Below are 144,179 nucleotides of genomic sequence, written 5' to 3'. Positions count from 1 at the left end.
GGGGGTCCTTGGGTCACATAGGGAGAGGTGGTTGCCCTGCTGCTGGAAGGACATTTGGTAGAGGTTGTGCGGCCCTGCCACAGGCAAAGGCCCAGTTGACTCTGGAGAACAACCACATTTGCTGATATGGGAACAAGGTCATTAAGGTGAAGCCTGTGCCAGAAGTGTGTTGTTTTTTTCCCATAATCCCTGCAACACTGCTGCTACACAATCATGCAAAATTTTTCTGGGGCAGGCTGGCACACAGCTGCAGTCTCTGGGCATCAGCAGCAGGGTCCAGAGAACGCTGCTAAGAGCAGCTGACACCTGGCCACTGCTTGGTAAGACACTCTTGCAGAGGGGCACAATGGGTCCAAGCCACAGTTCCTCAGAAGTAAGGGGTTGGGGAAAACAGTCACATCTGAGATAAAACTCAGGAGGGAGGTACAGCCTAGCAATCTGATGGCTTGGTAAAAGCAGGGAATGGATGGAAGCCAGAGACAAAAGACTGGTGCTCAATTGCGGATCAGGGAGAATAGAGTTCCAATACTGAGACTGGGTAGTTGGGTGACGCCATTTTCACACTTCCCGCACATGTGCATACTCGCCCACACATGCCACAACAATCCACCCCAGTAAGCTAAGCACCGCCATCTAGTGGAGAATGGAGCCGTTACACTAAGCCCCAACCAAGTGAACCAACCTTCCCTTCAGGAACACCACAAGTCCCTGCCCCTGCTTAGTTTACAGACTATAAAGTGCTTCAGAGTTTGACTTCTAGGGGAAAATGATGTAATTTCAAATGTATTGCAGTCTGTTCACTGATCCATCTATTCAATTTTCTTTTCTTTTTGTTCTTTTTCCTTTCCTTTTTCTTGAATACAGAAAGAGAAAAAACTTATGTTTATTTTAAATTTTTATTAAAATTTTTAAAAATTTTTTCTACTATATTTTTTACTTTTTTGTAAATTTTTCCAATTCTATTTTCCTTCCATAATTTCATTTTATTCTATTTCATTGTATTCATTTATCAAATTTTCATACACTTTCCTTTTTTTCACCCCTTTTTCTCTAATCTATCAAGCTCTGTTCACCACTCAGACTAAAACACCTAGGATCTAGCATGATTTATTTGATTTTTATGTGTGACAGTGCTGTTTTTAATTTTTTAATGTTAATTTTTTTACCTTATTAACTCCTTTTCTTCCCTCAAAATAATGAAACAAAGGAATTCACCCCAAAAGAAAGAGCAGAAAGAAATGACAGCCTGGGACTTAACCAACACAGATACAAGCAAGATGTCTGAACCAGAATTTAGAATCATGACAATAAGAATACTGACTGGAGTTGAAAATAGATTAGGATCCCTTTCTACGGAGATAAAAGAAGTAAAAGCTAGTCGGGATGAAATAAAAAAATGCTATAACTGAGCTGCAATCTCAAATGGATGCCACGGTGGCAATGATGGATAAGGCAGAGAAGCCAATCAATGATCTAGAAGATAAACTGATGGACAATAATGAAGCAGAAAAAAAGAGGCAGACCAAGGAAAAAAGAGCATGATTTAAGAATTAGAGAAATCAGTGACTCATTAAAAAGGAACAACATCAGAATAATAAGTGTCTCAGAAGATAGAGAGAAAAAGGGGTAGAAGGGTTATGTGAGCAAATCATAGTGGAAAACTTTCCTAATCTGGGGGAAGACACAGACATCACAATCCAGGAAGCACAAAGGACTCCCATTAGATTCAACAAAAACTGACCATCAACAAGGCATATCATAGGCATATCAAAGTACTCAGGCAAGGAAACAATCATGAAAGCAGCAAGGGAAAAAATTCCTTAAGCTACAAGGGAAGACAGATCAGGTGTGCAGCAGACCTAACCACAGAAACTTGACAAGCCAGAAAGGAGTGACAGGATATATTCAAAGTGCTGAATCAGAAAAATATTCAGCCAAGAATTAAAGAATTCTTTTCCAGCAAGGATGTAATTCAAAATAGAAGGAGACATAAAATGTTCCCAAACAAAAATTAAAGGAGTTTGTGACCAGTAAACCAGCCGTGCAAGAAATCTTAAGGGTGACTCTCTGAGGGGAGAAAAGAAAAAAATACATACATACATACATACATACATACATACATACATACATACATACCAAAAGCAAGAAAGACTAGAAAGAAGCATAGAAAACCACTAGACACTCCAACTCTACAAGAAACATAATGGCAATAAATTCTTATCTTTCAGTACTCATTCTAAATGTTAATGGACTAAATGCTCCAATCAAAAGACATAGTGTAACAGAATGGTTAAGAGAACAAAACCCATCAATATGCTGTTTACAAGAGACCCACCTTAGACCTGAAGATACCTTCATACTGAGAGTAGGGGGATGGAGAAACATCTATCATGCTAATGGTCACCAAAAGAAAGCTGGAGTAGCCATACTTATATCAGACAATCTAGACTTTAAAATAATAACTGTAACAAGAGATGAAGAAGGGTATTATATCATAATCAACAGGTCTACCCACCAAGAAAACCTAACAATTATCAACATTTATGCTCCAAATGTGCAAGCAGCCAAATACCTAAATCAGTCACAAACATAAAGAAACTCATAGATAATAATATCATAGTAGGGGACTTCAACGCCCACTTACAGCAATGGACAGATCATCTAATCAGAAAATCAATAAGGAAACAATATCTTTGAATAACACACTGGAACAGATGGACTTAACACTTATATTTAGGACATTTCATCATAGAGCAGTGGAATACAAATTCTTCTCCACTGCACATGGAATGTTCTCCAGAATAGATCACATTCTGAGACACAAATAAGCCCTCAACCAGTACAAAAAGATTGAGATCATACCGTGCATATTTTCAGACTCCAACCCTGTGAAACTCGAAATCAACCACAAGAAAAAATTTGTAAGGTAACAAATGTTTGTAAACTAAAGAACATCCTACTAAAGAATGAATGGGGTAACCAAGAACTTAAAGAGGAAATTAAAAGTTCATGGAAGCCAATGAAAATGATAACACCACAACCCAAAACCTCTGGGACACAGCAAAGACGGTCATAAGAGGAAACTGTATAACAATCCAGGCCTTCCTAAAGAAGGAAGAAAGATCTCAGATACAAAACCTAACCTTACACCTTAAAGAGCTGGAAAAAGAACAGCAAATAAAACCCAAAACCAGAAGAAGGCAGGAAATAATAAAGATTACAGGAGAAATCAATGTTATCAAAACCAATAACACAGTAGAACAGATCAATGAAACCAGCAGCTGGTTCTTTAAAAGAATTAACAAAATTGATAAACCACTAGCCACCTGGATCACAAAGAAAAGGACACAAATAAATAAAATCAAAATGAAAGAGGAGAGATCACAACCAATACAGCAGAAATAAAAACAATAATAAGAGAATATTATGAGCATTTATATGTCAAAAAATGGGCAATCTGGAAGAAATGGACAAATTGCTAGAAACATATACTACCAAAACTGAAACAGTAAGAAATAGAAATTTTGAACAGACCTATAAGCAGTAAAGGAATCGGATTAGTAATCAAAAATCTCCTGAAAAACAGAGTCCAGGGCCAGATGGCTTTCCAGGCAATTCTACCAAACATTTAAGAAAGAGTTAACACCTATTCTCTTGAAGCTGTTCCAAAAAATAGAAATGGAAGGAAAACTTCCAAACTCTTTCTATGAACCAGCATTACCTGGATTCCAAACCCAGACAAAGACCTCACTAAACAGGAAAACTATAGACCAAATTTCCTGATGAATATGGATGCAAAAATCCTCAACAAGATATTAGCCAACCAGCTCCAACAGTACATTAAAAAAATTATTCACAATGACCAAGTGGGATTTATACCTGGGATGCAGGGCTGGTTCTATATCTGCAAAACAATTAATGTGATTCACCACATCAATAAATGACAGGATAAGAACCACATAATCCTCTCACTAGATGCAGAGAAAGAATTTGACAAAATACAGCATCCTTTCTTGATAAAAACCCCCAAGAAGGTAGGGACAAGAGGATAATACCTCGAGATCATAAAAGCCATATATGAAAGACCCAATGCTAAGAGCATCCTCAATGGGGAAAAACTGGGAGCTTTCTCCCTAAAGTAAGGAACAAGACAGGGATGTCCATCTACTCCCACCACTGTTATTCAACATAGTATTGGAAGTCTTAGCCTCTGCAATGAGACAACACAAAGAAATAAAAGGCATCCAAATCAGCCAGGAGGAGGTCAAACTTTCACACTTTGCCGATGGCATGCCACTCTATATGGAAAACCCAAAACATTCCACCAAAAAAAAACTGTTAGAACTAATCCATGAATTCAGCAAGGTTGCAGGACATACAATCAATGCACAGAAATCGGTTGCATTCCTATTCATCAACAATGAAGCAACAGACAGAGAAATCAAGAAATCGATCCCATTTATAATTGCACCAAAAGCCATAAAATACCTATGAATAAATCGAACCAAAGAGGTGAAAAATCTATACACTGAAAACTACAGAAAGCTTATGAAAGAAATTGAAGAAGACATAAAAAATGGAAAAATATTCCATGCTGCTGGATAGGAAGAACAAATACTGTTAAAACGTCAATACTACTGAAAGCAATCTACATACTCAATGCAATCCCTATCGAAATAACACCAGCGTTCTTCAGAGAGCTAGAACAAACAATCCCGAAATTTGTATGGAACCAGAAAAGACCCCAAATAGCCCAAGCAATCTTGAAACAAAAACCAAAGCAGGAGGCATCACAATCCCAGAATTCAAGCTATACTACAAAACTGTAATCATAAAGACAGTATGGTACTGGCAAAGAACAGACACTCAGATCAATGGAACAGACTAGAGATCCCAGAAATGGACCCACAAACATATGGCCAACTAATCTTTGAGAAAGCAGGAAAAAATATCCAATGGAATATACAGTCTCTTTAGCTGGGAATACTGGACAGTGCAGTGCAGAAAAATGAACCTGGACCACTCTCTTACATCATGTTCAAAACTAAACTCAAAATGGATGAAAGACTCAAATACAAGACTGGAAGCTATCAAAATTCTTGAGGAGAAAGCAGGTAAAAACCTCTTTGACCTGGGCCACAGCAACTTCTTACTCAACACGTCTCTGGAGGCAAGGGAAACAAAAGCAAAAATGAACTACTGGGACCTCATCAAAATAAAATCTTCTACACAGCGAAGGAAGTAATCAGCAAAACTAAACGGCAACCAACAGAATGGGAGAAGATTTTTGCAAATGACATATCAGATAAAGGGTTAGTATCCAAAATCTATAAAGAACTTATCAAACTCAACACCCAAAAAAACAAATAATCCAGTGAAAAAATGGGCCAAAGACATGAATAGACACTTCTCCAAAGAAGATATCCAGATGGCCAACCGACATATGAAAAAGTGCTCAACAGCACTCATCATCAGGGAAATACAAATCAAAACCACAATGAGATACCACCTGACACCTGTCAGAATGGCTAACATTAACAACTCAGGCAACAAGAGATGCTGGCGAGGATGAAGAGAAAGCACATCTCCTTTGTATTCCTGGTGGGAATGCAAGATGGTGCATCCACTCTGGAAAAAAGTTTTGAGGTCCCTCAAAAAACTCAAAATAGAACTACCCTACGACCCACAAATTGCATTACTAGGTATTTATCCAAGTGATACAGGTGTTCTGTTTCAAAGGGACACATGCACCCCAATGTTTATAACAGCACTGTCAACAATAGCCAAAGTATGGAGAGAGCCCAAATGTCCCTTGATGGATGAATGGATAAAGAGGAAGTGGTATATATATATATACAATGGAGTATCACTTGGCAATCAAAAAGAATGAAATCTTGCCATTTGCAACTACGTGGATGGAACTGGGGGGTATTATGCTAAGTGAAATTAGTCAGAGAAAGACAAATATCATGACTTCCCTCATATGAGGGCTTTAAGAGACAAAACTGATGAACACAAGGGAAGGGAAAAAAATAATAAAAAACAGGGAGGGGGACAAAACATAAGAGACTCTTAAATATGAAGAACAAACAGAGGGTTACAGGTGGGGGTGTGGGAGGTGGGATGAGCTGAATGGATAAGGGTCACTAATGAATCTACTCCTGAAATCATTGTTGCACTATATGCTAACTAATTTGGATGTAAAATAAACAAACAAACAAACAAATAAATAAATAATAAATTAATAATAAATAAAATTTAAATTTTTTTTAAAAAGCATTATAATCAATACTAAAAAAAGTTACTTGAATTTTTTTGTGTAGATAATATTTTGTTAATGATAATTTCATTTCTTTTTCACTTTAAAATGTTTTACCTCCTTTATTACTGCACTGGGTGATACAGTGTTAAATAGAAACAGTGATAGTGGATACCCCTTTGTGTGTGTGTGTGACTTTACATAGACTGCTTGTAAATTTTACTATTGCATATAACTCTCACATGTTTTTTATTGCTCTGTGGGCTGTTTAGAAAATCGTTTTTATGTTTTGGTACAACTAGAACTTTTTGAGAAAATTTCACTGAAATTTAGGATCTAGACTAAAAGAATACACCTTGGAAGCTGATAAATTATTTAATAGGAGAGACTGGAGAAATTCACTTTCCCAGGTGAATATGTTTATTTTCCAAGTGGTGGGGGGGGGGGGTAGATTCAGGACCTTGGAGACCTCCTTTTAGTGATAAAGCCAAAGACCTTGGTCCTCTCTACTAAAGAAATTTATTTACATTGCAAAGAATAAGAATTAGGACCTAAGTTCTTGTCCAGGAGCAAAGTGTTTTCTCCCTTCCTTTCAGAAGAGGAGAAGAGATGGTTGTCTCTCTCCCATATAAATGCCCAATTTCATAGTTGTGTGGTTACTTGCCTGCAGTAGACCCCATTTATGTGTAGGATTTATTATCAGGCTCTCACTGCATCATCTCAGGGATAAGAATTGATGTTATAGGAATGGGTACAATTATTTGTTATAAAGTAGATAATGATCTGTTCCAGAAACCTTGTATTTGTATTCAGTATAATATTAATGAACACAGATATTAAGAAGTTTGCATTTCATCAGATTAACAAAATTTCCAGCTACTCCCAGTTTGCTGAGAATTTCAACAATAGCATAAATATGGAAAGAGCCCAAGTATCCATTGATGGGCAAATGGATAAAGAAGATGTGGTGTGTGTGTGTGTGTGTGTGTGTGTGTGTACACACACACAATGGAATATTACTCAACAATCAAAACAAATGAAATCTTGCCATTTGCAGCTACATGGATGGAATTAGAGGGTATTATGCTAAGCGAAATTAGAGAAAGAGAAATGTCATATGACTTCACTCATATGAGGACTTTAAGACACAGAAGAGATGAACATAACAGAAGGGAAGCAAAAACAAAATAAGAACAGGGAGGGGAACAAAACATAAGAGACTCTTAAATATGGAGAACAAACATAGTGTTACTGGAGGGGTTTTGGGAGAGAGGATGGGCTAAATGAGGAAGAGGCATTAACGAATCTACTCCTGAAATCATCGTTGCACTATATGCTAACTAACTTGGATGTAAATTAAAAAAAAAAAAGAAAACAAAACAAAACGAAACGAAACGAAACGAAAAGGAAAGGAAAGAAATGTTTTGAAAATTATGGCCACATGAAAGAATGAGAAAGAGTCATTAAGCTCCAATATTTAATCCTGGGTCCATCTTAGTGTCTGTTTTTTGAATTAAGGACTACATGTATTTATTGATTTGGGTGATAACCAACAATAAATAAGAAAAAAAAAAGAAACTGTTGAATTGATTTTCACTGCAGAGTTGACTGAAACCCGATGGTGGAACCAGGATTCAGAGAGATAGAAACTACTCCTCCAAGAAGATGGTAGATACAGGCAGGAGCTCCATGACAGACATTTCTGAGATACACAAAGAAAGAGTTTGAATGTTAAGAGTGCAAATGTATAGAAACAACTCAGATTTGTTTATAATCAGACTTGTTTGTTTTTAGCTAGCTCAAACTGTGTTCCTATTTGATTGGGCACCTTTGAGTTGTCATCATGACTTGCTAATAAATGAGCTGAGAAAGTTTAAAAAAAACCAGAAGCTTGGCTTTGCTACTTTTTACATTTCACATGCAAACAACATAAGCATCTGGTATTCCATTGTCCAGGGAGCACTGAGTCTACATCTATGCTTCTTTCCAGCAGACTACGTATTTCCAGGAAGGAAGAAACAATAAATGCTTGGGTAGTAATTGCAGATAACCCATCTAACCCCATACAGTTTAACTCTCCCTCATGAAGAGGACTGTGTTGTAGTGTAGGACTAGGAGTTGAACAAAGACTGTAGTGTGTGCTGCTATCTCTTTGTGCTATTTGTACATTATTCCCTCTACCTGGAGTGCCCTTTCCACATCTTCTAAATCTACCTGCCCAATTATCATCATTCGTCTTTCTCAGGTCTCAGGTCAAGAATTACATGGTCTTCAAATACTTCCCTGATGACTTCAGGCATAATGGAGTCTAGTACTTGTTCTACTATTGTGCCTTATGCAAACCACAATGATGTCAATTGTTAATATGTGTTATAATTGTTTGTTTGCATGTCCATATTAGGACAAAGGTTCTGTTCATTCATTCTGGCCTCAATTCGCAACATGGTGACTGGACTATAGCGGTATTCAATAGTCAAAGAATGAGTGACAAAAACTATATGACCCTAAGGCCTCCAGTCCACACTGCTAGGGAAGGTACAATGGACTGTCAATCAAGGTCACAGGTCTTTGATTCCAGAACTTCAGCTAGCATGATTATCAGGAACCCAACCTCTGTGTGTCCTCTCTTGTTCCACAAAGTTTTTTGTGGCTCATGTATTTCCCTCAGTGACATTTAAATTGTCCCTGATGCTGTGGCTATTGTCTTGCTCACCTTCATGATGTGGTCATATCCATCAGCACTGCTAATACAGGTGTACCCACGGACAGCATCCCCCAAGATACTGATTTTGCCACTGTTTTCTCCATAGCAGTGCTTCTAAATGGAGGGGAAATTTTGCCCCCCCCCAGGAGACACACACCAATGTCTGGAATATGGGAGAACAAACATAGATGCTACAGGCATCTGGTAAGTAGGCTAGTGATGTTGATAAATATCCTGTAAGGCACAGGTCAGCCCCATAGCAGTTATCTGGCCCAAACTGTCAATAGGGTAGAGGCTGAGAAACATTGCTCCAAAATGAAACAGAGTCATCCCTACAGGCATGGCAGTTCTTTTGCTTAATTTCCCAAAAGTAGTCTGACTCTAAGTTTCTCCGTGGACATTTTTCTTGTCTTCTCTACCCAGATAACCTAGAACAAAATCTCACAGGGCAGAGTTGTAGAGTATTAATGTTCTATCACCAGGTGCCTAGATAAATAGGACCTCCCCTACTGGCCCAAACATTTGCCCGAAGACAGAGGTTGAACACCTTTATTTTACTCAACCCCGGATCCAATTCTCTGTTGACCCATCAGACTCAACAGTGTTTATTTCACCACTGGATCATGTGTGGTCTTTCCATAGGATTTTAAATTCTAGTGTTCTGTGGCTCAGGCTGTGGTTCTAAAGCCTGCTTCAGCATTTCTTCCAACCAATGTGTAGGATTATCATAAAAATAGAACACCTGTTGTCTCATCCTAACAACGCAGAGTTGCTAATGCAGAATACCAAATAGCATCTCCTGAATTACTTACCATTTAAGTATTGACAATTAAGCATTGTTCTGCAATCATTCTCAAAATAAATCTGTCTTGCAGAAGGAGGCCATAAAATTGAAGGGTGGAGGGATAAGATGAGGGTCCTAAAGGACCTTATACTCTTAAAGTGATAGGCATGGACCAAGAAAAGAAAGCCATACTTCTCATGTGCACCCTCCCTTAATTTAATCAGAGAGGAAAGGTGGGGGATAGAGCAATGGGTTAAGCCAGGGGTTGTACTCCTCTCTCTGGAGTTTCTGTGATGAAGGCAAAGGCCAAAAGTCGGTTTTGTTCTTACTGTGACACAAAAGGTTCCACTTGGTTCTAAGTGATAAATGTTTACAACACTGTAATTTCTCTTTAAAGGAAAATAATCTTTGGATAGGTGCTAGAAGAACTTGTATTAGCAGCATGGGGGTATATTGTAGGATATCAAATATAGGAGATAACAATATAAAAAATTTTAAATTCTATCTTGAAAAATAGCATATGAATATAGATATTAATATTGATACCTCAGAATATCCAGGGAATACATTACTGGGTATTTACTCAAAGAAAACAAAAACACTAATTCAAAATGATATATGCACCCCTATGTTTATAGCTGCATTATTTATAATAACCAGAATTTGGAAGCAACCTAAGTGTCCATCAAGAGATGAATGAACTAAGAAGCGATCAATTTATACAATAGAATATTATTCAGCCATAAAAAGTAATGAGATTTTGCCATTTGCAACAACATGGATGGACCTAGAGGGTATTACGCTAAGTGAAATAAGCCAGTCAGAAAAAGACCACTACCATATGATTTCACTCATATGTGGAATCCAAAAACAAATGAACAAACAGAAAACAGATGTTAAAATACAGAGAACAAACTGGTGGTTGGCAGAGGGGAGGTGAGTGAAGAGATGGGTGAAATAGATAACAGGGATTAAGAGATACAAGCTTCCAGTGATAAAATAAAAAAGTCATGGAGATGAAAAGCATAGCAATCCAGTGAATAATGCTGGAACAATATTGTATGGTGACAATAATTATTGGAGTTACCATTGAATAATGTAAAGAATTGTCAAATCAAGTGTCAATATGTTGGACACCTGGAACTAATATAACATTACACATGACTTATACTTTAATAAACTCTTTAAATTAAAAAAATAGTGAAACAAAAAGGAACACATGATGAATGAAGATGGAGCTGGAACAGGGTGAAGAGCACAAGCAGGAAGTGGGTTACAGATGGGTGACATGAGGGGAAACTATGCTCCACTCACAAAAAGAAGATGGAGAAAGCACTCAAGAACACAAGAGGTCTGCTGCTCCATCAGTGCTGGGGCAGAACATAGTTAAGATCCTGGAAGAAGAGACCTTATTCTGTCCCCAGAATCTTCTATCTAGTGTCAGACTGCTGAGTTTAAGCAGCTTCCTGATCTCCACCCCACAATCTGTTCTGCCTCCTTAAAAAAAAAAAAAAAAAAAAAAAAATCCTCTCCAATGCCCAAGATTCTCTTAAGTGTTAAACCTTTTATTTTTTAAATTTAGTAATTTTGAATAACAAAATGCTTGGTTTTTGAAGCACTTAGGTGCAGATTATCTTCAAGTTAAATACAGTCAATCAATTAACTAGAACAAATTTCTGATTATAACACCTTCCACTTTTAAAATATTTTGTAGTTTATAAAGCATATTCACCATTTCATTCAATTCTCTCAATATCCCTGTGACAAAATCGCTTATTTCCTTATCTTATAGAGTAAGAAAGTGAGGCTCACAGTGGTTACATGATTAAAAATTCAACCTAGTTGAGCCACAAAAAAGTACCTACTCTTTTTTACCTGAAGCTGATTAACCGAATCTTTCCCAGTCTGTATTAACCTGTTAGAATTTTGAACATAATGCTTATTCATCAATTATTTATTGTCTATAGTGACCTGAATACGAGAGAAACAATATTGAACTACTTTCATGGCATTTAGACACCACCATAGGGGCATTTGAGCATCCAATTTTCATATAGTGTAGTATGTGCACTGATATGGGAGGTCCAGGGTATTTTCATATCACACAGGAGAGTCATCTATTCCAGACCTAGTGGGGATAGGGCAATATGAGGGAAAGCTCCCATCAGGATATGATGTCTAGGTCTAGATATAAAGGATCAGTGGATATAATCAAGTAGACAGGTAAAGAAAGGTATTCAGGGCAGAGGGACCAGCGTGGGCAGGCGAGGAAGATTCAGTTACTGAACTTGCACTACAAAGAACTCAACAGGAATGGAGCCAAGGCATGAAACAATGGAGGAGAACTCAATCTAAAGAGAAGCCTCGACTAGATTGTACAGAGGCTTGTAAAACATTCTTAAGAGACTTGCAATTTACCTCAGGGGCCTTAAGGAGACTTGGAAAAGGTTCATGTAGTAAGAAGAAAATAATTAGATTTACATTTAAGAATGATTAACTGGTATGCTTGTGGTAAATGGATTTGAGTCACAGAACTCTCTGGAAACAAAACATACTGGAATCCATTGCAGTGGATTCCTATATAAGTTGGCAGAATTGAACCCTATATAAGTTGGCAGAATTGGCAGAAGAGTGACTTTAGCTCAGTTTTCTGGGATGGGTCTAATGACTGGCCCAGGAAGTGACACAGATACAGGAAGACATCATTCCTGCACTGCCCATAATTTGATCATCTGTGGACAGGCCATGTTGTTCAGGCTCATAATGAGGAATACTCCTTATCACTGCAGGGACAAGTTCTCATGAGAACTGAAGCTTGGCTTCAGTAGTTTGAAAAAGGAGCAGCAGGAGACCATCCTTTTTCCACGGAAGAGACTTAGTTCCTTGTCAAATATCCATTTACTGTGTATGCAGGAGTTTATTTCTGGCTCTCTATTCTGTCCCATTGGTCTATGGGCCTATTTTTTTTTTATGTCATGCCATGCTGTTTTAGTTATTATAGCTCTGTCGCATAGTTTTAAACCAGTAAGTGTGTGGGGCACCCAGGTGGCTTGGTCAGTTAAGGGTACAACTTTGGCTCAGGTCATGATCTCAAGGTTCATGGGTTGAACCCTGCATCAGGCTATGCATTGAGTGTGGAGCCTACTTATAATTCATTCTCTCTCTCTCTCTCTCTCTCTCTCTCTCTCTCTCTCTCTCTCCTCTCTCTGTGCCTCCTCAACTCATGCTTTCTCTCTCAAAATAAATAAATAAACTTAAAAAAAACATGGAAAAAAGGAAGTGTGATGCCTCCTCCTTTGTTCTTTCTCAAGAGTGCTTTAGCTATACGGGGTCTTCTGTAATTTCATACAAATTTTGCAATTTTTTCCTATTTCTGTGGAAAATGCCACTGAAATTTTGACAGGCATTGAGTCTATGGATGGCTTTCAGTAGTTCAGATGTTGTAACAATATTAATTCTTCTGATCCATCAACAGAGGATAGCTTTCTGTCTCTTTGTGTCATCACCAATTTCTTTCACCAGAGTCTTGCAGTTTTAGGTATACCAATCTTTCACCTCCTTAATTACATTTATTCCAAAGTATTTTATTATTTTGGGATGTTATTGTGAATAGGATTGTTTTCTTAGCATTTTTCAGACATTTTGTCCATGTATAAAAATGTAACTGATTTCTTTGTGTTGATTTTATATCCTTCAACTTTACTAAATTTGTTGATGAGTTCCAACAGCTTTTTGGTCAGTCTTTAAAATTTTCTATATGTAAGATCCTATCACGTATAAATAAAGACAAATTTACTTCTTCCTTTCTGATTTGGCTGCCTTTTATATATCTTGCTTGAATGTTCTGGCTAGAAATTTCAATACTAAGTCCAATAAGAATGGTGACAGTGGGGCATCTGTGAGTCTCTTAAATAAATGGTGTTGGGAAAACTGGACAACTACTCAGAAAAATAAAATTGGACCTCTATCTTACAACAGTAACAAAAAATAACTTTAAATGGATTCAAGATTTAAACAGAAGATTGAAACCGTAAAACTCCTCAAAGAAAACATAGGGGAAAAGCTCTTGGCTATTTGCCTTGACAGTAATTTTTTGGATAGGACACCAAAAGCACAAGCGACAAAGACCAAAATAAATAAATGGAACTGCATCAAATTTAAAAACTTCTCTATAACAAAAGAATCAACCAACAAAATAAAAAGGCAACTTAAAGAATAGGAGGAAATATTTGCTAATCATATATCTGGGTAGGGGTTTATACACACATACACACACACACATATGCATATATATATATATATATATATATATATATATATATATATACACACACCCATACATATATATATAGCACATATATACATATGGAATTCATACAACTCAACAGAAACTAAATGATTTGAAAAGCAGACAGAGGAATTGAATAGGCATTTTTCCAAAGAGGATATACAGATGACCAACAGGTGTACAAAAAGGTGGTCAACATCATCAGTAATCAGGGAAATGTCAATCAAAAACACAGTGAGAGCTCAACTCACACCAACAACACAAGAAGTAACAAGTGTTGGCAAGGGTGTGGAGAAAAGAGAACCTTGTGCACTTTTAGTGAAAATGTAAACTGATACAGCTACTATAGAAAAGAGTATAGACGTTCCTCAAAATATTAAAAATAGAAATACTGTATAATCCTAAAATTCCACTTTTGAGTGTTTATTCAAAGAAAACAAAAACACTATTTCAAAAAGTATATATGTACCCTTGTATTTATTGCAGCATTACTTACAACAGCCAAAGCACCCCAATAGTCCATCAGTAGGTGAGTGAATACACACACATATATACAAACAATGGTATCTTACTCAGACATTAAAAGGAACGAGATCTTGCCATTTGCAACAACATGGATGGACCTCGAGGGTATTATGCTAAGTGAAGTAAGTCAGAGAAAGTCAAATACCATGTTTTCACTTATTTGTAGAAACTAAAAAACAAACGAACAAATAAACACAAAAGTAGACTCTTAAATACAGAGAACAAACTCATGGTTAGCATAGGGGAGGTGGGTAGTGGGGGGAGGATGAAATAAAGAGTATTAGGTACAAACTTCCAGTTATAAAATAAATAAGTCACAGAGATGAAAGGATAGCAAAGGGAATATGGTCAACATATTGTAATAACATTGTATGGTGACAGATGGTGACTACACTTACCAAGAGGAACACACATATCGAGCAATATTGAATAAATATGTTGTACACATTAAACTAACATAGCATTGTATGTGAATTATACTTCAATTTTTAAAAATTAAAAAAAGAATGTTGCTATACAAAATAGAAAGAGTTCTGTATTGTATATGTGAGAAGTGCTAACAGTAAATCTTAAATTTTCTCACCACACACACAAAACAATGGTTATGAAGTGAGTTGATGGAGGTGTTAGCTGAAGCTATGATGGTAGTTATATTGCAGTATATCAGTTTATCAAATAAACCCATTGTATACCTTCAGCTTATACAATGTTATATGTCAACTGAATTTCAATAAATCTGGGGAAGCAAAAATGAAAGGACAACTGACAGGATCCAAATGCATACACCGAAGAGAAAACCAGAAGGTTGTTAGACTCCAAGTGCTCTTCATTTACAGATTCTGGGGAGTGATGGGGATTAGCAAGAAGACTATGAAAACATTCACCATTTAGGATTAAAAAGAATCCTGGGATCCAGGAAGGTACCATGGTGAAAGCTTGTTGAACAGAGGGTGGGAGGAAGCAGAGGGTAATGAGTAATGAAGTACCTGAAGAACTTTAGTGGTGACCACAGATGGAGAGGCATAGATGGGAATAACTGGCCTGAGGATCCTGAGTGGAAATTGGGTGGAGAGTTTTATTAGAGGACTTTCTTTCAGCACGCTGTCAACAAGGTGCTAACAGAGCATTGCCTACATCTCAGATGTGTCAGGATGTGGATCGCTACTGTGACGATGCTAGAAAATAGAAAGGAGATAAAGTATGTAATATTGGGGGAGTTTATTTGCATAGCCCAAACACTGCATGTAACTGTTTCACAGGAGTTTGAACTGATGGCTGCTCTTTCTTGAGATACAGGTTTCAAAACAGAGAGACAGAGAGAGAGGGAGAGAGAGAGAGAGAGAGAGAGAGAGAGAGAGAGAGAGAGAGAGAAAGAAAGAAAGAAAGAAAGAAAGAAAGAAAGAAAGAAAGAAAGAAAGAAAAGCTAAATGAAAGTTTGTGCCAAAACCTGCAAAGGTTTTTAAGATCCAGTATCATGCAGCCCCTAATCTCTGCTCTTACTATAATTGGGGTATACATTGGTAACAAGACAAAGATTTAAACCTTCCTAGTTTAGAAATCTCTAAGCACACAACCAACTGACTCAAAGGCCAAGAAGAAATCATAAGGAAATTACAAAATACTTACAACTGAAAGATAACAAAAAACTTTACAGCATAATTTCTGAACTGTAGCTAAATGAATACTAAAGGAAATTTACAACTTATAGGTTTATATGAAAAAAGAAGATGGGGCGCCTGGGTGGCGCAGTCGGTTAAGCGTCCGACTTCAGCCAGGTCACGATCTCGTGGTCCGTGAGTTCGAGCCCCGCATCGGGCTCTGGGCTGATGGCTCAGAGCCTGGAGCCTGTTTCCGATTCTGTGTCTCCCTCTCTCTCTGCCCCTCCCCCGTTCATGCTCTGTCTCTCTCTGTCCCAAAAATAAATAAACGTTGAAAAAAAAAAAGTTAAAAAAAAAAAAAAAGAAAAAAGAAGAAAAAATGGAAGTCGGTAAGCTAAGCATACAATTTGAGCAGTGAGAAAAATATCAACTAAAAAGGACAGGGAGAATTAAATAAAGAAGGTCAATAATTAATGAAAAAGAAAAAAAGTCCCAAACAGAGAAGACCAAGCTACCCAAGTCAATATACTGATAACATTCATGAAACTTGTCTGACAAACCTCAGGTTAGAATGACTAAGAACAGAAAAGAAAAATGGAGAGAGAAATTACATAAATAATACCATAAATAAATAAATGTAAAAGATTTTTAACAATATTGCAATAAAAAGATTTAAAAGAAATTTTAAAAGTCAACACTATGAAAGTCTTTATGCCATAAATTGTTAGACAAAATGAACACATCCTTAGAAAAATGTAAATTTCTAAAGTAGACTCAATATTTAGTAGGAAAAAAAAATTCTTATAGGACATTAAAGAAAACCAGTCATTCAAAAACTGTCCAAAAGGATTTACTATAAAGTTACACCAAACTCTCAAAATAAATTTAACTTACACAAGCCCTTTCTGAGATAAGAAAAACAAAATATTGCACACTATTGTAAGGCTGCTATGTCTAATAACAAAGTTAGTGAGTTACATGAAATATGAAAAAGGAAAGACCATCTCACTTATATATACAAGCACAACCATGCTAACAAAGTATCAATCAATGAAATATGAAACTATATTTTAAAAAGTATAGCTCCTCATGATTAACGTAAATTCATTCCAGGGATGCAAGACTGGTTCAATGCCAGAAAATGTTAATTAATTTAATTACATTAACAGATTAGAGAGGGCAATTTGTATAACTAGATGGTCTGTCTCCTCAGTGGAAAATGCAATTTCTACACAACTTTTTAAGCTAAAATTGCTCACTCTGGACTTGCTCACTCTTTTGTCCTTCCCTGAGCTGGAGTGTCGGCATGATGGTGACCCAAAGGAAGGCAAACCCACACAATGGAAGGAACCTGGATGTTAGAATGGTCTCCTGATGCCCGAACTGCCCACCCACCACTGTAATGTTTTATTTTGGTCTCTTGGAATAACTTCAGATATGCCCTAGTTAACACAGAGAGAGAAGGGCAACTTTATGAAAAGTAAATAAAATCTGGCTGACACACTCTCTCTTCCCCATTACAAACCTGGGTACTGAGGAAGAGTAGTGGAAAGGAAATAAACATTAGAGTCACACCCAGTTTTGAATCCAAGGTCTACTACATGCTAAAGGTCCAACTTTGGGCATGTCAATTTCTCTGATCCTCAATCTCACCAGGGTTAACAGGGTAAATGTCTCTCCCCCACACTGTGCAGGTTCTTTTTAGAATGTGAATAACAAAGAAGAGTAATCAGTGCTGCTCTTGGGAAGAAAGTTAGGAATTTAGGAACACTGATTTTTTTTTTTTCCTGAAAAGTTGCCAGATAAAATACGGGAAATCCAGTCAAATTTGAATTTTCAGATAAACAGTGAGTATTTTTTTAAAGTATAGTATGTCTTAAGTACTGTGTGGGAGAAAGGTAGACTAAAAAGCAGATATTGTTTATCTGAAACTCAGTATTTTGTTATTTGTTTTGTTAACTACAAGCAATCATATCTGAAGGAGAGAAGAAAGTAGATTTCTTTGGACTGCCATGAGCCATAACCAGAGACAGAACAGTAAGAAATGAGTGATTTCCAGCCCCCCGGGGGGGGGGGGGGGCTGGGGGGAATCACCCATTTGGCACCTGCAGCAAGCAAGTGGTCAGTCTACCCAAACAGACAAGAATGGACTCAACACAGTGCCAGGGACTCATGGCTTTGGCATGAGTGATGCACAGAATCACAGTCTGGAAGCTAGCATGCAAGCTTAAGAAAAATGGAAAAAAAAAAAAAAAAAAAAAAAAAAAGGATGTTTGGGAGACATCCAAACATTTCCAAAATTCCTCCATCTGCTTCTGAACCCTGCTCCCTGCTGGACAAAGAGGATACGTAGAGAGGAATAAGTGAAATCTTGTCTTCGTTAGAGTCTAGCATTTCACCTTTGTGCTTCTGGGAAAACCCGTAAGGATGAGATGGGGACAGAGTATCTTTGCCAGAAAGACAGAGATAATAACACTCATCTCTCAAAGTCATTGTAAAAATTAAGGCAAGGTAAAGGGTTTAAGGTCTTGGCTTAACATCAGGTCTGAGTATGGACCCCATCACCAACATCAGTACTATTACTCTCCTCTGTTTCTTGTTCTCCTTCTTCTTCCTTCCTGAGGCTCACCATGGCCTCAAAGTTGTCCTAGATTCAGGGCTTCAACATCTTCACCTTATTCCTGAAGTCAGACCTACCAGGTGCTGTGCTTCTCTACCCTATGCACCAGAAGCAGTACTACCTCTTTCTTGCAAACAGCAGATATTTATTTAATTTACATTGTATGTCATGTACTTTGCTGGAGAGAGTGATCATGCAATGAACAAGACAAATAGGCCATCACAATAAAAACCGTGGCCCTCCAACTACTTACTTAAGAATAATTTGAAGACCACGTGAACATTCAGATTTCTGAGCTACACCCTCCAAACATTATTCCAAAGAAAAACCATTTAATGTTCTCTGAACTTTGGGAACGACTGACCTGAGTCCTTATCATACAGGTGCTAATAACGGTGATGTTGCTAACTGCTGATGAGGCTTACAGGTTTTACATTTTGGGGTCCACTGCATGGTGTGTTGCCTACCCCAAACGAAGAAATTTCAAGTAGTGGTAAATCAAACATCAATGACAGGCTGATAAGGCGATATTCCAAGAGGAGCTTGCATAGAGCCCTCAACACTAGATCACAGAACCAGATGCCAACTGTACCTATGTGAGAACAAGAAGCTTGGGGAGGCACAGACCTAAAGCAATGCTCCTACTTTCTGGTCTCAGAATTTCTCTGCAATCACAAAAATTATTGAGGACCCCAAATCTTTTGCTTGTGTGGTAAACAGATTTCAATTTAAAACTGAAAAATAATTTTTTTTTAAATTTGCTTGACACTAACAATAATGAACATATAATGTATTCAGACAATTTTTTAAGTTCATTTTTTAATTTATTTTAAGAGAGAGCAAGAGGGGAGGGGCAGAGAGAGGGAGAGAGAATCCCAAGCAGTCTCCATGCTGTCAGCACAGAAGCCAATGTGGGGCTTAAACTCACTAACCGTGAGATCATGACCTGAACCAAAGTCAAGAGTCAGACACTTAACCAACTGAGACACCCAGGTGCCCTTTATGCAATATGTTTTTATGAATAATTTTATCAAAGCAAGAAAAAATACAGTGAGAAGAGAGGTATTATTTTACAACAATAAAAGGATTATTAGAGAAGAGTAAAATTCTCATGTCTCTGTATACAGTCTGTTAGTATGTCACACTGGAAAGCTCCACTGTCCACTCATGAGAAAATGAGAAGAAGAAAAAGGGACACAATAGGTTAGTATGATTATTAACATGGTTAGTCTTGTAAGCTCCCCGAACGGGTTTCAGGAATCCTCAAGGTTCTGGGCCATGCTTTAAAGACCACTCACCTAAAGGATGAGGAATTGCCTAGGGATGGCCCCAGTGCTTCCACCCAAGTGGTATGCTGTTTGGGAATCAAGATGAAGGTAAGAGAACAACTCTGACACAAAGGCCACCACTTTGCATTTCTCCCCCAGCCTGGTCTTCCTGTGAGTCTCTCTGCCTGCTTTTAGCGACCCTATTACATCCTCAAGGGCAGTTATGCTCCTGAGCTTCTAAGACATGACTTGAAGCTGAAATGAGCTTCCTGGTGGAAATATTCCACTCAGAGCTCAAGCCTTGAGACAAAATAAACAAGAAACTAATCTTCCCAGAACCCTTAAAGCTTCCTCATCTCCCAAGAATGGCCATAGACCCCCTTCGAAAAGGAGCCTTCTGCCTACCATCCATTCTCCAAAACCCACTCACTCTGTCACACTGTCTCTAAACACAGTCCACGGGCCCTTGATCACTTTTCTTCTTTTTCCTTCCTGCCTTTGGCTGCTGTTTGGTTCAATCTAGTTATTTGACTCTATATTTGGCTTACTTCTACTCTGGATGCCGCATTTAGCGCCACTCCCTAGAAGCAGGTGACAGACCTACGTACTGGAAGCCCAGCTCAAGTCCAAGCCTTGCCCTTTTCTGCCCCTCCCTTCCCCTTGCCTGGGGAATTTTAATACAATTAGCATCATGGCAGACTCTGAAGCTCAGAACGTCAGGAAATCACTTCACTCTGAAAAATAAATCAATCAATAAAATAAAACCAACCAGGAAATTCAGTACTGTTTTTAAACTTTCGTCACAACTTCCACAAAATACTTCTCTCCTTCAAAAATAGGCTTTGGATTCGCATTACATTTTGTCAAGTGTGTCTATTTCCTGTCCTCAAGCACAAGGTGGTTTTTGATGGTTGAATAGCCTCTTTCTAATTAAGTCAAAGTCCGCTTTCTTATAACTGCATGTGAGCAAGTGAGTGAGGACTGGCTGAGGTGCAATAATCTGACTGCAGCAACATATTTTGACCTTGGCATCTAAAGCTGCATTAGAATCTCAGAGGTTCAGATACAATGCTGTGGAAGCTGATTTTAATTAGACTGCACAAGTTAGGGAAGAAGATGCTCTGATTAGTGCAAAGTGCCACAGCATGTGGCATCTCTGTCTTATTTTTAACCAGTCATGACAGGTAGTTATTATATTTAAGTTTCAAATTTCCTCAATTCCTGTTATTGCTAGATCACATTTTAATAAAGTCTCTTGGGATGGGTTAGACAGGTGTGATCTAAAGAAATATTCCATGAAAACAAAAGAAGTGAAGCACCTTTAGGCTTTGCATCCACAAAGAAAATAGAAAAACAATAAAAAGAGCTACAAACTAACCTTACTTCACCTGCTTTTTTGATCCTGCTTGGTCCCTGTACTTAAGGAACTTGGAGGGCAAAAGGGAGCCACCAGGGGTGGCTGCTGAGTGACTTGGCTTGGGGAGATCTTGAACAGATTCCTAAACAAAATAGCAGCCCCAAGGCTCCAGTTAGATGAATAGGGGATCCAGCACTCCCCAGGAGCAGCCATCTCACAAGAGAGCCTTTCTCATGTCACTGACAGCATGGGGCATGGATAAGTTACAGGTTTGGTTACTTCAGTAAGCCAGGAGTCACTTGAAACCCAACAGTCAGTTGTATTTAGACTATATGAAGACTTATCAAGCAGGTTACCAACCCTCCTCTAACTACCCAACCATATTCAGACTTAGTATTAATTTCTTCTAAGTGAGCTATGACATATGGGATAGGAGACTAACTGGGATCATCAGTAAATTTAGAATTGGTACAAAGACCAATTTCAATTGGAATTTTCAAACACTGTAGTGATTCAGGAGCTCTTGGTTTAAACCATATTCCCCCTGTTGATTTATTTTCCTAGAAAAGTAGTTGGGAGACCTTCTATGAACAAAAAACTTATAAAATGATGTGATCAAATAGTAGTTGTTCTGTATATCTCCAAGCATGTATAAGCAAAGGCAGAGCCTGTAGAAGGATTTTGTTGGGAGAAAGAATGCTAGCTGTCTGTGAAGGGTTCCTTGTGAGTGAGTCAGAGTGTGGTAGCCAGGCAGGGGCAGAGGAGGAGGACAAGAAGGGAAGAGAGAGAAAGGCAGAGTAGGGAGGCAGATTCACAAAGGCCAGGTCTTCAAGAAGAATCCACATCAGAAATGGGAAGGAGAATCAACATTAGGAACTTACATGTATAGGAACCAGACCAGAGGAGTAGTTGGCAGGTCACAGGTAAGTGTTTGCAGTCAAAAAAGAGGCAATTTGCCACAGAAGGAATTAGGACGCAGAGATAGGTACTCCAGGATAGGGATGACTACGACAGCAACTGTAGGATAAATAGCGACAGTAGCCACTGTTTGCTCTTCAACTCAGACTCATTTCACAAAAATAGTACTGTTTAATTCCTATCTAGCAAAGAATGATTTAAAACTACATAAAAAGATTTCTTTAGAAAAAACAAGCTTAGAAAACACAAGATTTTATTCCAAAAAAGATAAAGTCTCTCTTAGAACCATAAGAATGGCCAAGTAAGATAAAGATGACCCTCCTATGTCAGACCCACAGAGAGACAGATGGTGGATGGGATGCCCCAAGAGCATCACCGTGCCATCTTTTCTTGGTCGGATGAAGTACTGGAGGAGCACAAGGAGGTCTACAGCACAGATGGATGGCCTGTGAGAAATTTTTGTAGAAAAGGGTTTCATAAACAGGGTTTCCTGCATTTTTAACTCGACTCTTTTTTCTTATTTTACTCTGATTATTTCATTTGATATCTGAACATCTTTGCAGGGTTTTTTACTATGAGATTCCTCTGCTGTAATTTTATACTATTTTCTACATTCAAAGACCTAAGAAAGTCTCCAGTGCAAGTGAGAGAGAAATTGGTTTCATTACTTTTTTCTCACCCATCTTGTAAATCACCAGCATAGGTAATTTCAGTAATTTTCAGCTTAGCATGTACTTTCTCTCCATGTAATAGGATTAAATCCCAGCCTGTCATGCTGTCCTGTTATAGTTTATAAATGGAATTTTTTTTTCTTTCACTATCTTTATTTGATTAAACACTACTTCCATTTCAGCTCTGACTCTGTTTTCCTTGCTATCTCACAAGAGATTTTGCAACACATCCCTTTTTCACTGTTTGGGAAGCACAGCCTTACTTCTAGGATGTAGCATGCTGTGGAACTCACCGCATTTCTGTGTGATATATATTTCTAGCATTTTTTTTAAATTGGACAACTTTCTTATTTTTTATGATGAAAAAATGATTTTCAGAAAAAAGCATAAATGAGAAAAGGATTTATTTGGTCTCCTTAAATCAAATGGAAAGTTTTTAAATTGTGCCAATAAATCTTCCTTTCCTGCTGTTCAGTATCAATCAGCCTGGAAAACAATATATTTCATAAGAAGAAATTTTCAGATTGATCCCTGAGCTAAGGGTACATGAATTTTGTATAACCACACAGACACACACACACTAATATATATGTATATGTATGTGTATGTATATATATGTATGTATATATATATGTATACACATATATATATATATATTAGCTATCCCAGAGTTACATTAATATATATCAAAGTTTAGATAACCATTCAAATTAATTGGACCCTCTTTTAAGAACTAAAAATATGTCCCAGTTGGCAATGCTATTAGTGTGGATAACATTATTTCCAAAAAGTAAATAATGACTAAGCAGGTAAATAAAGAATCCTCAGCTTTAGACAGAAAAAACAGGACTGAGCTGAATTCCATTTCCCCTTTTTATATTTCTCTTGACTCTTTTACACCTTTATAAAATGCTTTTGAAATACACTGTGGGATCAACAGATCTCTCTTGTTGACTATATCCTATTACCAGGCCCAAGTCTCATTTTGAAACCTATCCTTCCCAATATCACCCACTCTGAACAGCTGAGAATGTGTATGTTACGACAAAGAGAAATTCCCCACATCTCTCTGCTCTACCCTATGTTGTTGTGACTTGCTCATATCCTAGAGACACTTAATACAAGGCAACATAAATTCAAGTGTTCTGGAAACAGGAAAGAGAGGAAAATTCATGACCATTCTCCAATCTCTAAGTTACATAAGAAGACACTCATTTCTACACAAGTTTCTATTTCCATTAGCCATAAAACTTACCACAAAGTAGAAAAACTGGAAAAGAACTTATGGAGGTATAACCTCGCCTTGTTCACCAGAAGACTAGTAGAAGCCTTCATGAAAAGTCCTCTAAAATGTTCAAATATTCCTCCAAATAATCTGAATAGTCCATGGAGAAAGTCTAAATTTTCTCATTGTGCCTTTAAGTGCTGAGGGCCTGCTTGTCTGTCCTCCCTCACAGTGGCTCTGTCCCCCTAGAAGCCAATGGCCCAAATCATTGCAAGGTCAACATTTAACAGTTTGGTTTTCTTTCCCTTGCACGGAAGTAATGGTTCCTACTGCTTTTTTCTGTGTGGCAAAAAATATTAATTCATTTATAAATTCACTTATCAAATATTTATTAACATCCGCTGTCAGGCAATGTTCTAAACATTGTGTTGCTCTTGGAGAGACTTATGTTCTAGTGGAATATCTAAAGTAATAAACTCTTCCTTGTTTGCCCATGACTTTTCTAGTTTTAAAATTCAAAGTCCCATGTCCTAGGGATCCCCTCAAGTATTGGGTAAATCAAGCTGGTTGGTCACCCTAGAGAGAATCATGGAAAACACAGCTTAAAACTGGAAACATAACTCAGAAAGCCTTTTTAATCAATAGTTCAAGTTGGTTGTTATGGAAGAATCTTGTAAGTATTGGCATATATATTGGATTCCACAGATGGTGGACCTTATTCTCTAAGAAAAACTGGCTTCCTCTAAAAGATAACTTATTGTCTGGCACTCAGGGTGGTATTGAGATAGAAGTTTAAATAAGAAACTTTGGGGTGCCTGGGTGGCCCCATTTAACCCAGTTAACCCACTTGGTTAAGCATCCAACTCTTGGTTTCAGCTCAGGTCATGATCTCATGGTTTTGTGAGTTCAAGCCCTGCATATGGCTCTGTGCTGACAGCCTGGAGCCTGCTTGGGATTCTCTCCCTCCCTCTCTCCCTGCCCCTCTTCTGCTCTCTTTCTCTCTCTCTCTCAAAAAAATAAATAAATAAACTTAAGAAATAAAAATAATAATAATAATAATAAAGAAACTTTGTCTCTTGGTTCTTCTGCTCCCCCATCTCTTTAGCACATGATGTTCTCATACCCTCCTCCTTCCCAAGGCCCCGCCATCTAAGCATGTAAGTCTACACACTCTATCCTAAGCATACGTTTTATGCCTCCAAGCCTTTGAACACAAAAGTCCACTTCTTCCATATAGCATCCTGCTACCAATGTTTCTAGGCTCAGATCAGCCATTGCATTTTCAGTGATGCCTAAAAAATGTCCCCATTTCAGCCCAGTGAAAGGAGCACCTACCTGTGTTCTGTTTGTGTGGCAGTTTTTACTAGCCTTTAACAGAGTGTCGATCACACGTGAACATAATTACATGTTTCTCGTATCTACCTTAGAATTTGTGTTCCATGAAGCAAGGAAAATATATCATTTATCTGTTTCTCCAGTAACTGATACAGAGAAAGTGTTTGATACATGCTTCTGGACTTTTCGTTTCTAGAAATGTGATAAGCTGAACTCTCTAGAAAGCACCTTTAAAAATACTGGATAAAATATTACAAACATTATTTTAAATTCACAATTCAGATGTCAAGAAAGCAAGAGAGGTCAGGAATAAAAAAGTAACAAATTGGGGTGTTAAGTGCAGACAAACATTGGAGCCATCCTGAGGAAGTTCCAGCCTCAGATACCAAGGAACATAGTTTGTAGTGGCAAGATGAGGAAGGAAAGTAAGCTTTGGTTTTGAGCAAGATTAGGAGTTGGAATTGATGTCTAGAAAATTTCTTACCCCTTGAGGTGGTGTAACTCTACTAAGGAGCAGACAATCTATAACAGCAACAGTTAATATCAGAGAAGTTTGTATATTCAGGGAAGGCAGTTAGTCATAAAAATAACATAAATAAAAGAAATAAAATTAAAAACAAAGAATGAATAAACGAACAAACAAACAAATGGTCTCCCTGAGAAAATCATAGACTTGTTCTCACATGATTTCAAGTATGGATATATATACTACATCCGGTCTCCATGAATCCCTAAACCAATAAACTAATAAAAAGAAACATTACTTTTCTTTTCCCATCTTTCCTGATCTCTCCCTCACTGACTCTACTTCTGTTCTGCCTTCTTTCCTATTGGTGTATACATTAGCTGTGTGTCTCACTTTAACTCCTCTTAGGGTCTCTACTCTCCATCTTAAATGCTCTTTCCTCATATATGTATACTGAAAAATTTAGTACTCAATCAAACCTTTGCTAAAATATCAGTTTATCAAGGAGGTCTTCTCTGACCACCCAATTTAAAATATGCTCTCAAACTTCTTAATCTTGACTCACGTTTAACTGTGTTCCACAAGACTTAACATCTTCTAAGGAAAGGAGTCAAGTACTAATTTACTATTTTTCCTCTCCCCCACAGGAGATTGTTAAGTGGCAAGAAGTCAGGAACGTTTGTCATGTTTATTTACTAATATATCTTAGTCAACTGGAAAAGTGCCTTATATATGGTAGGTTCTTGTTAAAGACATTTTAGTTGATGGGATAAGAGAACTGATGATAAACTGAGTCCAGCAGCACTCAATATAAACCTCTGAGCGATAAAATCTCAATTGTGACCATGTGACATTCACATAAATAAAGCCCCACTGAAGACAAGCTCAAAATAAAACATTACAAGCTACATCATCAAATTCAATGGACACAGCATCAGCCAAATGTTGAGACCACTGAGTACTTCAGATAATAGCATCATTGGATACAACTGCAAAACAAATATGGTTATTAATTACAGATATAAAATTAGGTGTTAAAATGTTAAATAAATATGACAGCTGTAGGAAAAACAAATTGATATACTTATAAAAAACCTAAATGATGATATAGAAAGTGGATGAGAACAGCACCTAAAAAAGCAAAACAGAGACATAAAGAAGAAAAAAATACACAAGAGGGTTACAAACACATAATTGATATAACTAAAAAGCCTAGTATGTGACTAAATGTAATATTAAAAGAATGGGGCAGAGAAAATTTACAAAAAAGGTTTTTATAAAATTAACAATTATTAATTTTTTTCAATCTTGATAAAACCTCAGACTCATGTGTCATGAAAAGTGCTAAGCAGGATTAATAGAATTAATCTACACATAGATCCATCGTGCTGATACTGTAGGACACTACTGACAGAAAGATTACAGAAACAACCTGAGAGAAATGTCAGATCACTTGCAGAGCCAAATTGAATGATGGTATTAGTTTCTCTTAATAGTAATAATAGGAACAAAAGACTGAATGTGTATCTTTACATTACTAAAGTAACTGTCAACCTAGTGTCAAAATAGGAAAACTATAATATATCCAACAACAACAACAAACAACTAACTGCAAGCAAACTTTTTTTTAAGTTTATTTATTTAGTTTGAGAGAGACAGAGACAGTGCACGTGGGGGATGGGCAGAGAGAGAATTCCAACCAGGCTTTGTGCTGGCAGCATAGAGCCCCATGAGGGGCTCCAACTTAATGAAGCTGGGAGATCCTGACTTGACCTGGAACCAGAGTTGGAAGCTCAACCAACTGAACCATTCAGGTGCCCTATAAAACAAACTCATTTTATAATGGGGTGCCTGGGTAGCTCAGTCAGTTAAGCCTCAGACTCTTGGTTTCAGCTGAGGTCATGATCTGGCAGTTTCTGAGTTGGAGTCCCACATCTGGCTGTGTGCTGACAGTGTGGAATCTACTTGGGATTCTCTCTCTCCTCTCTCTGCCCCTCCTCTGCTTGCTCTCTCTGTGACTCCCAAAATAAATAAATAAACTTAAAAAACATTTTTTTTAAATGAATACTGAGGGGCTCCTGGGTGGCTCAGTTGGTTAAACCTCACACTTCAGCTCAGGTCATGATCTCACAGTTAGTGGGGACCTCATCTCATGGTTTGTGGGTTCAAACCCTGCCTCGGGTTCTTGCTGACAGCTCAGAGACTGGAGTCTTCTTCAGATTCTGTGTCTCCCTCTCTCTGCCCTTCCCCCGTGCTCTCTCTCTTTCAAAAACAATAAATACACATACAAAAAATTTTAATTAAAAAGTAAAATGAATACTGAAAACTACTGCCAGTGGTTTCTGAATAAACCTACCAAAGATATTATTAAAAAAAAAAAAAGGAAATTGAATCTCGAAGTTAGACCTGAGTTACAAAACAGAATCATAAGCTAATCAACAGGTAAATATTTTTAAAAATTTTAACAACCCTGGGGCGCCTGGGTGACTCTGTTAGTTAAGCATCTGACTTCGGCTCAGGTCATGATCTCACAGTTTGTGAGTTCAAACCCCCACATGGAGCTCTGTGCTGACAGCTTGGAGCCTGGAGTCTGCTTCAGATTCTGTGTCTCCCTCTCTCTCTGCCCCTCCCCCGCTCGCATTCTGTCCCTGTCTCTCTCAAAAGTAAATAAAACGTTAAAAAATTTTTAAAAATATTTTTAACAACCTTGACTTACATAAAATAAAAATTATCATAGGCTGATGTTGATGGCATACAAACAAGGCAGAACTGAAATTCTGGTATTAAAATTTTAGAAAACCTAGGATCATCTCAGTAAATTCAGAAAAGCAAATGCTAAAATTTAGTACTACTCATGAAAAAAACTCTCAGCAAAATGGGAGTAGCTAGAAATTTTGTTAATCTGATGAAATGCAAACTTCTTAATATCTGTGTTCATTAATATTATACTGAATACAAATACAAGGTTTCTGGAACAGATCATTATCTACTTTATAACAAATAATTGTACCCATTCCTATAACATCAATTCTTATCCCTGAGATGATGCAGTGAGAGCCTGATAAAAAATCCTACATATAAATGGGGTCTACTGCAGGCAAGTAACCACACAACTATGAACTTGGGCATTTATATGGGAGAGAGACAACCATCTCTTCTCCTCTTCTGAAAGGAAGGGAGAAAACACTTTGCTCCTGGACAGGAACTTAGGTCCTTATTCTTATTCTCTGCAATGTAAATACATTCCTTTAGTAGAGAGGACCAAGGTCTTTGGCTTTATCACTAAAAGGAGGTCTCCAAGGTCCTGAATCTATCCCCCTCCCCCAGCATCCCCCCCCCCCCCGAAAAATAAACACATTCACCTGGGGAAGTGAATTTCTCCAGTCTCTCTTATCAAATAATTTATCAATTAACTTCTAAGGTGTATTCTTTTAGTCTAGATCCTAAATTTCAGTGAAATTTTCTCAAAAAGTTCTAATTGTGCCAAAACATAAAAAATATTTTCTAAACAGCCCACAAAGCAATCAAAAACATGGGAGAGTTATATGCAATAGTAAAATTTACAAGCAGTCTATGTAAAGTCACACACACACACAAAGGGGTATCCACTATCACTGCTTCTATTTAACACTATATCACCCAGTGCAGTAATAAAAGTGGTAAAGCATTTTGAAGTGAAAAAGAAATTAAGTTATCACTGACAACAATATTATCTACATAAAGCAATTCAAGTAACTTTTAAAAAATTATTAGATTTTAAGAGTTCAGCAAAGATGCTGGTCAATAACATGAATTTACAAATTCAACTAAGTTCTTTCATGCAATAAACAATTGCAAAATGCATTTTTTTTTTCAACGTTTTATTCATTTTTGGGACAGAGAGAGAGACAGAGCATGAACGGGGGAGGGGCAGAGAGAGAGGGAGACACAGAATCCGAAACAGGCTCCAGGCTCTGAGCCATCAGCCCAGAGCCTGACGCGGGGCTCGAACCCACGGACCGCGAGATCGTGACCTGGCTGAAGTCGGACGCTTAACCGACTGCGCCACCCAGGCGCCCCGCAAAATGCATTTTTATAAATATATGATGACAATATCAATAGAAATATGAGGTAGACAAAAATATGCCTATTGAAAGATATTCAAGACCTTTATGTAGAAATATATGACATTGTACAGGAATATTTTTCTTAAGACCTAGGTAAATCAGAGATATAATATAGACATGAATTTTAAGACTTCTAATATAAAGATGTCAGTCTTCTGCATATTATTCTACAAGCCCAATGTAATTCCAATCAAGGCATCAACAGGCAATTTTACTGGAAATTATAAATGGTTTCTGAAAATCACATGTAAGAGAAAATGAGCAAAATAACCAAGACAATTTAAAGAACTAGATGGTTGGGACTCCAATAAAGAATTAATATAGTTATAACAAGGAAGAGGTAATTGCTCCAGGGATAGACAAGAGAGCTGTCTACAAATCAGCACGGAAATGATCATCTATTTTATAAATACTCTTATAATAATTTACATATACTTATCATTAAAACTAGATCCCTACCTCACAAACTAAATAAAACTGAATTCCAGGTATAATAACATTTAAATGTGAAAGCTGAAATTGTCAATAAAAAATGCAAGTAAATGTATTCAGCATCTTGCAACACAGAATTACTTAAATAAGACCCCAAAAGCACACACCATTAAAAAAATATATGGACAAGTTCAACTGAATTAAAATTAAAAACTTATACAGAGCAAAATATACTCTTGGAAAGCTCATTAGAGAAGTTACGTTTCAGTAGAAATTATATGCCATGCCCACGACCAAGAAAGAATGAAATTTAGGATTTGTAAGAAACTCTTTGAAGTAATAAGAAGGCAAACAACCCCACAAAAATGTGAATGGCCAATACACAAGGAAAAACACAATAAACTGAAAAAAATTCAACATCACTATTAACTAGCAAAATACAACCTCACTATTAACTAGCAAAATATAAAATTAAAATAAATACAATTTAACAAACATTATATTCTCAATAATGAAAAATTTGAGTAATACCAACTATTGGGGAGGACAGAGAGGCTGGTATCGAAAAGTAAGTGTATGCAATCCAGTATCAAACTGCCACTTACTGGGTGAGTGACCTTGAACAAGTTATTTAATTTCTTTGTGCTTCATCTTCTTATACTTAAAATAAGGATAATAAGAATTAATAGTACCCAAACTAAGAATTAATAGTACCCAGTAAGACTGTTACAACAAAAGTGAGCTGATGTGTGCAGAACTAATTAGTACAATTTTAACACATAATGAGCACATGATAAAGGTTATCTTGTTTAGAGTATAAATAGGTACAACCACATCAGAGTACCATTTGTCAATGTTTACTCAAATTAAAATGTACGAATTCAAAACACAGCATTTGACACCTAAGTATAGGTCTTTAAAAATCTTATCACCTACCATCTTTAATTGATTTTGACAAGAGGCCCTCTGACCATTGTGTTTTTGACTTCCTAGTCCTCACTGTCACCCTTGTGGACATTTCAAACTAGCCAATGACTAGTCAATATGTACATGGAGTTACCATAAACTTGACTGAACAATGCTCATGGAATGATTACAAATAAAGCACAGAAAAGCAATCTCATTAAAATGAAGCAAAGATGGGTCCAGATCCTGCTATCTATGACAAATATGTGAAGAACCCATTTAATTTGTGAGCATGTCTGGGTTTCAGTTGAGGTTCTACTTTCTAGTTTTTTTGTTTTTGTTTTTTATTTTTTATTGGTTTGTTTGTTTGTTTTTTAACCACGGAGAAGTCATTTCACTTCCCATTAGCTGCACTGCCTCTTCCATTAAATGATAGGTTGGAAATGACTTTAGAAATCCTAAAAATCAATTCTCAAAGGCAGAAAAATGATCTTCTCATAAAGCCAATGGTTGTCAATTGAGTTGGGGAAGGACCGTCCATCAATGTGAATAACCTCAATGTTAACACCTTCAGTGACCTTCCCAAAGGTTCTACACAATAGTCCAGAGATAGAGGTTTATCTCCAGGAGCTTGAGCCTTTTAAGGTGTCATTTTCCAATATGGAAAATGGCCTCCCAAGATTCAACAAATCAGCCTATCATGGAAAATGGAAAATTCCATTGCTCTAGTTCCCTTGTGTGTGACAAAGAAAAGAACATTCAAGAATTCTACTTCAAAGATCATTCCCTACAAAACTAGACATCTGGAAACTGAGCAAATGCCTTTCTTCCACAATGGCATAAGAAAAAAAAAGGTAATTATGAAGATCCTCACAGCAGGTTTTAGAATTTCTATTAGATATGGATACCACCATTAAAATGGCATATTTAGAGAACACAGACACACAAAACTATCTAGACTCTGAGAAAGACTGTTTTCATACTATTTTGCTCAGATGAAAACTTTTCCATCCATAACAAGCTTTCAGTTTAGGAACTTAAATCGAAAGACAAGAGGGAGCTACAAGTAAAAGTATTCTCTACTGGGTTTATTTTTTAAGCAGAAAGTTGTATTAAAAGTTAAGATTCTATTAAGTGACTAACAACAGATACACTTACTTATTGAAAATAGGAGTGTTTTTTAGCCTTACCTTCTGGTAGCTATCTGGAGAAGTCACGTGACATAGATGATGCTTGATTCCTGCAACTGTCTAAAATTGAAGAACAAGTCACCTAGAAGAAAAATTAATGATTTATGTTTACATTGCATTGATTATATTTGCTATTCATTTATCCCAGTTCTCTCTGGGTGCTCCAACTCTCAACTCTGAAAGAAACTTCGCTGGGCAAGAAAATGTTGCCTCCTGCCTCCGTGAATATTAATGGTAAAGTGCAGGAACTGTGACCTAAGTCTTTCCAATCAAAGCACCCCGACAGTCACAACTTTTCTAGATAAATAATATGCTGCGGCACAGTGTTGGGGTGGCATTTCTCAGGTCAGGAAGGGCTTAATGAAAAAGGAAATTAGAGCACTGAACAACACCAAAGACTCATGTCAGTGTTCCAAAATGTATTTCTTCATTCTATCTGCAGGGCCTAGCACAAAGTTGTTCAAGAATTCATTAACATGGGTCATTGGTCATCCTGATGGAATGTATGTTCTCCATCCTATTTTACCAGCTGAGGGGGAATTAGGGTATTTGGCTGCTACTAGGTAGCTGCATAACAACCTGAGCCTTTCAGGAGTCTAACGTGGTCTGAATTTTTCCCATTTCTTACAGATAGAAAATGGGGGAAGCCCTTTACTTATTGGCCCCATCCTCAACTACTGCTCAGTTGGTGCCAAGTAATTGAGTATCATCTACATAAATTAAAAAGTCAGGTACACGGTAGATAATTAAATAATCCAATATTCTGTTATTCCTGCATGGCACCAAATAAGGTCACTTTAAATTGCTTTTTAAAGATAATCTAGCTTTGCTCATGCATTCCTGTCCTTAATAAAGAACATATATGAATTACATACACATTTTAAGATTCAACTTTGTGTGAGTACCGCCTAGGAACCAAATAGGCATGATTCCTACCTTCATGGAGCACACAGACTCATGATTGTGAAAATGAGATTTGGGGGAAAAGAACAGGAGGAACCCGTTCACCTATGAACCCAGAGGGCCACATGCCACATGACCCTAAGCACAAAATACAGTTTTGAGCTGCACGTGTTCCTAGTATTATCATTTCATAAAGGTAGTTTGGTGTCACCTAAAATCTTTTTTGGCCAAGGAGAAACAGTGATTTTCAGGAGGAAAAAAAATCTTTCCATAATCCTTACGCCAAGAAATCAAAGCAAATGATTACAAATTCTGTTTCCAAATAAACAAATAGGCATTTTTTTTAAATCAAGAAGATAACATAGGTGACATGAAGAGTGAAACTAATAAGTATCTAAAGGATTTTTACTAAAAGCAGAATTTTCTTCTTTTTTTCCTTTGTATCATGAACAACTCTGCATTCCAAGTGAAAGGATGCAAAGACAAGAAGAAAATTGGTAGAACACATCACTAAAGACTGTATATTTCAGCTCAAAGCAATTTTGGCTTCAGAGAGTGCAGAGAATACCAATGACGTCTTAATGTGCTCAGTCAAACAGAATTAGATAATACGAGCTGGTAGATTTTTCTGTCCTAAAATTCCTCTCTGTAGTCTGTAATAGATGCACAAAGCTTTTCACTGTATTAATTATTTATTTACAACAGCATATTCCACTTCCAACAAATTTAATTTTTCCACAGGACAAAATATAGCCAGAATGTATCTTTCCTAATAAGTACATTTTGCAACATTATGAATGGATATATTTTATGTTTTAGATTAGATTAGCCTTTTCAATAAGGGGTAATAATTTGTAATTTTATTTTTTTTTAATTTTTTTTAATATATGAAATTTATTGTCAAATTGGTTTCCATATAATACCCAATAATTTGTAATTTTAAAATTCACTTCCATTTTTCTTCTGGAAATAATTTATTTCCAAAGAACTTTGCAAAGCTTGTCTGTCTTATTTGACAGGATAAAGATCAAAATGAAATGGTATTTGTCATTCATATAATGTAGCCCAAAAAAGCGAAAACTGAAAAAATCGTAACACTATTTCTCAAGATTACAGGGAAGCAGAAACTGACACAACACCTCTAGAGAAATACTTGTCCCATGCTAAATTACTTTTGTTTGCTACTGTTGATTTAAGTATTACTAAAGAAAAAGAAAAAAAAAAACAGCTTGAAACATTGTTTACCTCATTTACTTTCTGAATTCACATCTAACTAAAATAGCCTTTTCAATACTTTCTTGCAAAAATTATGATCCCATGCAACTTAGCAGGCATTGCTATATTTTAAAATATTTAAAAAATTATTCTTTATAACTACAGTTAAATTGGTTTTTTAATGAATTACAACACACACAGGCACAGGGGACAGATTAAGAAAGTGAAATCCATATCCTAGCAGAGGATCCAGAGAAATAATTACACACAACATTTTTAGTGCTTGAATTGTTTCACTATTACAGGCACTTTACATGCTTTGTCTCAAGTAATCCTTATAAACCACCCCCCACCCCCCCACAGGTACATATTGTTAACTATTTCCTCACTAGATGAGAAAAACACTACTAGGAGAATTTGGTTAAGTTGGCCAAAAGTCACACAGCAAATGACGGTGTTAGCCCCCAGATCTATCAAACTCAAGTCCCCTTCTCTTAACCCTTTCTTCAACTCTCTTGGAAGCATATTCATTGCAAATTCTCTGCCTCCAGAAGTCCTTTGCAAATCTCTCTGGACTTTGTGCAGGCTGGGAAGGAGAAAATGAGTCAAGCTAAGTGGATTAAGGAATTTTTTACTTCTGCAGATCCTCAAGATAGTTTTACTCTGAATTTCCTTCATTTCTTCTTTCGTCATTAATTTTCCTAAACTCTCCCATGCCTTCCAAACAAACAAACAAAACCTCCAGAAAGTTCTATTATGGCATGAAATGTGTCCCCACAAGAGATTTTGGAGTTGTAACCCCCAGTACCTGTGAAGGTGACCTTATTGGGAAATGGGGTTTTGTAGATATAATCAAAATAAGGTCATTGGGATGGGCCCTCATCCAGTAGGACTGGTGCCATGGTAAGAGGGAAATGTGGACAATGACACATGCAGAGGAGAAGGGCAAGTAACGTCACAGACATGGATGGCAACAAGAAGACGGAAGCAGAGAATGAAGGCATGTCGCCACAGACTAAGGACATGTGAGGCTACTGGAATCTGGCTGAGACAAGAAAGGATTCTTTCCCCCTAAAGCAATGGAGGAAGGTTGGTACGAGACCTCTAGCCTCCAGAACTAAACTAAGAATGTGTTTCTGTTGTTTTAAACTGTGCAGTTTCTGGCCATTTGATATGGCAGCCCTCAGAAATGAATACAATCCCTAAGAAAGAAACCCCCCTCCCCTTTCTTCTATTAGGGCTGAACTTCACATTCACATTTAACTGGTGAATTTGGAGCAATATTTGATGGAGATTAATTTTACCTGCAGCTATCATAGCTGAGGAATAGGATTTATATTATTGTTGTTATGTATAATCCTGTCCACTAGAAAAATTTAGGTTACTGATGAACTGTCTTAGTCAATTTGGCCCAGTCTATACCATAGACTGGGTGGCTTATAAACAGGAGGAACTTCTTTTTTTTTTTTTTTTTTTTCGTTTATTTATTTTTGGGATAGAGAGAGACAGAGCATGAACGGGGGAGGGGCAGAGAGAGAGGGAGACACAGAATCGGAAACAGGCTCCAGGCTCTGAGCCATCAGCCCAGAGCCTGACGCGGGGCTCGAACTCACAGACCGCGAGATCGTGACCTGGCTGAAGTCGGACGCTTAACCGACTGCGCCACCCAGGCGCCCCAACAGGAGGAACTTCTTTCTCACAGTTCTGGAGGTTGGAAGGCCAAGATCAAGGCACCAGCAAATTTGGCATCCAGCAAGGGCCTGCTTCCTAGTTCATAGCCGTTTACTTGCTGTGTCACTACACAACAGGAGTGGCCAAGGGAGCTCCCTGGGGTCTCCTCTGTAAGGGCACTAATCCCACTCAGGAGGGCTCCACTCTCACGACATAATTACCTCCCAAAGGCCTTACCTGCAAATACCATCAGACTGGGAATTAGGTTTCTTTACAGCAATTTGGGGGCAGGTAACAGAAGCATACAGCCTAAAGCAGGAACCTATAAAGGACATTTTACACATCATCTTAGGTCTGCCTATATTACACACACCTTGACACTTAACCACAAAGAACAAAGGAAAATCGAGAAAATGCATGAACACCTACAATGTTGCCTGTTCTCTTCCTTCCGACATTTTCAGTAATCCCAGCCCTTGGTTAGCAGAGTGAAATTATTTCCTATCAAGTGATTGCATTACCTTGTCACTGGACATCTAAATTTATCACACCACTATGATATGAATTTAAAGCTCTCCAGAAACTCCTGCCTCTTTGAGATTCGCTTACCCAACGCACAGCTGAAGTTAGAGCTAATCTTTCAGATGTTCACAGTACCCATCTTGGTCACCCCCCCCCCCCGGCCCATGCAGATTGTTCATCCCTTCCTGGCAGGGTTCAAAAGGGAGAACAGGAATCGGAGTGTGGCCAAAGAGGGAATGTATAATAATTTACCTTGCTACTGTGTTATATACCTCAGACTTTTTCTGTTTTATGTACATGGTCTCATTTAGTCCAACAGGGCAAGATTGTTTCAATTTTACAAATGAAAAGGCTGAGCCATGGAGGAGATAATTTCCTAAGATACCAGCATTTGCTAATGCCAGATTGAAGGAGATATCAGGTGTTCTCAGTCCTATTCCAGTATGTATTTCTGCTATTGACTCTTATGCATATATTCTTTTTTTTTTTTTTCAACGTTTATTTATTTTTGGGACAGAGAGAGACAGAGCATGAATGGGGGAGGGGAAGAGAGAGAGGGAGACACAGAATCGGAAACAGGCTCCAGGCTCTGAGCCATCAGCCCAGAGCCTGATGCGGGGCTCGAACTCACGGACCGCGAGATCGTGACCTGGCTGAAGTCGGACGCTTAACCGACTGCGCCACCCAGGCGCCCCAACTTATGCATATATTCTAACTCCTCAAGAAATACATTTTTTCCTGGATAATGTATACTTTTTTTTTTTTTAAGGAAAAGACAAGGAGAGCCCTTTTTTATTAAACAAATAAAAACAAACATTCTGACCCTTCCCACTCAGCTCTCCCTGTCATTGTTCTCATAGCACAGTGTAGTGGTAAATACGACAGATTTATCCACACCTTGTCTCTGGCACTTACCAGCTGAGGGGACTAGAGCAGGTTGGTGGGGCTCCTGCAACCCAAAGCTAGGGGAAGATCAAATGTGCGGATGTACAGAAAGGGCTTAGCTCGGAGGATGGCACATCACGAACATGCAGTGAGAGAGAGAGGTCGCTGCTCTTCCTCAGTCTACATCCTAGACACTCAGCCTTGCACCTGGCCTCAGCCACACAAGTGAGGAAGCCAGGGTGCACCCACAGAGGTGATGGGCTTTCCCAACATTACACTGGAAGTTATCTGTTAGGATACCTGGAGCAGTATGTGTTTGTTTCCACTAAACTCTAAGTCTATTTAAAGCACTAAGGTGGATACAACACAGAAAAAAAATTGTTGTGCAAGTTAATGCCATGTAAAAACCATCCTAAGTCACCCCTCCTTTGCCTCTGGTAAACTGAGCTTTTCTCCGTAAACATTACCCACTTTAAAATAATTTTACTCTTTTATTGTTGGCCTTTCTAATATCATTCCATGCTTGAAGCATTATCTTTGAAGAAGCCTCATAAAGAAAGTCACGATATTCAATTTGAGGCTTCCTTTAATAAGTAGGCATTAGCTTCACAAATAATATTTATGTTAATAGCAAAAAAAGTTCAGATGAATTAAAAAATAAGACATAAAATGATCTACAACACCAATATGCATTTCTTTAATATCTGCTCGTTCTGGGCATTATACAAGGTGTTAGGTTAGAAGAGCCAGCCTTTGAGTCTCTGTATCATGTATACATAGTATTCAATGCCTCTGAAGCTGCAACAGATTTAATGTTACCTCTAAGAATGTTGAGCATTCTAGAGGTTCTTAGTAAAAGTCCATGTGTGAGAACGTCTTCCTTTGTGCAGCTTCTAGCCAACACCCTGGCAGCACCTGTACTCAGCTTTTCCCAAGCAGTGTGGCCTTGGGCACAGAGGAGCAGAACCCTGGTCCAGCCCAAAGGGTTTTTTCCAAACCTGGGACACACAGACACTTTCCCTGTCTTCTGTACCTGTAACGGAGCACTAGCAGTACACTGTAAAATGCTTAACCAGTTATCTCCAAGAATATTCTGCCTATCACTACGCACACATAGTTGAGCAAATGTGCTGGAGGCCAACCCCTTGTATGGGGTTGTCATCCAACAATTAGAAGAAGTCATAAAATTTCCCAAGAATATTTTTTTAAGTTTCTTTAAAATTTTTTTTAATGTTTATTTATTTTTGAGAGAGAGAGAGAGAGAGAGAGCGAGGGAGGGACAGAGAGAGAGGGAGACACAGAATCCAAAGCAGGCTCCAGCCTCTGAGCCATCAGTACAGAGCCCAACATGAGGCTCAAACTCACGAACCATGAGATCATGACCTGAGCCAAAGTCGGATGCTCAACCAGCTAAGCCACCCAGGCGCCCCTCCCAAGACTATTTAATAAACACATGCTTTAACTAAGAAAGTCTTCTTTAATTTGTTTTATTGTGACAAGAGAACAAGAAAACAAAATGATATGGACGGTTTCTTTTTTCTTTTTTTTTTTTTTTGGTGGGGGTGGGGGGTGTGAGTGAAGGAGGGGGGTCCGGTCAAAAATATACAGACTGAAAAGAAAGTTCACAATCAGGAGATAGAGGCAGGGAGAAATACTCAGTTAAGTAATTTTTAATTGATGATTTTTCATTAGACATAAGTACTAGTCTATTCAAAAGATATCTACTGGGAGTCTGCTATGTCCAAGGCACTGAATTAAGTGTATAACAGATAAATCATATCCTTCCATTCATTGAGCTTATAGTCTAGCAGCATGTATAAGACATGTACATAGAACCTAAAATAGGTCAAGCATTGACAAGGACCAGAGGAGGTGATCTTTGAACTTGAATGATAAGTCAGATTTTGACTTGTGGATAAGGAAGCAAAAAATGATCCAGAGAGGAAGAAGAAGAAAAAACAACATACTAAGATACTAAAACTTGACATGAAAAATAATGTTAATGGAGATAAATAGTATACATGAAAGGAATTGGAGGTCAATGTGTTGAAGGAAGTAGGAACACGTCAGGGTGGACCTTCCTATGCAAGTCTGGGACAAGGTGCTGAAGTTATCTAAGCAAGGGAGTACTACCATCAGAGCTGAGGCATAACAATTTTCCAAAGACATATTAAGATAACATGTGAGAGACCAAAAGAAGTGAAACCATCAGAGCACCATTGGGATGGCCCAAAAAAGGTGGAAATAAAAAGCAAAAATTGAGCTCATGTGTGTTATGGTTCCTAAGGACCTGAATACTGATTACATCTGTGGGATGTGTAAAAGAAGAAGGAGAGTCAAGGAGGACCCTTCCACATGAAGTCTGGGTAACCAGAGGAGAGTGAGGCCACAAACACAAAGGGGTAACTGAACTTCAGGTTTAACAGAATGGTGATGGACTCCAGATATGAAATGGGATTCTCCAGCGGAAAATCTAGGTGAAGATATTGAAAGAGTTAAAAATACGGAACCAGACCTCAACAGATAGATCATGGTAGAGACAGAAGAACTCTTAAGAAGGGATTAGATGTTCAAAGATGAGAATTAAGGAAAGAGAAGGTGTTCAAGCAAGGCCACTGGTGCATTAGTTTCCTGGTACTGCCGTAACAACATACCACAAACGGGGTGATTTAGAACAATAGAAATGTACCCTTTCATCATTCTGGAGCCTGGAAGTCTGAAATCAAGGTGTCACCAGGGTGATGTTCCCTCTGAAACCTGTAGGCAAGGATTCACCAGCCACTTCCAGTTTCTGGTAGTGGCTGGGAATCCTTGCTGTTCCCTGGCCAAGGAAAACATATTCTGATTCAGTTTCACACGACCTTTTTCAGTATGTTTCTAAGTCCAATTTCTCTCTTATAAAGATACAGATAACTGAATTAGGGCCCACCCTAATCAATTATGATCACATCTTAATTTGATTACATCTGCAATGATCCTACTTCCAAATAAAGTCATATTTGCAGACAAGCTATGATCTCCTCTACTTGCATTGAAACACAAATGTTTCACAAATGTCTTATCTCCTGTCCCCCATGAGAAGGGCTGATGTTAACCTTGCTTACATCATTTTGATTTTTGCTAACTGTATTACTCCTCACTAAACAAAATAGAAAACATGTAAAAAAAATTCCTAAGGAAAATGCCTATATACTATTTAATAGTATCTCATTTTTCATAAGTAAAGCATCTAAAGTAGCAAAGAAAATATCCCCAAAACATCCTTGCTTTGTAAGCAATCCTCACAGAAGAGTGGGCTATTGGAGCTTCTCTTTTGCTTTACAATTCTGTAAAGAAGGTAGAGCAAAGGTCATTATTTCCACTATACAGGTAAATACCTGAGAAGCTTCATCCCAAGTCACACAGAGAAACACAGACAGAACGGAGGCTTAGGGCACTGCTGAGGCACCAAAGAATGACTCATTTTTTATAGTCTTCAAAATTTCTATTTCACACTGATCATCACATGCTTCTCATGGGGAAATGATTCATTCTCTATTATAACCTAATGAAGACTAAGCTTGATCAAATTAAAGATCTTGATAATATCAAGTTTATGGAATATTTGAATATACTGGATGCATCTGAAACCTTGTACCCCAAAAGAAGATACACATTCATTTCACAAACACCTGGCACATTAATTAAAAAGTGTGCCTGATCCCAAAACAAATCGTCAAGAAATACTAAAGAATATGTGTATTGAAATCATGGTGTCTGAACAAAATGCGCTAAAATTGGTAATCAAAGTCAAAATGAGCACTTTTTGAAACATTTCTGTATTAAAGAAATCGGAATAGAAATTAACGTTTAGAATTCAATGACAATTGGGGTACCTGGGGGGCTCAGTCGGTTAAGCATCTGACTTCAGCTAAGGTCATGATCTCACTGCTCATGAGTTCAAGCCCCACATTGGGCACTGTGTTGACAGCATGGAGCCTGGAGACTGCATCGGATTCTGTGTTTCCCTCTCTCTGTGCCTCCCCACTCATTCATTCATTCTCTCTCTCTCTTTCTCTCTCTCTCTTTCTCTATGTCAAAAATTGAATAAACATTTTTTAAAAATAAAAATAAAAAATGAATAAAATAATTTAATGACTAATTAACACGGAACATCAAAACTTGGAGGACACAGCACAAGTAGTGAAGGAAAAATATCACCTTAGGTATTAGAATAAACATATGACTGGAAAGTTATTAGCTAAATCCGAATGTGAATAACATATCACCCCCTCAAAAAAATAGAAGGAAGGAAATAATAAAAGTAGATGTTTTCCCATCTATTCATCTCCTACAGAGAGATACTTGAACATTAGGAATCAGAACTGATTCCAACAATAAGAAACAGATTCGCTCTGTGGGGGCAGAGGACTTCTTTTTTTTTTTTTTTTTTTCTTTTAATGTTTATTTACTTTTGAAAGAGAGAGAGACAGAGCATGAGTGGGAGAGGGGCAGAGAGAGAGGGAGACACAGAATCCAAAGCAGGCTCCAGGCTCTGAACTGTCAGCACAGAGCCTGATGCAGGGCTCGAACTCACGAGCTGTGAGATCATGACCTGAGCCGAAGTTGGACACTCAACTGACTGAGCCACCCAGGCACCCCGGGGCACAGGATTTCTAAGACATCTATTTAAAATACTTTCAGCATGACTTGAAAGAAGAAGAAGCCTCAGGCATTAAAACTGGATGGCACAATTAAATGGTCTCTTATCAGGATGGTGTTCCATACTGGTTTTCCTTAAAAAGCCAATTATATCTACTTTCAAAATGTAAAACTATTTAGAGACAGAAATGTGAAATTAAAATGACTTTTCTGACCACATCTAAAATGTAAAATACACAGGAGGGAATGAAATGCATATTAGACTTTTTATAATTTCTAGGACTTGTGAGGATTTATCCTAATTCTCAATTAGTCTACATTTTCTGTGCCAGCAGAGTGACAAAAGACACCAGATGCATGGCTTCCTAACTTTAAAACAAACCACCCCCTGAGACCAGTGTACTCACTAATGGGGCTTATGATTTCTGGTAGGCCATAGGCAAGAAAAATAAGGACTAGACTGCAGCTCTATTGCAAACAAATAGTGTAACATCACATCACAATTGCCCAACCACACAAAACTCAGGCAATGAGCCAACTCAGACAATGAGCAAAGCAAAACAGATAAAGCAGACAAAAGAGCTGCTAAAGGTTGTATTTCAATCTGAGAAAAATTTCTTAGTTCTTTACTTAAACCTTTCTGTTCCTATTTGTTGTATTATCTAGACACATTGTCTTGCATAGGCTGCCTTATCACTTGATATGCACTTCCACAAATGTATGGTCTTTTAATTCTCTATTAGGATTCTGTTCCCCCACTAGACTGCCTTTAGAATTAATTAGCTCATAGGATGTTGTATCTTCATTGCCAGTCTGCTCCCTTCCAGACTGTGTGTGGCAGGAGGCAGGAGGCAGGAGTGGTGTCCATGCCTCAGTGCACCATCAGCACAAGGCGGGGCCCAGGCCCAGAGCAGGCACTTAACAACAGTTTCTTGGGGTGCCTGAGTGGCTCAATCAGTTGAGCTTCCAACTTCGGCTCAGGTCATGATCTCATGGTCTGTGAGTTCGAGCCCCGCATCCGGCTCTGTGCTGACAGCTCAGAGCCTGGAGCCTGTTCTGGATTCTGTGTCTCCCTCTCTCTCTGACCCTCCCCCATTCATGCTCTGTCTCTCTCTGTTTCAAAAAAATAAATAAAGGTTAAAAAAATAAAAAAAAAAAGTTTCTTGAAGAAAGAGAAAAGTGAGGGAAGGGGTGGGGGGGTGGGGGAGAGAGGAGACACACAAAGCAGTAAATCAGAAAAGGCAAGGCAGTAAGGACCAGCAGTAAAAAGCCTGGCAGGAGCAAAAAGTGATGAATGACAGTCTTAGTTAGAAAAAAAAACAAAAACAAAACAAAAGAGAAATCAAAAATAGTAACTTGAAATCATAGCATTTGGATTGTTTGGGATTCTTGTTTGTTTGATCACTTTATTATAGGAAAAAACAACTGAACATACCACAACTGTCCCTATCAGATAATATACTCAGAACATGGGAGAACTACAGATGCTGTGGAATATGGAAAATCCACCTTTACCTGAGTTAACTGATTTTCTCCTTCCACAAATTGGCCCCCAAAGGGCTTCATTTCAGATACATGGAAAACATTATGTACAACACAGCCTATTTGCTGATACCTCCAGATAACTGGGCAGCACTATAATGATAAAGGAGAAAGAATGTCTTTTAAGATTAAAAAGGCTTCAGTAAGAATTGAAAAATTCATGGGACACTGGAGAAGGACAGAAAAGGGTAATGTTTATGTCCCATACATATGTACCAGCAGCTTCATTTTGTTTCAGGTGCCCTCTGTGCTTAGAAATAAATTATTATTTTCTTAAAAATTGCTTAAAATGACAAATGAGTTCATGTGAATGACATTCTTCTCAATAATGCCTATGATGGATATTGCATATTTATGAGGGGACTGTACAAAGACATATAGCCAGCCCTGTCCTGAATATTTGGTGCTAAATAACCAAACACAGCTCTGTAAATACCTAAGCTGAGAGGTGACTGGCAGCTCCCTGCTCAAAATGACTTTCATGAAGAATTATTAGCTAAAATAATAACCAGCATAAAACACCAGACTATCAGTGGCTTATATCTCCTAGTTATTATCTTAGCTTTTAGAACATGTAACTTTTTTGTTTGGGGGAACATTATTTATAGCATAAAATATGTAATTTTTCTGTCACTTAAAAGAAATGTGTGAAATATGGGTTGCTAGATCTGTAGAGAAACATTTATCAGATTATAAAACTGCCAAGTGACAAATACAAGAAAGAAAACACCTTGCACTACACATCAGTCCTTTCACAAATGATAGCACTCACCTACCTAGCACTCGCTCTTCATGGGCTAGGTCTTGTGCAAAGGTTAAGTGACTTACTCATCATAGCACAGCTTGTAAATACCAGAGGCAGGATCTTAATCCAAGTCTTTCTGACAATAAATATATAGTTTTTAAATATATACTTACATTTTATTTCAGTTTATCCTTATCCTAGCCCTGAAAGTAAGCCAAGCAATCATAACTGAGTAAATTAGCCATTCATCCATACATACATTCACCTGCTTATTCAAAAGATGTTTGTTGAGTGTCTACTATGGGTCAGTCATTGTATTTTAGTGGATAAAGAGAATAACATCTGGAGAAGTTATGTTTTCTGACTGAGATTCTCGTTTCATTCCTTCTATTGTTTATAGTTTTGCAAAGCATCCTATATTGATTACCTATATTTAGTCCAGATTAAGTCAACTTAATTATTAGGCATCTGTACTCTTATAGAATGACTTAATGGAAGATACAATATTTTCCAGTTGCACAAACAGAAAAATAACAGGACTTGGTAGTTAGAAGCCGGTAGACTGAGGCTGCATACAAATAGTGCTTCCAATCTTACAATATGCAACAGGAGATTGAATATGGTTTGTGAGCTTAAAAAGATGGCATGCAGGGGCATCTGGGTGACTCAGTCAGTCAAGCATCCAATCTTAGTTTCACCTCAGGTCCTGATCCTAGCGTCATGGGCTCAAGCTCTATGCTAAACATGGAGCCTGCCTGAGATTCTTTCTCTTTCCCCCTCTCTCCTTCTTCCTTGCTCATGCTCTCTTTCTCTAAAATTAAAAAACAAAAAACAAACAAACAAAAAAAGATGGAATATACCTTGGTGGCACTCATACTGAAACATGAAAGCTATTTCTTATGTAACTTTCAAAGGCTAAGTTGTAACTTGATTTCCTCCAAATACCTCCCTCTTTCAGAACACTGTTTAATGTAAAAAAAAAAAAAAAATCCAAGAAGTGTAACTATGAATTCCAAGCTCCTACTGATTTTTCAGTCCTGTGCCAAGTCCCTCTATGGTACAAAGTTTTAAGCCATTTATGGGCAACAAGTTTTCATGCCCCAGCAATGTGAATTACAGATGAGCATGTCAGTGATTGTGGAGGATACTCCTCACTGAATCATCTTAGTGGAGTCTAGGAAGTATGAGGAGAGGCAACCATGTAGGTGGACAACGTATCATCATCAACAACAGACGTGTCCACTGGGAGCTGTCAGAAGGCAGGCCTACTGAAGCTGGAGACTACTGAGACAGAGAATAGGTAAAGATTGAGTAAATCTACGTGAGATATTCTTTATTTTAAAAGAAGGAATTTGCTACCTGAGATGAGTGTCAGCACCCAAGCCACAGCCAGGTATCCTGGGAGAGAGGAGCTCCAATGGTTCCCTTTCTTTGTGCGGTATGAATCTGAATTGCATACTTATCACAACTGCTCACCTTTTGATGTGTTTAAGATTCTCTGGAAGACAGTGTGGAGGCTCCTCAAAAAATTAAAAATAGATCTATCCTATGACCCAGCAACAGCACTGCTAGGAATTTACCCAAGAGATACAGGAGTGCTGATCCATAGGGGCACTTGTACCCCAATGCTTATAGCAGCACTCTCAACAATAGCCAAATTATGGAAAGAGCCTAAGTGTCCATCAACTGATGAATGGATAAAGAAATTGTGGTTTATATACACAATGGAATACTGTGTGGCAATGAGAAAGAATGCAGTATGGCCTTTTGTAGCAACGTGGATAGAACTGGAGAGTGTTATGCTAAGTGAAATAAGTCATACAGAGAAAGACAGATACCATATGTTTTCACGCTTATGTGGATCCTGAGAAACTTAACAGAAGTCCATGGGGGAGGGGAAGGAAAAAAAAAAGAGGTTAGAGAAGGAGGGAGCCAAAACATAAGAGACTCTTAAAAGCTGAGAACTGAGGGTTGATGGGGGGTGGGAGGGAGGGGAGGGTGGGTGATGGGTATTGAGGAGGGCACCTGTTGGGATGAGCACTGGGTGTTGTATGGAAACCAATTTGACTATAAATTTCATATTAAAAAAAAGAACCTCGTTTTCCTGCTTTCTATTTTGTTTATGCTAATGTGGCATTTCATGATTATTACAATTATTTTTCTGGAACTCGGCCTATAACTTCTGACACTCCATTTACTTACTCTTTGTAAGTATATACCAACATATATCACAATAGGTATAGCCAGCGGGTTTTTAAGTGATCTCCAAGTATTTACGATCATGCCTCTACTTATAAGACATTTCCTAAGCAAAATTTTGAGAAAAAAATAATCAATTGATATGTGGGGTGCAAGGGAGCAAAGGTATAATGAAGTAGATGGTGAACCTGAAGTCGAGAGCCCAGAATTTAAATCTGAGTTTTACCACAAAACGTTGAGGACAGTTTGGGCAAGCACCTTAACTGTAATGACTGCATGTTCAGCTATAAAACGAAAATATAACTGAAGTGTCCTCTGACGTCACTTGAAAGTACAACTCGTCTGCAGTGGTGAATTATGAAAATTGCATTAATTTTGTCTCCATTTTCTTTTAAGACCGCATCAAAGTCTCATCCAGTTATATGTGGAAGTCCTTGGCTGTGTCTCAAGTACAGTAAAACTTGGATTATGAATAACTTGTTCCACGAGTGTTCTGCAAAACAAGTAAACATTTCTAATAAATTTTAACTTGATAAATAAGTGATGTCTTGCAATACGAAGTGATGCCAAACATCACATGATCCCAACTGAGCCAATTGTTTGTTCTCTCTCGCTCGCTCTCTCTCTCTCTCTCCGCGGGATTGTGGATGATCCTCTCCCATGCTCAGATGCTGCGTCTCAGGCCATGGTGTTTGTCAGAAATCAGTGATTTTTCAGAACGTTGGAAGGTGCTCACAGCTGGAACTAGTGTGTTTTGTCCCTTCAAAGCATCTATGGACAGTCCTTTGCTTTTCCATACAAGAGTAAGCTTAGGAATGCTTAGCTTTATTCTAGGTCAGGCTGCCTGCATATATAGACCCTTTCCTCTGCTGCCTTATTGCCAGTTACCTTAAATACAGTACACGGCCAGAGTTTATGAATACTGTACTGTAGTCAACATCCATTAGTGACAGTGAAAGTTGTCCTACACAATAAGCCTCCTCTGTCTTCTCTCCCTCGCACAAGCCACAAAGAGGTTTTTAAAGGGAAATGCAGGTTGATTTGTTCATTTTTCTTTATATTTTGTATTTTCTTTATTATTTTGTATTATATTACAATATTGTAATCATTTTTATATGACTATTTTTGGGCTGTGGAACAAATCATCTGAGTTTTCATCATTTATTATGGAGAAATTCACTTTGATATACAAGTGCTTTGGATTACAAGCATGTTTCCAGAATAAATTATGCTTGTAAACCAAGGTTTTACTGTCTAACTGAGACCATGTCTTCTGGCCATGGTGCACTAAAAGGTCTCCTGCTCTATCATCTGTGCTCTCTGAAGCCTCCCTGCACGCAGTGCTGCTGGTGAAATCCTGATGTCCAATCCAAAGGTTCTCCCTCCTAATATTTTAAAAACCGCGACCTCTCAAGCTGCCAAAGAATCCAAAGCATCAACTGAAAGCCTATCATTCCCTGCATTTGAGTGCTCAAGGCATCAGTGCCTCAGGGCATCTCAAAATGAAATTGAGAATAATGCCTTTCCACCCACTTGCTATCACTCTGGACAACACAGTGTAGTTTTCAGTCTCATAGATTCCAACAAGAAATCACTGCTCCAGCTTCTGCCACAATCCCTTTCTCCACAGAGCTCACAATGTGTCTTGGGATGGTCCCACCCAAGAGTTGCCACAAACCCTTGGATGTCCTATAAGTTTGGAGCATAAGCAATGCCACATTTCTTTATTTTATTTCCCTTAATCTTAGAATATCTTCCTCAAGCCTCCTCACTGCCCAGAGCTATCAGGAAATTTGGCTCAGTCCTTTTCATGCTACCTCTGCTTCCCCTAGGTTGTTTCTGAATTAGCAGGCTTCCATACTTCAGGAGAAACAAGGAAAAGCCCTGGTTTTCAGTCCAGAACATCCTAATTCATTGTGTCTTGTTCAGGTCCAATGAAGAACCTATCTCGCTGCTTCCCTGTAATAGCTCTTTTCTTGCTAAGCCAATTTCTGCTTTGGAACATTTGCTGTGTTTTCCAAACCAATAGGGTTTCGTACCTAAATCTCTGAAGGTGCCCTTAGAGGTGAGTAGGACTTGGGTCAACCACTCACAGAGGCTGCCACTTTTTGGTCCTCTGAGTCTTAAGGAGCTTTGTGATTACTACACTCTCCTTGGAAACAACTCCTTCCTGCCTCAGATGATCCAAGTTCACTAAATTGAAGGACACAGACCAGAAGTCCCAGAAGCAGTCAGTTAAATACAAAACCATCTGTTTCATCCACAACGTAGGTTATACCATGTGAGAGAATAATTAGAAGTGAATTCACTTTAGAATTCATTATTTGTGACTTCAGTTAGTAAATCAAAAGACCTGACCAATTGGATCCACATTCCTGAATGTTAAGAGTGAACAACAATTAAGAAGCATTTCAGACTGGGGCACACACCCACCACTTTTCTCAGTCCTCAATGCTCCATACTGTTTTACATTCAGCTCTCTTCATTCCTTTATGTTGCCTAGTTGGCCAATGTAGTCCTTAGACCCAGGCCTACACCTTACCAACAAAGACAGCATGGCAAAGTTATCTTTTGTAGTATGGCTATAGCTGACAATTCAGCTCTTAAACAAAAAGACTCAATGTGTCTCCAGGACAAGAACACCCAGAAATCCAGACCATGGGACCTAGACAGTTATGTCCCATGGTCTGGATGAGGAAGTGGTAAATCACTTTCCCCTTCTTTGGCTGCTGAGTCCAAAGTACTATATCTCATATAACTTACTGAATCTGACTCTGTCTCCCACACTCCTATAATATACATTATTATGCCCCATCTAGTATAAGTATACCCTTCTGACAAGTATTAGTCCCTCCATGTGAACCAACACATGCCTCTCCCACCATTCCTCAACTGATACCTATAACAATGTGATCCCAGCAGTTGCTGCTTGGCTTCAGCTATAATAATGAAGTCTGTGTCTGAGATGCTGTATGCATTAGGTGAGATCATACGTGTTATGGGCTCTTTGGGTTCAGTCTTTGCTTTGCCTGAACTCCCCATTGCTTACCCCATTTCAATTGCTATATCCCATCTGTTCAGATTTTTTAGGGTATAATAAATTGTCTGAAAAACCAGATGGATAATTAAAGCTAAAGAAAAAAAAAATAGGGGCTATTAAGCATCCCCTGGACACATGTCCAAACTCTGTCCTTGGAAAACTGGAGGAGGAAAGGGTATGCCTTTGCAGGCTGTGAGTCATTCTACTGGAAATTTGAAAAGTAAATTCAAGTCACAAGCCTAAGTTTTGAGGGCATCACCCTAGCAGAGTTCACGGAGGCTTGCAATGCACTTTAATCTTTGCTGACTGACATCAACAAAGACACAACCCACCTCTTCAGATTGTATAATAAGGAGAACACAAGTGCAAGTTGTCAAAGGAAGAGCCCGTGACTTGCTGCTATGCAAAAAATTAATCATTGGAAAAGAAAAGTAAAAAGGTGAGCCTGTATCTCACTTCCTTTAAACTTTCTCTAAAAGATAGCAGAAAAATACAGGCTATTTCAAGTTACTAGATATCAAATGATGTTAAACAGCTATCAGTTTATCTGTATTATTCTATAACAATACCCTCTCATTGGTTTTATATGAAGAAATGTCCCTTCCCCTTTCCAAAGTTAATTCTCCCCCCACCACATATCTCACCATTAGACTCATTGTATCAATATGTTTTTCTTTTTCTTCCTATCCCACCCTGCCTTCAGTACTGTGTGTGAGCCTCTTCACATAAAATAGCTAAAACCTTCTCCTAAATTATAAATATACTCACACGTAACTACATTTTGTCTGCTCTGTGGCAGACACTTCCATATCTATCTGTATCACTTCCTCCCACTGCAGCAGGGCCACTTGGAAAACCATTTCACTTATGACCTCCACCTTCTCATTTCCTACCTGAAAACCCAATACACCACTGAAGGTACTCTTGTGAAGGATATGAATTCATTTTCCTCATTTATACTTTGTTGCTAATTAATATGGCCTCAATCTGGTTCTCATTCTGTTTAACATCTTCACATAAATGAAAATGTCCTCTATGAAGCTCTATTTTCTCTTTGAGAGCATTGTTCCATGACATCTGGGTTCTTCACTATTGGCTTCTGTTCCTTTCCCTTTCCTTATCAATGGTGGTGGTAACCAAGGTTCTGTCTTCCACTAACTTTTCACTTTAATAATGTCCCCAAGTAATTTCGCCCAGGTGCAGAGGCTCAACTATCAGTTTCACCCTGATAACCTTCCAATCTATACACTTACCCACCACAGATCTCTTTCCTGTTATGCAGAACTCATATCCAACTATCCAGTACTTATTATCCTTGAGACACTTCAATTCAGTAGAAGAAACTAACCTTAAATCTGTTTTCTTTTTATGATCCCTATGCTGGGAACTGATACCACCATTGAACACCATTCACCTAAGTAAGGAAACTGGATGTCATCCTGGATTGCTCTCTCTCCCTTATACCATATTGATGATTAAGTTCTTCTAATTCTACTTATCCCCCAAATGTGCTATATCAGGCCCTCATGACTGCCCAGTTAGAGTGGAGAACCACTTCTTAAGAGATGCTTCTGGCTGGTTTCATTCTTTTCTCTCCTCCCATCTATCCTCCATACCAATACCTTCATACTTAAAACTTTACAATTTCTTTAAGATTAAAAACTGTAGCAAAGTTGTTTTGGACCTCTATGATCTGGATTCTGGTTACCTGTCCAATGCCATTTCCTGCCTTTTCTTCATTGATGCCCAGGAGCTTGTAACATCTGTGAACAAAATATCTTACTGCATGGCTTCACGTCTTCACCAGTGTTCTCTTTGACCACCATCCATCTTTACTCTCCTTCTCATGAAAAGAAATCCAACTCTCTCTTTTCTCATCTTAGACATTCTCCCTGACTACTTCCACTTTGCCCACCATCACCACCGGAAGGTTGAACATTCCCTCTTTGGTGCCCCATCCTAAATCCGTGCCTATCAGACCACCAATCTCAATGAATTTAAAAAATATGTATCCAGGTATCCGCTTCCATTATAAAGCTAAGATACCTCAGAAAGAAGCACTGTGTTTTGTCTTTGAATTTCCGGTGCCTCATGGAGTGCCTGATACTTATCAGGCAGTTAACAAATGTTTGAGGAATAGATGGATCACTTCAAATTACAAATATGCAGTAAGAACTTAATAAGCTCCTTTGAACTGAGGAAATAAGAATCAATTAGCACTTTGTGAAAGTAACAGTCTAGATATACATGTAAATCAGAATACTTACACAAAAGAAAAACACAATAGAAAATGTTGGATGTATTGTCATTGGTAGGATTGGGGAGATGAATTAGAGTGACTTAGTGTGATTTTCTGTTATTACAAAAATCCAGATTTGCATAACAGTTAAGATAGGGGACAATATATGCTTTTCACAAAGATGGTTTTTATATATTTACCATGAGATATCTTGAAGTTACCAAAATCTGTGAAATAATGTATTTTATAGTAAGTCCTTTACATGGAGATTGCATAAAGTGTGCGAACCCCTATCTGCTTATAGGCTAGCTCTGTTATTACATCATTTTACAAGACATTCAAGACTGATGCTCAACTTCTCAACAGACTCCAAAAGTAAAATTTGGGTCAGGTCAAAATGAAAGACGGTAAGTCAAGAGGCCATATAAGAAATTACTTTGCAGGATTTAAGGGCTCACAATGAAAACATAAAATCAACATCTGTAGAACTTTGAAGCCATCCCTTCACAAAGATTCCAGAAATACACACTATTTTAATCATATTAAATTTCAAATATGTTTCATTCATTATTTAAACAAATGTTTATTAAAGTGATAAAGCTGTGGACAAAATATACATGGGGCTTGCCATCACAAATCACAGTTACAGGAAATCAAGATCTGTGCCATATAATGGGGCAGTTTGGGGGGGGGGGGTGGCAGGAACTGTGAGAAAACCTAGGAAAGGCATTCAACCAATTTGAAGAGGGAGAAAAGTCCAGGGAGATTTTCCAGGAAGAAATAGTGTCTTAAACTGAACCTTAAGTTTATTCATTCATTTAAGTATGTTCACTGAGAAGCCACTACTTTATGTAAAAAGTCAACTCCACAGAGAACAGATTGGTGGTTGCCAGAGGCAGCGGTCAGGGAGAAGGGTCAAATGAGTGAAGGAAACGAAAAGGTACAAACTTCTAATTATAAAATAAGTCCTGAGATGTAATATACAACATCAAGACTATACTAAATACTGTATTGCATATTTGAAAGTTACTAAGAAAGTAGATTTTTAAACTCATTGCAAGAAAAACAATTTGTAACGATGTATGGTAATGGACATTAATTAGATTTATTGTGGTCATCATTGTGCAACATATAAATATCTAACCACTGTGTTGTATATGTTAAAGTAACATAATGTTGTTTGTCAATTATACCTCAATTAAATTTTTTTTAAAGATTCATTTTAAAAAATCAATTTTGTAGATTGGTGTACTATTTGCTATAGGGAGTTCCTGGAAAACGAAGTAGATACCTAAACAGGTTTGTCCATGAATCAGTAACAAATTTTTGCTAGCTTGCTTCAATGGTATTTACAAACATTTATACCCTAGCCATTCCCCTGCCATGTCAACACCACCAATTCATAAGCTAAGTAGCGATTTCCAGGAAGGTCTTAGGAGAAATTCTCTAGGTAAGGTGTGCATACATTTTGGAGTCAAGAAAATGCTAAGGGATTTAGAACAACTTTGACCCTATTGACCAGGTAGTATGATTATCAAAAAGATCCTGTTGGTGTGATTTCTTTCCCTTACTCCCCAGAAGTCTTGTTTAACTTCCAAAATGCCTTTTTAATTCATCCAATTAACTTGTTTTCCACTTGCTGTGTACTGACTTGTTTTGATTTTGCGTTCATGTTTTGAAAGTTTGTTTTAGACAAAATTGTAGTTTGAACTTGTTTTGAATAACCTGCTTTTTATAAAATTGTTTTGAAATTGGATATTAGGACTTTCTCATCAAACCCTCTCACCTCTCAAAAATAAATAAACATTTAAAATTAAAAAAAATAGTGCTAAAGCTGTAGATTTTATCTTGACTCATTTTCTCAGATGCTCTGATCAAGTCAGTGAGTTCTGGCACCTGCAAATACAGAAACAGTTCTGTTCTGTCCTGTGGGGCACAGCTTTTAGGATGACCTTTTAAATTTGTTCTCTTGTTTTAGCATGTCTGTCCCCTGTTATAAATCACAGCCAATAGTCTTAATTTCATTATTATTAGCTTCCCTTGCTGCTTTCCATGGAGATGTTATAAAGGGTAATATATTAGGTACACAAAAGTTTGATCAGCAACTTGAGACTGTTTCGTCTGGGCAAGGCTACTCTTTGCTCACCTCAGGAGCTCTCCAGAGATCTTAAGACACCTGTTTCTATGATGGCCAGGCTACTCTTGGTAAAAAGTGTTGGTAAACTATGTAGCAGGCTCAGGAAGAGAAGGGGCATTTGATCCTGCCTCGGCAAATCTACTCCTCATAGGCAGCTCTGCAAACCATGTAACAGTCCCTGGAGTGACAATCTTCAGAGCAGCTCACCTTGAATGTCAACACTGGTGGCCGTGACTCTCTAGCTATGTGCCCCAGCAGTAAGGAACCTAAGCCAGCAGTTAATAGCCAGCTTTTAGTTAGTAGAATGGACCCTACCAAGAACCAGCTTGTAATTTGAACTTGATATCTTTCATCACCCTTTAGACTAAAACAAAAGTGCAATTAGTCTGTCATTGTTTTGGAGTGTGTTATTTCTTTACTGGCTTATTAAGAGGAGTTATCCTGCTATTGACTTATGAAATATTATAATTCCCACAGTTAACTTGTGTTAAATAAATCATTAACAAAGACAATCTCAGTCTCTGACCATTATTTGCACAGAACAAAACAATTCAACCTGACCCAAATTAACAATTAAAATTGGTCAGTGCTGGGGAATATACAATTCCACAGTTCATACTTGAAAAAAAAAAAAAAAAAAAACAGATCGATAAATTATGCTAAATTTACAATTAACCAAAATCTGGTAAAGCTCAAACTGGACTGACAAACTTTAAACTTGAGGCTCCTGGGTGGCTCAGTCTACTGAGCATCTGACTTCAGCTCAGGTCATGATTTCGCGGTTTGAGTTCAAGCCCTGTGTCAGGCTTTGTGCTGACAGCTCAGAGCCTGGAGCCTGCTTTGGATTCTGTGTCTCCCCCTCTCTCTGCCCCTCCCATGCTTATGTTCTGTCTCTCTCTGTCTCTTAACAATAAACAAACGTTAAAAAAACTTTAAACTTAATATACCATTTATCATCTATAGCATCAAACTGAAATTATAGCCTATAAATGAGCAAAATTAATAGAGCCGTTATAGTTTGGATATTAACACTACTCACAATACTTATCTTAATACTGTCTCACACTATATTATAAACAATTTGGAACATTCTAGTAAGGATGTCTATAATAAAATAGACTTTTTGAACAGTGTCATCAAAGGCAGGAGGACATCAGTGAATATGCTTTATTCAGTGATCTCATCAAAATTACTCAAGAGGTTGTTTAGTGGTATTTTGAATTATTTATTAACTTCTGAGCATCCATGCAGATCTAGTCAAGATTTAGCCCAGATAGACTTAAAATTAAGGAGACTCCAGATGTTGGCTAGTCACCCAGCCCAGTGACTTGTATCCTATATTAAAAAGAGCAAATATGAAATTGCAGGGCTCTTAGGATTCAGACAACATTGATGCAAACAGAAAAGAAAAACTATAGCCCAAAATGTTATCTCCAGAGTAGGAGAAAACCCAGACCCTCTTTCTCCTTAAAAGGAACCAATCAATACTCTAAAGAGGACGGTTATTTTTTCTCTTTTGACTTGGGGAACTTTGATCTACTAGAAATTAAGCTCATGAGAATAGATAAAAATACAACAAATGATAATATGGAACCAAACAGGCTTACTGAACAGAAAGCCTCTACTAGGCAAGAAATGACAAAAACTACAATGGACTTACAACAAACTTATTTAGACACTGAAAACCTGTGGCTATTGGAATTATGGACCAAAGGAGAACAAAACGTGTTCCTCATAGGAGTAGAGACTGTGCAACTCAGACCCATTACCACTGGTGCTGAATTTACTCAACAACTTAGATTATCTGGAGAAAATTATACTGATACACAAAGATCTCATTTTGACTGGTAGCAGCAGCCTAGGGATTAAAATGGCCTATACCTAATATATTACCCTTTGAAACACCTCCATGGAAAGCAGCAGGGGAAGCTAATAATAATGAAATTAAGACTACTGGCTATGATTTATGACAGGGGACAGACATGCTAAAACAAGAGAGCAAATTTAAAAGGTCATCCTAAAAGCTGTGCCCTACAGGACAGAACAGAACTGCTTCTGTATTTGCAGGTGCCAGAACTCACTGGCTTGATCATAACAGCTGAGAAAATGAGTCAAGATACAAACTACAGCTTTAGCATTAAATGATATACACAAAACAGGCCTACCCCTAATGTCAACAGACATAGCAGAACAAAACCTCTAAAACCCTTTTGATCAACTATACCATGTAGACCACTACCTTTTAATCCTAACTGTAAAAAGAGAAACACAATTAGAAATCCCAGAAAATACTTACAGTGGCAGAGAATCAGAAACAAACAACCTTTTAGAGAAAGTAGACTTACAGGAAATAGATCCAATAACCCATTTAGTATGAATAACCCATTCACAAAACCTAATCCCATTTATAGATGAACCACTGACAAACTAGACAAAGTTAGACAAACCCCCTATAGAGGCTTAGCAGTCTGCCTCCTGGCCAGAGAAAATTGCCCTTATGTACAAGGGTCACTTCAATAGGAACCCTTTTGTAAATAAAAATACTTTATTTACCACTATGCTTTTGGACACAGGGTCTCCAGTAACAATGATACAGGGAAAATACAATAAGACAAAAATTAAAAAAAAAAAAAAGATGAAGCTAATTGAAGGATTAGGAGGAAAATAAACCCCAGGAACATGGATATATATATCCTAACAGTTGATGAATTGATGACCATCACCAGGAAAGGCAAAATGCCTCATAGACCCAATTTAGAAAACATCCCCAAGGTGGATAAGACAACATGTGAACAACAAAGATAGTGCCATCCCAAAGAATAACTTAGCTACACCAAAATGACTGCAATTGAGCTGCCTGCCCCTCTAAATTAACAAATATACCCCTTAAGGAAGGACACACTAGTGAACGAAATGCAGGAACTCCTGAAGGAACAAATTTTTGTGCCTACTGGAGATTTGCAGATTATAGGAATTTACACAAACACTCTCCCAAAATTGAGAGAGAACTTCCAGATATAGGTAGTAGCACAAGCAGTATCACTACTGAATCAGAAATTACTATACACTGAGAGATTTATCTGGCATGTTCTTTGTTACACATGTTGATGAGAGAGCCAACCCATGACTGCATTTACACAGGAAGGTAGAAAATATCAGTTTACTAGCTCACCACAAAGATACCTTAACAAACCTGTGATAGCCCACACCCCTTCACAAACAAGGCATCCAGGCCCTTCAAGAAAACACAAAACAAACATAAACTCTTATTTCCTATCTTGAGGACATCCTTCTTTATAGTGATAACTTTGAAGAACAGACTAGGGTCAAGATAGAGTCAACTGAATTTGTTACACTCAAAGGATGATTTACCCAGGTAAGGTCCAAAGACCCCAAAATACAGTAAAATTTCTAGGAATAATTTGGTCTTCTGAAGGTAAGAAAATAACAGACCCAGTCATCAACAAGATAGGTTGCATCTCAACTCCTATCACAAGAGAACAATCTCAGAAACTGGTAAGACTGCTTGAATATTGGTAACAGCATATACCACATATGGGGATCATTTGAAAACCCAAGCACAAAGTAAATAGGAAGAATAGGAAATTTAGATGGACCAACTCAAGAGGCAGACTATTTATTTGAAAAATGCTTTCAGAACTTTAAACTCATTCGCACCAGCTAATAAAGACTGTGAATATATACTAGAATGCCTACAACGCATAAGAGTTTGCAACATGGCCATGGTAGACAAAAACACTGAAGAATCCCAAATTTTATCTGACTGCAGTTTGGACCAAGAAGTTCCTGTAGTCCAAGTATATATAACCAACTGGAAAGCTAAACTGGCCACTCTTTGAAGCCCTGCAAAATGCAGAGCCACTAATAGAAAATAAGCCAATTATGCTTAGACTCCAACATCCTATTCTAAACTGCGTACAACAGACCTCTAACAGAGGGGAACTACTATTGACCAAAAAGTCATAACAAGGAAATTATTTATTCCTAGTGAGATATAAAGAGGGATGGCCGACGCTCTGCATTAACTGAAGAAATCTCAGCAATGCCAATAGTGGACTAGCTAGAGCTTCTGAGGGGTGAGCCTATCCAACCTGGAGCAGTCAGGCAATGGGGACCACCTGGATCCACAGCACTCAACAATGTATCAGCGTAGAGATGGATCATTCCCCATGATGCCACCCAGAGTATGACAGCAGGCTGTGGCCTTGAGGATTAATTATAGTCTAGCCCTGAGAGAATCAAGTTTGGGACAACCCATACAATACGGTGAACTAATAGACATGAAGTAGGCCATTGAACAATTGACTTAGGAAAATAAGAATGAGGTGTGTCTTTTCTCAGACTCATGGACAGTAGCTAATCTCATACCTATTTGTTCAAGGACATGGAAAGAACAACTGAAAATTAGAAATAAGGACAGGTGGGGTAAGGACATATAAAATAGCACAGGCTGATATTTCTATATTTATCACATACATCTTAACTCACCAGAGTGATCACTCTGTGCTAAGTATAATAATCAGGCAGACAAACTTACCAGCAATCTCTAGGGATTCACTAAAATTCCTAAAATCAGTCTTAAAAACCATAATGATTCATAATTTATAAAATAGCCTATTCAAAATATACTTACACATAAATCAAAGGAATAATGGGCAATAAAACAGGAAAGCACAGATATGCCAACTGACAGAATTATTAAATGGGCACATGATAAAACAGAACACGGAGGTATACAGAATGCTAAAATGTGATTAGAAAACAGAAACATATAATAACAACTCAATATCTACAGTATCATGTTAAACAAAACATTGAGAACTGCAGAAATTTTAAAGCTTAGAAATCTTTTATCCTAACTCCACACAAAGTTGACCTGATCAACCCTTCCAAAGAATTCAGAGTGACTACATAGGACCATTGCCAGCATCACAAAATAATATTCATGCCCCAGAGTAGATATATGATGAGGAATAGAATTACCCTATCCATGCAAGAATGACCAAAGGTCAACAATCCAAGTGCTAAAGATATGCACTGCATGTTATGGCACACTCGTCATCATAGAACCAGATCAGAGCACTCAGTTCACAGGAAACTCATGCCAAGAATGAGGCAAAAACAAGATGTAATGTGGAACTTACACCTCCTATATAATCCTACCACGTCTAAATCAATTGAAATATACAATGGCTTGCTTGAACAAAAGCGTAGCTTGCTTACTCACAATCTAGTCATGAAAGCTTGGACTAAAGCAATATGAGAAGAAACAATTTTATTAAACCATAGGTACAGAAATAGTAGCAAAACACGTATAGGATCAATACTGCAACTGCTCACAGATATAAAAACTACCACCAATAGCACCCCAAACACTAAGTGAAAGAGGAAAGTGCTAATTAAACAAAACAAAACAAAACAAAACAAAAAACAAAATGGCACCTATAAGTGAAATTTTAGCACCAGCTATAAATAACACTTGCTGGGTAACAGAAGGTTAAGTTATACTGCACCAGACAGAAGAATTTCATGCTTCTGTAAAACTTCCAGGCATGAAGAATGTAAACTTCTGTTGCTTACCAATAACACTGGATCTAAGTGCTTGATATCTGCATGTGCACCTCATTACAACCTGAGCTCCCTTGTTGAATACAGGACACTTAACAGAGATACTCATCTAAGGCATTGTAACAGGGAGTAAATTTCACATACATTGTGGGTGGTTCCTTTTCTGGGAGGAGTATCAGCAGTGGCAGCCACTCTTGCCATAGACCTTGAACAGCAAGAAGAACAAGGGAGGCACAGAGACTGATAAAAACACCATCTTTAGCACTTGCAGAAATGAACACACTATGCATCTTCAACCCTACAAATATTGTTAAGTGGGTCAGTACAACCTACTGATCACACCATTTTGCTTATTGCTCACTATTGAGTGCCATACTCTTTGTAGCTATGGACACTCGTCTGACACTTTTACCAACAGTTTTTCTACAACTTCAAGTTGGAACACTATCTTCTGGTCCAGATACAGCTCCATTGTTTGTGATACCTTCCACTTCATTCACAGAGCAACAACCTGGACAACCAAATTGCAACTCAAGATGCACCCACATCTCCACCTCCCTTATCTTCACCCTCAGTGTCATGTGTACTCTGGACAACTTTTGTACTTTTTCTCTCCTCCTTTCTGGAGGAGAGACTGACTCCTGAGGGAAGCTAAAGCAGCAGCCAGGGCCTACACTCCCATCAGGGAAAGAATTAGAGAGAGACACCTAACATAAGCCATTATTAGAATCTAAAGCAGAGGACAAAGTCTGGCCAGCTTTTCTTATGGGCTCTTGGCATTATAACCCAGCATGTATTCCAAGACATTCAAGTACTGACTTTCACGTCCTTCCCTTCCCTTGTACGTTTGAGTTAGGAGTTCCACTAAACACAATGCAAAGACTCACTAAAAACAACCCAGATCTGGTTACTGATAGAGTAAGCATATTAGCACACTATCACAACAGAGTAGCTACAGAATTACACAATGGGTGCTTGGATACCTGGAGCCAAAGCCTAGGACAAACCTATGGCCATGTGTATGTATGTATGTATGTATGTATGTATGTATATATAGGCCAGCTTTTCTCTCTTGCACATTCAGAATGTGGAGACTAGTTTTTCACCCGTTTGGATCCCAAGATATTGTCTGTTGCTTTAATTGCTTGTTATCTTATGTTTAACAGGCAAAACTACACGACAGTAGCAATGACACCTTTATTTTACCATCTGCACCCTCAGCACCAAGTTCTAGGGTAGCTACATCTCCCACACATCTATAAGAACTCAGGTTAGCTCTATCAGCACTCCACTGATCCTTATCCAGTAGATCAAAATCTTATGCAATATCAGGGCAAACATTTGGCTTTAGCAATAGACCAAGCATGGCTACAAGAAATTACAAAATTGCCCGCATACACACATACTAATGAGGATGTATTAGAAAAGATGCTTAAACCATATGCAGAGACATATAGAACGAACAACTTAATACCCCATGCTATGAAAGAATTAAACATGAAGGAGAAATTCTCATCTACCACATTAGTGAAATATGATGAGATATACTAATTATATACAAGAGAGATTATATGTACTCTCGTAATGCAGATCCCAAGACCGTATTTATAGATATGCGGCTATGTTTTACACTCACAGGATGCTCGCCAAGTAGATTTTATCATTTTGGAGGGCAAAAAATAAGCATGCTGATAACAAACACAGAACCACAACCAAAGGTTCATAGGACATGTGCCTGGTTCTTAGAGACATCATTCAAAGGACTATATCACTTAGCTATGTGGCAATGTACGTCTGCATGAGAGAAGGAGGGGAACCATTGATGATGATTTTTATTTTTATTTTCTTAGACTAACAGATTCATTAAAACTAATGTGACAACAATGTGAAATGTATATTATTCACATTGACTGGGAAAATTAAAAAGTAAGTTCACATAAATGATGGGAATTAACGAGTACATTTGCTGTGATGAGCACTGGCTGAAGTATTGAAATACTGGATCATTATGTAGTACACCTGAAATGGACATAAATCTATCAGCTATATTGGATTAAAATGATTAATTGGAATTAAAATGATATAGTCTATCAGCTATATTGGAATTAAAATGCAAAAAGAAAATTAAGTTCACTATTTAGTTCAAGAAGAATTGTGTAAGTATAGAATATTCATTCAAAAATATTTATTTGAGCATCACCATATGTCCGGACGAGGTTATTGACATTTCTGCATGGGAAGTTTTCAATCTAGTTGAGAGACTTGGATCATAAACAAAATTATAGTATGAGAGATGTTGATAACTGATTTAGAGAAAAAATACAGTGGAAAAGATGAAAGGAACTGTGTGTATGTTGAGGTGACAATTTTAAATAGGAAAGCCTGGGCTATAAAAGAATGTGCACCCACTCTCGGATATTTGGTAAATACAGAAATAGAAAATAATAAAATTATATATAATCTTACAAACAAGATGAGCCTCATGAACATTCTGGTTTATCTTTTCTGACTTCTTAGAATATAAATAGGAAGATATTTTGTCTATGACTTTTTAAAAAATTAAACACCATTTTTGCAACTACTTGTTCGTCTTACTAGTGTTTTACAAATATCTGTCTATGGATGATGATTTTTATTATGAAAATAATGGGGCACTACCACTCACACCATCCAAAGAACATCTACCATGCAATACCCACCATATCAGTTATAATATTTAACAAGACACTTTGAGTGCACCAAAATTTACCTGAAATAAACTACAGACTACCCCCATTCCTATACAAACAACATCTATACCTAGGAATCCCACAAGAATACAACACTGCTGACGGCAAAGAGGTTAGACTTATGTCACAGCAAGGCCTAACATGCTTCATCATGGCAATCTATCCATACATGAGACACCTACTGCTGCATCCCCATCACGACGAATCCCTGTTTTTTTAACCCTTACACACGATTTTTTTCTAACTTTTTAATGTTTTTTTTTTTTTTGAGAGAGAGAGAGAGAGAAAGACACACAACGTACGAGCAGGGAAGGGGCAGAGGGAGAGAGACACAGAATCTGAAGTAGGCTCTAGGCTCTGAGCTGTCAGCACAGAGCCTGGTGTAGGGCTCAAACCCACAGACCATGAGATCATGACCTGAGCTGAAGTCAGACACTTTACTAAGCCACCCAGGTGTCCCAAACCGTTACACATTCTTTAAAACATAATGATTCTCTTGCCTATTCTGAGCTACACTGCCAACATAGGATTTCCCATTAATCTTGATGACCTTAAATTATGAGACCTACAAACATGACCTAATCCAATGAAAATTCTTCAATTACCTATCAGGGTATACAGAGACCAAAGTGTAGAATGGAAATATTCTTACTATTTACCAAATTTTACCAAGATGACTGTAGACCTGGAGATTTGATCAAGGGAAAACAGACTGGTAACCCAGGGAGAAGACCAGTAGTATATACACAGACAAAAATTAGCACAGCAACGAAGAATTAAGCTAAACCAAGGAAAGTAGAGTGAATTGTTACGTGCAATGTATCTGTGTGCTCTGATGGTATACTAAATGTTTCTGCAAGTCCAGACAGTATCAGATCTTTCATGCTCACACTGAAGGGATATAAATTATTTGGTGCTGTAACAAAACACCTATCAATACTCCAGTGACATTTGTAGACTATAACTTGATCTTTACCTTACAAAATGATTCTAAATCATCGTGTAGGGGTGCACCAAACAATTCAACTATGAACCAAACATTATGATGGTCCATGAGTAAGCCCATTATTAAACTTTAAATTTTATGAATAACATGTTCTTGAGTAGAACATGTGACATGACAAATAGAAATTCCAAGCATCAATCACAGTCAGGTGCCTCCTCCAATGATGAGAGAGAAATCTCAGAACATGCATATACATGCACTGGGATGTAAAAGAATAATGAAGATGTAAATATCACTAGATGAAGGGCAGTAACATGGTCATATCAGTGTAAAACTTTTCTTATACTAGTAATATACTAAAAAGTTACCTACTGGAACATAATTGTGCTCTATTTATTGAACAGAATACATCAAAAATCAATAGATGATTGGTGGAAACCAAGAGTGAGAAGGAAAATACTAAGTCAAAAAATTTAGGACAACCTAGAAAAACTATTTAAAAAATATAGAGATGCATTTACCACACGGAATACTAAGTATTTACTTCCCACCATGGGTAGTAATACTTTAGGAAAAGATATTGTCAAATCACATCCACATGATGACAATCAGGCAATCATACCTTTACATATAAATGGGCCTAATATTGGTCATTTAGTACACCCTCAACTTACACTGTTTAATCCATACTCATCTTTTAGAAAATTATCAATAGATCCATATATATTATGTCCAGACTTTAAAAGAACAGAGACAGGGGCACCTGGATGGCTAGTCAGCTGAGCATCTGATTCTTGATTTTGGTTCAGGTCATAATACCAGGGTTGTGGGATTGAGTCCTGCATTGGGCTCCATGCGGAGCATGGAGATTGCTTAAGATCCTCTCCCTCCCTCCCTCCCTCTCTCTCTCTCTCTCTCTCTCTCTCTCTCTCTCCCTCACTCCCTACCCCCTCTGGTGCTCACTCTAAACTTAAAAAGAATAAAAAAATAACTAAAATAACATAGACACCTTGAAGGTGTACAGCGGGCATACAGAGAACCAAGCACATAGCACAGATCATTATCTTTGGTGGCATACATCAGGCTTATATATCACACCACAGATTTCTACCCCAACAATATGGAAACCTATGCTGATAAAACTTACTATGATCATATTGGAACCTACAAGTGTAGCCCATAACTGGAAATTTAATTTGACTTTTCAATCAGACGTAGATCCTCAAATTATGCTGTTTTCCCCATCTTCGTTTATGTCCAATTTACAACTTATGCCCAAAGTACTTTCAATGAAAGAAAAGAAACCCTGGCGTTCCTGGTGACTCCGTCATTTAAGGCTCCAACTCTTGATCTTGGCTCAGGTCGTGATATCCCAGTTCATGATATGGAGTCCTGCATCATGCTCTGTGTTGATAGCATGGAACCTGCCTGGGATCTCCTCTCTCTACCCTTCCCCTATTCATGTGTTCTCTCTCCCTCTCCCTCTCTTTCTCCCTCTCCCTCTCTTTCTCCCTCTCCCTCTCTCTCTCTCAAAATAAGTAAACATTAAAAAAAGAAAGGAAACCCTTACAACCCTTTCTTGTTGAACTGGTAGATCTAATTGGAGATGCAATGGCAGCTATATTTTCTCAATTCCAAATTGATCAAATAATATTCTATTTTAAAAACTTTTAAACCAAATCATCTCAGTTTAACACATATGCAATGGCAGCTTTGTCTTCTTTGGGTACAAAGGTGGATAAAATTAGTAGCATATTACAAGACATAAATTTCACATGAAAATAAATAGAGCAGTGGAAATTCTACATGAAGCAGGAGAAAAACTAAAACAATACAGTATAAAGAAATAACATAAAAGAATTTTGTCTAAGTGTAGACTGTCGCTTAGTGCAGTTAAGATTGGTTGGTATGTGGAATACTCTTAGATCAGCTATAATTTTGGGGTAATACTGGTCATCTGAGATAACAGACAACTCAACCAGAACTGTAGTAGATACTCTGCATCCTAATGGCTGTGATTCCTTGGACAAATGTAAAATTAAAATATTGACACTTAAAGAAGCAAACAGGACACCGTGTTACCCCATTTCTGCAATTCCCCAATGTCAAAAGGGAGATTGGGGAACCTAGGCCACAGAAAGTTCCCTTATGGTAGAAGGACAATGTGTTCCTAAGGATATGCTGGTGGAATGGAACGAATATATCTTTATCACTGGAAGATATGTATATAGACCTATGGTATAAGTAGCCATGACTACGACCTTGATACCTCCACAACTAGTTATATGTAATATGGGAAACTGGACCATGCTCTAAGTCAAATCTTACCCTAACCTATTAGAAGGGGCAAACATGATGGGATGTGAAAAAATAGAACACGTAATGAATGTGACAATAGAAGGGAAAAGATATTATTCAAAGCCAATAGACAATAGAGGAACACATCTAAAATAACTAGAAACCTATTCCATGGTGAACCTCTTAAAACTAATCTAATAAATATAAATCATACATTAAAAAACTTCAGATGAGTAAAAGAACATCTAGACTATGAGATGAATAAAATAAAAATTAATTTGTAGGAAATGAAAAAAAAGGAGCAAAAACATGCTTCTCCCAAAGTTAGGACAGCTTTTAATTCTGATACAATGGCAAATGAGCCTGTGCTTAGAGATGCTATGGAAGCTTGTAACCATGGAATTTTATTAAAACTATTTGCCTGAAAACCTGTCAAGGAAGTTGACTGGTTTAAGCTACTTAACTTTTGGTCATTTGGTGATTGGATATGGCATCATGTTAAAGTGTTCTCTACTCTGCATATATCCATAATCCCAGGAATACAGTCACTCCAAGTCATGAAAGTGTAAAAGGATGTGCGTCAAAGGAAAACACCCACAAAATATGACTGAAGGTTTGTGATTAACATCATAAATGATTCAACATCATGGGGTGAATTGATACATATGTGAACTTAGATTTGTTGAGAACAGTATGTCTTTAGGATATGGATATATATATATATATATATATATATATATATATATATATATAGAGAGAGAGAGAGAGAGAGAGAGAGAGAGAATGTAAGTTATCTGAAATCCCAGGGTAGATTATTGTATACTGAATTATTATTTCAAATCCATGCTTTGGACAAAGTTGCATTCTGAATAACTTGTTTTATGAAATTGTTCTGAATTTGGATATTAAGACTTCCTCATCTAACTCTTGCACCTGAAGTGGAGAGGACCATTGCATCATGGATATCACAGTAATGGCACTGCTGTCTGTCATGTGGGGTACCTGTAAACTCTAAAAACCAAGATGTCTGACCATCAATTTGAGAGAGTTCAGTCTGACTAAGGTTATTCTTTGCTGCTCTAAGGAGCTCTCCAAAGATCTTTAAACACTTGCTCCTGCAATGGCCAGGCTACTTTGGGTAAACAACAGTATCAGGAATAGAAGGGGCATCTGTTTATACTTTGGCAGGGCTACTTCTCATAGGCAGTAGTGTAAGCTATGTAATGGTCCCTGGAGGAATAACCTTCGAAGCAGCTCGTCTTGCCTGTGAACACCAGTGTGGTCACCCACCAGCTCTGTGCCTCGGCAGTGAAGGACCTAAGCCAGCAGCTCATACCCAGCTTTCAGCTGACAGGATGTAGTCTACTGAGAACCTACTCATAAAAAGCACCTCAACTAAATTTTTATTTCATTTATTTTATCACCTCGTTGCCTGGAGCAACAGTGCAATTAGTCTATCATTGGTTTGGGGTGTGCGATTTCTTTACTGTCTCAAGAGACATTATCTGGTATGCTGCTGGTGTATGAAATATAACTCCTGCAGTGGACCTGTGTTGAATTATTGGCAAAGACAACCTCAGTCTTCGAGCATCATTTTTCCCAAACAAAACACCACTGTCACTTCCTTAAAGAAAATTACTCTTAGCTACTGCACAGACTATTGAAAAAATGCCCCGACTGGCTCTTACATCTATTCCTGCCCCTACCAGCAGCCAGCATGAGCACTGTGGAACCATGAATCTGATCCAGTTTTTCTCTTAAAACTCTCCAACGGCTTCCCAAGGAGCTCAACATCAAGATCAAAATCAAAATCCCATGGGGCACCTAGGTGGTTCAGTCAGTTAAGCGCCAACTTTGGCTCAGGTCATGATCTCACAGTTTGTGAGTTCCAGCCCCACGTTGGGTTCCATATTGACAGCTCGCTCTCTCTTTCTCTCTCTCTCTCTCTCACTCTCTCCCAAAAACATAATAAACATTAAGAAATAACTTTCAAAAAATAAAAATCCTTAATATGACTCAGAGGATGCTATACCATCTCTTCCCTCCAATGCTTCAGCTTCCTATCAACCAAAATTATCTCTAACACTCTCTCCAGCACTCATCACACACTCCAGAACTCTGTGCCCCAAAAACACCACTCTGTCTCTTCTAAGGACAATGCATTATTTTCCTCTTTCTGGATGCTCTTCAGCCTCCTCTGCACTTTGATAATTTTGGGGAGATTATCAGATTTAACTTTATAAAGGAGACTTTCTCTGACACCTTGGGCTATTTTAAGTCTGCTTGTTACCTGTTTCTTTAGCACTAGATTCTTTACCTTCATGTCTTTTTCATAGTATCTAGTTATTTATTTATTTGAGTACTTCTAAGTTAATGTTTGTCTCCCTTATTTGACTATAAACTCTGTGAAGCCAGGGACCATGTTTGTTTGGTTTCACATTAAATCCCAGAATTTAGTATGGGCATTGGAACATATTCATTTAATATGAATGTGTCAATATGCAAGTAAAACAACATGACCCTCTGTTAACAAAAACTCAGCCATGTCTCTGTAACTGATTTCTTTGCCATTTAATAAGGTCATATTTTGAAGAAAAAATGCTCAGTTGAACACTACCACTCACCAGTGAGACCAAAAACCAAGTCACATACCTCTCTGATTCTTAATGTATTTATCTGTACTCTATTTTCCCATCTATAATCCTAGGTAACATTTTTTTTCACTCCTATGAATTTTACAAGTCCTTTTAAAATGAATCTATTTTGGTCCTTCACTTAATTACCCAAAGGAGAAATCACTTGCTTTTATTTGATATCAAATTAATTGCTGAGCATCATAAAATCTATTTCACAGAAGTCATTCACTTCTTTTCCTTGCTTTTTACTCCCAGCTTCTTTCTGAAGCCAAAAAAAAAATTAGCTCAAAATGCATATATGTTGGAATAAGTCTGTGTTACCATGGCAATAACCAGAAATAAAAGCAGTGTGAAAATGTGGTACACCCTTTCGATTAGAGTAAGGAATGAGATCTAGAGAGAATTATCTTCAAAATTAAAAAGCTTCCCAAAGTAGAAACAAATTTCTAGTACAATATTTTAGCATATAGTCTACCTTTTTCATCCCTACTTTTGATACTCCAGAATTCCAGTAAAGAATCAGAAATCATTCAAAATTATTTTTATATGTGAAACATAAACAAAGTATGCTCTGTGGGTGTGCTTTTCCTGCTTAAATTTGCATGGAGTCTCCCATCCAGAAGAAGGCACTTCTCCTTATTACTGATACTCTGTTCCAGAAAAAGGGAGGCTTGGTATGACTTTCAGCTGCTAAATTCATGCTCAAAGCAACACCATGTTAGATCGTGTTTTCAGTCTCTTTTGTAGAAATAGCAAGAGTGGAGCCCAAATAAAGGCACAGTGCAAAATCTTAGGTTCTACTGAGGTTTGATGATATGCCAAACACTGTGCTATGAACAGCACATGCTATGAAAATTAAATCATGCCTCTGCCTATAGGAGAAACATTCTTAACAATGTGGGACAGGAAAGGACAGAGGTATGCAGAGAGTTAGTGCAGCACAGGAGGAGGACTAAAGAAAGAAGGTCATGGGATGCTTTGCTGGAACCTTGAATGCCAAGTAGGATCCACCTAGAAAAGAGGTAGAAGCAGGAATAATGGTTATATGTTTAGCAACTGGGATAGCCCAGACAGTAAGGAATCAGGACTTAACTCAGGGGCAGTTTCTGACAGGTGTGCTGTCAGATGTTAGACTCACTGGGAAAGAGGAGGGAGAAAGGACAGAGAGTCTTGGGAAGGACCATAGTGATAATTTACATGTCCCTATGAGAGTATGTGATATCTTAACCAGCACGTCCTTGCTACTGCCTATGCACCAAATATCCATCCTGAGTAAGGGAGAACCTTAAAGGCATCTGAACGTATAGAATACTAAGTGACCACAGAGAGCTCTAAGCTGTCCCATTTAAACCTGACAGTCTGAGCCCAAAGGAGAGGATGCTGGTTTAACAGGCAGACAGGTAAGTTCCTGAAGCAGTCTTTTCTTGAGACTAGGAGGATTCAAATTCTTCAATGTGATGGTTAGACATAGAAGACTGTCATGCAGGGTAGTGACATGGTTAGATTTTCATTTTAGAAAGATCACTCTGGTCTTCAAATGAGGATTACATCAGCAAGGGGATATGACTGAAAACAATGAAATGGAGTACAGACATTTGTTTCTAGCATCATAGCAGACTAGAGTCTCTGAAAGCCCCTTTTGCTTCAATACAACTGGAAACTGACACATAACATTTCTCTTTTTAATTTACTACTGGAGCACAAGGGAAATGACCAAAAAGAAAAGAGAAAATAACCAAGTACATGAAGTCACCGTGACAGGGAGCCTTCTGGAAGCAAAGGCTGATACCTTCCCTGGAGTCCAGAGGCTAAATTCAGGTTCAGTCCTGCCCGAGAGCTGAAGTTAAGACTTGCATTAAGCGGGGAGGAGTACACTGAAATACAGAGTGAATGATATGCCTGATTATCCTGATAATCTATCCATATTTCCCTATAGATGTCGAGGCCAGATCTTTTATATACATTTAGTATTATTTTATCTTCCTGTTGAGTGGAATCCTTCATAATTATGTAGCAATTCTTTCTTGTTTGCTTTCTCCTTAAAGTCTATTTTGTCTGATATTGACATAGCAACTAAATCATTTTTTTGGTAATATTTGTCATACATCATTCCCTTTGCTTCAACTTTTCTAAGTATGCATATTTTCCCACTTTTATCAGTAATTCATGTATAGCACTGTGTAAACATAAGGTACACAGCATAACTTGACTTACATATGTTGTGAAATGATAACCACAATAATTTTAGTTAACATCCATCATCTCCTATAGGTCCAAAAAGTTTTTCCCTATGATAAGAACTCTTCAGATCTACTCTTAAAAATTTTCAATTACACCAGTGACATCAGTGTTAACTATAGTCATCTTCATGTACATTGCATTCCTAGAAGATAAGATAAAAACATAAATTCTAAGTGGAAGTTTCTATCTTCTGATCGCCTTCTTTCAGTTTCCCCCATCTGGTTCTTAGAGCATGGTCACTTATTTTTCAAATCAATAGACGAATCTAAAGTTGTGAGCTTTCTGCCTTTACATTTACTATAATTAGTGATAGATTTTGTGATGTCTTAACCATCTTAGAGAGCACTTTCTATTTTCCTTATTTATGTTTCTCTCCCCTCCTTTCTTGGCTTTATTGAATTAACTAAAGCATGGTTTTGATTTCCTATTTATTTTTCCTTTATTGATTTGTAAGTTATATGGTATTTCTGTTATTTTAGTGGTTCCCATTCAAATGTTGCCAAGCATAGTTAACCAAGTCTGAAGTTGATAATATCTTAGCCTCCCAGAGGGGAGCCAAGATGGTGGAACAGCATGGAAGTTTTTCGTGTGTCTCGCATCCATGAAATACAGCCAGAACAACACTAAACCATCCTGCACACCTAGAAAACTGATCTGAGGATTAACATAACAATCTGCACAACCTGAGCCACAGAATTCAGCAGGTACACAACCTGAGCCACAGAATTCAGCAGGTGCAGAGAGGTGAACTTGGGAAGCAAGAAGCCAAGGCGTGCAGGGAGCTGCTTTTGTGGGCAGAGAGAGGACAGAGACTGGGTTGGGGAGAATATGGGAAAAGCACCCCTCTGCAAAAGCAGCTGGAGAGAAAGTGGAAAATTGGAAACAGCTGCAGGGACTAAACTAAAAAGGGAGAAAGGAGAAAGGAACATGTTTAAATTCCATTAAGACTGTAAATAAGGGGAGTGCGGAGTCTGCAACTCCACAGTTCGAAACCTGGCGGTGCTCTAGTGGGAAGGGCAAATCCCCAGAAGCAGAGTGGGGTCCAGGAGGTTCTTGGGCCACACGGGGAAAGGCAGTTCCACTGCTGGAAGGACATGTGGTAGGGACTGTTGAGGTCACCTGGTCCCAGCAGACCCCAGAAGGCAGCCACATTAGCTGGTGCTGGAACAAGATAATTAAGGGTGAAGCCTGGTGCCAAATGTGTGTTGTGATTTTCCATAATCCCTGAAAAGCTGCTGCTACACTATCTCGCAAACTTTTTCTGGGGTGGGCTGGCACCTGGCCATAGTCTCAGGGCACCGGCAGCAGCAGGGTCCAGCAAGACTTCCTGGGTGCAGCTGACCTTCGGCCATTGCTCCGTGAGACCTTCCCACAGAGGGCAGAACAGGTCAAGGCTGCAGTCCTCTAGAAGTAAGGATCAGGGAAAACTGATGGATCTGAGACAAAACTCAGGAGAGAGGTACTGCCTGGGGCTTGGTCATGGACAGTGAAACAGCAGGGAGTGGATGGAAGCTGAAGACAGAGTATGGGTGCATGATTGCTGAACAGGGAGAACAGAGTTCCGATACTAGAGACTGGGTAGCTGGGTGATGCCATTTTCACTGATCCCGCGCATGCACATAGCACCTACGAGCGCCGCAACAATCCACCCCAGTAGGCTAGCAGTGCCATCTAGTGGAGAACAAGCTGTTAGCCTAAGCCCTGCCCAACTGGGCCAACTTCGCTCTTGAAGAACACAAGTCTCACCGCCTGCTAAGTTTATGAACAATAAAGCACTTCATAGTCTGACTTCTAGGGGAAAACGAAGTAATTTTAGTCTTATTTCAATCTGTTAGCAGATCCATCTATTCAGTTTTCTTTCTTTTTTTTCCCCCCTCTTTTACACCATTCTTTTTCCTGAATACAGAAAGAGAAAAAACTCATTTTTATTAAAAATATTTTTCTTTAATTTTTTACTGTGTTCTTTCCTTTTATGTAATTTTTTTTCAAATTCTATTTTACTTCCATCATTTTAATTTAATCTACTACAGTGTATTCACTTTTTCAAATTTTCAAACGATTTCCTTTTTTATCTTTTTCTTTTCTTTCTCTAGAATACAGAAAGAGAAAAATTCATTTTTATTTCTAACTTTTATTAAAAATATTTTTCTTTGGGGCGCCTGGGTGGCGCAGTCGGTTAAGCGTCCGACTTCAGCCAGGTCACGATCTCGCGGCCCGTGAGTTCGAGCCCCGCGTCAGGCTCTGGGCTGATGGCTCAGAGCCTGGAGCCTGTTTCCGATTCTGTGTCTCCCTCTCTCTCTGCCCCTCCCCCGTTCATGCTCTGTCTCTCTCTGTCCCAAAAATAAATAAACGTTGGAAAAAAAAAATATTTTTCTTTAAATTTTTCTAATATATTCTTTACTTTTGTAATTTTTTCAAATTCTATTTTACTTCCAACATTTCATTTCAGTCTACTTCAGTGTATTCATTTTTTCAAATTCTTAAATGATTTCCTTTCCCCCCTGCTTTTTCTCTAATCTATCAAATCACCTTCAACACCCAGACCAAAACACACCTAGGAGCTAGAATCATTTATTTGATTTTTTGTGTGTTTTCAATTTTTTTTAATTTTAATACTTTTGTCATTTAAAATTTTTTTAATTTTAATTTTTCTACCTCATTAATTCCTTTTCTCCCTTGAAAAAGACAAAACAAATGAATTCACCCCAAAAGAAAGAGCACAAAGAAACAACAGCCAGGGATTTAACCAACACAGATACAAGCAAGATGTCTGAACCAGAATTTAGAATCACAATAATAAGAATATTAGCTGGAGTTGAAAATAGACTAGAAACCCTTTCTGTGGAGATAAAAGAAGTAAAAAATAGCCAGAATGAAATTAAAAATTTTATAAGTGAGCTGCAATCATGGATGGATGCCATGGCAGCAAGGATGGATGAGGCAGAACAGAGAATCAACTATATAGAGGACAAACTTAGAATAAAGAAGCAGCATAAAAGAGGGAAACTAAGGCAAAAGAGCATGATTTAAGAATTAGAGAAATCAGTGACAGAGATTAAAAAGGAACAGCATCAGAATCATAGGGAACCCAGAAGAGGAAGAGAGAGAGAAATAGGGGTAGAAGGGTTATGTGAGCAAATCATAGCGGAAATCTTACCTAACCAGGAGAAAGACACAGACATCAAAACCCATGAAGTACAGAGGACCCCATTAGATTCAACAAAAACCGACCATCAACAAGGCATATCGTATTCAAATTCACAAAATACTCAGGCAGGGAGAGAATCATGAAAGTAGCAAGGGAAAAAAAGTCATTAAACTACAAGGGAAGACAGATCAAGTTGTAGCAGACCTATTCACAGAAACTTGGCAGGCCAGAAAGGAGTGGCAGGATATATGCAATGTGAAGAATCAGAAAAATATGCAGCCAAGAATTCTTTATCCAGCAAAGCTGTCATTCAAAATAGAAGGAGAGATACAAAGTTTCCCAGAAAACAAAAATTAAAGGAGCTTGTGACCACTATACCAGCCCTGCAAGAAATTTTAATGGGGACTCTATGAGGGGAGAAAATATGAGAACATAAATAAATAAATAAATAAATAAATAAATAAACAAACAAACAAACAAATAAATACCAAAAGCAACAAAGATTAGAAAGGACCAGAGAACACTACCACAACTCCAACTCTACAAGCATCATAATGGCAATAAATTCGTATCTTTCAGTACTCATTCTAAACATCAATGGACCAAATGTTCCAATCAACTGACATAGGGTAACAGAATGGATAAGAAAACAAGATCCATCTATATGTTGTTTACAAGAGACCCACTTTAGAGCTAAAGACACCTTCAGATTGAAAGTAAGGGGATAGAGAACCATCTATCATGCTAATGGTGCAAAAAAGAAAGTCAGAGTAGCCATACTTATGTCAGACAATCTAGACTTTAAAATAAACACTGTAACAAGAGAAGCAGAAGGGCATTATATCATAATCAAGAGGTCTATCCACCAAGAAGACCTAAAAATTGTAAACACTTATGTGCCAAATGTGGAAGCACCCAAATATATAAATCAATTAATCACAAATATAACGAAACTCATTGAGAGTAATATCATAATAGTGGGAGACTTCAACACCCCACTCACAGCAATGGACAGATAATCTCATAAAAAAATCAACAAGGAAACAATGGGTTTGAATCACACGTAGACCAGATGGACTTAACAGATATATTCAGAACATTTCATCCTAAAGCAGCAGAATATACATTCTTCTCCAGTGCACATGGAACGTTCCCCAGGATAGACCAAATACTGGGACACAAATCAGCCCTCAGCAAGTACAAAATGATCGACATCATACCTTGCATATTTTCAGACAACAATGCTATGAAACTCGAATACAACCACAAGAAAAAATTTAGAAAGGTAACAAATACTTGAAGACTGAAGAACATCCTACTAAAGAATAAATGGGCTAGGGGCGCCTGGGTGGCGCAGTCGGTTAAGCGTCCGACTTCAGCCAGGTCGCGATCTCGCGGTCCATGAGTTCGAGCCCCGCGTCAGGCTCTGGGCTGATGGCTCAGAGCCTGGAGCCTGTTTCCGATTCTGTGTCTCCCTCTCTCTCTGCCCCTCCCCCGTTCATGCTCTGTCTCTCTCTGTCCCAAAAATAAATAAACGTTGAAAAAAAAATTAAAAAAAAAAAGAATAAATGGGCTAAACAAGATGTTAAAGAGGAAATTAAAAAGTATATGGAAACCAATGAAAATGATGATACCACAACCCAAAACATTGAGGACACAGCAAAGGCAGTCATAAGACGAAAGTATACAGCACTCGAGGCCTTCCTAAAAAAGGAAGAAAGATCTCACATACACAACCTAAATTTATGCCTTAAGGAGCTGGAAAAAGAACAGCAAATAAAACCAAAAACAGGCAGAATACAGGAAATAATAAAGATTAGAGCAGAAATTAGTGCTATTGAAACCAAAAATCCAAAGAACAGATCAATAAAATCAGAAGCTGGTTCTTTGAAAGAATTAACAAAATTGGAATATGACTAGCCAGTTTCATCAAAAAGAAAAAGGAAATGACCCAAATAAATAAAATCAAGAATGAAAGAGAAGAGATTACAACCAACACATCAGAAATAAAAACAATAATATGATATTATAAGCAATTATATGCCAACAAAATGGGCAATCTGGAAGAAATGGACAAATTCCTAGAAACATATACACTACCAAATATGAAACAGGAAGAAAGAGAAAACTTGAACAGACCCAAAACCAGTAAGGAAATCGAGTTAGTAATCAAAAATCTGCCAAGAAATAAGAGTTCAGAGTCAGATGGCTTTCCAGGGGAATCCTACCAACTATTTAAGGAAGAGTTAACATCTATTCTCTTGAAGCTCTTCCAAAAAATAGAAATGGAAGGAAAACTTCCACACTCTTTCTATGAAGCCAGCATTACCTTGATTCCAAAACCAGACAGAGATCCCACAAAAAAGGTGAACTATAGGCCAATTTCCCTGATGAACATGGATGCAAAAATCCTCAACAAGATGTTAGCCAACCGGATGCAACAATACGTTAAATTTTTTTTTTTCATCACAACCAAGTGGGATTTATTCCTAGGATGCAGGGCTGGTTCAATGTCCACAAAACATTTAACGTGATTCATCACATCAATAAAAGAAAGGACAAAAACCATATGATCCTCTCAATAGATGCAGAGAAAGCATTTGACAAAATACAGCATCCTTTCTTGATAAAAACTCACAAGAGAGTAGGGATAGAAAAATCATACCTTAAGATCATAAAAGCCATATATGAACGACCCAAAGCTAATATCATCCTCAAAGGGGAAAAACTGAGAGCTTTCCCCCTCAGGTCAGGAAAAAACAGGGATGTCCACTCTCGCCACTGTTATTCAACATAGTATTGGAAGTCTTAGCCTCTGCAATCAGACAACACAAAGAAATAAAACGCATCTAAATCAGCCAGAAGGAGGTCAAATTTCACTCTTCCCAGATGACATGATACTCTATATGGAAAACCCTAAATATTCCACCAAAAAACTGCTAGAACTGATCATGAATTCAGCAAAGTTGCCGAATATAAAATCAATGCACAGTAACCGGTTGCAGTACTATACACCAACAATGAAGTAACAGAAAGAGAAATCAAGAAATTGATTCCATTTACAATTGCATCAAAACCCATAAAATACCTATGAATAAATTAACCAAAGAGGTGAAAAATCTATACACTGAAAACGATAGAAAGCTTATGAAAGAAATTGAAGAATACACAAAAAAATGGAAAATGATTCCATGCTCCTGGATAGGAAGAAAGAAATATTGTTAAAATGTCAATACTACCCAAAGCAATCTACATATTCAATGCAATCCCTATCAAAATAACACCTGCATTCTTCAGAGAGCTAAAACAAACAATCCTAAAATTTGTATGGAACCAGAAAAGACCCCAATAGCCAAAGCAATCTTGAAAAAGAAAACCAAAGCAGGAGGCATCACAATCCTTGACTTCAAGCTATACTATAAAGCTGTAATCATCAAGACAGTATGGTACTCGCACAAGAACAAACACTCAGATAAATGGAACAGAATAGAGAACCCAGAAATGGACCCACAAACATATGGCCAACTAATCTTTGACAAAGCAGGAAAGAATATCCAAGGGAACAAAGACAGTGTCTTCAGCAAGTGGTTCTGGGAAAACTGGACAGCAACAAGCAGAAGAATGAACGTGGACCACTTTCTTACACCACACACAAAAATAAACTCAAAATGGATAAAAGACCTCAGTGTAAGACAGGATGTCGTCAAAATCCTCGAGGAGAAAGCAGGCAAAAACCTCTTTGATCTTGGCCTCAGCAACCTGTTACTCAACACGTCTCCAGAGACAAGGGAAACAAAAGTAAAAATGAACTACTGGGACCTCATCAAAATAAAAACTTCTGCACAGCAAAGGAAACAATCAACAAAACTAAAAGGCAACTGACAGAATGGGAGAAGATATCCTCAAAGACATATCAGATAAAGGATTGATACCCAAAATCTATAAAGAAGTCATCAAACTCGACACCCAAAAACAAAGAATCCAGTGAATAAATGGGCAAAAGGCATGAATAGACACTTCTCCAGAGAAGACATCCAGATGGCCAACTGACATATGAAAAAATGCTCAAAATCACTCATTATCAGGGAAATACAAATCAAAACCACAATGAGATACCACCTGACACCTGTCAGAATGGCTAACATTAACAACTCAGGCAAGAAGAGATGTTGGCTAGGAAGCAGAGAAAGAGAATCTCTTTTGCATTGTTGGTGGGAATGCAAGCTGGTGCAGCCACTCTGGAAAACAGTGTGGAGGTTCCTCAAAAAACTAGAAATAGAACTACCCTACGACCCAGAAATTGCAATACTAGGTATTTATCTAAGGGATACAGGTATGCTCTTTCGAAGGGACACACGCACCCCAACGTTTATAGCAGCACTATCAACAATAGCCAAAGTACGTAAAGAGCCCAAATGTCCATCGATGGATGAATGGATAAAGAAGATGTGGTATATATACATAGAGTATTACTCAGCAATCAAAAAGAATGAAATCTTGCCATATGCAACTACATGCATGGATCTGGAGGGTATTATGCTGAGTGAAATCAGAGAAAGACAAACATCATATGACTTCACTCATATGAGGACTTTAAGAGACAAAACAGATGAACATAAGGGAAGGGAAACAAAAATAATATAAAAACAAGGAGGGGAAAAACAGAAAAGACTCTTAAATATGGAGAAAAAACTGAGGGTTATTGGAGTGGTTGTAGAGGGGGATGGGCTAAATGGGTAAGGGGCATTAAGGAATCTACTCCTGAAATCATTGTTGCACTATATGCTAACTAATAATGTAAATTAAAATAATAATAATAATAATAATAATAATAAAATTTTTAAAAATAATAGTATCTTAGCCTCCTGAACATTATAAGGACACTGGAACATAAAATTCTCATCACCACCTTATGATTTACACGGTAACATTGCACAGAATTTTGTCCCAGATTTCTTATCTTTCAAATTATAATTAATTTTCAACCAATGTTTAAATATACATAGAATTACCCATTTTATTGTTCACTATTCCATTTTGTATTTCAGACCTCCTTCTTAGATCATTTCCTTATTTATCAAAAATACTTCTTCTTAGAATTTTCTTAGTTACACTTTCTGGTAATAAATGTTCTCAATTTTTACTCTGTTATCTTGCTTGATTGAGCTTGAATACCATGACAATCCAGCTATTGATAGACAACAGGACACAAGCAGTCTAAGCCCTCAAGTGGAAAAACAGTTTTTTAATTAGGATCCATGGTCCTGTCCATGAAACGTGTGCTTTAAAAATACTTTAGACGAAATCACCATATGATACATAAATTCTATGGGGCTACAGGGAGGTTGTATTACTTTCCCTAAAAAAAGCCTTTTATTTATTGGAGTTACAGGGCTGATATAACTTTAAAATTAATTCAAGAGTGGGTCCTGAAAGTGCTGAACAACAATATAAGCAGAATTCCCTGTCTTGATGGTCTGTTATATGAAAAGGTGGATAGTTTTTGTGAAAGAGTGTGAACTTATGACATGAGTCAATCTGAATATCCTGAACCTTCCAAAACCAGTGAATCCCCTTATCAGCAAAAACTACTCCTCTCCTATGTGAATAGTATAGCCTTATTTTGTTTCCAACTCTGTAACGACCTTGCCTTAATAATTATTTTGGCCAAAATTGTCAACTACTCTTAGACCTAAAAATCACTACCTTCATTTTCTCAAGTCCTATATACCAAGTCAGATCAAGATATGCCCCAGAGGACCAGGTACAGAGCCCCTCTTCTAAGGAGAGCACAAACACAACAACACATTGTAAAATTTTGCTAATTTATATCAGCAGAAAGTAAGAAAATGTGTGAGGATAGATCTTGAGCATGTTACACAAAGGAGGAAGGAAGGTGATTTTACATTTAGCAGAACTGATCAGTACAGAACTGGACACAGGTTCTGGGTTCACTATGTTTCCTCAAGCAACTCAAAATCATGTTACAGTACTTGATGGGTTTTTAAAATTTTGTTTTTATCTCTAAGCCACATACACCACATTTACTGGTAGTGCTTTGACCTATTTACCAAATTACAAATGAGCTGTCAAAGGTGTCAAAGATAAATTTTACAGGATGGAGTTATATAGGCAAGAATATATTTTTTCAAGACTATTACAGGGGCACCTGGGTGGCTCAGTTGTTTAAGTGGCTGACTTCGGCTCAGGTCATGATCTTGCAGTTCATGAGTTCGAGCCCCGCATTGGGCTCTCGGCTGATAGCTCAGACCCTGGAGCCTGCTTCTGTTTCTGTGCCTCTCTCTCTCTCTGCCCCTTGCCCATTTACACTCTGTCTATCTCTGCTTTTCAAAAATGAATAAATGTTAAAAAAATTTTTTTTCATTAAAAAATTTTTTAAAAAAGACTATTACAATATGGGGGAAAGACCCAATCTACTGAAACAAAAAGAGGTCTGTTAAGTCTGTGGGAAAGTACTAAAAGACATTAGTGGGGGGGGGGGGGCTGGCCACTGTGCAATTGCACTACTAGGTACTTATCCAAGGGATACAGGTATACTGTTTCAAAGGGTCACATGCACCCCAATATTTATAGCAGCATTATCAACAATAGCCAAAGTATGGAAAGAGCCCAATTGATGGATGAATGGATAAAGATGTGATATAAATATACAATGGAGTATTACTCAGCAATCAAAAAGAATGAAATTTGCTATTTCAACTATGTGGATGGAACTGGAGGGTATTGTGCTAAGTGAAATTAATCAGAAAAAGATAAATATCACAGGACTTCACTCATATTAGGACTTTAAGATACAAAACAGATGAACATAAGGGGAGGGAAGCAAAAATAATACAAAAACAAGGAGGGGGACAAATATAAGAGACTCTTAAATAAGGAAAAGAAATAGAGGATTACTGGAGGGGTTGTGGGAGGGGGGATGGGCTAAATGGGTAAGGGGCATTAAGGAATCTACCACTGAAAATCATTGTTGCACTATATGCTAACCACCTTGGATATAAATTTAAAAAATAAATAATTTAAAAATAATAAAATAAAATATATGTATTAGATCAACACAATGTGTATCTTAAATTTACACAATGTTATATGTCAATTGTATGAAAAAATAAAAAACAAAAAAAAATCATAGGAGAGCTCTAAGGAACGGAAAATAATCTACCAAAGGGACAGAGAAAATTTAATAATTTTAAAATTTACAATTATAAGTTTTATCAAGTAAATCCTCTAAGAAAATAGAGGTCAAAGATGTATAGTCATTAAGACACTAGCGCCAAGTTTCATCAAATTGAGGATACCATCACAGGGTACCATGAGCAAGACGAGTGCTCTTGCTGTTTCAGAGTGTGGGGAGAACCCCACCACTAGGGACTAGACCCAATAGCGCTTCTAGTGTCTGTGGAAGATCTGAATGCTATAGGGAGCTAGTCTCCCTAGAATAATCGAAGTACGGTTTCCTAAGAATTGTGTGGCTAAGCTATGCCCTCATGGATGAAAACATTTCTCTCCTCTTGAGGAAAAAACAACAACAACAACAAAAAAAACTCCTGACCAGTATGTGGTTTGGAAGGAGTCAGTGCCCAGCCATAGGCTGAAAAGTGAACAAGCAACCAGATTTCCCTCTTGAACTGGATGTCAATTGATCACAAAGTCATGAAATTGGGCTTGCACAAAAGTGCTTCACCATTAGGGGACCAAGACTGGATACAAGTGTTGGCTTTGTTTAATTAGAACTTTGGGGATACTTTTGTGGCAAATGATTTATTACTGTTGGACCATAATGGAATTCTGACCCCAGTGAGTGATGGTCCTATTAATAATTAAATCATTAAGATCAGTGAATTGTGAAGAACAATTATAACAAAGGCCTTCATATATTAGAATTTTCAAAGTCTGAAAATTAAAAAAAAAAGATCTCTTAGACTCAATCTTAAAATCACTTCTCTTTTATTTTTGATATTCATAAACAGTTTAAGTCTACAAGACCCAGGTTGAATGAATGGCTTTTCTTCAAAGATTCTGCCCCTGTTGTATTACCATTAGCAGTAAGTTTCTGAGAGTTGAAGCATCTGTTCTTTATGAAATTTGTATTCTCTCAGATGATGATAGATTCTGCACAGGCCTTTGTACTACTTGCTACTCAATCATGTTTGCCAATAAATATTTTTCAAAGGCGTCCAATCTCCAGGTACTGTTTATATACTGAGGATACAGAGACCCAACAAGGCATGGCTCTTGGCAATGTGGAATCACAGACTAAGCTGGACAAGCAAGCCAATCAATCTTAATTTTGCCCTCTGGACTAGCTAAGGGGATCATGTGCACAATAAACACACTATCTGAAATTTTAGCACCCGCTTTGTTCCTATTTTCCATACACTGTCAGATTAATGACTCTCAGCCAAGCACTGATTATACAAAAAAAATAGCCATGAAACAACCTCAAAGTAGTTCAATACAGCATACTATGAAATATAGGTCAGAATATAACCACTTATTCTCACAATAGACATTTGTAGAGAATCTAGGCTGGGTTGATTTTAAAGAAACATGGTCCGGAATTTTCAAGAAAAATTTTCCTTTCTTGACCCCACATGTTTAGTTCAACCATCCCCTTTCTCTGCTCCCTTTTCTGTAAAAATCCATCACGCCCACCCAATGCAAAAACCAAACTCTGGGTCTGTACTCTACATTTATTCTCCAATTCTCTCTTGAACTCTCTCCCAAAAGGAATTAAGCCACTCACTGTGCCCTGCAAACAGTTCCCCTCAAGGTTCTCGATCATCTCTATGTTGCTAAAACCTATGGTCTTAAAGCAGCATTTTACATTGTTCTCTCCTGAAAACACTTTCTTTTTTTTATTATTATATGAAATTTATTGTCAAATTAGTTTCCATACAACACCCAGTGCTCATCCCAAAAGATGCCCTCTTTAATGCCCATCACCTACCCTCCCCTCCCTCCCACCCCCCATCAACCCTCAGTTTGTTCTCAGTTTTTAAGAGTCTCTTATGCTTTGGCTCTCTCTCCCACTCTAACCTCTTTTTTTTTTTCTTTTTTTTTTTCTTCCCCTCCCCCATGGGTTTCTGTTAAGTTTCTTAGGATACACATAAGAGTGAAACCATATGGTATCTGTCTTTCTCTGTATGACTTATTTCACTTAGCATAACACTCTCCAGTTCCATGCACGTTGCTACAAAGGGCCATATTTCATTCTTTCTCATTGCCACGTAGTACTCCATTATGTATATAAACCACAATTTCTTTATCCATTCATCAGTTGATGGACATTTAGGCTCTTTCCATAATTTGGCTATTGTTGAGAGTGCTGCTATAAACATTGGGGTAAAAGTGCCCCTATGCATCAGTACTCCTGTATCCCTTGGGTAAATTCCTAGCAGTGCTACTGCTGGGTCATAGGGTAGGTCTGTTTTTAATTTTTTGAGGAACCTCCACACTGTTTTCCAGAGTGGCTGCACCAATTTGCATTACCACCAACAGTGCAAGAGGGTTCCCATTTCTCCACATCCTCTCCAGCATCTATAGTCTCCTGATTTGTTCATTTTGGCCATTCTGACTGGCGTGAGGTGATATCGGAGTGTGGTGAAAACACTTTCTTAACTTGGCTTCTGAGGAAGTTGCTGGCTATTCCTTTATAAACCCTTTTCTTTGTCTCTGTTCAGCTACTCAGTATTTAAATGCTGTTGTTCACAGCATATGGTCCTTGCACCTCCTAATGTCTATGTCCATTACCTATATGACATAGACACAGACATTACCTATATGATTTCCAAATTTATATTTTCCCCTAAACTCCACTCCTGGATGTCTAGCTGCCTATTCAACACGTCCATTCATGTGTCTAGATCCAAATTGAATGCCTCAGCCTTTTCACACCCACTCTCCTACCCCCTCCCTGTTCTGCCATAACTAGGTACTCCTACAGGTTTATTCAAAACAATGAATACCAATTTACTACATTTACTTAGTAAATAACCATAGGCTCATCTTCAACTTTCCTTCTTGTCACATTCCATATCTGATCCAACAGCAAACCCTGTCGACTGTACCTTCAAATATATCCCCAAGTATTCTCTTCTCCTTACCTCCATTTCTTTCACGGTTCAAGCCTCTACCATCTTTCACCCAGAATATTACAAAAGCCCCCTAATTTTTGTCCTTAATCCCCGTGGGCTGTTTTTTAAGGCCAGCATGATCCCGTTAAAATGCGCATTTCTCCCTCTTTTTCCACTGCTCAAACCTGCCTGTAGCATCCCTTCTCATTCATGTCCTTAGAAAGGTCTGGAAGGCCCAGTGCCTTTCCTTTCTAACCCACTGCCCATCACTTTCTGGTTGTATCTTTTGCTTCTCTCCCTTTATGTTACCTTGTTTCAGTCACAAGGGTCTCCTTGCTTTTCCTAGAATACCCCAAGTGCATTTTCATCTCAGGGCATTTACATATGCTGTTCCCTCTGAATGGAAAACTCACAAGACAGAAATGCTCACATGACGAGCAAGACTCTCCCTTGTCACCCTGAATAAAATAGCATTTCCTTGTCAACTTACATTCCCTATTCCTGCTACCCTGCTTAATTTGTCTCTATGGCATTAACCATCTGGCACCCTATACATTTGCCTATTTAATTGTTTGGTGGTTTGGGGGGGGGGGCTGGGTGGCTCAGTCGATTAAGCCTCAGACTCTTGATTTAAGCTCAGGTGATGATGGGGCACCTGGGTGTCTCATTTGGTTAAGTGTCCGACTTTGGCTCAGGTCATGATTTCACGGTCTGTGAATTGGAGCCCCACATCAGGCTCTGTGCTGACAGTTCAGAGCTCAGAGCCTGCTTCAGATTATGTGTCTCCCTCTCTCTCTACCCCTCCCCCATTTGCTCTCTGTCTTTCTGTCTCTCAAAAATAAATAAACATTAAAAAAATTTAAGCTCAGGTGATGATATCACAGTTTGTGGGAATGAGCCCAGCATCGGGCTCTTTGCTAACAAACAGCGCAGAGCTTCCTTGGGATTCTCTTCCTCCCTCCTCTCTCAAAATAAATAAACATTTTTTTAATTGTCTGCTCCCTTAGAATTTCAGCAAAGAATAGGAAGGTATTGTGTTTGTTTTATTCCTGGCTTTTCTGTAAAACAGTGGTGGCTCAGACTAGGTGCTCAATTAGCATTAACTGGATAAATGATCGACTTTAAAGAAGCCAAACTTCCCAGCTGTGTCTGGAAAGATGGGCAGAATTTACATAGTAATGGAATGTACTACTTAGTCCTCCATGTAAATGTGTGTAAAAGCGATTTGAGAAATGGCAACACCACACCAATGACACAAGGTTGGATGGGGGAAGGGAGTGAACATGGGGAGGAAGACAACAAGGAAAAGGCAAGCCTGGGGTTCAGAGTGTCTTTCCAATACTTCTTGACAATTTGGTAACAATGAAAACATGAGGGTTCGCTTTGTAGTTCTCAGGAAAATGTTTCCGGATGCATTGGTAAGGCACACTGTTCCAGCAGCACATGAGCCATCAGCACCCAACCACTAGCAGAGTCATCTGCTCTACAAATGACCCAGAACCACCACAAAGATAAAGGCTCAAGGCTCCCTCCAGACCAGAGGACACCAAATCCCTGGATGAGTCAAAGGGAATCTGTTGCTCTTCTGCCATGAAACCACTCAACACTGGTTTTCACCTTCCAGAGACACACAAGAGACCCTTAGGAGATGGGACAGGACATTTATTTTGCTAGCCACACATTTACTTTTCTTGTGTGAAAAAAGAACAAGGAATCCTGCACACGACTGGATTAACTAGTTATCTAGTTCCTGGCCGAGATGTCTGGCATCTGGGGCCTCACTGAACAGGGTTTTTGGGTGCTAGATATACCACAATGAGTTTTCCCTGGGACATATCTTCCATATACGGACTAACTGTCCACAACCCACACTTTCCTGCTGCCTGCCCTTGACTGAAAGACACTATTCCTCTGCCCTGACCACTCCAGACCACACATTTGGCAACTAGAGAAAATCCGCATACCCTTCCACCCATGACTGAAATTATTCAAACTACCTAATCTTATGCCTGCTTAGTCTGCCTACTGTACCTCACCCCTTCTTTCCCAGAAAAGCCACAGTGAAGGCGTTTCCACAGTCCTCTTGCTCTTTTTCTCTCTCTTCCTGTGGCCAACCTCATGGCCCTGCATGGCATGACCTGTCCTCTTCCTCTTGGGACCTTCTCAATGGCGTTGAAATAAATGGCACAAGTAATCGACTCTCTCCTCAATGGCCTTCATCTCCTTATTTGTTCACCTCATCATACCTGATTAACAAAATCTCAAGTATTCCACCTTTCTAAAAAATCAATCGTCTACTCTTTTTGTGCTTAAAAAGTTAGCTTTCTGCTCAGGCATACAATGATAATTTGATACTTATGTCTAAAAAAATTAAAATCCTTTTTTTCTAATACTGGATTGACTCCAGAGAAGTGATCATAGACTCTGATAAAACTTCCCAGCAGTGCTCCAAGCTGACAATTTGGAGCTTGGCAAAACCCATTTGAGAGGTGTCTCCCTCAACAGCTAGAATACTTTATCATGAATCTGCTCTGCGGTTGTGCTACTGTCTCTCCACACAGTGAACATTTGGTCAGGTAGTCCTTGCTCCTTCTATCACCAGTAGATCCAACTCTAGCTCCCCCTTCCCTCACCTCATCCTCCCACCCTACCCAGTACCAGGGTGCCCTCTATGGTTCCACCCGTGACTGTTCTATTGAGGCAGCAGAGGGTCTGCTGGTCTACCTGCTAAGGTGAATCAGACCCTCAAGGGCATACACTTTCAAGATAAATCAGGAATAACCAGAAACAACCCCAGGTGATTCGAGAAATCCCTAAATTAACTACACAGCTTCAGTACTGAATCTGCTCAAAAACTCTCTCAGGGGTCACTGAAACTGGAAAGTTATCACCCATCCGAAATTGCTTTTTTTGCATGGAAATGAGCATAGAGAGTGGTTAGACAGCTAGAGCTCATGTCTCACATGAAGCCAAATACAGTTATGAGTGAAGTCCATTCTCTTTTTAAGCAAAAACTAAGACAAATGTCTTTACAATGTAGAGTTTTGAATTTCAGCATTAATTAGTTTTATAGCATATGTTAATATCAAAAGGTTACTCTCACTAATGATTTCCTCTTAATATAATAACAAAATGCCAAGATCCTTTGAAATCAACCCTGCAACATGGCAACTGCCCTTTTCAAGGCAGGCTTGCCAAGTCCCCAGAGGAGGCCCATCACCTGCCAGGTTATGTTCATGAAAAGCTGGTATTTCAGATGCCCCCTGGAGCCTCTGCCCTCAGTTGCTCTAATTTTGATTGATTTTTCACAATCTGCTGAGATGCCAAACTCCTAGGAAGAAACAAGTTTGACAGGCCAGCTTGGTGAGGCAGGGTCACTTCTAGATAGCCTTGCCATCACCTGAATCATTTGAAACTGGGTCTTAGCAAAATAGCTCCAGCACACGATATTTAGAAATGGCCATTAGAAAATAGATTTAATATTTCCATCTTTTCTAATTTCAATTTTTATCAGATGATTTTGATTGAGAGTATTTGACAATAATTTGGAAGAACTGTCTAGTCTGTTTTGACTAAGTTGACAAATAGTTTGGAAATTGAATGAAAAATTCATGAAAAGTACTTAAGACACAGCCTAGAGTTTAGTAAGTGTTCAATTAATGGTAACTGTTTAACGTACATGGATTTCTAAAGACCCATTACAAACCTAACAGGCTTCTAAGTTTATTTAAAATAGACCAGGTTCAGAATCATTTAAAATGACCTCAATACTATCAATCATTTGGCCACTGTGTCCTGATGGGTCTCTATATACAAAGCAGGATAGTTTGATAGAGCAGAAAATCTATCAGAAACAAAAACCATCTATCCTCAAAACACAAACAAGTTAACTGACAGATAACACTTTATAAACCCCCAGATCTTAGGTCTGTAACCTGCCCAGTGAAGGAAAGACTGAAGAAACCTGAAATGTCATGGTTTTCCCAGCTTGTAGAAAGTTCTAATCTCTGTTACAATTCTCTCTCTCTCTCTCTCTCTCTCTCTCTCTCTCTCTCTCTCTCACACACACACACACACACACACACACACACACTGATGTGTCTTTCTTCCCTTGCAAACTAACAAGCTTACTATCACTAGAAAAAAGATCATAGGCTTTTGAAATTATTGAGACATGGATTTAAATTCCATTACTGCTCTTTTTTCCTTCATGTATAAAATGTGGAAAAGAACTTCCTCAGACTAGTGTTCTGGAAATTTAGAGCGACTGAGTATATTTTAAAAGCCTGGCATAAAATAAGTTACAGACTAGCTGTGTAAAAGTTGTCACTTTTCCATGATTTTTATTTCTCTTCTGTAATTCCTTGTCTATTTTCTAATTTTTTAGTATGCTTCAAGGAGAACTCAAGGTTGAATCACTGCAATTATGTTACCTTTGTCTTGGGTTATTCTTCTGTATTCCTCTAACCCAGATATGTTTAAACTGGGACACACAAATGGACTTGTAGGGATCCGTGGAACCCATGTGAAGTTTTAACTGTTTGTAGTATGTGTTTTATGCATTATTCTGGAGAGAGGGCCCATAGCCTTCCAAGGTGTCAATGACCCACAGAAGAATAGAATATTCAAAGTATTTTTTGCCCTCAATTTCCAGTATCACTCAATATTAGTTATTTCAATTTTTTTTACTAGTTTTAGGATTTAGGCAGGGCAAGCATTAATACAATTAACAAAAGGTAAAACGTCATCTGTATTTTTGTTCTACCCACTTCCTGTGTCTACTTAGAAATATCAGGTTGATGTGAAAAACACCCAGGGTTGTTTTCCATTACCTCTGCTTTTGCCACATTAAGTCATCAGGAGCTATCACTTGGAATGTTATTACTGTTGCTCCTACCAATTGTCTTAAACTTTTTCCAAGCCATTTTGTTGTAAGCAGAAGTAGCATGAACTCATCCTGGTGTTCCCTGTAACAAGACCCAGACCTTAGAGACATTGGGTTACTTGTTTGATTCTTAGAATCATAACCCATTCCAAACATAGATAGCAAAATAATTTTTTAAAGAGTAGCGTCTGAACTGTTACATAAAAGTTTTATTTGCTGGTTTTTAACAAATGTAATGGCCAAACAATGTGAAAATCGCTGGAGATACCACAGTGAAGGAAACATGAAATCATTCCCTCACGAAGCTTGCTTTCCAGGGCAAGAGTACATCAGTAAGCGCATAAATAAGCAAATGCTAAATCATGCCCCGAGGTGGTAAGACATCATGAAAAATGAAGCAGAGCACTGGGCAGTGTGTCCAGAATAAGGGGGTGTTATCAGCGTCACAATTTGAAATAGAGTGGTCACAGACGTCTCTGTGAAAAGGAATAGTTGAGAGCCTGGAGCCTGTTTCCGATTCTGTGTCTCCCTCTCTCTCTGCCCCTCCCCCGTTCATGCTTTGTCTCTCTCTGTCCCAAAAATAAATAAACGTTGAAAAAAAAATTAAAAAAAAAAGAAAGAAAAGGAATAGTTGAGCAAAGGTACACAGAAAGGGAGGGATACCTGCAGGAAGAAGTTTCTGGACAAAGAGGACACTGAGTGCAAAGACCTTGAGGAAGAGCACACCTGGGTGGGTTCCGGGAAAAGGGAGGTGGCAAATGTGATGAACCCACGTGTGGGAGGAGGAGGAATGCAGAGATCAGAGAAGAAATGAAGTGAGCCCAGAGCTCACCTGTCAGCAGGTGAGCCTCCAACATGAGTGTGGTGCACAGTCCTGCCTGATGAGCCTAAGGGTGACTCGTCCAGATGTGGCTTTTAAAGAAATTCAGAAAATGCCCAATGTTAGTTCTATGGGATATTTTATACTCTACCTACTTTTACCAAGTATCTGAGATAATTGAAGTAAACTGAAATTGGAGAAAGAGGAAGAACTTCATTCATGATCTCCTACTGCCCTTTGATTTTTAACAATTGTGCCTGGAACGTAATAGACAGCCAGTAAATATTCATATTCTTACTAAGCTGCCAAAATGTGGACTTCTTAATTTAGTGACTGTTCTTTTCTTTGTTATTATACATGAAAATCTCTCAAGCGTTTTTTCCTCAACAGAATTCAGAAGACCGTGCCCTTTCATTCCTTGAGTAGGACTGTTGACGACAGAACCAAGACTTTCTAATAAACCACAAATTAAGTTGGAGTAATAGAGGTAGTTCAAACCATGGTATACACTGCAGAGGAAATAAATCAGGGGTGATGGGAAAGACAGACAAAGCAAGACAAGCATTTCTCCAAATTCATCTATAAAAGCTTACCTGCAAGGCCAGGGCCCTGGCTGCCTTTGAGTCAACAGTCCCTGCAGCCCAGGAAGCTGCTGCAGGGCACCCTGATGGGCATCTGAGGCAGATCAAGCTGTGTGTCCAAGAATGGAATGGTAAACAGTGACAGACTGATGACAAATAAGCTCCAAAAGCTGCAAGTAAAAAAATGGGAGCTTACTATAACAGTCCATTCAGTTGAATGTCATTAGTTTTCAAGGCAACTGTTGTTTTTAACTATTGAAGCAATGCATTTAAATTCATTTATTTGCACTGTCACCATTGTGTCTCCCAAGCCTTTGTGCAGAAGTAAGGCAGGAAAGGATAATTTTTTAAGACATTAAAACAAAAATGTTACGACTAAGTGCTTTACGTTTCTCAGTGTGAAAAAAACAAGCAACAAACAATGGGCCCATTTGATTTGGAATCCGCAGAATGTCACTTAGAACCTCCTGGGGAATGTATTGGAATATAAAACAAAACAGTGGGCACATTTGTGAGATTTATGTCACATTTATAAATCTCTATCCCAGAGAGAGATCATAGCTAAAGAAACGTCTGTGTCCTATTTGATGGGACCTATTGCCAAAGATACACTGACTGCGTCTTTCCCTTTTTGAAAGGTCAAAATATTTTAACACTTTGAATAAAGATGGCCTAAATTGACATGGAGTACTGAAGGACATATGAGGGTGCCCCTTCTCCCTGGTCAGATGATTCCAGACATAGAAGAACACTTTTCTAATGTATGCACCTCAACTTTTGGGACTTATCCTCCAAATGGAAGCAAGACAACACACCATGGAGGAAATTTCCCAGGGCACGTCGGGACCAGTTTTCTTGTATGCCTACAAAAATAAGTCATGCCCTTTCAACTATTCTTGTCTGACTACTTTTAGCATCAAAGCTCCATCTAGGACCAGTCTTGGAGATCAGCTTTGGGTCTAAGAAGCACCCAGTCAGAGGTATCTGGGAAAACCAGGCATTCTATAGCTTTCCCACAAGCATACACTATTCTCACAGCTCTACTATTTGTTCAGCCATTTTCTTTAAAATAAAGAAAAAAGGAAAGGAGTTACCAAATTCTCCATAAAATATAAAAACAGGCAGCTACTGAAAAGTCATGAAAATTTCAACTTGAAAATCCTTCAAACAACCCTGAAAGTTCCTAAGTCCCTGAAAACAAAACAAAACAAAAAAATGAAAACCCGTAAGATAGGTTACACATTAGGGAATGATTCTGCAGCATTTCCTAACATGCTTCTTAGAAAGTGGTCCTAGGAGATGGTCTGGAGGCTAAAAGCTCATGGGCGGCAGGTACAGTCTCTGCCAAAGGCTCAAACTTGTATTTCAGACATGCACAATTTATTCCCATTTATTCGCTTATTTTTTCATGGAAAAATGCTCACCGCATTTATAAGAATGAAGATATATTTTATATATCAACTATACTTCAATTAAAAAAAGAATTTAAGGAAGAATGACCACTAGTGTTCAGGGAAATGCATAAAAATATTACAATATAATTACTTTCCCTGCAAATTAATAACTGAAAGCAATTAGGAAATCTATAATTGGTCAGAGTCAAGTGAACACTTCTATATGAAAGTAAGTTAACTTTCACACAGATTCAGAGATTTCCCGAAGAAAAAGAGGCAAATATGACACAAATACATTGCCTTAAAATTCTAAATAAAATATAAAGAACTTGACAACTAAGGAAAAAAAACAAAATATCTTTAATCCTAACATCCTGGTAGAGTTTTTTTAAATATATATTCTTCTCTAGTCTTTTTTTACATAGTTCTCATGATGCACATAAAATTTTGCCGATTACTTTTCTGGTAACCTAACACTTAATATTTCACATTTTCCTTTGTACCAGCAGAGCTATTATTTTATTGGGTAAATAAGATGCCAGTGAATGGATATACACTTCCTCCCTGTTGAATTTCTAGATCTGTGGTCAATGGCTAATGGCAAGGCTGACAGTTTTACTCCTAATATAAGCCCTTCATCAGCCACATTTCATATGTAAAAACCAACAATAATCTAGTAAGAGTGGACAAAAATTTTGTTATAAAAGATTTTCCCCCACCAGTGATCATAGTCACACAAAATCCAATTCTATATTAACAAAATTTCATGAAACTTTAAATTTTCAAACCTTCTTTGGGGTATCTTTGTCAATTGCAGACAAAATTTACAGACCACTGGAGAAATAGATCTTTTCCTTTTATGTCACGGTTTATAAAAATTATTGACATGAGCAGAAAACAACATAGTCAACATTTCTTTGCCTATTAATTAATGTTTGAAGATTCGAAGACAACACTGCTAACAATTTGAACAAATGTGTATTAGAACATTTACACAGCATAGGAGGTTTACTATAGACTTGGCTCAAAGTTAAAAATAACGTCTCAGTTTATGCTATTTGCTAGTTTCTGTTTTAAGCATGTAATAGCTTTTTCTGAGCTATTAAAGGAAACCTATACTAGAGAGGATGTGTTATCAAAGTAAAAAATTGTTTAAAAACTGAGAAAGTGTAATCACTGTTGATATAACATATTTCAGTAATTTTTCTTTCAAAAATTGTCCTTGACCAAATTACAGGTGCAATAGCATATTTGAAATTAATTTACTCTATTATTAGTCCTTTCAGCACACAAGCTGCAACCAGAAATATCTAAAGTACTACAGGATGTTATCATTGAACTTAATTTTATATTTTTAAATGTCTTCAAATTATTGTAGAGTTCTTATAGTAATAAAAAGGAAACAATCTTTAAAAAACTTTTATAACAAAGAGGTTTTTGGTTATTTTATGTCCAACTACCTAGGAGGTTTGTCAAGCAAAGAGGCACAATTCATTTTCCTTCTATAAAAAGACATAATTTCATTTTTAATTCCCATAATGAAAAGTAAAGTATATAACTTGATACCAAATAATTTCAGAAAACAAACATTAAATATTAAACTTCAAGATGACATTTTAACAATTAAAGAGAGAGTAGCTGCTATTCAAAAGAAATTTATAAATTTTTGAAAGGATGTTTACAAATGTTTTAAGCATTAAGTGATCTTAATGTGTAAAACAATGTGTATCTATTCATCTATAAAATGTCTCTCAACTATATGCTGAAAATACTTAGAAGCACAATTTTCTAATCTACTTACAAATCGTTTAGTAGAAACTATCTTTCAATGAAAAGCTTGAGTGGATTTAACATACTCATCACAAATGTAATTATTTAATGACTTACAATTAATTTGTAATACCAACAGACTGACATGAGGGCAGACTGAAATTTCAGCAAAACCAATCATCTATTTGGTGAATATTTTGGAAAATGAGTAGAACAATTCAACAAATTGAGTCAACACTACATTCCATTTCAGTCATCATGTCTTTTTGTGAGATAACTCTATCAAGTATGGCAAGCATTAAAACTAAATGTGATTCAACTAGTGTTTGGATTAACAACTTATGGTAGTAGATGGAGTATAACAAACGAATTATTGAAACATGCATCAACATGGATAAATCTCAAAATCACTTATCTGAAGGAAAAGAAACATGCAAAAAAATGAGCAGTACATACTGTGTGATTTAATTTACACAAAATCTAGTCAAACTAATTTATAGTGATAGAAAGCAGGTAATTGGTTGCCTGGAGATGGGATGGAGGAAGGGATGGTAAGCAAAGGGTCAAGAACGAACTTTTTTGTTAAAGACAGTGAGGGAAATATTTATTGTCTTGACTGCGGTGATGGTTTCAAGAGTATGTATGTCACAAAGTATCCAACTGAACAAAGACATCCATCAACTGGTCAATGAATAGTCATTTACCTTACAAGGAACACAATCCTAAGTTAAAAGGAAGTATGGATGTGCTTTCAGCAACCTGGATAATAACAAAAGTAATTTGCTTTTTTGAGAGTAGCTGGACACGAATGCATAAGTGAAAAAAGGCATATAGAAAACAGTACAGTTTATTTGACTCTGGAAAAGGCAAAACTACAGGGACAAAAATTCAAATAGCAATTCCAGGGCTGATTGAGAACAGGGGATTGACTATAAAGAGGCCTGGTATGGGGTGTTGGGGCAAGGTACTTCTGTGGTTAGGAAAATGTTATGCATCTTGATTGTGGTAATGGTTACAGAACTGCATACATCGGCGGAAACAAACTGTCCTCTTTAAACCAGTGAATTTTACTGTACGCACATTTTGTTTCTATAGGCTTACCTTTAAAGTCATCTTAAGAGCAGCCCATGGAACGGCCAAACCATCAAGTATTAAACAAGTATTTTTAAAAACTTAAGGTATAGTCAATCACAATGCTCTTATAAAAAATAAGTAGTACTGTCAATAACATCAATTCATCCTTCAATTTCTTTACAAAATTTTTTAATGTTTATTTTTGAGAGAGAAAGAGAGAGAGAATGAGTGAGGGAGGGGCAGAGAAAAAGACACAGAATCCAAAGCAGACTCCAGGCTCTGAGCTGTCAGCACAGAGCCTGAGATGGGGCTCCAACTCATGAACAGTGACATCATGACCCAAGCCGAAGTTGGACGCGTAACCAACTGAGCCACCCAGGTGCCCCATCCTTCAGTTTCTATTTGTGTATGCCCATATGCTACATATGTTAACATTTGTGTGCATAATTTGTATCTAAATAATTAGATATGTAAAGGAGATGCAAGTTCAAATACTGTTTTACCCTAAAGCATAAATACTCAAATCGTTTATTGCTGATCTTAGTTTGCTTCCAATTTTTCACTATCACAAAAATTAATTCTCAAACTTCCATCTCTGTGCTTAGAGCTTTTATCATTATTTTGTGAGATTTTTTTCTTTAGAAAACAAGAAGAAAAAAATTCAGATTAATGAGTCCAAAAAAAAAGTTGTATCTCATGAGATTTAGATATTCAAATCACTTCCCAAGTTATCAAACCACTTTATATCACCACAATGAATTAAAGTACATTTTTCTCTATTCTTGTGAGCGATGTTTGATGGAATTTTTTAAATCAGCAAATTAACTTTTAGCAAATGTTTCTCAGCAGCTATTAAAGTCTTACAAACATTGGTTTCACCTTTATTATACGCATTGATTTCCTTTTATTAAAGCATTTTTACACCCCTGAATAAGACGAACAATTGGAGTTATCTGCTGAAGTTGGCCCAGTGGTTTGTAGATGGTAATGGTTCATAACAGCCCAAAGCAGATTCCCAGGCACCTCTCTTCCCAGAACCTGGTCCTTCAAGTGGATTTGTTATCTTCTTCTGAATGTGACACATTTTCCCTTCTTTTCTCAGGAAGCTGCTTTTCTTAAAATTTTTTTTAACATTTATTCATTTTTTTAATATGAAATTTATTGTCAAATTGGTTTCCATACAACACCCAGTGTTCATCCCAACAGGTGCCCTCCTCAATGCCCATCACCCACTTCCCCTCCCTCCCATCCCCATCAACCTTCAGTTTACTTTCAGTTTTTAAGAGTCCCTTATGATAGAGACAGAGTGTGAGTGGGGGAGAGAAAGAGAGAGAGAGAGTGAGAAACAGAATCCAAGCAAGCTCCAGGCTCTGAACTGACAGCACATAGCCCAGCGTGGGGCTTGAACTCACGGACTGTGAGATCATGACCTGAGCTGAAGTCGGATGCTTAACCGGCTGAGCCACCCAGGCACCCTTGCTTTTCTTTCTCCATTTTTGTAACAGGCCATTTTCTTCAACTCCTTGAAAATGGTTGCCTGTTCTTCATTTTTTTGACACTGAGTAGGTCCTTATCACACTTATGTCCAATTATTTCCCAGAGTAAAAATGGCTTTCCCTTTGGAGATTTCAGGGCTCTGTACTTAAACTTTGAGATTTTCCACAGATCATTAAGTGATCAACCACACACTAAGTAAGGCAGCCTAGATTCCAGTTTATATCAGGAAGTCCAGAGCTGGCATCTAAGTAGGTTTTATTATCCATCCTGCCCATGTGAGAGCTTTTAAATAAACAAAAGAACCAAGTGGAATACATGTTAGAATATGAATCGATCCTGAGCCATCTAAGAGAGTTCAAGTTAACAACAGAACCACAAGGAATAAACAAACAAACCAAAAAAGAAAACAGTCTTTGATACTTAAACCTAGCTAAGTGATTAAGATCCTTCAACTAACATTTCTTCCATCAGTTGTTTGACACCAACCATACCAAACTGTCAATACTAATTCAATAACACTTACACTTTCCCTGGGGAAAGAAATCTGCAATTCTCAATTCTGATGATACATCAAAATGTTGTATAGAGCTTTACATGTAACATATAGGCTCCAAAACTCAGATACTCTTTACAGTGCATTTGGGATGAAGATTGTACTTCTATTCTTTAAAAAGCTCTATATATGGGTGCCTGGGTAGCTCAGTCCATTGAGCATCCAACTCTTGATTTCGGCTCAGGTCATGATCTCGAGGTTCATGAGTTTGAGCCCGACATGAAGCTCTGCACTGACAGTACAGAGACTGCTTGGGATTCTCTCTCCTTTCCCTCTGCCTTTCCCCCGCTTGTGTTCATGTGTGCACACTCTCTCTCTCTCTTTAAAAAAATAAACAAATAAACACGAAAAACAAATTTTTAAAGCTCCATGTATTATTCTGATGCTGAGCCAACTTTTAAAACCATTGATTTTAACTCTGGACACCAGATGAGCTTTGGAAAATATTCCTTTCCAGAAAGCTTAACAGAAAGAAAAAAAATGCTAAACTCTAGAAGTACCTAATCTTTATTTTCAGGGATTTCATCAATTAGTGCATCAATTAAGACTAATGGACCACATTGCCAAGTATTAACAATCTTGGTACAAGCCCCAGGCTTGCTCTGTAGGAGATGAAATTGTGTGTTAGGTAAAATGGGGACTGGAGATCATCTGTAGATTTCATCCATCCTGCCTGTCCATCTCTACCAGCAGAAGCTAAACAATTGACAGCATGTATACTCAGTTTGATAAGGCAACCATTCCCTTATAAGGGGCAACTTGGTTTAATTGTGCAAGGCATACTATTATTTGGAAGGCCCAGAAATAATACAAAATGATTTGGAGATTTTGGAAAATGAAATAATCTCAAGTTTTAGTAAACTCATCTGTTCAGCTGTGTTCTACTTCCCATCAGGGTAAACTAAGCTCTGGAAAACAGCTATGCCCAATGTAAATGGACAGTTGCAGACACGAATAGCCTGGAAAATAGAGAGGAAAGAGTGGCATGGAAAGTTCAACAATTTGGAGAGGCGGGCTATCTGTTCATTGATTACCAGGAGAGGGAGAATCTCTAAGGACACTGTAATCAGAAATGACCTGTCTTTGCCCAAAAAGTGGTTGAAATTTCAGTGCTGTGGCTATGTGAATATGTTAGGATTTAAGAGAAAGATCATGGTGTCTGCAGAAAGAGCCATTTTACCTGGAGAGCATGTCAGTGTTACTAAATAATTAATGTTGAGGGTTCAAATAGCACAGGTAACTGAACTCAATAAAAGTTGGTATAATCCAACCATGAAATAGCCCCTGAGGCAACATCTACCTCACATATCATTTACTGCTATTGTGACTTTCAAGTTGGTCATGTTCCCTTTTCACAACAGGTGTGCAGGATTTTACATATTGTTTTCCAGCTCCAAACCCACGTTTCTTCCTCTACTCAGCAGTGACCTTGCAAACTAAGCTCACCAACTTCAAGGAAGCAAGTTAGCTTATTTCCTACCAGTTTCTGCCAGCATAAACCCTAGAGGGGGCTCAAAGAGGAAGTAGAGAGAACGAACTTCCTCTCTGGTTCTTTCTGTTCCTATCAGTTCAGTTCCAGCCTTTGGCTTCCTTTGGCACTTCCAGACCAACCTCAGCTCACTCTTAGAGCTGTCAGCAACAGCCAGGAGTGTCCCTTCCTCAGACATCTTAGTGTCTAGGTTCTAGTAACCCCACCCCATTCCTTATGGATTCCTAAGTCCTACTTGTTTTCTGATGTTATTTTCTCTGCCCTTGGTTGCTGTTCCACTTTTCTCTTTCAGCCTTCCACAGCCTGTGTAACTAACTCCTTGTATCGAATATCCTCTGTATGAAATGCTTCGTGTATGTATTCTTTTTGTCTTGCAGGCAGGACCCTACCCCTTACAGAGGGCAATCGGTGGTTTGCCTAGTATATTCAAAATGGAAGAAGAAAAACATTAATTCTGCTTTTGTTTAAACCTGATTTGTTCAAGCAACAAGCATTTATTAGGCATCTCTGTAAAGAGATGAGGGTCTCAGGTTTAAAATTAATGACATAAAAGTCCTGAAACAAGATGGCGGAACAGCATGGAAATTTTTGGGTGTCTTGCATCCGTGAAATATAGCCAGACCAACACTAAACCATCCTACACACCTAGAAAACTGGTTGGAGGGTTAACACAACAATCTGCACAACCTGAACCACAGAATTCAGCATGTATGTGACACAGAGAGGTGAACTTTGGGAATGAGAGGCCAGCAGCCGGCAGGGAGCCACCTTTGCAGGCAGAGAGAGGACAGAGACTGGGGCAGGGGAGAATATGGGAAAAGCACCCTTCCCCAAAAGCAGCTGGAGAGAAAGTGGAAAATTGGAAACAGCTGCAGGGACTAAACTAAAAATGGAAAAAGGAGAAAGGAGAGGGTTTAAATTCCATTAAGACTGTAAACAAGGGGAGCACAAAGACCGCAACTCCACAGCTCGAAACCTGGCAGTGCTCTGGTGGGAAGGGTGAAACCCTGGGAACAGAGTGGGGTCTGGGACGTTCTCAGGCCACATGGGGAAAAACAGCTCCACTGCTGGAAGGACATTTGGTAGAGACTGTTGAAGCCACCTGGTCCCAGCAGACCCCAGAAAATGGCACATTTGCTGGTATTGGAACAAGGATGTTAAGTGAGAAGCCTGGTGCCAGATGTGTGTTGTGATTTTCCATAATCCCTGAAATAATGCTGCTACACTATCTTGAGAACTTCTTCTGGGATGGGCTGACACCTGGCCACAGTCTCAGGGCACCAGCAACAGCAGGGCCCAGGGGCATTCCTGGGTAGAGCCAACATTTGGCCATTGTTCATTTGGCCATCACTCGGTGAGACCCTCCCACAGAGGGGTAGAACGGGTCAAAGCCGCAGTCCTTCAGAAGTAAAGGGCTGGGGAAAACAGCCGCATCTGAGACAAAATTCAGGAGAGAGGTACTGCCTGGGGCTTGGTCACTGACAGTGAAGAAGTAGAGAGTGGATAAAAGCTGAAGACAGGGGATGGGTGCATGATTGCTGAACAATTCCCATTCTAGAGACTGAGTAGCTGGGTGATGCCATTTTCACCACACCTGCTCATGTGCCTATGCACGTATGAGCCCAGCAACAATCCACCCCAGTAGGCTAGCAGCGCCATCTAGTGAAGAATGGAGCTGTTACACTGAGTCCCACAACTGGCCCAACCTCGCTCTTTAAGAACACAAGTCTAAGAGCCTACTTAGTTTATGGACTATGAATCGCTTCATAGTCTGACCTCTAGGGGAAAATGAAGTAATTTTAGTCCTGTTTCAATCTGTTAGCAGGTCCATATATTCAATTTTCTTTCTTTTTTTTCTTTTTTCCCTCTTTTACACTATTCTTTTTCCTGAATACAAAAAGAGAAAAAATTCATTTTTATTTTCAATTTTTATTAAAAATATTTTTCTTTATTTTTTTACCATATTTCTTACATTTGTGTAAATTTCTTCAAATTCTATCTTACATCATTCTATTTTAGTCTACTTCAGTGTATTTATCTTTTCCAATTTTCAAATGAATCCCTTGTTTTCTTTTTTATTCTTTTTTCTCTGTTTCTTTTCTTTTCTTTTTCTTGAATGTAGAAAGAGAAAAACTTCATTTTTACTTTCAATTTCTATTAGAAATATTTTTCTTTAATTTTTTACTATATTTTTTCCTTTTATGTAATATTTTCAAATCCTATTTTACTTCCAGCATTTTATTTTAGTTTACTATAGTGTATTCACTTTTTCAAATTTTCAAACGATTTCATTTTTTTCCTATTTTTTCTCTTTTTCGTTTCTTTTTTCTTGAATACAGAAAGAGAAAAAATTCATTTTTATTCTTAATTTTTATTAAAAATATTTTTCTTTATGTTTTTCCTACTATATTCTTTAATTTTGTGTAAGTTGTTTCAAATTCTATTTTACTCCCATCATCTCATTTTACTCTATTACAATGTATTCGTTTTTTAAAATTCTCAAATGATATCCTTTTTTTTTCTCCCTTTTTTTTCTCTAATCTGTCAACCACTTTCAACACCAAGATGAAAACACACCTAGAATCTAGCATCATTTATTAGATTTTGTGTGTGTGTGTTTAATTTTTTAATTTTAATTTTTTAATTTTAATTTTTACAACTCATTAATTCCTTTTCTCCCTTCAAAATGATGAAATGAAGGAATTCACCCCAAAAGAAAGAGCATGAAGAATCAACAGCCAGGGATTTAACCAACACAGACACAAACAAGATGTCTGAATCAGAATTTAGAATCCCAATAATAAGAATGCTAACTGGAGTAAAAAATAGATTAGAATCCCTTTATGTAGAGATAAAAGAAGTAAAAAATAGAATGAAATTAAAAATGCTGTAACTGAGCTGCGATCACAGATGGATGCAGCAGCAGCAAGAATGGATGAGGCAGAACAGAGAATCAGTGATACAGAGGACAAACTTACAGAGAATAAGGAAGCAGAAAAGAGCGGGAGATTAAGGCAAAAGAGCACAATTTAAGAATTAGAGAAATCAGTGACTCATTAAAAAGGAACAACATCAGAATCACAGGGGTCCCAGAAGACGAAGAGAGAGAAATAGGGGTAGAAGGGTTATGTGAGCAAATCATAGAGGAAAACTTTCCTTACCTGGGGAAAGACACAGACATCAAAATCCAGGAAGCACAGAGGACCCCCATTAGATTCAACAAAAACTGACTATCAATAAGGCATACCATAGTCAAATTCACAAAATACTCAGGCAAGGAGAGAATCATGAAAGCAGCAAGGGAAAAAAAGTCCCTAACGTACAAGAGAAGACAGATCAGTTTTGCAGCAGACCTATCCACAGAAACTTGGCAGACCAGAAAGGAGTGGCAGGTTATATTCAATGCGTGGAATCATAAAAATATGCAGCCAAGAATTCTTTATCCAGCAAGGCTGTCATTGAAAATGAAGGAGAAACAAAAAGTTTTCAAGACAAACAAAAATTAAAGGAGTTTGTTACCACAAAACCAGTCTTGCAAGAAATTTTAAGGGGGACTCCCTGAGGGAGAAAAGATGAAAATATATATACATATATATATAGATAGATATATAGATAGATATAGATAGATATAGATATAGATAGATATAGATAAATATAGATAGAGATAGATAGAGACATAGATAGATATAGATAGATATCTATATAATATAGATATTGAAATAGATATCTATATAGATATAGATATCGATATAGATATCTATATAGAGATAGATATCTATATAGATATATACAGATCTATATAGACATATAGATATAGATATAGATATATAGATATATACAGATAGATAGATAAATACCAAAAGAGACAAAGATTAGAAAGGACCAGAGAACACCACCAGGAACTCCAACTCCACAAGCATCATAATGGCAATAAATTCCTATCTTTCAGTACTCACTCCAAACGTCAATGGAATCAATGCTCTAATCAAAAGACATAGGGTAACAATATGGATAAGTAAACATGATCTATCTATATGCTGTTTATAAGAGACCCACTTTAGACCTAAAGACACCTTCAGATTGAAAACAAGGGGATGGAACACCATCTATCATGCTAATGGTCAACAAGAGAAAGCTGGAGTAGCCACACTTATATCAGACAATCTAGACTTTAAAATAAAGACTGTATCAAGAGATGCAGAAGGGCATTATGTCATAATCAAGGGGTGTATCCACTAAGACCTAACAATTATAAACATTTATGTGCCAAATATGAGAGCACCCAAATATATAAATCAATTAATCACAAACATAAAGAAACTCATTGATAGTAATACCATCATATTAGGAGACTTCAACACCCCACTCACAGCAATGGACAGATCATCTAATCAAAAAATCAACAAGCAAACAATGGCTTTGAATGACACGTAGACCAGATGGACTTAACAGATATATTCAGAACTTTTCATCCTAAAGCAGTAGAATATACATTCTTCTCCAGTGCACATGGAACGTTCTCCAGAATAGACCATATACTGGGACACAAATTAGCCCTAAGTAAGTACAAAAATATAGAGATCATATCGTGCATATTTTCAGACCACAATGTTATGAAACTCGAAATCAACCACAAGAAAAAATTGGAAAGATAAGAAACTTCTGGAGACTGAAGAACATCCTACTAAAGAATAAGGGGATAACCAAGCAGTTAAGGAGGAAATTAAAAATTATAGGGAAGTCAATGGAAATGATAACACCACAAACCAAAACCTCTGGGACGCAGTAAAGGTGGTCATAAGAGGAAAGTATATAGCACTCCAGGCCTTCCTAAACAAGGAATAAAGATCTCAGATACACAAGCTAACCTTAGGCCTTAAGGGGCTGGAAAAAGAAAAGGAAATAAAACCCAAAACCAAAAGAAGATAGGAAATAATAAAGATTAGAGTAGAAATCAATGCTATGGAAAACCAAAACCAAAACCAAAACCAAAACAAAAACAAAAACAAAACAAAACAAAACTACCAAAAAAAAAAAAAAAAAAAAAAAACTAAACACAAAAACAGTAGAACAGATCAATGAAACCAGAAGCTGGTTCTTTGAAAGACTTAACAAAATTGATAAACCACTAGCTAGTCTGATCAAAAAGAAAAAGGAAAGGACCCAAATAAAATCAAGAATGAAAGAGGAGAGATCACAACCAACACAGCAGAAATAAAAACAATACTAAGATAATATTATGAGCAATTATATGCCAATAAATGGGCAATCTGGAAGAAATGGACAAATTCCTAGAATCATATACACTACCAAATCTGAAACAGGAAGAAATAGAAAATTTGAGCACACCCATAACCACTAAGGAAATCGAATAAGTAACAAAAATCTGCCAAAAAACAAGAGTCCAGGGCAAGATGGCTTTCCAGGGGAATTCTACCAAACATTTAAGGAGGAGTTAACACCTATTCTCTTGAAGCTGTCCCAAAAAATAGAAATGGAAGGAAAACCTCCACACTCTTTCTATGAAGCCAGAATTACCTTGATTCCAAAACCAGAGACCCCACTAAAAAAGGTGAACTATAGGCCAATTTCCCTGATGAACATGGATGCAAAAATCCTGAACAAGATATTAGCCAACCAGATCCAACAATACATTAAAAAAATTATTCGCCACGACCAAGTGAAATTCATACCTAAGATGCAGGGCTTGTTCAATATCTGTAAAACAATTAATGTGATTCATCACATCAATAAAAGAAAGGACAAGAACTATATGGTCTTCTCAATAGATGCAGAGAAAGCATTTGACAAAATACAACATCCTTTCTGGATAAAAACCCTCAAGAAAGTAGGGATAGAAGGAGCATACTTCGAGATCATAAAAGCCATATATGAACAACCCAATGCTAATATCATCCTCAATGGGGAAAAACTGGGAGCTTTCCCCCTAAGGTCAGGAACAAGACAGGGATGTCTACCCTAGCCACTTATTCAACAATGTATTGGAAGTCTTAGCCTCTGCAATCAGACAACACAAAGAAATAAAAGGCATCCAGACTGGCCAGGAGGAGGTCAAACTTTCATTCTTCTCAGATGACATGATACTATATATGGAAAACCCAAAAAAATTCAACCAAAAAACTCTTAGAATTGATTCATAAATTCAGCAAAGTTGCAGGATATAAAATCAACACACAGAAATCAGTTGTATTCCTATACGCCAACAATGAAGTGACAGAAAGAGAAATCAAGGAATCGATCCCTTTTACAGTTGCACAAAAAAACCATAAAATACCTAGACATAAATCTAACCAAAGAGATGAAAAATCTATACACTGAAAACTGTATAAAGCTTATGAAAGAAATTGAAGAAGACACACAAAAAAAATGGAAAAAGATTCCATGCTCCTGGATAGGAAGAAGAAATATTGTTAAAATGTCGATACTACGCAAAGCAATCTACACATTCAATGCAATCCCTATCAAATTAACACCAGAATTCTTCACAGAGCTAGAGCAAATAATCCTAAAATTTGTATGGAACAAGAAAAGACCCTGAATAGCCCAAGCAATCTTGAAAAAGAAAACTAAAGCAGGAGGCATCACAATCCCTGACTTCAAGCTATACTACAAAGCTGTGATCACCAAGATAGTATGGTACTGAATAAGAACAGACACTCAGATCAATAGAACAGAATAGAGAACCCAGAAAAGGACCCACAAACGTATGGCCAACTAATCTTTGACAAAGCAGGAAAGAATATCCAATGGAATAGAGAGAGCTTTTCAGCAAGTGGTGCTGGGAAAACTGGACAGCGACATGCAGAATGAACCTGGACCACTTTCTTACACCATACATAAAAATAAACTCAAAATGGATGAAAGACCTCAATGTAATACAGGAAGCCATCAAAACCCTTGAGGAGAAAGCAGGCACAAACCTCTTAAATCTTGGCCTCAGCAACCTCTTACTCAACACGTCTCCAGAGGCAAGGGAAACAAAAGCAAAAATGAACTATTGGGACCTCATCAAAATAAAAAGCTTTTGCACGGTGAAGGAAACAATCAGCAAAACTAAAAAGCAACTGACAGAATGACAAAAGGTATTTGTAAATGGCATATCAGATAAAGGGTTAGTATCCAAAAATCTATAAAGAACTTATTAAATTCAACACCAAAAAACAAATAATCCAGTGAAGAAATGGGCAAAAGGCATGAATAGACACTTCTCCAAAGAAGACATCCAGATGGCCAAGCAACACATGAAAACATGCTCAACATCACTCATCATCAGGAAAATACAAATCAAAACCACAATGAGATACCACCTGACACCTGTCAGAATGGCTAACATTAACAACTCAGGCAACAAGAGATGTTGGTGAGGATGCGGAGAAAGAGGATCTCTTTTGCACTGTTGGTGGGAATGCAAGCTGGTGCAGCCACTCTGGAAAACAGTATGGAGGTTCCTCAAAAAACTAAAAATAGAACTACCCTACGACCCAGCAATTGCACTACTAGGCATTTATCCACGGGATACAGGTGTGCTGTTTCAAAGGGTCACATGCACCCTCATGTTTATAGCAGCACTATCAACAATAGCCAAAGTATGGAAAGAGACCAAATGTCCATTGATGGATGAATGAAAAAAGAAGTGGTATGTGGTATACATATACACACATACACACACACACACACACACACACACACACACACACACGTACACAATGGAGTATTACTCGGCAATCAAAAAGAATGAGATCTTGCCATTTGCAACTACGTGGATGGAACTGGAGGGTATTATGCTACGTGAAAGTAGTCAGTCAGAGAAACACAAAATTCATATGACTTCACTCATATGAGGACTTTAAAAGACAAAACAGAGGAACATAAGGAAAGGGAAACAAAATTAATATAAAAACAGGGAGGGGGACAAAGCAGAAGAGACTCATAAATATGGAGAACAAACTGAGGGTTACTGGAGGGGTTTTCGGATGGGGGATGGGCTAAATGGGTAAGGGGCACTAAGGAATCTACTCCTGATGTCACTGTGGCACTATATGCTAACTAATTTGGATATAAATTTAAAAAAATAAAAAATAAAACAAGTTAATAAAAAAAAAGAAATGTATGTCAACCTAAAATATATGACAGCTCAGATTCCTTGAACTGGCATATTTTTATTTAGTAATTTGACCTTCAGAATCAGAAGATTCAATTGATACCCTATGACATTTAGATAACATAAAAAGATTTTTAAAAATCTTTATTCAATTAAAAAAATAAAATTAATGATTTAATTCAAACACACAAGTAAAATTCAATAGTAAAATTATTGAGAGTATAAAATAAGGTAAAAGTTATACTTATTATTTACTTCCTCAGACCTATTTAAGGTAACTGCTGAGATTTCAACTATTAACTCTGCTTCTGAGTCATCATCCAAAGTCTACTCATGTTTTTGTAATATTAGCCTCTCAAGATCACACTGTCCTGAGTCCCATTTTCTACCTATTTCTGACGCAAGCCCACAGCCTCCTTGCATCCATGTACTTAAGGAAAGTGGTTAAGTGACAGGGATCCTCAGTTCCTGGGTACCAAGAGCCGGGGTGGGCCAACTACCAAACCCCTCAGATGACTCAGAGTACTCCTGTGTAAATTTTTATGTTTGTACTCTGGCAATTTTAATAGGTCTCAGGTAAGAAATGGCTGGATGACTTTCTCATGTTCCATGGAGTGCTCAGTGTGACATACATCCCTAATTTTGAGTTTACGGTAATAATGCAACTTTGCTCACAGTCCCAGTTTAACACTGCATGATAGGATATAAGTATTTTCTGCATAAAACCTACACTCTCAACTCAGCAAAGTCTCATTCACATGGTTTGATATTCTCTCTCTCTCTCTCTCTCTCTCTCTCTCTTTTATTCTTATTTGTCTATCCAGCTTCCCACAGTTTCCTTCAATGCTTAGAGCCCCTGGGTCTTCCAACACTCCATGTAGAAGGAATTTACACCCTATTGTGTCTCTTTTCTCAAGATTTATTTTGAATTTTTTAAGCAACTAGGCACTATTGTATCCATCAGAGTTCATAAGATGTCAACTTTAAAAGCAGTGCACTTTTTGAAACTAAGCAGTTATTATGGGTGCTGCAAAGAGCTTTTTATTTAGACATCTAGAAAGAGCACAATACTCAGGAAATTCTAGAGTATAGTTTGACTTAAGAGAAGAATATATCTATTCTTTCTGATCATTTATTTGAGATATCTTTGAAGCAGTGTTAGAAGTCTGCATGGTAGCTATGTGTTTCCAATTACGTTCTCAGATTTTCTTGAGAATATTAAAATATATTCATTTACTTTACAGTTATTCCTAGTGTGTATATGAAAGGGGAGGGGAGGGAATCTAACAAGTAACATAAAATCTGCCCATCTCTTAAGAAGATAGTGAGAAAAAACATTATCAGAAACGTCCTTCAGAAATCAAAAGTAGACTGTATAGGTTCTATGTCATTTAAAAAGTACATTAATGTAAATAACAGAAAGGTTTCCATTATATACATGCAAAGATCTTGCTCGTGTCCTAATTCGGGCCCTCTTACTACCTTGACCTCTTTACTAAGTAACTTTTTCCCCTAAACCCTTATTCCAAACTATTCTTCACACAGTTACATCCTTATTGCTCAAAATTCAAGTAAGTCATTCCATGTTTTAAATTTTCTTTGGTTCTCCATTGATACAAAGATTTTAAAATTTTTGCTTTACTTTATTATTCATTCAAACTATACTACAGTCTTTATTCATAAGTATACATCTTTCCTATTTCTGTACTATTATCTTCTACTATTATCCCCCTGCAATTTAAAAGGCACATAGAAGGTAGCCTGATAAATATTTATAAGGTATTTTACTCTGATATCTCATAACAAAAGAAAACACATGGAGAGGTACCTGGGTGACTCAGTAGGTTAAGCATCCAACTTCAGCTCAGGTCATGATCTCATGGTCCATGGGTTCGAGCCCTGTGTCAGGCTCTGTGCTGACAGCTCAGAGCCTGGAGCCTGCTTTGGAGTCTGTGTCTCCCTCTCTTTCTGCTCTCCCCTGCTTGCTCTGTTTCCTTTTCTGTCTCCCAAAAATAAATAACACTAATAAATAATTTAAAAAAAGAAAACACACAGAAAATAGGTAATTATTTTTGTCCTTTTTTATTTCAGACAAAGCAATAGACAAATTCAGGAGCCTTTGTGGCTGACTGCATGGAAGGGGTGAACAACGAAGAGACTGCAAGATGCCCACATTATGGACTAGAACAACTGATTGTGGGGTCCTTCCTTCAAGTAGTGACAGGAGAAGGAGAGACAAAGTGAGGGAGAAGATACAGATTTAGAGACCTCCAGTTAATAGATCATTCTTCAAGTCATTTTCTGTCCAAGGAGAATGTGTGGAATGAGAAAATAGAGTCTGAGGAACAGGACATATGAGGAAGAGAAACCCTACAAAGGCTGGGTAGAAGAATCAGAGAGGAAGGGTGACAAGGAAGCAAAGAGGTGTTTTTTGGAGAGAAAGATTCCAAAACTGAGGCAATTAAGTTAGACAAGCCCCAAAAAGTTTAGCATGAAACTTGAGCATTCAAATTAGCAACAATTAAGTCTGGTGCTTTGTGAGGGACCGAAGCTCGAAGACTGTGGAATCAAGTAAAGAAGGTGGTGAAAAAACGGAAACTGCAGTGTAATCTAGTCTTTCGAGAAGTTGGACCTCTTTTTTGAACAGAAAAGAAAGTTGCATAGGATAAATTCTGGTACATAGTTGCCTCAAGAGAAAGAGGTTGAATGTAGACAAGAGCGGGAAACCTAAGGAAAAAAGGCGGGGAGTACAAACGCAAGTAACTTGGTACATTTGGAGGCAGACACTAAAGGAAGCTTCCATCTTAGGGCTTCTCCTTTCTCTGGGATTGGAATGAGTTGTGGATGGATATCTTGGATTTACAGTGACCATTAGCAATGATAAGCCAAAGAGGGATGTGATTATATTCATAAACAGAAAAGCGAATATGTAAGAATAGAGAGTAAATATGAAGACACAATGGAAAAGCATGGAGGCCAATTACACAAGACTTTAACCATATTCAGAAAAGAATATGGTCCTGTAGAGAAAAGAGCAATTTGCACCATCAAGCAATCAGCCCTTCACTGTCACTGATGCTCAGTACTCCCCAAATCCTCTTTATCTACTCAGTCAGAGGCGAATTTTCCAATTAGTCTTCACCACTTGCCCACTGTTTCCTCCAAACTTACGCCAACTGCATTCCTGATGACATCACTGACAATGCAGTAGAGAGGAGTAACAGGGAGAATATGGATAGATTCATGCAAACAAAAGCTGGAAAACATAATTATTATATTCTTTGAGGCAGAGGAGGTCATCCCTTAATCTGAGTGCTTGCACATGAGTAAAACCCAGCCAGAAGAACTAACTGTTCCTCTGCATCCAAGAGAGAGGACATCTCTACATCACTTTAACTGGGAAATGCTGTCAAGACCATCCTACTAAGGAGCATGTGTGCTACTTGCTGCTGTAGGTGCTAATGGGCATATGGTGTACAAATAATTTGTATTTGGCATCCTCCAAGAGTGGTACTTTCTTTCTTTTTTTTTTAATTTTTTTTTTCTCAACGTTTATTTATTTTTGGGACAGAGAGAGACAGAGCATGAACGGGGGAGGGGCAGAGAGAGAGGGAGACACAGAATCAGAAACAGGCTCCAGGCTCTGAGCCATCAGCCCAGAGCCTGACACGGGGCTCGAACTCACGGACCGCGAGATCGTGACCTGGCTGAAGTCGGATGCTTAACCGACTGCGCCACCCAGGCGCCCCAAGAGTGGTACTTTCAAAATAGGAAACAAAGAAGAGACAATGTGTGCCAAGGTATCTCCTCTGAGCAAATGTATTTATGGAAACCTCCGTTGTGCAGGAGGCAGAAGACCTATTATCCCATCTAACAAACTGGAGTAAACAGCTCATTAAATTCATACAGCACACTTACGTGAGAGAGCAAGTATGGAAATCAAAAATAAAATAAACAAAGAGATTGTATGTTTCCAGTGGAAATCTGTTTAAAACATATCAGGAAGAGGCCAAGTTAGGTTTAGGTTTCCTGTACATAGTAACTAATCTGGTCACTTATGGAATGGTTTTCATTAACAGTCATGGAACATCATCATAAAGGAAGCCTTGACTGGAAGACAGGAATGGTCCAGGGAAATATGGACAAATGATGGCGAAGATCAAGAGTAAATTTAGGGACACAGTTTATCTTTTCTAAGTTATGTTCCACCCAACTAAAACAGAGATCCTTTCAAAATGTGAATCATGATATGCACTATGAAATCACTCTAAGAAATCATGGGTGCTACAAGATACAATCCTGTTCAAGTTTTTTTTTTTTTTTTTTTAAGGTTTGTAATTGTTCTGTCATTGAGTTACAATTCTTTATGTAATTAAATTATCTGAACATCAACCAATGTACCTTTCCTTTGATAAGACAAAAAAAAAAAGCCATTTGGTTAATACTTTTACTTATTTTACCAACGAATTCCAAGCTTTCAACTAGGTGTTACTTTTCAGGTCATGCCTTCCTTTTTTAAGATATAGTGTTTGATAAACCAATCTATTCATTTCTGGACAAGCTCTTCTTTCTCATCTCCCATGATGAAACATTAATTCTTTACCCTTTCCTGACATTTTTTGCCTTAAGTTCTTAAAATCTCAGAGATCCTATTCCAGGACCTCATCTCTTTTCCCTCTGCACCTTAATGCTTGCACAGAACCTGGAATATAGTTGAGTGGCTCATCCTGAATTAAGAAACCTAATAAATCAGGGTACCTGAGTGGCTCAGTCAGTTGAGCATCCAACTCTTGATTTCAGCTCAGGTCATGATCCCAGGGTGGTGGGGTGGAGCCCCACATTGGGCTCCATGCTGAGCACGGAACCTGCTCAGGATTCTCTCTTTCTCTCCCTCTACTCTTCTACCCTTCTTCCCCACTTGCAATCTCTAAAATAAAATTTGAAAAAATTAAAACAAAATAAATCCAATTAATCAAGGTCTATGGACTTCTGCTTTCAAATCCAAAATAGATGCATAAAACTTAATCTTACATTCACTTGGCTGAGGCTCACCAATTTATGAGAACATGGTAATTTTTTAATGTTATAGTTGTAAATTTACATTTATTGCAACATATTCAACCGCTCATGACTCCAGGAACACTGAAAGCTTCATGAGGATAGAGAAGATGTCTATTTTTATTTCCTATTCTTTTTCCAACACTAGTGTATCTAAGTCTGTGTATGCTCTATGAACATTTGTAGAACTTGTAGAATCATGACAATAATGTATCTCATTTTGCACAATGCTTGCCTGAAAGGCTCAATGTTGGGCAAACTGACAGAAGTAACCAATGCCAAGGCCTGCGAGGTGCAGAGCCGTGCTCCCAGTTAAGGGGTGATCACAGTGGAGAGGGTGATGGAAGGTAAGCTTGGGGCTGACCACTGGATAAACTTCCTGTGTGGAGTAGTAGCAAGATGAGGGGACAGGAAAGCAATCACATCCACATCAAAGGGATTTCTGTATTCAGGAGTGGAGGACAGAATCAGGAACCATGGAAAAGTCCGTAATTAACAACTATAATAGCATGTCAGGTCACAAGAACGAATTTAAAAATGTACAATTGTGGGGAAGAGGGGCCAAAGTAGTAACATAGCTTTATTCTGGAAGGAATGTTCCTATGCCTGTATGATATTTCCAGTGCGGGACACAGGGAAGCTGACCTCCGGAAGGGCTGGGACCCAAAAGCAGTTTATGAAAAATAAAATTAAAACTGTTCTGAAAGAGACGCTTAAAAACTGAGAATAAACTGAGGGTTGACGAGGGGTGGAGGGAGGGGAAAGTGGGTGATGGGCATTGAGGAGGGCACCTGCTGGGATGAGCACCGGGTGTTGTATGGAAACCAATTTGACAATAAATTTCATATTAAAAAAATGAAATAAAAACATCACCTTTCTGGTCTTTACATGTGCCTGGGCCACTGGAGGCTGCTTATGGGCTGTGTCAGATTATTTTTTCTTACACTTTCTTTTGTTAATGTAGTGTCCCTGATAAACATTGTTACTGATGACCAAGACAAAATTCTTCCAAAGCAAATCCCTCAAATCTGATTTTCCATTTCCAGCTACCAGACTAACTTATTCACTCTACCTAGAACATACATTTCCCTGCTTTGCTTGTTTTTTTTTTTTTTAATTCTTTTAACAACATTTGAGCAAGGGTCAGAAAGTTCTGTGGGACTACAGATACAGCAGATAACAAGATAATGGTTGAGTGTTTATTTTGGACCAGCGTACTGCATAAGTACTCTGCACAGATTTACTAATCACAGTAGCACCATGATGCTCATTTATTATTATCCTTAGTTACAAATGAGGAATCAGAGAAACAGAGCTTAAATTTCCCAAGATCCTGCAGACTTAGGAAAGAATATGTGTATGAGGCACATAGTTACTCAATAAACACATAATGAGGGCTCACCATGTGCCTCCTACATAAGTGTACATCTTGCTGCTCTGCATTGGCTAGACCAATCCTCAAACCAGTCAACCAGTCTACCACTTGCTTTGGAACATTCTTATTTCCAGTTCCGTATATCCTTCTGCCTGAGAATTCCTTTTTTCTTTTGAAAAAGATTCCTTTGAAACCACCCTGATTCATGAAGCGTTTCTCCTATGCTTCAGAAGATGGTCACTTCTCTAGTCTCTACTGACTGCTGCATGTAATTTCTCCAAAATCCAATCCAATTCCATCCAGCATTACTTTTTAATTATTTCCATTTGTATGTCAACATACCATAAGCCAGATAATGGCAGGAATTCTATCACATATCCTTTGTATTGTCCATGGGGTTTAGCAGTGCCAGACTCCCGGAAGTTTCTACAAAGTTCTAGATTAGAACTCCCCTCAATTTTTTTTTTCAACGTTTATTTATTTTTGGGACAGAGAGAGAGACAGAGCATGAACGGGGGAGGGGCAGAGAGAGAGAGGGAGACACAGAATCGGAAACAGGCTCCAGGCTCTGAGCCATCAGCCCAGAGCCCGACACGCAGCTCAAACTCACGGACCGCGAGATCGTGACCTGGCTGAAGTCGGACACTTAACCGACTGCGCCACCCAGGCGCCCCAGAACTCCCCTCTATTTAATGGATCTTGATGAAGATATTCTATAGTTCACCTAATGTTTAAAGGGTACTTTCTTGTGGCACCTGGGATGCTCAGTGGGTTAAGCATCTGACTCTTGATTTGGGCTCAGATCATGACCTCACGGTTTGTGGGTTCAAGCCCTGCTGCCGGATCTGCACTGACAGCATGGAGCGTGTTTAGGATTCCCTCTCCCTCTCAAAATAAACTTAAAAAAAAATAAAGGGTGTTTTCTCTCTTTGACTATACTTCTTTATATTTAGAGAGACAAAGTTTTTTTTTAAGTATTTTAATTCCTCATTTTCAAAACAGTCATTAAAAATGCAGAAAAGCTACTGGGAAGGTATATTTGAAATGAAGGAGAACCTTGAAACTTGATCATCTTTTTCATGATCCATGACATTGTTAGGATTGAAAGGAAGCTAAAAGGTATTATTTTAGTTTCTGTACCTAAATTAATTTAATGCCATGCTCCAAAGAATGACATTTCAAATGCCTTTGTAGCAAAAGATGTATTTTACTGTTATTATTGAACTCAAAATGCAGTCATCCTCCAAAATGGGCCCGCTTCTCATTAAACTGATTTCAAAGTAGCTTTGTTTTTTCTTTTTCTTTTCCTTTTTTTTTTTTTTTTTTTTAATTATACATGCCCATCTATTCTCCAAATCCTTTTGCCTGACTTAAAACATGCCCATTTTCTGACAGGTCTCTATTCTCTTAGAAGCTCATTTGAGAACTTTAGTGACACTCTCTCTGTGACACAGTTCCACACGTCCATAGCCTTAACATCCCTGAATGTAGGAAGCTGCTGATTCTCTGGTCTGTGTCAGACCCTAGCACCTAAATTTCCCTTTTCCAGGCTGCTGACAGCTAATTTCAAGTGCCTTCCCTCTCACTTTTCTTTCCAGACATCCAGGTCAACTGGGGTTCAGTAGCTGGCAAGATCTCTCCATTCTCCTTCCTCACAGCCAAGGTCATATCCTGTAAGACTGACAACCAAAGCAAGGAGCAGATGGAGGTCTTTCGTTGGTGGATGTGGATTTATGATGAACAATTGTAACAAAGGCTGTGATTCACAAAGAGCCTCAGACTCTAACAGTAACGGGAGCTGTGTGTGTACCCCCTCCTGCTCCTTAGCATTTATGCAGCCAGTGGGCATATCCACACAGCCCTCAGGGCCTCAGTTTCATCTCCTGGGAAATAAGCATGATCATATCTATGTAGCAAGATTGCTGCAATAATTACACAAAGTCATAAATGCAAACAAAAAGTAGAAATGGAAGCAGGAAAAATATAAACTGGACTTTTAAATGTGAGGACTTTGCCATTTTCTTTTAGTTTACCATTGAAATAGAAATAGGTCAACACATTTCCTCACAGCTAGAATCCTCTGGAACTAACTACAACCATTCAGAAGTTAAACCACTCAGGTAGCTTAAAAATTCAAAGACACTGAACTTTTGTGAACTCCACAAACAGAAATGACCTTAACTAAAACTTGTGCCAGAAAAACGGTTTTATTTATTTTACCACACAGGCTTCACATCTTTTCTGTCTGTCCATCATTGCAGTTATGACCTGAGGATGGAAAGAGATGAATAGGGGCAGGATAAGGCTGTGAGAGCAAGAAGGAACTAGTAATAACTCCTTGTCACCATTAAATGAACCGCAACTTAATCTTATAGATTTGTAAGCCACCTTGTTGCCTGTGCAGCACTTTATTATAGTTTCTGCTCATAGGAGTAATTTCATACGGTTGTGTCCAGGCTACGTGCCCAGTTGATCCCTGGCATTGCCAATTCTGATCCTCTAGAACTCAGGCTGGAAACCCAAAGTCCAAACTATCAGCTCCCACTCTTCTATTATTGGTTAGGTGTCCCCAAGGACAGTCACGTGCAATCTCAACATGTCAGCCAACTGGCCACTACTGAGGGGCACAGATTTCTAGGAGCCCATGCAGGCGCAGCATGTCCAATGCAGGAACATGGGCAAAATCCCCTTTGAGTAGTGATGACAGATGTGAGGGTGACCGCATTCCTCACAGTACAACTTTTCAAGGCAGAAGTGGCCAACTCCAGTGTTCTATTCATGGTACAGTTTTCCCTGTCCAGGGATGTTCAGGTTAAAGTTATTTTATTTTGTGCTGCCTCCCAGTCCTAAGACAGAGTACATGTAACTCAGATTGCTGCTCCTTGGGCAAAAGATGTACAGGAATATAGAAACAGTTAAGTCTGAGAAGATGCAGGCTTCCTGATGATGTTTGAGGTCAGGCTCACAGCAGAGCAAGAGAAGATTGATCCTCTGCACTGGCTCTGCATGAATTCTAAAACTCCACTCTTTCCTTCCCCAGCAAGTACTAGATGTCTATTATTAATGGGATACTCCACTGAACAATCAACATAAACAAGAGTCAGTAAAACAAATCAAGTCCCTACCTCAAGAAATCTGTGTATGTGATTGAGAAAACCATGCTTCTTAAAAGGAGGGGAAAAGACTCAATAACTTACCTAGTTGCATGACCCCCAAGCACTAACAGAGCCAGATACAGTGCTTTTTAACTTAGCAAGCCCTTATTTAATTCTTGCACAGCTGCATGTTTTGATTCCCAAATATCTGTAAGTTTATCCTGAAAGCGTCGTGTTAGTCAACTGTCTGGTAGGGCAGCCCACATCTCATTTCAACCCTGTTTACAGATCAGAACACTAACATTCAGAGAGATTGTGTTATTGTGTCAATAAAATATCTGTATACCACAGTATCCCTAACTCCCAGAACAGAGTGTGTGTCAAAACAAAAAATACCAAGCGCATCGGGGCGCCTGGGTGGCTCAGTCGGTTGAGTGTCCGACTTCAGCTCAGGTCATGATCTCATGGCTTGTGAGTTCGAGCCCCGTGTTGGGGTCTGTGCTGACAGCTCAGAGCCTGGAGCCTGCTTCTGCTTCTGCTTCTGTGTCTCCCTCTCTCTATGCCCCTAACCCACTCGCGTTCTGTCTCTCTCTCTCTCTCTCTCTCTCTCTCTCAAAAATAGGTAAACATTAAAAAAAATAAAAAAATACCAAGGGCATGAATTTAGCCAAGATTAGAATGACAATTAGCAGACTTGGGGGGTGAGCTCTTGTCTTCTGATTCTGATATGCATTCCAAACTCATAGAGTAGCTTCCCGCTTGAATAAATTAGTGTGTAGAATCCAGAAATCTTAGAGCTCATTTAGTCTCTACATCCACCTTAGTATAGACAATAAAATATTCTGTACAGGACTATCTTGTGTATACACAAAGTTTCATAGCTATTTTCAAGTGAAAAAATGTTACCAGAAATGCTATCTTTGGAATAAACTTGTTTATAACAGAATAAAAACAAAAACAAAAACAAAAACAAAAAAAAAAACCTAGTACTTGCTTATTCTCAGAATGGTATTTTTTGAGTTGGGGGAGCTGTTCCATATTAGAAGGTCTTTTTTTATGTTGTGTAACATAAGTTATGAAAACTCCAAAATCAGAAGAAATGTTTTCAGTAGATCATCTAAATTCCAGTCATGTTTATGTACTAAAAATATTTGCCTAAAAATGTTTGACTCGTGTAAGATGCATGCAGTTCATTAATGTGTCCTACCTGTGCAGTTCTTGAGATTGATTTAAGCTATCATATATTCCCTAAATGTCTTATGTACTCTGAGATAGACACTGGGGAGGTATATCAAGGTAAATAAGACAAAGTAACAGTCATTTAAAACAGTAAGAATAAAAGGAATAGCATACAAATGATGTAAACACTTAAGAATTCTAAATAATTATCACATAAGGTTGTGGGAAGGGGAATTGTAGTAAATGTTTACACATTAGACTTTTACAACAAACTGTTAGGATGGTTGTGACTCACTGAAATTGGAAAGCATTCTTTCATTCACTCACTCCCCAAGTACTTAAAGAACACCAATCAGCAGCCAGAAATTGTAGATACAGTGATAAACACAACATCCATACCTCCCTGCCCTAACAAAGTTAATGATCTAAGTGACAAAGACCAATAATGAATGTGGAATTATGATAAAAATATGCCAATAGGGAAATAATGGTATTTTGAGAAAATATGGAAAGAGGACCAAATTAGTTTCAGAGCATAAGGCAAGGGCAACTTGGGTTCCTAATGATTAAGTTAAAACATAAAAATTCAGTAATTACCCAAGTGAAGAAAAGCAGGCCAAGTATTCCAGACAGGTGAAACAGTATATTCTAAGATCAGGAAGTGAAAGACATGTGACTTCCAGGAAGAGAATTGAATTCAGCATGCTAGTCTAAGAGCATGAACAAGTACCAAGAGATGTGATTGGAGACTCACCTTGGATGGAATGGTCAGCTTGATTTCCAGAAAACAATGGAGCCAAGCTAAACAGGGACGTAACACCATTAAAGGTGCATTTGGGAAGGAGCATTTCAGCTTTAGGAAGCCAAGAGACAAGAGGTTTAGGACATCATCCAAGTGTCTATATGGCACGTCATGGGGTCCAGAACCATGGAGATACCAGTGGTAGTGCAGAGAAGTGGACAGATTCAGGAGCTACCAGTGGTAGTAAAATCAACAGAATATGGTAATTAACAGAACCAAGGGGTATGAGAGATGGAAAAGTGCTTAAATCCATGATGAGTTTTGTTTTGAATAGGTTGACTTTGAGTGCTCTGAAAAAAAACTTCTATTGGTTTCCAGGGAGACAGAGGGTCATCAGAAAATAATGGAGGTTGGAAAAGATGGAGGCCTCTTTCAAGAGAATGTGGCAAGGGGGTAAGACTTCAAGAACTGATGTGCAAGAAAGGCCAGAAACAGATGCTAGAAAATGACAGCAGGGCATATATTCATTTAAATAAGAACAAATAATTCCAACCACCCTACCCTTTATATAGAAAATGAATGAACAGGGGCGCCTGGGTGGCGCAGTCGGTTAAGCGTCTGACTTCAGCCAGGTCACGATCTCGCACGGTCCGTGAGTTCGAGCCCCGCGTCGGGCTCTGGGCTTATGGCTCAGAGCCTGGAGCCTGTTTCCGATTCTGTGTCTCCCTCTCTCTCTGCCCCTCCCCCGTTCATGCTCTGTCTCTCTCTGTCCCAAAAATAAATAAACATTGGAAAAAAAAATTTTTAAAAAAAAAGAAAAAAAAAAAAGAAAAAAGAAAATGAATGAACATATCAGTTTCCTACAGAAATTAGGGTCTATATGGAAAAGAACCTCAGGAACTAATCAAGCCTCTAAAAAAGTTATTTTTTTCCTCCCACTGATTAGAGAAAACTTAGAGTATTTTAGTAGGGCTAAATTCTTCATACTGACACTCAATCATGAGTCAGTCCCTTCTTGGAGAAGCCTGCACTTCAGATCAATTTTGGCAAACATGGATACCTCCAATAGAAATTCCAAGTATTATCTTCCTGCCTTCAATCTGAGCTCCTTTCCTCTCCTTCTGGGATTGGTGATTTCCCAGATTTCAATTACAAAAAAAAATGGCTCCTACATTTACAACATACAACCTCAGGTACTACCTATTTTTACTCATCACAGGTATCATCTCAAGTAGGAAGAGCAGCAATCACTAGTCCATTTTAAATTGTCAAGAAATTGGGGTGCCTGGGTGGCTCGGTTGGTTGAGCCAACTCTTGATCTCAGTTCAGGTCATGATCTCTTGGTTCATGAGTTCGAGCCCCAACTCAAGGTCTGTGCTGACAGTGTGAAGCCTGCTTGGTATTCTGTCTCTCTTCCTCTCTCTCTCTGTCCCTCCCATGAGCACTTGCTCTCTCTCTCTCTCAAAATAAATAAACTTTAAAAAAATAATAATAATAAAATAAGGCATCAGGGGACTAAGGTTTAGAGGCATTGAGTGGTTCATTCAAGGACACAGACCCATCAGGACATAAGAGCAGGTCTTCTGATGCTACGGCTAGAGTTTCCACACTCCTGATAATGAACTAGGGAGTTTTTCATCCCACAAATCAGAAATCTATAATACTTAGTGCATGTACCATTAAATTCCACTTCTTACAGGTAGAAGAAACATCAATTATGAATCATGGCACTCTTTCCCACTGATTCAAGATCCAACCTCCATATCATTGCCAATCTAATAATTCAAAAATTCTAATAATTCAGATGAATCTGAGTGGGCATATGAGGAAATCTGTTTTCAATGCTTCTCTTAAGTACTTGTATTTTTCATCAGGACCCTGACATCCCTAAAAGCTTTATTATGCATTCAGCTATGACTTCTTTTTTCTACACTAAGTTCTTATGCCATCTTGAGATGTCACTTTGCAGACATGAGCCTAGCTTCCTCACTTATGAAACAGACGATATGTGAGGTCTGTCCTAGTTCTGACCGTCGATTTTATGAAATTCCCAGGTGTGGTAATGGTGTGGGGGAGGGGGACTGTTATGAAGCAAGAGTGACTCAATTACATAGCACAGAATTCCACTTTCATTATTTTCTTCTTGGTTCAACCCTGCTCATCATCACGCTTCACAGCTCATTCTGGCCCAAAAAATGATGAGGAATATTAATTAATTCCTTAAAATACAATACAAGAAACTGTAGAATTTCTCTTGTTCTTTTAACATTGGGATTATACATAAAGCATGCAGTTTAAAAGAGTCAGAGTACTTTAGTATAAGAAAGCAGGGACCTTGGATCCAAGAGAACAGAGTTCAAATCCTGTATCTATTTAATGGGTAATAGAAACCCTTGGCCAATGTAACATTCCTAAACCTTGTATTCTTCATATTTTAAACAGATATATGTACTTTGTGATGTGCTGTGGTTTGAATTAGAAATACACATGTGAACTGTTCTACTACTAAGTCTAGCACATGGAAGATGTCATTAAATATTATTTTTGTGTCTCTAATGCTAGCTTGGGACACCACACATTTGGTGTCCCTGTCAAATTAAAGTGATGTCTTTTGACTCTAGGCATACTCCTCTGATGACCTGTAAACACTTAGTATTATCAAATCCCCATTTCCAAAACCTCTGCTGTGAAAAGTTTTGTGGTACGTACAACTAGGGCTATCATCTTTGACATTAACTCAAGGTCTGTGATCCCTGCACAAAACACACACCCTACTATAGCCGCTTGTACTCTGCTCCAGTACTACTACATGAAGGTTCATGTTTTAAGACCATGTCTTCATACTGGGAGGAGGCTTTGTCTAAAAACGAATAGAATGTGGGAGGTTAAAATAGATACTAGATACACTGAAGAGTCTCTGTAGGTTTTAAAAGCAATTATAATTTGTGAGGACACAATACCTTCCAATCATATTGTGATGTGCTAAGCCTCTGGAAAACAGACAGATGAGAAAAAAATCGGTTTTTGACAGAAGTAGGGAGAACAACAGGGTAGCTCTGTGGGCTAAGGATCAGGGAGGGGCAGCTGTGGTGCTGCAAGCAGGAATCCTTTATCCTAGCCCTGCCTGTAACTTTCCAAGAGCCTGAGGGCAAATTGTCCCTTCTGCAGGTCTTTGATTTTTTTATAGCTATCAAATGTGGACAACTCTTCAGAGTTACTGTGAGCCACAAAAAAATAAGTGAGGGAACCAAAGATTTACAATGTCCAATGAATATGAGTTGATGGAATAAAATACATTGATGTATTTATACAATTAGGACTGGCCCTGACTTGGTGACTGCCATCCAAGGGCTCCCTCCCCAAGCATTTCATGCTCCCCAACGACAGGGCTTCTCTGGTACTCCCAATTCTAATAATTTGGGATTTCGGCATTATGTCTCCAGAAGTCCCATGTTTATAATGGAATTAGCTTACATGAGGAGTAAGGTATTAAGCAAAACTTGTCTCTTAGTGTATGTGTGAATGATGTAATGAGCTAATAATGAGGAACATAAGTTAGATGGGTCCTGATGGATATGGTGGAGGGTGGGTCAGGAGTAGGAGGCATTGTATCTAAAGGTAAGCTCAGGTGACCTAAGTAGGTGACAGAGAGAAAAGGCAGAAAAGTTGTAAAAAGCAGGAGTCTAAGAAGTAGGGAAATAGCTAAGCAGAGAAAGATGACTTCAAAGGTTACAGTGGCTAGCATTTCCACCATGAAGTCAAAGAATCAAACTAGAACACCAGATCAAAATTATCCTACACCTTCAGCGACACAGTACTAGGGTACTGAGATTGAGACGAGGCTCTTCCCTTCTGTCAGTCTTGGTTCCCTCATTCACATAATAAGGAGATTAAATGATCACTGGGACCCATCCCAATTCTCACATGCTAGGTTGCTATTTGTCAGCAATACCCATACACTGCTGGTATCTTAGGTCTTCCTCTACACACAGCTCAGACATCAAGTATCCATTAGGATAAACTTCTGGTGAGCTCAGACACAACCTTGGGATCCTTTTCAAGGAGGTAACCACTAATCATCTATCCGATATAGCCAGAGGTTGAAATCTATTTGCCATGGTGGATAAATACATCTCAATTCAAAGTGACATACGAGATTTGTGCAAGTGATATGAATGGCTCCAAAATGCTGATTACCTTCTGCCTGAGGAACTGAAGAGATCCTATGGAGATGATATGGCTAGAGCCAGCCACAGGAGAAGAGCTGAGAAGAGTTCTTCTCCCATTGCCCCTTGCTTTTTGAAAGCTACTGCCTCATTCCAAGGCTCAATGTCTCCTCTGGAATGAAAACCACTCTGAAAGTAGTCCAAAGAGGGAGACAACATAGTGTGCATAGAGTTCACACACTTGGGTTACATCTGACAGTGTGATCTTGGGTAAATCACTTTGAAGCATAAGCTGCCAGATCTTTAAATTGCAGATGAAAATACATTATCTTATTAACTTTTTGCAAGCATCCTATAAAGTGCAAGTGCTTTGAAAAATTACCCTACCATCACATTTTTGTGTATTGATAAGCCCTCCATCAGCTACCACCATTGGGGATTTGACAACCAATGAGGATTTCTTTTTTAATATAATTTATTGTCAAATTGGTTTCCACACAACACCCAGTGCTCATCCCAACAAGTGCCCTCCTCAATACCCATCACCAATTAACATTTAAAAATGCGCCACAGGGCAGATATTCTGGTGCCAAAGAAAGAAAATGGCTGTGACAACTTAGAAGGGTACCAAACCCACATTTTATCAAGGTGACTTTCTCCTGTCATCCTCAGTGGATTGCTTCTTCAACAAGTGCCTCTGACATTCTTCATCAAAGAAATGTCTAGACTCTGAGGTACTGAGATCCGGTGTTTTTCATTCATTCTGCTACACATGTTTTCTAGTCCCCTCTACTTCAAGGTGTTCTTGAAATTGATGGAAAACACACAAACTTCAGTCTACCTGCTACAATGTGAAAAGTTCAGTGGCACAGTGTAAATGAACAATGTTTGAAATTTTGGGCATTGACAAACTCTGAATTTTGTGCAGGTCTTAAAAGCTCTGTTCCTTTTGCTATTCAGCAAAATGTTGGCAGTGAAGTAGTTCCTCAGTCTTTCTCTCCATGTACCTGGGACATTTGCTCAGTCCAAAACACATCAACAGAACCTGGGAAATCATGTTCCAATCATATCCAAAAGTTAATCCCTAGAGCTGTCTTGAAGTCAGGAAAGATATCACGACCTAGAATTATCGCTAACTTACTGTATCCTATCTATGTCTGATGTGAGAGCAGTGCTCTGCAAAACTTTCAGTCAAAACAAAAGATAAATTGAAAATGTGGGGAGGAAAGTCAGAGACAAAGAAAAAAAGGGGTAAATCCAAGCCCACAGAGCACAGTCGAAACATAACAGAGACTTAAGTGAATAATCCTCAAGAATGTTTTATGAATGCAAGAAGATACTCACAAGTGACATAACCCAACAAGGGGTTAATAGCCAATATATAAGAACTAATACAACTCAACACCCAAACAACAAAAAAATCCAATTGGAAAATGGAAAGAAGAGATGAATAGTCATTTCTCTAAAGACAACATCCAAATGGACAACAGACACATGAAAAGATGTTCAACATCACTCATCATTAGAGAAATGCAAATCAAAACAATGAGATGTTACCTCACACCTGTCAAAATGGCAAAAAATCAAAAGCGCAAGAAATAAAAAGTGTTGTTGAGGATGTGATGTAAAAGGAACCCTCACACACTGTTGGTGAGAATGCAAACTAGTGCAGCCACTGTGAATAATAGTATGGAGGTTCCTCAAAAAATTGAAAATAAAATTACCACGTGATCCAATAATTCCACTGCTGGGTATTTACTCAAAGAACATAAAAACACTGAATCAAAATGATATTTGCACCCCTGTGTTTATTGCAGCATTATTTACTGTAACTGAATTATGGAAACAGCCCAAGTGTCCACCGACTACTGAATGGATACAAAAGATGTGGTATATATACAATGGAGTATTATTCAGCCATTAAAAAATGAAATATTGCCATTTGCAACAACATGAATGGAGCTAGTAAGTGTAATGTTAAGTGAAATGAATCAGTCAGATAAAGACAAATAACTTATGATCTCACTCATATTTAAGAAACAAACAAAGGAAAAAAGAGGCAGACTCTTAGCTATAGAGAAATAACTGATGACTACCAGGGCAGGGTGGGGGAAATGTGGGAAATAAGTGGAAGGGATTAAGTATACTTGTTATGATGACCACTGAGTATGTATACAACTGTTGAATCACTGTATAGCACACCTGAAACTATTATGGCACTATGTTAATTACACTGATTTTTTAAAATACAATTTATTGTCAAATTAGTTTCCATACAACACCCAGTGCTCTCATTTTTTAAAAATGTTTTATGGAGTAAAATAGGAAAAAGATCAGGATAAGGGATGTTGCATCAAAAATGTTCATTATCTGTCAATTTTAAGAATATTTGGATAGAATAGGATTCCTTATCACCTGACCCCAAACCTTATTTTATTATTCCTTTTCATAATTGTAACTACAGAATCCCAGAGTGGTAAAGCAGTCAACTGATGCTAAAAGGCACCAATATTCCTCTATACCCTGCCACAACATCAAAAATTAAGAGACCAACATGTTGGGGTGCCTGGGTGGCTCAGTCAGTTGAGCATCTGACTTCTGACTTCAGCTCAGGTCATGATCTCACAGTTTGTGGGATCAAGCCCCTTGTCAGGCTTCTTGCTGACTGTGGAGTCTTCTTAGGATTCTCTCTCAAAATAAATGAATAAACTTGAAGAAGAAGAAGAAGAAGAAGAAGAAGAAGAAGAAGAAGAAGAAGAAGCAGCAGCAGCAGCAGCAGCAGCAGCAGAGGAGTAGACCAACAGATTGCATGACTTCATATAAGTCAAAAGTAGAGAGAAGCACGCTTCGAGTGAGACAATGTTAGATACAGGGTCTCCAATATACATAAACTCAAGAGCAAATGTGGAAAAGAATGTATACCCAATTCTATTTAGAACACTGTAGAATACTTAGGGGACTAGACAGTTTTTAGCTCCTATGATGTTTTCATTGTTGACAACAAAACTTTTACAGCAACAATTTCAATGTTATCCTCAAACAATGCAACGGGTCCTTCTACATGGCAGCATCATACATTTGATCCTTTTCATCCTGCAACCATGTGGATGGAACACAGTAAGAGATGTGTAATGACATATTCAAGGTGATAATGAGAATTAATGACAGGTCTCAAATAGACAGTAGGGAAGAATTTATAAAGAAGCATAATTTTACCTCAAAAAGAACATAGATACTAATAGGTTAAATGTAAACATGTGAAGACAACCGAGAGAACAAGAATAAAGTGGGGAGTAAGAAGATAATCTCCAGGAAATGCTGAAACGAATTCAACTCTATATTTATCCCTGTGCCTGGCACAATGCTTAATAGATACAAAAGTAGCATTTTTTAACTTGTTTTATTATTTTTTTTAATTTACATCCAAATTAGCATATAGTGCAACAATGATTTCAGGAGTAGATTCCTTAGTGTCCCATACCCATTTAGCCCATGGCCCTCTCACAATCCTTCCCATAACCCTCTGTTTGTTCTCCATATTTATGAGTCTCTTCTGTTTTGTCCCCCTCCCTGTTTTTATATTATTTGTTTCCCTTCTGTTCATTTTTTTTGTCTCTTAAAGTCCTCATATGGGTGAAGTCATATGATTTTTGTCTTTCTCTGACTAATTTCACTTAGCATAATACCCTCCATTTCCATCCATGTAGTTGCAAATGGCAAGATCTCATTCTTTTTGATTGCTGAGTAACAATCCATTGTATATATATACCACATCTTCTTTATCCATTCATCCATCGATGGACATTTGGACTCTTTCCATACTTTGGCTATTGTGGATAGTGCTGCTATAAACATGGGGGTACATGTGTCCCTTTGAAACAGAACACCTGTATCCCTTGGATAAATGCCTAGTAGTGCAGTTGCTGGGTCACAGGGTAGTTCTATTTTTAGTTTTTTGAGGAACTTCCATACTGTTTTCCAGAGTGGCTGCACCAGCTTGCATTCCCACCAACAATGCAAAAGAGATTCTCTTTCTCTGCATCCTCGCCAACATCTCTTGTTGCCTGAGTTGTTAATGTTAGCCATTCTGACAGGTGCCAGGTGGTACCTCATTGTGGTTTTGATTTATATTTTCCTGATGATGAGTGCTGTTGAGAATTTTTTCATGTGTCAGTTGGCCATCTGGATGTCTTCTTTGGAGAAGTGTCTATTCATGTCTTTTGCCCATTTCTTCACTGGATTATTTGTTTATTTGGGTGTTGAGTTTGATAAGTTCTTTATAGATTTTGGATACTAACCCTTTATCTGATATGTCATTTGCAAATATGTCCCATTCTGTCAGTCAAAAGTAGCAATTTTTTATTTGACTTTAATTTGATCAACTAAGTTCAGAAAGGGTTTTCTGATAGCTCCGCCATAGCTGTTATTAAAATAAAAACTCCCAATAGGAAATATTAGAACTCCCAAGGCAATTAAAAAAAAAAACAAAACTAAACAAAACACCATAGGACTTTCAAAAGCATAGTAACCCAGTACATTTTCCAAAGAAACAGGAACAAAAATAAGAATAGTGTATGAAGAGATTGTGTGATCACAAAGAAGTTAACCTTTTAGGAATTAAGTTTTGACTTTGGGTTAAGAAGGTCATGATTAAATCTAAAAACTCTACGATTCCAAATAATTTGGGTGTGAGTAGGTATTTTTAAACACTGACAGCAGAATATTTCTTGGACTTCTATGCTTTGGAGACATGGAGATCAGCTTGGGTGTACTTTGAGAATATACCACGTTGATAACCCTGATCTCTTCTGGATGTGGAATTCAGGTATGAGATGATTTAAACTCTTGGGGGAGAGTTACACTGTAGCTTGAACATGATCTCACTACTGCTTCTCTGAGTGTCTATAAGAAAAGTATTCACAACATCAGTTCAACACCGCGACCTCAGCCATCAATTCAGTTTCCAAATAGTGGATCCTAGTAGTTTCTATTTGTGTCCCAAATAAGACTGAATCATCATCCTTTGCCTCCAGTAGAGATCAAATTCAAGTGAGACATTTGGACATCCAATTAACAATAATGTAAAATATGAGATTTCTTAATAAAACCATTTGATTTTATATAAAGTGCTCAAGTAGGAACACCTGGGTGACTCAGTCTGGTAAGTATCTAACTCTTGATTTCAGCTCTGGTCATGATCTCAGGGTTCATCAGATTGAACCCCACACTGGGCTCCATGCTGACAGTGCAGAGTCTGCTTGGGATTCTCTCTCTCCTTCTCTCTGCCCCTCCCTTGCTCATTCTCATTCTCTCTCTCTCTCTCTCTCTCTCTATCTCTCTTAAAATAAATGAACATTTTTTTAAAAACGTTCTCAGTGGCACAGAGAAGAAGTCTTTCTTCCTCAAGGGGCCATCCATTGATTTAAGTGTCAGACATGGACACCTAGAGCCAAAGGAAGAAAATGGGTAATATGGCAAAGCTTAATGTTTTAAGTGAATAAGCTTAAAACCTGTGTGACCTGAGAAGAAAGTTGAGAAGTCAATGTCAAGAGTTTGTACAATACAATGGATTGACCTTATCATTTGTAGCAAACCTTGAGTGGATTTGAATCCTCCCTCTGTCACATACTTGATGTCGCTTAAGGTGGGTAATTAATCTAAGGCTTTGTTGCCTGTCTACCTAAAACAAAGAGAAATATCTATTTGACTTGGTTGCTATGTGGTCGAATGAGCCTGTTAAGTAGACCAAGTATAAAATATAATTTTGGGGACACATTAATGAGAATTAGAACACAAATCCCACTTTTCCCTCCTATTTTTGATGACTCCCATATAAACCCTCTCTTGGTTTCCTGTGCTCAATCTCCTAGTCTAGGCTTCTCCCCACAAAGACAGACAGATCATATCAGAAAGAAGGAGCAGATCCCAAACAGATACTGCATCACACAGTTTTCTAAACTTTAAATGGCAACATTTAGAGGGGCTTAAACTGGCTTCATAGGTAGATCTCTGCCCAAATGACCTAAAAAGAAAAACAAGTAACAAGGAAAAAATATCTAACAAGTGTTGGTTTGATCATCAAGCTTGGGGAGTGAACAACTGTGAATAAAGGTCAAATTGTGGAGAATGTATCTAAAATGTTATTCAGGGGCGCCTGGGTGGCGCAGTCGGTTAAGCGTCCGACTTCAGCCAGGTCACGATCTCACGGTCCGTGAGTTCGAGCCCCGCATCAGGCTCGGGGCTGATGGCTCAGAGCCTGGAGCCTGTTTCCGATTCTGTGTCTCCCTCTCTCTCTGCCCCTCCCCCGTTCATGCCCTGTCTCTCTCTGTCCCAAAAATAAATAAACGTTGAAAAAAAAATTAAAAAAAAAATGTTATTCAGTGAAACGTTATATGGAAAAAGATGAACTAGGACCAATTCTGTTTAGAGTATGATGCTATATAAAAAAATATACAAATACACTTAAAATGCTTTCAAATCTCTTGAGGCTCACATCAAAGTAAAAATATAAGGAAGGTGGTCCTTACAGTGACACTTCATAGTGTCAGGCTGTATTATCTGGCTATAGCCCACCAAACTTGGGGAAAACTTGACCCATAAAAAGCTGGTTTCCTAAAATAAATCTAAACCTTAATGAGCATCCAAAGGCTTTCACTGGCAGTGATAAGGGTGCAGATCTTCACTCTTACTGTAGATTTTAAAATCCCAATATCTAAAGCTAATGAAGCCAGTGGAATTCATAGCCTAGGGTAAAAGTCAGGCCTCAGATCTGGGAGAATTCTATATTTAGTTTATTTGAAGTAAAAATGTTAAGGCTATAAACCTCATGTGCTATCTCCTGGTCTCCTTCCAGAATTTATTTCAACAAATCATTTGACATAAGGTATTATATAACCTAGAAGAGTAATCTTTTATGGATTAGGACTAATTGGGCTGTCAATTAGATTTTGCTATGCAACCGATGGTGTAGCTACCAGTAGGGAACGGGCTATTTTTGATTACAAACACATAGAAAATCCATTGACAAAATTGACAGATAATCTTTAAACAAACCTATCTTAAAATTTTTTTAAGTTTTTTTTTTTTTATTTTTTTATAACAGCATCTGATGTTAACTTCAGAAGTGGAGTCTTGTCAAAAAACAGGAAAGACATCATCCTTGGATGATTAAACTTCAGTCCAGTAAGTAGGAGGTTTAACTAGTAAGTTGGCTTTGAGCAGGTCCCTTTTCTTCCTTTGCTTAGATTTTTACACTTTTAAATGAGGTGTCCCTAAAAAAAATAAAATTTCATCTGGCTCCAAATTAAACTATTACTTAAGGTATTGGGAATCCTAATGACTTCATCTCTCCACCTCGGAAGGATGTTTATCCATTCTTTTACAAACATGTTCAGAGTTATTATATATTTTACAAACATTTATTGAACACTTTTTATGCATTATGTACATAGTTACCTGGTGTTTAGCCATGTATGACCCAAATAGCAATAAACTTCTGGTGCCCTGAAGTTGACATTCTTCCTTGGGGAAAAAATAAAGTCAAAGGGTGTTAAGCAAAGAAATTTAAAACAAGGAAGCAAAGATATTGACTTGAATGGAGTAACATGTGACAATTTAAATAGAAACCTCACTGAAAGGTGACATTTAACCCAAGATCTGAAGGAGATAAGCAAGAGAGGCAGATGGAAATCTGGGGGCAGAACACTCTAGGGTAAGGCAACTGGAAGTGAAAATGACTTCAGACAACAGCCAAGTGTGTGTATGTTCCAGAAAGACTAACAGCCCAGTACGAGTAGAATGGAATAAGCAAAGAGATCAGTAGAAGATGAGATTAGAGAGGTAAAAGGGGAGCCAAGGTTTTAAAGCATGGCAGGTCATTATACAGATGCAGCCGTCTGTTCTGAGTGCCATAGAAAACCATTGCAGAAGATATAATAGGATCTGCCTCTGTCTCCTATATTGAGATAGACACAAGTTAGAAAAGTATTTTTAATAATCCAGGCAAGAAGGAATAATGACTGGGACCAAGACTGTGGCAGTGGCAGTGCTGAACGGTCAGACTCTGGATGTATTATCAAAGTATTACTTACAGGATTTGCTGTTGGATCAGAAGTAGACATACAAGAGAAATTACAGATGATTTCAAAGTGTTTCACTTCAGGCATTGGAAGGACACTAGAGCACAGACTAGTATCAGGCTCTGCCACCTCTTCCACTCTGTGACACAGGGCAAGGTAATAGTTGTCTCCGTTTTTTACTATAAAATGGTGTAATAATATTAATTACTTCATATGAAGTTTTTGATGATGATTAGTGTTAATATAAAGTTCTTCCAACATTGCCTGACACATAGTAAGTCCTATGTAAATGTTTGCTACTGCTATTGCCATTATGTTGAGAAAAAACTGGGGACCAGATTGGGGAAAAGAGGTTCAAGATTTAGATTTGGGACACGTCAAGTCTGAGTTGAGAGATCAGTGATCCAAGGAGAGATGTTGAGGAGTTATATATATACATATATATACACATCCACAAAAGTATAGATCAAGAGATTAAATTTAAATGTCACCAATGTATAGGGGATGCTTAAAAGCCTACTAGTGGAGGAGATCACCAATAAAGGGATGAGTTCTGAAGACATAGCCCTAGAACACTCCAACACAAAGGAGAAGGAGACGTAAGAATATCCAAGAAGCCAAATCAATCATTTCAAAGATGAGGGAGGAATCAACTCAAATACTTCTGGTTTGTTAAGAAAAAGACTGAGAATTTGTTGTTGGATATGGCCATGTGGAGGTCATCAATCAAGAGCTTTTTGGTAGAGTGGTAGGGATGAGAGCTTGATAGGGATCCATGGTGAAGGAAAAAAAGAATGGGATACAATGAATAAAGCCAAGTCTTTCCAAAAGTTTTGGTGTTAAAGGCAATAAATAGATATGGTGGCAAATGAAAAAAAAAGCAAAAGCAACAAACATTAATGTGGGAGAAATAACAGTGTGTGTGCTGACAGGAATGATCCAATTGAAAGGGAAAAATTGATGATGGAGAAGAGACAGAGATGAAGTATTCCCATCTCATCCCTGCAATGGGGGAGAACAGAAAGTGGGTCCAGGAAAAACCACAGTGTGATTTAGGATACTCAAGGCTGGAAGATACCAGGCCCCCCTGGATGCATACATTTGAGTGTGGATTTTCCTGCCACTTCAGGAAGAATTGTTCATTACTTTTGCTTCCTAGGTAATAGGGAAAATATCCTAAAATATAATTCATCTAGTCCATTACTCTCTGGTTTAGAAAAAAAATAATAACCCAGCCGAGAACTGAGGTATTGGGCCTCTGGATATCTCACTTCAAATTGTCCCAGCCCCAATCTCACTTCTGTAGGAATACTGGACTATCCTTAGCAGAAACTCAGTAACAGTCCCTGCCAAGTGCCAGGGACTTCATCAGGATTAGCTAATTGAATCCACAGAATCCACGAAGTACTAATGACAGGACTATTATAATTTATTCTATTTTAGAGAAAAGGGAACTGAGGTCCTTTGTGGGTAAATAAATTGCTCAGGAGATTTGAACTGAGATCTAGCCATCCACTGAGCCCAAGTGTTTCCTCTACAAGACTCATTCACACACACTCCTTCCCTAAAGGTAAATGATATGCACACAGATTTCCTTGAATGAAAAGAATGATTGCTGAAATCGATTGATGTGTTTATGTAAGACTGGGACCCAATTTTATTGTGTAATTAGTTGGCAAACACTGATGAACGCAAATTTCATGGTACCTTCAAAAAGACATTTGTGTGCCTTACTGGTGTCACAGAAACTTGAAAGTCAATTTTTAATTAATGTTAAAACCATCAGGGCACCTTGAAGCTATACAACATTTTAAAAGGAAGACTCGCAAAGCCTAGGTTTGGAGCTGATATCAGCCTGGGTATGTGGGAGTCTGGTGGGGAAAATCACATACTCTCAGACAATGTAGAAGCCAGGAGCACTGATTCTTTCTGATAGCAGTACCACATCTCTCACCAGATCCTAGAGCTCCCTCAAGAGAAACATACAGCTGCATCCATCAACACTTATTTGATGCCCTAGTATATGCCACGTACTGTTCTGACATGCACAATCTGCCTTTTGTGTAAATTTAGCTAGTAGAATCTACCAGATTTGTTTCTCCTTCTGCAATACGAGGACTACAGGATTTGACTGGAAGGGTGTTAAGTAATTCCAAGCCAGACTGTTTGAGATTCCTTTTACAACTGTCACATTAGTTAGCACAGAGTAAGCACACAAAAGCTCCTCCTTACTTACTAGTTGCTGTGGATGGTTGGACACAGAAGGGTGAGTGACCTCAGTTGAGTTATTTCCACTCTTATCTATCATTTCCATGTCCTATTTGAATGATAATAGTCCCTACTTCAAAAGATTGCTGAGGATTCTACCACATGAATAATGTATATCACCTGGTTTAAGGCTCAGCATCTTTAATGAGTTATTAATATAAAGTGCTTTGAGCTCTTCAAATTAAGCATGTATTAAATGCATATTATTCTTAAATCCTCCCTTTCCAGTTTCTTAGAGTCTACCATGTTCTAATGGGGCCAATGGAGTCAGATTTCTTAGTCACACCTAACCTCTTGGGAATTCCCAGATCCTCCTCATAAGCTCCCAAAACAAGGAAATGTTCATTAAGCATTTGGTTATGTTTTTCTTCACATTCTCAAACAGGTTAAGAGACAGCTTGATACATTTATATTATTCATTTGAAGTCACTTAAATGGTCTGACTCAGATTTGGCATACAAATAATTCCTGTTAGAAACAAAATGCAAAAAAAAGAAAAAAAAAATCACTATTTCCAACACTTTCTCAGCTTTGACAGTCTCACCACAGGGCAAAGTTTGAATACTGTAAAATATACTTTCTGAAACTATGCTTATTTTATTTCATCTTGAAGGACACTGAATTTTGTCATGATATTATCTGTGCTTTATATGGCAGCTTTCAGGATATTTACTCATTTCTTCTCCTTTAGTTTTAAGAAAGGGGAAAATATTGTGATTTCTATTTTACTACCATGTAAGTAGAAATTCAGAGAAATGGTCCCACATGTTCAGAGTCACAGAACTAGATTATTGCTGAGCACAGATTCAAACCCTTGACGTCTAACTCTTGCTGGTCTTTTTACCACACCTGGTAACCAACTTATGAAGACTTCTGATATACTCATCACCTCATCCACCATGTCCATGGTAGCTTTTATCTAGCAATATTACTTTAAAAATTATTTATTTTTCTTCTCTTATTGGGTGTGGTGCTAGGACTGGATGTTAATAATATCCACAAACAGACAGAATTGCAAACATACATTGAAGATTAGAACAGGGATATGTGTTTTGAAGAACTCTGTGATGTCATGAAAACAGATCATGAGAGCATTTTATCTAGTCTGGGGATAGGAGGCCAGAAAAGTCTTCCTGAAGAAATCTGAAAGGTAAGTGACAGCTACACCAGCAAAAGGAGAAGATATTCCTGGCAGAGGAAGGCCACAAGCAAAGGATAGTGAAGGAAGGACAGACAACGTCTCAATTTTCATTGAGAAAATGAACAGGAAAACAGATGTGAGAGGAGACAGCCCACAAAATGGATTTCCATCACCTTCCTAGGAAAATATACTTACCTTTTTCTCCTGCTGATTCGACACATATTGACAGAGCACTCATCACATACCAGTCATAATATAGCAAGAGCTAGGGGAGCCTGTGAACAGATAATGGTCCCTGCTTGAGGGGACTTCGAGTCTTCACCACAACACAACAGACAGGTAATTAAGATTCAATTCTATGACAGACAAATGTAGGATGCTAGAGGTAGACCTACAAGAGACACCTAACCCAAACTGGGCGATCAGGAAATCACCAGCCAGGACTTTAAGTAGAGAAGTGTTAGCCATGTGAAGGGCGGGGGGGGGTGCTTTATAATCAACGTAACACATTATGAGAAAGTGCAAGATAAAAAAAGGAGGATGAATAAAGTATATAGTGGAAGAAAAGGAAGTTAGAGATGAAGTTGGGGATTTCAGGATACCAAGTATAGGTCTCACAAGTCATGTTAGACCATGTTAGATTTATCCTAAGTCACCAGGACCTTTTAGTACAGAAAAAAATCAGACTGTCTTATGTATTGGAAAGTTCTCTCTGGCTGCAAAATTGAAAATGGATTAAATGGAATGGCACAGAAGGTGGCTGTGTACACAGGAAGCTATAGCTGTCATCAAGACAAGAGGTGATGGTGATTTCAACTATAGCAGTGACAGTGGGGATAGAGAGGTGACAGATACATGTCCTACTTTCAAGGTAGTGTCTTACATTGACTTCCTTTTTTTTAAAGCACATTTTCTGCCATCCTCAGCCCCTTTCGATGGAAATAATTTCATTCATGACCTCTGCTGAAGACACCACCATATTTTGCCCTATGTAATCCCACCACCCAATAGGCCCAGGCTACTGGAGAAGAAACATCTTCTTAGCTGAGGACTGAGTATCTGGCCCAAAGCTGGGATGAAGCCAATCTTTAAGAAATTTATGTCACCACTCATGGGAATACAAGTTAAATACAAAGAGAAAAGTAAAATGGAAAGTAAAATGTAAGACAATGAGAAAGCCAAGACACATGGGAGCATAACATTAAGTTGGAGTCTAGAATGAAAAGCCATTGATCCCAATTGCTGGGGTACTTAAGCCACTCGGACCCAGAACCACCCTCAGGCTCCTGCTCTTTTCAGTCCGTTTGGGTCTTTCTGAAGTCCCATGTCCATATACTCATATAACAAGTTCTCTGACTGAGAAAATTTGAGTTGGTCTCAATTCCTTAAAACTCAATTTGTCTAACCAGTAGCGCCTACTATAAATCTTTTAAGATAGATCATACATCAAACATCCTCAAAAGTACTCGGACAATAGTGGTGTTCTTTTTCCACAAGTCATTCCCAGAGAGTAAGTTCTGTTTAACTGGTAGTTATCTTCAAGAGCATTAGATCTAATGACAGTGACTGGTTATTCGGTATTTTCAGTGAGAAATGAATGATGATAAAAAAAAAAGATAGGGGAGGGCTCCCATTGTAATAGGAGGAATTTCAATAAAATTTCCTTTAAAGTAATGGCTTTTTTATGCTGGAAAGACAACAGAAGGAGTCCTCTCTGGATGAAAAAGACAACAAGTCATTTTAGAGAAGCAGGACTTTTTTTTTCTAATACGAAATTTATTGTCAAATTGCTTTCCATACAACACCCAGTGCTCATCCCAAAAGGTGCCCTCCTCAATACCCATCACCCACCCTCCCCTCCCTCTCACCCCCCCCTCTCACCCCCATCTACCCTCAGTTTGTTCTCAGTTTTTAAGAGTCTCTTATGCTTTGGCTCTCTCCCTCTCTAACCTCTTTTTTTTACCTTCCCCTCTCCCAAGGGATTCTGTTAACTTTCTCAGGATCCACATAATGGTGAAAACATATGGTATTTGTCTTTCTCTGTATGGCTTATTTCACTTAGCATAACACTCTCCAGTTCCATCCACATTGCTACAAAAGGCCATATTTCATTCTTCCTCATTGCCACGTAGTATTCCATTGTGTATACAAACCACAATTCCTTTATCCATTCATAAGTTGATGGACATTTAGGCTCTTTCCATAATTTGGCTATTGTTGAGAGTGCTGCTATAAACATTGGGGTACAAGTGCCCCAATGTATCAGTACTCCTGTATCCCTTGGGTAAATTCCTAGCAGTGCTATTGCTGGGTCATAGGGGAGATCTATTTTTAATTTTTTGAGGAATCTCCACACTGTTTTACAGAGCGGCTGCACCAGTTTGCCTTCCCACCAACAGTGCAAGAGGGTTCCCGTTTCTCCACATCCTCTCCAGCATCTGTAGTCTTCTGATTTGTTCATTTTAGCCACTCTGACTGGCGTGAGGTGGTATCTGAGTGTGGTTTTGATTTGTAATTCCCTGATGAGGAACGACGTTGAGCATCTTTTCATGTGCGTGTTGGCCATCCAGATGTCTTCTTTAGAGAAGTGTCTATTCATGTTTTCTGCCCATTTCTTCACTGGATTATTTGTTTTTTGGGTGTGGAGTTTGGTGAGTTTTTTTATAGATTTTGGATACTGGCCCTTTGTCCGATATGTCATTTGCAAATATCTTTTCCCATTCCATTGGTTGCCTTTTAGTTTTGTTGATTGTTTCCTTTGCTGTGCAGAAGCTTTTTATCTCCATGAGGTCCCAATAGTTCATTTTTCTTTTTAATTACCTTGCCTTTGGGGATGTGTCAAGTAAGAAACTGCTGTGGCTGAGGTCAGAGAGGTCTTTTACTGCTTTCTCCCCTAGGGTTTTGATGGTTTCCTGTCTCACATTCGGGTCCTTTATCCATTTTGAGTTTGTTTTTGTGAATGGTGTAAGAAAGTGGTCTAGTTTCATCCTTCTGCATGTTGCTGTCCTGTTCTCCCAGCACCTTTTGTTAAAGAGACTGTCGTTTTTCCATTGGCTATTCTTTCCTGCCTTGTCAAAGATTAGTTGGCCATACTTTTGTGGGTCTAGTTCTGGGGTTTCTATTCTATTTCATTGGTCTATGTGCCCGTTTTTGTGCCAATACCATGCTGTCTTGATGATGACAGCTTTGTAGTAGAGGCTAATGTCTGGGATTGTGATGCCTCCTGCTTTGGTCTTCTTCTTCAGAATTACTTTGGCTATTTGGGGTCTTTTGCGGTTCCATACATATTTAGAATTGCTTGTTCTAGCTTCAAGAAGAATGTTGGTGCAATTGGGATTGGGATTGCATTGAATGTGTAGATTGCTTTGGGTAGTATTGACATTTTAACAAGGTTTATTTTTCCAATCCATGAGCAGGAAATGTTTTTCCATTTCTTTCTATCTTCTTCAATTTCCTTCATAAGCTTTCTATAGTTTTCAGCATACAGATCTTTTACATCTTTGGTTAGGTTTATTTCTAGGTATTTTATGCTTCCTGGTGCAATTGTGAATGGGATCAGTTTCTTTATTTGTCTTTCTGTTGCTTCATTATTAGTGTATAAGCATGCAACTGATTTCTGTACATTGATAGTGTAACCTAAGAGTTTGCTGAATTCATGTATCAGTTCTAGAAGACTTTTGGTGGAGTCTATCAGATTTTCCATGTATTGTATCATGTCAGCTGCAAAAAGTGAAAGCTTGACTTCATCTTTGCCAATTTTGATGCCTTTGATTTCCTTTTGTTGTCTGATTGCTGATGCTAGAACTTCCAACACTATGTTAAACAACAGCGGTGAGAGTGGGCATCCCTGTCGTGCTCCTGATCTCAGGGAAAAAGCTCTCAGTTTTTCCCCATTGAGGATGATATTAGCTGTGGGCTTTTCATAAATGGCTTTTATGATGTTTAAGTATGTTCCTTCTATCCCGACCTTTCTCGAGGGTTTTTATTAAGAAAGGACGCTGAATTTTGTGAAATGCTTTTTCTGCATCGATTGACAGGATCATATGGTTCTTTTTTTTTTTATTAATGTGATATATCATTTTGATTGATTTGCGAATGTTGAACCAGCCCTGCATCCCAGGAATGAATCCCACTTGATCATGGTGAATAATTCTTTTTATATGCTGTTGAATTCGATTTGCTAGTATCTTATTGAGAATTTTTGCATCCATATCCATCAGGGATATTGGCCTCTAGTTCTCTTTTTTTACTAGGTCTCTGTCTGGTTTAGGAACCAAAGTAATGCTGGCTTCATAGAATGAGTCTGGAAGTTTTCCTTCCCTTTCTATTTTTTGGAATAGCTTGAGAAGGATAGGTATTATTTCTGCCTTAAACATCTGGTAGAATTCTCCTGGGAAGCCATCTGGTCTTGGACTCTTATTTGTCGGGAAATTTTTGATAACTGATTCCATTTCTTCGCTGGTTATGGATCTGTACAAGCTTTCTATTTCTTTCTGTTTGAGTTTTGGAAGTGTGTGGGTGCTTAGGAATTTGTCCATTTCTTCCAGGTTGTCCAGTCTGTTGGCATATAATTTTTCATAGTATTCCCTGATAATTGCTTGTATTTCTGAGGGATTGGTTGTAATAATTCCATTTTCATTCATGATTTTACCTATTTGGATCATCTCCCTTTTCTTTTTGAGAAGTCTGGTTACAGGTTTATCAATTTTGTTTATTTTTTAAAAAACCAACTCTTGGTTTTATTGATCTGCTATACAGATTTTTTAGATTCTATATTGTTTATTTCTGCTCTGATCTTTATTATCTCTCTTCTGCTTCTGTGTTTGTGGTGTTTTTGCTGTTCTGCTTCTATTTCCTTTAGGTGTACTGTTAGATTTCGTATTTGGGATTTTTCTTGTTTCTTGAGATAGGCCTGGATTGCAATGTATTTTCCTCTCAGGACTGCCTTCGCTGCATCCCAAAGCATTTGGATTGTTGTATATTCATTTTCATTTGTTTCCATATATTTTTTACTTTCTTCTCTAATTGCCTAGTTTACCCATTCATTCTTTAGTTGGGTGTTCTTTAACCTCCATGCTTTTGGATGTTTTCCAGACTTTTTCCTGTGGTTGACTTCAAGCTTCATAGCATTGTGGTCTGAAAGTGTTCATGGTATGATCTCAATTCTTATATGCTTATGAAGGAAGAAGCAGGACTTTTTTAAAAATTCTAATTCAATGCACAGGTCCCTCTTCCAGTCTCCCTGTGACATGATGTCTGTACCACAGTAACCAAGAACCAGCTCATCAGCTCTGGCAGCCCCAGGGTTCCAGGGAGCCATTTGGAAGAGAGGGGAGCCTGCAGGTCTTTATCGCACATTGTGGGAAGGAGTTTCATGAAAATTCCCAACATCAGCATTTACAGTCTGAATACCTCAATTCAAAGTTTAACTCTACATATTCTAAGTTTCTGTGTTAGGGTCTGTAAAGTGGAGATAAGAATACTTTTCTCAGATATTTTGAGAATTAATAACAATTACTTTTACTTTGCAGAAAAGTGTCATGGGAAGCTGTACATTCCTATAAATTCTTAATATTTGTGGTAAGAAGAGATTTATTACAGAATAAGAAAAAACGAGTATTGAAATTCACTTAGGCATTAAGAACGTGGACTCTAAGATCAGACAGACTTAACTTTGAGAGCTAACCTTCTAGATCACTAACCAGGTAATATTGGACAAATTATTTCAACTTCCAAATCTCAGTTCCAGTAGCTGTAAAACGGGGTTAAATAGCACCTCACCTCATGAGCTGGTGTGATTTTAAGTTACAGAAGATCATGAGTATAAAGCATCAAGCCCTAGGATTCACACTCATTGTGTACTGCAAATGTTAATAGTAGTAGCAGCCACATTAAGTGGTATTTCCAACACTATTTATAAACAGAACATCATCCCAGATACAGAAACACCTTGGAATGCCCATTCCCAAGAAGTAACTAAAGAGCAGGAAATCTTGAATGTGATGCTCATTTTTATACCAACTAGCAAGTGGCTTCACTTAGAGAGCACAACAGTTTTCTGTGTTAACTTCTCATGCTAATAGCAAAAGGAAATTCAATTTAGCTTCTCCAGCCGCAAATACACAGTTGTCTTTAGGGAGAATTCAGGACTGGTGAACCATAATAAGGAAATATATTCTCCTAACATCAATGTTCAATTTATTGTTTCAAGGCTTTAGATATAACCTACAGACAAGGCTGAGATCTGGCAGGAAGAAAACACTTTTGCTCTAATAAGCTAACGCTTACATCCTTAGAGCTGTCATTTTGACTCCTACTTAAAATACTCTTTCATTTATCCAATCATTTAACATATATTCAAAGACATAGGATCACACATTGGCTAGGCTATTTAACAGTAAGCAAGGCACATACAGTCTCTATCCTTTACAGCTAATTTAATAAATTATGACTCTCAACGAGAGAATTCAGCTTGCTCATCGTTAGTTTCTCCATAGAACCAGAACTATTACTTTCCACAGGTACTTGCCTGTCCCGTGTCCAGCTGACTGGCTCACTCAACATCTATTCCAACCTCCTTGTACTTTTCTGCAAGACTGCAAAATAAAAACATCCCCCAGCTTCCCTTGTTTATCTGGATATCAGTGTGACTTTGTCTTGCATGTAATTGGCATAACCGAAGAGTTGTTTTAGAAATGTGTTAAATGGAGACAAAAGTAGTCCTAGAACCATCGCTTAATGGTGTAGACTTCAGCAAACACATGGGGCTGAAGCCAACAAATTAAGCAGTGACTTGCTGGATTATGGCCAAGATGGGATTAAACTGGGGCCAGAATTTTGAATAGCAGCCTCCTAATCTCCTGGTATTTTAACTGTGACAGGGCTAACAGCAATTTTAGTGGGATTCTTATTCTGCGGTCCTTCCCAGAGGCCCAGCCTAACCACTGTTTCTGCAGCATTTTAAACAATGTTATAGCCAACTAATTCCCTGTATGAAGCCCCTTTTCTGCCCAAACTAGCTGGAACCATTTCTGTTATCTGTAACTAAACCCCCATCTTCTGAACCAAATGGAATTTGTCAGAAACATACAAAGGCTCTACCTTCAGTAATATGAAGCACTATAATGTAAGATGAAGCCACACATGGTATGTAAGAATAGTAAAAAGGAGCACACCATGTCCAGACCTAACTAGTTAAATAATTCTGCTTCAGATGGTTTGTGAATGTGGTGGTCTGTCAGTAACCTAAAGCCAGTCAAGACCAATCAATGTGCCTCTGTTGCAGGCTTAAACTGGTATGCAACCAAGTGGACAATCTAACATATTTAAGGATGTGTTGTGGTCTGAACAAAGGCCTGGAAAGAAGGAAGTCAATGAGCAGGAACATTGTAAAGAAGATGGGGACTTGACCAGCAGAAGGACAAGCTTCCCTTGGAAAGCTTGATTCTTTTGATTATAAAAACAATGAAAGTCACCATGTAGGTTCTCTACCTAATTCCTTTGGGTCTGCTTACAGATTCATTACAGATTTTTAAAAATACCTAGTTAGTTGCCAGTCATGTGGTGATTACTTTGCACCCACTTATTCATTTTCTTCTCTCACCCTATTCTTTCTAGACGCATTTTATAGGCAAAAGGCTGAAGCTCATGAAGGTAATTGATATACCCCAAATCTTGTAGCTACTGGTTGGCAAAGTGGGGATTCTCTGGCTCTGGGACACCAAGAACAAATTCCTGAATGGCAAGTTAAATCATGCTGCCTCCTACAAAGAAATTCCTTCTATGGAGAGAATGCGTTGACCAATTGCTATTAGTATTTATGTCCTCTGCTCAAGCATCGTCTCTGTAAAATAAACAATTGTATCTTGTTGTACAACAGTCTCTTTTGAGTTGAGATAACCTGATTTTTCAGACCCCATTGACTCCTTCAAATCTGATACACCAAGGAGGCAAATTTGAAGAAATGACCAACTCAGGAACAGGCTCAGAACATGCTGGACCCACCAAAATTCTGCCATCCTTGGGCTCCCAACATGGATAGCCTCTTTTGTAGCCACACACTGAAGAAAAAGTTCTCACTTAGACTAAGCAGATGAGCAGGGCTGCCTCTGCCAGCAAAATAGCAGCAGGAGCAAACCTTACATGGTCTTTATTTCATGTTCACCAGGTATAAATATGAAAGAATCTTAGAGCATGGGAGGAAAACACAAGGAGCCGCCAGACATAGACCAAACATACATCTGGTGTTTACGTGAAAGCATGCAGGGAAGATGTGCAGTTTCAAGGACTGCTAGGCAATGACGGTGGGTCTGTTCCCTAACTGGCCCCTGGGAGATCATGGGGCTCTGGAGCTCACGGTGCTAATGCATTTGATAGCCTTGAGACCAGAACGTCACTTACATTTCAGCAATTACCCTAATCACTTTCCCATGGCTTACAATATGTTCTCTAGAAATAACTCCACACACTTTGTATATCCTTTCTTTTCAAAGGCCATAACCCCTATTTCTCTTCCTCCTCTATGTGTCCTCAGGAGACTGCTGGGGTTTAGGCAGAGGGCTCTTGGGTGTTCACTGTAACACCATGACACAGATTTCTGAGCTATTTTGGTAAGAGGTTTGTCCCATGTTGTCCTCACATGAAAGATTTTTCAAAGGTTGTATAATTCCATAGCTCAGTCTTATCTTGACTAGTCCCTAAAGTGCAGGCTGCAACAACAACAGGGAGTCTTAGCGGCTGTTTTCATGATGTAATTTCAGGGTCAACAAGAAGCCCTCTCCCACCCTCATAAAATTATGTCTCCATCTGCCTAATGAGCCCTGAAAATGCACAGATTTATTCTTTTAAGCTGTGGCTTCCTTCCTTTCCCACATTTCAAATGCCCCTAGGAAACCAGTATATTAAGCTTTTCCAGTGATTAACATCCTACTGAGCTGAGTTTGTCAGATGCTCCACCTACAGGAAGGTTTTAAAAAGTAGGACCAGAGAGGGAAGCCTCAGAATATAAGACTTTAAGACACAGAAGGGATGAGGGTGGGAGGTACAGAATGGTCTCTGCCTTTCTGGAGCCCAGCTCTAGGAGAGGTGGGGAGGGGAAGACTCAAATGCATGGTTTACATTCACTCCCTCCACAATCTCCCCCCACCTCCCTGGGTTCTATATGCTATCTGAATCACCTATGTTGTATTTTTCAAACTAAAACAAGGAGTTCAAGTTGAACTTCCATTGCCTACTTAGTACTAGACTGCAGTGTGGAAATTCACTCTGAAATCCAAATGCCAGTTCTACCTCTTCTTAGCTTTGTCAACTAGTATTCTCTAATTTCATTCAGTTCTCTGCAATCTTGCACCTGTTGTCACCCTCGTAGTCTTGTCACACAACACTGAGCTCCCCAAGAGCAGGAATCTGGCTCACCATTGTGTCTCAGGCATCCAGAACTGGGGCTGGCAGAGTCAGTGCTCAATGAACATTTGTTGAAAAAAATGTTTTTGTGCAACAATGACCTTCCAACGGACATTATACAGTTCTTATCCAGTCAGCCTCTCTGCAACATGTGTTCACCACTTCTCCATTCCTGGAAATCTTTCTCCCTTCATATCCATGTTCTCATAACTTTCTGGCGAGGTCGGGGTGAAAGGACAGCAAGAGTTCACTGATGAGAAGACTAGACTCTGGAGTCTGACACGGCTCAAGTTCAAGATCTTTTACTAACTGTGTGATTCTGACAATTACTTACCTCTCCAGTCTTATTTCTTTGTGAAAAATACATGGCTCTGAAGAAGTTTCTTCATCAGATTATGAGTGCAGTGTAAAATGATCATTGTTAATACTGCAAAGTGCCATATACTTAATATACAATCAATACTTAATTACATTTTAATACCTTTAAACCATTTGGTTTCTACGTATGTTTCTCCTTGTTCACATGCCACCTAAATATTTACTGAGAAAACTCAATATTAGAGTCCCATGTCCTGTTTTGCACTGTATCTACTCTTTATAAATTCTCATATACTTTATAGCCTCAATCACCTGTTCTGATTCTTAATTCTATACCCCTTGTCCAGATCTCATTTCTGAACCATAAACCCCTATTGGCAGATTCAGCTGTAAGACTACCCCCAGACCCATTGATACATTGCTCAACTTCCTTTCCCATATTCCCTTACAGTTTCATAGAGCATCGGGGGTGAATTCTCTCAATGAAATGTAGTTCAAGTCACATAAACCAACTTCAGGACTGGCCCATCCAACACCTTCCAGGGGTTCTTCCATTCCTTCTCTCCTCCCATCTGCTGGCTGATGCAGATAATCTAAGAGGTAGTGTGGTATCTAAACAAAAGAAGCAAATGTCCCTGAATGACCACGAAGAAGGCTGCCTGATGATCAGAAACATCTTCAGTGGTCTTCACAGGAGCAAGAAATACATTTCTCCTGAGTTAAGATGTCAAGGTTGGGATGGGGGGTGGTTGTTTATTACAGTATCTAGTGTTACTTACCCCAACTAACACACCCTTTATCTAGTGGCCTGGTAGACCTTTTTATTAAGCAGCTCCTCCTGCAACTTGAACTCAGCATCCCTAAAACTGGACTTGTACCTTTTGAAATGTTTGCAACACCTCACTAGGCGAATAATGACAGTAGGAGTCTCTTCCAGGGACATCTCACCTCTCAGAATAGCACAAGTTTGGTGGGTTCATCTCAGTCCTCGGTCCATCTTAGTAGCACAAGTCCTGTTACTTTCAGCATACCAAGAAAGACTAAGTTTCTCATGAGCAATGTCGCATTAGACCATGTTATAAGGCAGATTCATTATG

Source organism: Leopardus geoffroyi, chromosome D1, assembly GCF_018350155.1.
Source record: "Leopardus geoffroyi isolate Oge1 chromosome D1, O.geoffroyi_Oge1_pat1.0, whole genome shotgun sequence".
Taxonomy (NCBI): domain Eukaryota; kingdom Metazoa; phylum Chordata; class Mammalia; order Carnivora; family Felidae; genus Leopardus; species Leopardus geoffroyi.
Note: the sequence above shows the minus strand (reverse complement) of the source record.